We start from the raw sequence: 124,194 nt of genomic DNA, 5'->3' as shown, positions 1-124,194 counted from the left end.
TCTTTGCAACCTTATGGACTATAGCCCACCAGGCTCCTCTGTCCATGGGATTCTCCAGGCAAGACTATTGGAGTGGGTTGCCATGCCCTCCTCCAGGGGATCTTCCTGACCCAGGGATCAAACCCACGTCTCTTACATCTCCTGCATTGGCAGGCAGGTTCTTTACCACTAGCGCCACCTGGGAAGCCATGAACTATTAAGAAGCCATAAGCTATTAAGTACATAAAAATAACCCCACATAGAGAGGCTCTGCCCCTTCTTGGCAACCTCCACCATTACCCACCTGCCTCCAACTCAGCGGTATTGCCCCACACAGGAATGAGAACTGAATTTTCAGTGACCCCCCAGTGGACATGCAGGAATGAGGCTAGGATGATCACCCCAGGGGCACTTTATCCCATATCCTGCAGGGGATACATTATTTCGCTCTCTAGTGCTTGGAATTTTCCAAATGACCACATGACTCCAAATCAGCTTTGGTTTATTTTGAAACATGGCTCCCTTCCAATCACTCCTCGTCCCAGTTGTCCAAAAGGGATGCCTTGCAGAGTTGGAAGAGTGGCTCTTTCTTTGTCACAGTGTTGCTGGTAACTCCTATTTATTTTTCCTTTCTTCTTTGTGTTTTTTCCCATTAACTTAAAAAATATTAAGCCAACATTTTAAAATTTATATGTAATGTCTTTAAGATATTTTCTTGGTCTCCAAGACTAGGATGAAGATGAGAGGAGAAGGCTGGAAGGAAGAAATCTCTTGCCTATGTAACTGCTTACCTACAAAGAACAGAAAGATTTCTCTAAAGCTATTGCTTGAGAGAAAAAGAAGCTATGGTCAATCATGCAGTTGAGGGGAAGGTTTTTGCCTTTAAAGACATGAGTCCACCAATGTCCCAAGCCACATGCTGAGTGACCCCTTTGGGAGTGTTTAACTCCTGCCACCTGCCTGTCCCTAGCAATCAACTCCAGATAGAAGAAAAATCTTTATCTAGACCAAAAGTTTCTCAAGTCAGGGCATTTAGGGACAGAGAGATCATCAGGTGAATTTAAGAGGGTGATGACTGCCCCCAGAATCAGGAGAATTGGTCATTCCATTAGTGGGTTTGTTTCTCTAATCCAGTGTAAGTTATCAAAATTCAATTATTGATACAAAAGTGAAAGTGAAACTCGCTCAGTTGTGTCAAACTCTTTGCGACCCCATGGTGTATACAGTCCATGGAATTCTCCAGGCCAGAATACTGGAGTGGATAGCCTTTCCCTTCTCCAGGGTATCTTCTCAGTCCAGGGATCGAACCCAGGTTTCCCACATTGCAGGCGGATTCTTTACCAGCTGAGCCACAAAGGAATTTTATAAATAGCTACGCATAGCAGTCAGCCGACTCTTTGGTACAAGGATGGTAATTAGTTCTCCAGATAAAACAAGGAAATAAAGGCAGAGCTCAGTTTAGGGTCGAGCTCAGTTATAAGGGAGGGTTGGTGAGAAGACCGTCTGGTTTTCTTACTCCTTATTCTACTCCTGGGCTACCCTCGTAGCTCCATCAGTAAAAAATCTGCCTGCAATGCAGGAGACCCAGGTTCGGTTCCTGGGTCAGGAAGATCTCCTGGAGAAGGAAATGGCAACCCATTCTAGTATTCTTTCCTGGAGAATCCCATGGACAGAGAAGCCTGGCAGGCCACAGTCCATGGGGTCGCAAGAGTGGGACGTGACTTAGCGACTAAACAACGAAACAATTCTACTCCTACTCCTAGGAAAAGAAAGCCAAATTTGTGTTTTGAGGATTCTATTCAAAGGAACTGAAGTGAGGAAGGAGATGGGTGGTCAGGCCTGGAGTCGGGAGGGAACTGGTGATAGTGGGGAGGTAGGAGTGATGTGGGTGGTGGGGGAGAGGGAAGAGGGGACACAGGAAAGGGAACGAAGGGGGCTGGGGGCTGGCTGACCCCTCATTTTTATAGCTCATATCCATGAATATAAATCTAATGAATGGTTAATAGAATGGTTGTGTCCTCCAGTTTTCTCAGGGGGATACCCTCATAATGACCTGGAAGTCTAGATTGTTTTAAAAAAATTAACCTTATTAAATTATGACAATTGAGTACACGTCCTTATTTGCATTTATCCATTTGTTTATTTGGCTGGGCTGCACAGCATGCAGGATCTTAGTTCCCTGACCAGGGATCAAACCCATTCTCTCTGCGGTGGAAGCATGGCGTCACAACCACTGGGTCACCAGGGAAGTGTCAGAAGGCTAAACTGCATGTTGGATTATCAGTCTTCAAAGATACTTGCCAGGATGTTGTGTGCTTTCCACCCTGCTCTCCCCTGCACCACGAGGGGTCTCAGGGACACACACGCAGATGCCCTGCCTCACGTGCAGCCTCAGTCACACCCTCCACATCCCAACTCCCTGAAAAATAAGCGTCCCTAGGCTCAGACGGTAAAGAATTCGCCTGCATTGCAGGACACCTGGGTTTGATCCCTGGGTCGGGAAGAACCCCTGGATAAGGAAATGGCAACTCACTCCAGTATTCTTGCCTGGAGAATCCCATGGAGGTGAGCTCCAGTCCATGGGATCACAAAGAGACAGACAAGACTGAGTGACTTCACTTCACTAGGCCACGCGTTGGGCCTCAGGATATATAACCTTGCCAGTTCATTATTCCTTGGGAGTAGAAAAGGAAAAGGCCCACAAAGTCCTTAAAACTGGACCTGGGTGCAGGCTACAGGAAGGGAGGAAGGCTTGTAAGGTTTTAGGTATGCATGCCCCCTTGGGTCCGTGGCCTCCCTGCTGTGTGGAGGGAGATACGGCTGGAGGAGGGTCAGAGGGAGAGGCTTGAGCATAGAGGGTCCTCTTGCTCAGGCCCAAGTCTAATATTAAGTGGTAGAACTGTCCAGTCTCCCCACAGACAACATCTTTAAAAGTAGCAGGTAAAGGGAATTCTGTGGTGGTCCAGTGATTAGGACTCAGTGCTTTCACTGCCAGGGGCCTGGGTTCTGTCTCTGGTCAAGAAACTAAGGTTCTGTAAGCAGATGGTGTGGCAAAAAAAAAAAAAAAAAAGATAGCAGGTATATAGTCAAGCTCTGGCCTTGGAGGTCAAAAGACCCAGGTCCACACTTGTCAGGAAGTTTCTGCATCACTTGTCCTTGGCTGGACTATACTGGGTTGGACCATAGGCATCTCTGCCATCACCAGTGTAGCCTGAAGACCAGAGGCCTTGCCTTCTCTCCATCTTCTAGGCACCGAGAGTCAGTTGACCCAGACCCAGAAGGAAGACAGAGAGATCCTCTCAATCTCTCTGGCTAGTGGGGAGATTAGAGTCATATTTAATTTGATTTAGAAAAATAAAATCATGTCGCATGTCCTGCACGCCATCCTAATGTGATACATACATTGATAATAACAATTACCTAAATACATTATTTGACTTCTGAATCCTTATAGTATTCTCTTATACCTACAGTCTGCCCTGTTCATGTGCTTCCCTTTGGTTACCAGTCTTGTACATTATAAATTTCTTAAAGGCAGGAAGTGGCTTATTTCTCGTTGAATTCCTAGCTGAGTCCAAAACAATGCCATGCACACATCAGACATTCAAAAACTCATTCATTGAGCTAACGAGAATGTTTCAGGTATCAATTTAAAAATGAGTGGTTAAGCAGTATGGTACTGACGCAAATACAGAATTATAGATCAGTGGAACAGAATTAGAAAGCCCAGAAATAAGCTCATGCACTTATAGTCAATTAATCTATGACAGAGGAAGCAAGACTATACAATACAGAAAAGACAGTCTCTTCAATGAGCAGTGCTGGGAAAACTGGCAAGCTATATGTTCAGGAATGAAATAGAACATTTTCTAACACCATACACAAAAATAAACTCAAAATGGATCAAAGACCTAAATATAAGACTTGGCACTATAGGCAGAACACATTTGTGACATAAATAGCAGCAATATCTTCTTTGACCCACCTCCTAGAGTAATGAATTTACATTAAAATTAAAATTTCATTTTAAAGAAATTAAAAACAAAAACAAACAAATGGGACCTAAATTAAACTTAAAAGCTTCAGCACAGTAAAGGAAACCATAAACCAAATGAAAGCCAACCCACAGAATGGGAGAAAATACTTACAAATGAAGTGACCGACAAGGGATTCATCTCCAAAATATTCAAACAGCTCATGCATCTCAGTATCAACAAACAAATAATCCAATTTAAAAATGGGCAGAAGGTCTAAATAGACATTTCTCCAAAGAAGACATACAAATGGCCAACAAGCACATAAAAGGATGTTCAACATCACTAATTATCAGAGAAATAAATGCAAATCAAAACTGTAAGAAAGTATCACCTTAAACCAGTCAGAACAACCATCATCAAAAAGTCCACAAACCATATATGCTGGGGAGGGTGTGGAGAAAAAGGAACTCTCTTACACTGTTGGTAGGAATGTAAATTGGTCCAACACTATGGAGAACAGTAAGGAGGTTCCTTAAAAAACTGAAAATAGAACTATCATATGATCTAGCTATCCCACTCCTGGGTACATATCTGAGCATGCCCCCTAATGTTCATTGCAGCACTATTTAGAAGGAAACTAAATGTCCATCAACAGAGAAATGGATAAAGAAGTTGTGGTATGTACATGCAATGGAATATTACTCAGCCATAAAAAGGATAAAATAATGTTATTTTCAGCAACATGGATGGACCTAGTCATTATCATACCAAGTTAAGTAAATAAGACAAAGACAAATATCATATGTTATGACTTGCATGTGGTATTTTAAAAATGATACAAATGAACTATTTACAAAACAGATATAGACTTACAGATATCAAAACCAAACTTATGATTATCAAAAGGAAACTATCAGGAGGGTGTGGGGAGGGATCAATCAGGGGTTTGGGATTAACATACACATACTATATATATAAGAAGGATAATCAGCAAGGACCTACTATATAGCACAGGGAATTCTACTCTATATTCTGTGGTAGTATATATGAGAAAAGAATCTGAAAAAGAATAAATATGTGTCTATATATAACTGAATCACTTTGCTATACACCTGAAACTAATACAACATTGTAAATCACTATACTCCAATAAAATTAAAACAAAAATAAAAGTGAGTGTTTAAGATTATATTGCCTTATTCCAATGTTTCTTGGAACTAGAAGGGTTTTTTCCTACTTCTGCATTAATCTGGATATACACATTCATCAAGCTTTCTTTTAAAGTGACTAAATAAAAATAAAGTGAATCAATAGTGTAATTCTTTAAAAAATTTTAATGAATGTTTCATTTCCCAAAAGAATTTTTTGTAAATTCCTGTGGTATATCATTTTTCTTTAATGGAAATTTAAACAAACTTATTTAATGGAATTTAAACAAATTCAATGGAAATTTAAACAAACTTACAGGAAAGTTAATAGCAATGACAGCTTCTGATACTCTGTTCTTTGCAATTTCAAAATGGACATTTTCTTCCTTTTGGGAACTTTGCAGTGTATAAGTACTCTTAATATGAAGAGATACCATGTGTAGGAAACAGTAACGGTGTGGTACCTTACCCCCCTCCACTCCACTCCCTGAAGTGAAACTTTCTCTGCAGTATCAGGAAAGTGAAGGACATTGTGTATAATGCAAATGTTTCTTGGCATCTAGATTTTGGAAAAGGCTTTCATCAATTTGAATAGATGCCATTAGCAAACTCTGAATCTGTAACTGCTCTGTCGTCTACAACAGCTCTCCATCACTGTGACGAGGCATTTTGGCAGGAACACTGGTGCATTTGGCCAGGATGCTGTGCCAGAGACACGACTTGGGTCAGGCCTGAGTTTGGCAGCATCCTGACCCGCAGCCTGTGTCCTTAGGTCTGTCTGATCATGCAACCCCAAACACATAAATGAATAGTGTATCATTTCATCATAAATAGTTCAGATTTATTGTACCATTTATTGAATACATTTTCCCTTCTGTTGAGAAAACTTGTCTGAAAGACTTTAACAATGTCTCGTAGTGAATTTAAATAGGGAAAAGGGCACAGATCCACTGGAATAAAGTAGGGTTGTGGGAAATAAACAACTCTTCTTTGCTTAGAAAAATTTCTTAGATCTAGAGAAAGATGGGTTTTAAGGTTACATTACTGTTTATTGTGTGTGTGTGTGTGTATATATATATATGTTAAGCTAAAATAACTGTTTCTGCTTATTCTATAGCTTGCATTTTTTGTAAAGTACAGTGACCAAGCAAAGACAACAATGACCAAAATGCTAACTTCAAATGAGATTTTGTTTGCAATTTTTAATTAAGCAATCCGTGCAAACGTTTTTTTTTTCTTCAGCATCAGGAGGGAAAAAACTGACCACACTTGGGAGCCTGGTGGAAAAACAGAAATGCTTTCTCATTGCAACCCGATTTCAAAGCAGTGGCGTGCAGAGAGGCAATGCCCAGGCCCTTAGTATTCCTCAGGGTTGCTTGAGTGCAAGTCTCGCAAATATGAATCAATTATGTTAGGAGGCACACCTTGCAAGAGGAGCCTGCAGAAGGAAAGGCCACCTAGAAAGGATAAGAAGGAAAAAGCAAAGTCAAAACTGTCTACATGTGAAAAATCCCTGAAACAAGACCTCTTGACTAGCTGTCTGCAAATGTGACTAATTATGTTTCAGTTAGTTACAAAGATTCATTCAGTCCCTACTTGGAAATCTCTCCGGTTTAGTACATTTAGAATCTAAAACACTCCGCATTGAGAAGGAAAAGCAAGTTCCCTGCAGACGCATAGCAGTTTTTTTGTTCCCTACTTGGTTTAAATTCCTAACTAGTTGGAGAGTGTTTATTGCCCTTTGCAAGGTTTTGAGATTCCTCTATATAATTTCAGTGTTCAGAATGAATGGCAGAATAAATGCAAATCATGTTATAAGTCAGTAGGAAGAACCTTTTCCAGTTTGTTAATGTTCTTTTTAATTAAGCACAAAGAGTTCCCATTGAAGCACATGGGATAAGAAAAAAGGGACTACTCTTTTAACTTTGGCTATTCACACATTGTCAAAAGTGCAAAAATTGGAAATATAGTAAAATCTGTCCAAGAGTAAAATCTGCAAAATAATAAAATAAAAATTGACAAAATAGTAAAATCTGTCCAGTACATCTGAAGGTGAGAGAAACACCACTTAATATTTCATACTTACCATCCATGGTTCTGAATTGCATTTGAAAACTAAAAGTACCTTTCATGAGAGATCCCATGAAACCACAAAAATTCATGGTCCTTTAGAAAAGTGTTTTACTACTTGCTAATAAATTCACGTCCAGACAAAAACAGCATGCCATTTGAACATTCTTAAAACTCCTTTAATGCAAATTTGGAAAAATCATTCTCCTTTTAAAAAAAAAAATCAAGTCACATATTGGTAGAAATGATGCCACTTATGTACATGTCCATTCCTTGATGCAAAGCGTTCAGAATGCTTGGGTATCACTCATTTTCATCTACATTAAATGCTTTAATTCATGCTCTACTGCATTCAACAACTTGCTTCATGTCAACAGAAGATTGTTGTGATGAATAAGTACTAGCCGTTAATGTCCAGATACTGAAATACACATTACAGCTACAATGTTAGAGATTTTAAAGAGTCTGTTTTCATTGGATTACATAATGAAAATCATGCCATACTCCACAGGCTTTGTATGGCTTATGACAGTCATAAGCTTCATATGCCAAAATCATATGAAAGCTTACCTTAGATGATAATATACATTCAAAAATCCTTACTGTGCTACAACTAAGGAAAAGAGAGAGAAAGAGAGAGAGAGACGTTGTAAGCATTAATAAAGTGCTAATACCAAAGTTGAGTACTTGTTGGAGGAAATTATGGTCACGATTATGATGAGGTGATTTCATTAATCCTTAGTCAGGTGAAAAGTACAGGAAAATAGAAGCGCACGGAATGAAGGGCAGGGATCCAGTCACTTCAAAAGGATCATTAATAGGTAAAACATTTATTAATAGGCACAACCACTTTGCCTGAACAGGTGGCAAAGCCAGTTTGACTGTAATGTGAATAATTATAGGAACAGCTTCCAAACCATTAGCTAAAAAAAATTAAAAAACCCTACAACATATATATATTGTGTTTTTCAACAAAAGAAAAACAGGGACAATAGACAAAGCATTAGTGTACATATATATATGTTGAAATTCTAAAAGGCAAAATTATCAAGTGGATTTTAAAATTATTCTATAACACTATTCCGAACTGACTATATATTGGTTTGGACAAAAAGTTCATTGGGTTTTTCCATAACAGCTTAGGGAAAAATCTGAACAAACTTGTTGGCCAACCCAATATGACTGCTCTAAATAAACACAAGGCTTAAAAAAAAAAAACAAAAACAGGCTAGAAAGTGACTATACGTGCAATCTACAAAACTTTAAAGAAAGACTCCTAATTGTTTCCTCTTTTGAAAGCTGACATTATCTCTAGGAATTCAGAAAGCTAACATTGTAAACTCAGGCATGGGTCTATGTCATCAGAGTTTACATCACGTTGCTCATCTAGCCCTGAAGAATTCCTTGATTCACTCTTCCAAATGGGGCCCAATCTATATATATACTGCAGGACCCATTTACCGCTTAATATATTAAGTAACGGGGTCTAGAATTTTCTTTCCTAAGTTCATGAATATATGAAATAATCTTGGTCCCATGAAAATATACAAAATGTTCAACAGGTAGATGGATTACAGATACTCTACTAGTATCTAGAAGTTTTCATTGGACAATCTTAAATATGGAAGTTTCCAAATATTGGATCCTAATATTCCAAACATTTTTTATTTGTGTCCTTTCCCCATCGCAAATACACAGAACACTTTTTCTACAGCCTAGCAAAAGAAAAATGTTCAGTTTTCTGAACTTCAACATGAATCTAACAGACCTACACTGGATGCTATCTTAAAGGAAGAACATATCTCTCTGCACTTGAAAGTATTAAAGAAATGTCATTGGTTCCTGAATTCTGGTACCATTTAAAATGAGGACATCATCTAATGTGGCTTTTTGGCTTTATTTATGGGAACCTGTAGTATGGTACTTGGTTTTCCGACAAAACATATTCCTACATTACCTAATATCCTTGAATAATTTGGCCTTCCTTGTTCATGGCATAACCACTGTATGCCATGAGCTGCTAAGAAATATAATTAAAAGCAAAAGAGAAAGACAAGCTTTACATGCAAAGTGCGATTTCATGTAAGAGGAATGGAACAGAAGGAAGAAATATCCAGTGGGATATGAACTTGTAAAACCTGTTGCTGCCCCTCCAGGAAGACTGGTTGTCCAGGGGAATTTACTCCTTGATATATCACTGCAGAATTAGAATATTTGCACCAGTATTTATTTATTCTCAGTTGACATTCTTACCTTTTTTTTTTTTTTTCACAGCTTAATTTGATTCAAGTCACATATTATCAGATAACAGTCTGATGACAAACAATCTTGGCTTTACTTTTAGGACCAAAAGCTTTCGCCAATATATCATAGTTGATGGCTTATTATGAATTTATATACTAGAACATTATTTATGTTACAATTTATTATACAATTAGCATAAAATATAGCATTTATAGATGCATAAAATTATTCACTTATGGGGGACCCAAAATGTTGAACCATTTATGAAACCATCATTTTATATCATTAGCAACATTCAGCTATTTCCAGAGCATGCAAATGTAGTCTCAGGTTTTTGATTTTTGGGTTCTTGTTTTTTGGGCATTGGAATGTAAGTAGCAATAATACCTTGGAACTAATTAGGAGTTTAGAAACCAGATGTGTTTGCATTGTGACCTTCATTTGCATTTAAAGCTAATAAATAGCTAAAAGAACATTTATCTACCATCTCAATAGAAAGGTTTAAAATTTTCTAAGAATATTATATGTTTTACATTTGAGAGGAAAAAAAGTGTTTTTTTAATTTCTATCAATTGTGCATCTACTCTCCTGTATTATCTGAGGATGGACAGAAATCAGAAGAGAAAGAACACTGATTTTTTTTAAAATTAGAGAAAGAAAAAAGTGTTTCAAGAAGTTTTTCCACTATATTTACACTAGATTTAGGAATTAAAAAACTCTTTCATTGTTGCTGTTATTTACATAAATACCTTAAACATTTACTAACATTTTTTCTAAAACATATTTATAAAGTCATATCTGACTTTTAGATTATAATTTCTCCATTATAGAGAGGTAGGAAAAGTAAAGACTTTGGTTGTTATAAAGCGGCAATATAATACAAGAACGAAAGAAAAGACATTAGCATCATGTCACCCATTAACTCCTAACAGTGACTCTGACAGGTGTATGAGTCTTCATGGTGTCCCCAAATAGATACTGATTGTCAAGAAAAAAATTTCAGCATAAAACTTATCTTCAATTAATATAAAAATTGATTAAGATGACAATTACACTGAGACTTTTCTACGACATCAATTTTTATGTCTTTTCTTGGTTTACAATTAGTTGCAACACTTCTGAAAACTAGTATAAATGAAATATATACCTCCAAATGGATATTCTCTAGTGAGATTTTAAAAGAAGTGGGTTATGTGTATGCTGAATTCTACATATGGAGAAGGAAATGGCAACCTATTCCAATATTCTTGCCTAGAGAATCCCATGGACAGAGGAGCCTGGTGGGCTACAGTCCATGGGATCTTAAAGAGTTGGACACGACTGAAGCGACAGAGCATGCACATATGTAATATTAATTACTAAACTAGCAAATTTGCATATATAGTTTCACAAAGACAGTAAACTAGTTAAAAATAGTGTAAATTCCTTAATTGCGGCTTTATCAGTGATTTTTTACATTTATCTAAGATGGACTACATCACGAAAGTAATACCCCTTGACTTGAGTCATTGTTACCATGCTGTGCACATAACACAGTTCACTGAAATTAACAGTCCTTTAGATAACAAGAATTTCAAGAGATGAAAATAAGTCTATTAAAAAATCAAGTAGCCGTCACAAATAAAGTGAATGCAGAATGTAAAAATGTCCTCTCCTTGGATCTTAACCCCCCCTTCCTAACCTATTCCCAAAATGCTAGCAAGCAATTTGGATTAGGTAATAAAGATAGTAATTAAATTATTTTCATTTCGGTCTACACAAGATCTGGGATGTCCTACCTTTCACCTCCAGTTTGCATTCGATCTCCACTGTCCCAAGGTCATTGACGGCTTGGCAGCAGTAAGTGCCCCCATCATAGGGGCTGGGCTTGCGAATCTCCAGAGTACAGACCCCTTGGTTGCTGAACATCCTGTATCTTGGATCATCCTTAATAGCAACTTTGTTCTTCATCCAGGTAATTTTGGGCTGAAGATGGAAACAAACTAGGTCAAAACATATCTGTACTCAGCCTGGGGTAATAGACCATCCAAGCCAGTGACAGAATGTTAAAATGTGGCTTAGAAAGAAAACACTACATCTAAGAAGAATCCATGTCAATTTAGGCACTAATTCTCTTCAAATTAAATTCTACTTAATGCTTGGCCAGGAAGCAAATGAGCAGTTTCGAAGAAACAGCCAGATTTGTTTAGAGGACAGCCCTGGGGCGATCTTCCCAAACAGATTCAATTACATTTAAATTCCATCTACATGTCTATGAGATTGACTCATCCAGGAGCATGTATATTGCTCAATGTTTTTCAAAGAATCCCTGTAAAGTGTCATCACTGGTCAATTTTCTTTACGTTTTCCCTGATAATGCTCTTCTAACTTTTTACGGGCTGCTTAACCCTCCTCACTATTTAATCTCTCTTCTGACATCTGTTTTCATCATCTGGTGGCAATGGATGGACCTGCTCCAATCAGATAATCCCAGATCAATAATGATCCAATCACCCAGGAAGGCTACTCCATTCTGCTGCACCAACACTAACTCTCCTTTCCATTCTCACACTGTCTCTTCTTCCTTTCTGTAAACACACACTCTTGCCTCTATCTCTTAAATGATTTTGTCTTGCTCAAACCCAAAAGATAGCACTTCTCAGTGTCCTCACTGTCCTCTTTCTCCTTCCACCTTTCCAATGGGCATATTCCCTGAGGCTCACATCTTGGTCCTTGACATTTCACTTCACTTCTCTCTTTCTTCTGATATTCCTTTCTAGAGTTTCAGCTCCAAAGGGTGGGATGCAGCAATTCCATGCTTGGGGCACCCAAACCAAGAGGCACAGCCCCTCGCCTTTCTCCCAAGCTCCGGTGATGTTCTTCTCTCCTCCTGGTCATTCCCACTTGCACGTACCAACATCACCTCCAATTAAATATAGATTTAGCATCTTCTTTGCATCCTCAGTTTGGCTTATCCCTTTCACTTCTCTATTTCTGCTCTTGGCATATGCTGGAAAAATATCACCGTTTGCAATTTTTCCAAATTCTAGGGCACATTCTTTCAGCACTACCCAGGGATAGACAGCTCTGTGGGCAACATTCATTAATGTGTTGCTCTTTTCAAATGCCGACAACATGTAACCTGTTCAGTCAGATGCCATCTCTCCTTCCTAGTGCTCTGTACCTTTATCACCAAACATTTTGTATTCTGCCTTGCATTATAGTGTCATCATTTGCTTTACACTATTACAGGAAACCTGTCACCTGATTTTTCAGATGACACAATATTACTTCCATCTCCTTACCTCTCAGTTCTTTTTAAAATAAGTGGTTTGTTTTTTCCTTAGAAAATATTCGTTAGTTAGTAAAGAAATATTTTATACATTTAAATAGTGTCCTTTATTACCCACCAACATCATCACCCTGCATGTCCCATCTCTCTATCCCAAAAAATACACACACACACATTGAGCAGTTGGAAAGTCAGCTAATATTACTGTAGGGTTGGCCAAAGTGTTCGTTTGGGTTTTGCCATAAGATGTCATGGAAAAACCTGAATAAACTTTTTGACCAACCCAATACTTACAATTATAACATAGCAAATATAAAAGATGGAATTTGGAGTTAATTCTTAAATTTAATTTAGTGTGATTAAAAAAAAAAAAAAAAGGTACCTTAGGATTTCCTCTCACACTGCAGTTCAGGGTAGCATTGTAACCCGCTACAGCATAGGTGTTGACCAATGGCTGAGTAAACATAGGTGCCTCTGTGAAATCGAAGTCTTCATACACTGGATTTTTGTAGATTTTGCCTTAAAAACCAGCATTAAAAATAAGTTAAAAATAAAAATATTATTCTCGGCATCGTTGACTACAATAAAGGCTTCCTTCAGTTGACTGCATGCTCACGCTCCCAGTCACTCAATTATGTCTGACTCTTGGCGATCCCAAGAAGTGTAGCCCACCAAGCTCCTCTGTCCATGAAATTTTCCAGGCAAGAATGCTGGAGTGGGTTTTTCTTTGCTATTGTAATATTATTTGCTAATTAAATGTTTTAGTGAAAAAAAAAAAAAGAAAAGAATACAGGTGTGGGTTGCCATTTTCTTCTCCAGGGGATCTTCCCTACCAGGGATCGAACCCAAGTCTCCAGCATCTCGTGCATTGGCAACTGGATTCTTTTCCCACTGTGCAACCTGGGAAGCCCCTCTGAGCTTAGAAAAACATGTAAAAACATGAACAAAGGCATTCATTTGGGAAGGTACCAATTACAACCAATCTCACATGGGACAGAAAGCCATACAGCCATCTGGAACCCAAATAAATATTGGGAAGAATTCAGTGTCTGGGTGTCTTGCTCAACAATGTGTTTTAACCTGAATGTAATGAGGAAAGGCTGGAAGGACATGATTTATGAGGAAATGAAATGACAGGGGTGGAATCCAACTTCTCCTTTCATTACAAAATGGCTCTCATAAGTAGCATCCTTGAAGGTGTCCAGGAATAGAATAACCCAAGCTCTAGAAGTAAATGGCGACTTTTTCCTATCCCTGTGATGTTAGTCATTGAGAGACCCACTGTCCAGATGTTGGAATGAATGAAATTATGTATGTTAAAAAATATAATCATAGTACAGTTTCCCTTAAGATATTTTACACGTAAGATTAAAATTTCAGTTGGACATTCCTACCACAGGTTTGAATGGGTGTTTATGATTTCTTATTCATTTTGCCACATCTCTTTTTCTTTCTGTCTTCTCTGTCTCATCACTTAAAACTAGGTTCACGGATGTCCAGCCCTCTCCCAGCTCACCGTCCTTGGCAATCACGGCACTCTCTTTTGTCATTGTTGCATCTTCACTGAGGCCACACATGTTTTCAGCAAAGACCCGGAAGTAATACTCGTTTCCAATGACCAGTTCAGTAATGGTGGCACTGGTTCGGTGATAATGCTCAATAACAGTGAACCACTCCTAAAAAACAAACAAAGATAATTTAAGGAAAATCACTTCAAAATACACAGCTATTTCAACTGTTAATTAGAATAAATAACAGGGATGTTTCATTAACTAAAAGGAAAAAAAAGCACTAATTTTTATATTGAGGGTAACAGAAATGTATATTTAATTTAATACTTTATAATTAATTTATACCTGATGATGTAATTTAATATTCATCTATACATTAGATTCATTTACCTGAGATGATGATGGAAGAAACTTTCACATAATGAGCTGTGGGGATGTCATTCTGGCTTATATGTGGTTTAACTTAAAATTTATACTAACTAGAACAGTCTGTTTTGTGGCCTATTAAACATACATTGTACATCTGCTTTAACCATTTAAAGAAAAGCATGCATTGCCTGGAAGTAACGAGCGTCTCTTTTGAAAATCCAGATAAATGCCTCCCTTCCTGGGACATTAATGCTGGTATACGTTCCATGATAAAGCTCCCTTCCCAAGCAGAGTCATACTGATGCTAAATCACGAGAGAAAAGTTAACATCACCCAATCAATTTGCCTACTATCATCATCATAGGTTCTTTCAATTCTTTGTTCAATTATTAATTATTACCTCCTCCCTGTTTACCCTCCCACCATTCCACTTTGGTCATAGTCTTTCACCTTGACCTGGCTTAGTTTTCTTCACAGCACTTGTTACCTTAACTATATCATGTACTTACTATTTTACTTGCTTTTTCACTACTTTCCCCATTGCAATGGGTGTACAGTGATGGTTAAAAATGTACTTTTCTTCTCACCCCTTGTGTCTCCAGCGCCTTATCGCAACACCTGGTATATAGTGGGTAGCATGAACAAAACTGAATACTTGAATGATTGAGTGAGTGAAAGTTATGTTATTCTTTCTTTTTTTTTTTTAATTTTTCCTTCACCATGTCAAGAAATAAAGTGGCTTCAAAGTTTATCTTGCCACTAGTAAAAAACCACATTGTACTACATATATTTAGTACCACTAATTGAGAAAATACATTTCCTGACCAAAAAAATCTTAAAGGAAAAGGATTTTTCTTGCAATGTTTAGGTCCTCTGACCTCTGTTTTAAAGACACCCAGCAATTGTAGTTATGTCCTCCTTAATTTCCAAAGCACTTTATGCACACCTTTATTCCAACATTTATTATATATATATATATTTTAACATTTGGTTTATGCCTTTCTTCTTGCTTATACTATGAGTGCTCCAAGAGCATGAGTTGTCTATTTGTTTTTGATCCAGCAGCTAGAACATCACTCAACAAATAGGAAATGAATGAATACATGAATGTCTTGGCATACATCATGAAAACAATGTTTATGGAAGGTATAAAGGACTACAGGAACTTAAGTGAAAAACAGCATCTGTAGACACAGTGAGACAGTGGTGTGGTGAGCTCCTGGGAAGTGCACTGGGCACAGTGAGCATCTTCAGGTCTGCAGGTCTGCTGAAATGCACCAGAAACACAACAGTGCGGTGTTGGGTTCCTCCCCTGTCAGCAGGTAGAGCTAAGACACGTGAAGCAGCAGCAAAATCCTGGCTCACCTGGACTTGACTAGATATCTAAGAAGACAAATGCTGGGCAGTGTGGTAGGGATGGGGCACTGGAGGAAATGCAGTACCCCTGGATTCACTACCAGTATCCAGACAAAGGTCCAGGGAAGAGCCCTTTTTGCTAAGGAAATCCAAAATATTCAATACTTTCCTTGCAAAGTTGCCCATTGATCTAGCTCTCAAGCTGTCCAGGTTTGGCTAAAAGATGTTTCTTTAAATGCCAAGTCTTATTTTGTCATGTAGCACCCACCCAGGAGTGTGGGGAAAGACAGGATAGAAATAGTTTATGAAAAGGAAAGACTTGAAATCCATTCCTGTTACTTAGGTGGCTCTTTTCATCCCTCTCCCCTTCTATTAATCCAGTGTAACCTTATAACTTAAGTTCTTACTGAAATCTACTAGTATAAATGCCTAAAGACTTCCTGTCAAAATCATTCAGTATGATGTTCTACTCGTCCTGTGAGAATGGATAGTGGCTCTGTGACATTCTGTGTGAAACTTTCACTTATTCATTCACCGACTTACAGGCAGGGGAATGGTTGGTGTAGTGGGTGTAGTGGATTGATTCTGGTCAGAAAGACCTAGGTTTTAACATTTTAAATCTGGTGATTTCCAGCAATTCATTTACTCTTTTGAGCCTTAATATCCTCATTTATAAAGCATAGGTAATAATAATTCATATTCCAGTTGATCTGCTTCTTGAATACTCTAAGCTCTTTCCCTCCTCAGGACCTTTGCATATGCTGTTCTTTCTTTTCTAACTGGTATCTTTTTTTTTTTTTTTTTAAGACATCAGTCTACAAAGAGAAAGAAGTTGCATGGGTGCAAATTTGAGCCAGAATTCAGAGTGAGTAAATATTTGCTGAATGAATAAATTTAGTGAATTCTATTGAGCATTCTATTGTCTTAGCCTCTTGAAAAACAAGCAAGGTAAAGTTCACTGTCTTTATTTTACATATGAGGGAAACGGAAATCAAAGAGGTCAAGTGACTGTTCATGTATATGTGGTCTTAGGTGGAAATTAAAGTCCAACTCTCCATGGCTCCTAAGGCCTTACCTTTCCCACTGTGCATGTCACTTCTCCACGACCCTCATGAGTTCCTCACCAAAGAGGACTTCATGCCTCCCCCTTAACTTCTGATGAACTATGATTTTGCTGCTGCTGTACCAGAGAAAGCCAGACCTTACCATGCTCTTCTTATCAGCCTTCTGGATCGTGTACCCTGTAATGGCAGTATTTCCATCATCCCTTGGTGGGGTCCATGATAGAGCAACATTCTCTCCCCAGACATCCTCAATCTTCACAAGTTGGGGTGGACCTGGACGGTCTGTAGGATAAATTCATGGTGTCACTGTGAGGTCACTTTCCCCCTAATCTAGACCTTGTTGTAGGAGGGTATTTAAAATGTCCTTTCCTTCCCATCCCAGAGAATAGCAAGGAGAGATAAAAAAGCCTTCCTCAGTGATCAATGCAAAGAAACAGAGGAAAACAATAGAATGGGAAAGACTAGAGATCTCTTTGAGAAAATTAGAGATACCATGGGAGCATTTCATGCAAAGATGGGCAGAATAAAGGACAGAAATGGCATGAACCTAATAGAAGCAGAAGATATTAAGAAGAGGTGGCAAGAATACACAGAAGAACTATACAAAAAAGATCTTCATGACCCAGATAACCATGATGGTGTGATCACTCACCTAGAGCCAGACATTCTGGAATGTGAAGTCAAGTACCTTAGGAAGCATCACTACGAACAAAGCTAGTGGAGGTGATAGAATTTCAGTTGAGCTATTTCAAAGCCTAAAAGATGATGCTGTGAAAATGCTGCACTCAATATGCCAGCAAATTTGGAAAACTCAGCAGTGGCCACAGGACTGGAAAAGGTCAGTTTTCATTCCAATCCCAAAGAAAGGCAATGCCAAAGAATGCTCAAACTACTGCACAATTGCACTCATCTCACACGCTAGCAATGTAATGCTCAAAATTCTCCAAGCTAGGCTTCAATAGTATGTGAACCATGAAGTTCCAGATGTTCAAGCTGGGTTTAGAAAAAACAGAGGAACCAGAGATCAAATCACCAACATTTGTTGGATCATAGAAAAAGCATTCCAGAAAAACATCTATTTCTGCTTTATTTACTACACCAAAGCCTTGACTGTGTGGATCACAATAAACCGTGGAAAATTCTTCAAGAGATGGGAATACCAGTCCACCTGAACTGCCTCCTGGGAAATCTGTATGCAGGTCAAGAAGCAACAGTTAGAACTGGACATGGAACAACAGACTGGTTCCAAATTGGGAAAGGAGTATATCAAGGCTTTATATTGCCACCTGCTTATTTAACTTACATGCAGATTACATCATACGAAATGCCAGGCTGGATGAAGCAGAAGCAGGAATCAAGATTGCCAGGAGAAATATCAATAACCTTAGTTAGTCAGATGACACCACTCTTATGGCAGAAAGCAAAGAAGAACTAAAGAGCCTCTTGATGAAAGTGAAAGAGGAGAGTGAAAAAGTTGGCTTAAAACTCAACATTCAGGAAACTGAGATCATGGCATCTGCTCCCATCACTTCATGGCAAATAAATGGGGAAACAATGGAAACAGTGACAGATTTTATTTTCGGGGGCTCCAAAGTCACTTCAGATGGTGACTGCAGCCATGAAATTAAAAGACACTTGCTCCTTGGAAGAAAAGCTATGACCAACCTAGAGAGCATATTAAAAAGCAGAGACATTACTTTGCCAACAAAGGTCTGTCTTGCCAAAGCTATGGTTTTTCCAGTAGTCATGTATGGATGTGAGAGTTGGACTATAAAGAAAGCTGAGCAGCGAAGAATGGATGCTTTTGAACTGTGGTGTTGGAGAAGAGTCTTGGGAGTCCCTTGGACTGCAAGGAGATCAAACCAGTCAACCCGAAAGGAAATCAGTCCTGAATGTTCATTGAAGGGACTGATACTGAAGCTGAAACTTCAATACTCTGGCCACCTGATGCAAAGAACTTACTCATTGGAAAAGACTCTTTTCCTGGGAAAGATTGAAGGCAGGAGGAGAAGGGGATGACAGAGGATGAGATGGCTGGATGGCATCACTGACTTGATGGACACGAGTTTGAGCAAGCTCCAGGAGCTGGTGGTGGACAGGGAAGCCTGGCGTGCTGCAGTCCATGGGGTCACAAAGAGTTGGACACGACTGAGTGACTGAACTTCCTTCCTTCCCATATTTCCACCCACAATTCTTCTGTATTTTTCTTCTCCAGAGAAGTGCAATGCACTCCAGCTTAGCTTATCTGCAAATGCTTGACTTTCATCTTCATGGAAAGAAAAAGGTTTTGTAAAGAAAACTTAAATGAACCTTCAAATCTCATTAACCATCCTCCAGGGGCCGATGACTGGCGATGAATCACAGGCTACTCTGCCTAATGGAATGGTAAGCTGACACTGGACTTGAAATCTTAGAGTCTACCTGGGCTGTGAAAGGCCCAAAACCCACAGCCTGTGAGAGGGGTTTCCTGCTGTACTAAAAAGGCATCTTTAATGGGAATGAGGAAAACATGCTTCTTCTGCCATCTCTCCCTTCAAGATTCATTGGTATTTATCAAGTGTTTCCATTTTATGGAAGTAAAATGCATTCATGAGGAAGTCAAGTTTTTCTTCACTTTATTTCTGCATCATGAATTTCTGTGACCTCTGACCTTCCAGTAAATGGCAGTAACATTCAGAAAGGCCAAAAGTTAAGAAAACTAAGCTTTTTTTTCCCCTTTGAGGCCCCTAAAAAAAAAAAAAAAAAAAAACACCTTGCACAGAAGTGCAAGAAAAGACAATAATAATATGTCTTTTTTAAGACATAATTTCTTCATTTTTTTTAAGGGAAATTTCACATCTGTTATCCTCTGCAATACAAGCATGATCCTTTCTGTCCTGAAATATTCTTCAGGAATTAAAATGCAATTATAGTTATTTCTGTTTGTTTTTAGTTGCTAAGTCATGTCCAGCTCTTTGGTAACTCAATGGACTATAGTCTCTGTCCATGGAATATCCCAGGCAAGCATACTGGAGCAAGTATTTACCATTTCCTTCTCCAGAGGATCTTCCTAACCCAGGGATCAAAACTGTATCTCCTGCATTGCAGGGGGATTCTTAACATTGAGCCACCAGTGAGCTGAACTTCCTTCCCATATTCCCTATAGTTATTTTTACATGAAATGTCAGACTGAAAAGAGTAAATATCAGAGTGTTTCCTGGTCATGTTTTTCTCTTTTAATCAACATTTAACAAGCAGTCTTCATGCGCTCCAAGAAGGAAACCACAGTGACAATCCCTGCTTTCTTTCCACAATTACCAATGACAAGCCTCTACAAGCACAGTCTTTGACCTCCTGTTTTCACCCACTTGACCTACAGACAGCCGGCTTCTCTAAGCTCAGCCTCCCATGTGCACTCATCTGCTTCATCTTCAGAACTGGCGCTGACTTTTCAAACACTTGCCCCCAAGAATAAATGGCATTGTTAGATTTTTATGGCCATGGCAGAAACATAAATCTGGGGCTAAAAAAAGTAAGTAGGATAATCACTGTTACTATTTACACTCTGAATGTGTGAGTGACGTGCCAGGCACTTTTAACTACCTGGTAAAGTAACTACATGTCAAAGTAGGAAAAATTAAAAAGTCCTTCCCCAAGTTTCAGAGGGTAAGCCTCTTCCAGATCCAACTACAAGAGCTTCCATTAAAATGGAGCCAGGTCAGACCCAACGGCACACACAGCATCCTCCATACTCTCTTCTACTTAACAAAAATCAAGACAATTTAGTCAGTGGGAAAAGAATGTTTAGTTTAAAGGACATGACGTAAGGGAAGGCTTGCCATAGGAAGTTGCTCTTTTGGTTGGAGAAACTGTTGTTCTAGCACATTTGCTGAACTGTACTAATAAAAATGATTGGAGACAAGGATTCTCCTAACTTTGCTCTTAAATTCATTTCTTGACACTGCAAAAATTATAGAACAATTCAAGCAAAAAGAGTCTATTTATAAGAAATCCTTTCTCTATCACCCTGACTGTGGAAAGAAGCAAGAACTAACCTTCTCTGGACAGGTAAATATCTAACTAGCCCTGCACGACCAACCACAGTTCAGTCTTTGATTGTTTAACTCTGTTTGGGTACACCTTTCTTACATTTAATAAAAACCTTTCATTCTCCATTAACTTTGTGCTAAATCACTTCAGTCGCGGCTGGCTCCTTGTGACCCTATGGACTGTAGCCCATCAGGCTCCTCTGTACATGAGATTCTCCAGGAAAGAATATTGGAGTGGGTTGCCATGTCCTCCCTCCAGGGGATCTTCACGAGCCAGGGATCGAAGTTGCATCTGCATTAACTTTACTATTAGCCAATTGTAAATGAAGTAAGAAACATGTTATATCTACATGTTTTCTTGTAGAAAAAATCTAAAATCTACAATGCTTTCTTAATGCAAGAATTCAACACAAGAAGTAGTTTTATCATCAAAGAGCTAAGAAACAGGGTAAGAGAGACCTAGGATGTCAAACAGTACAGAGGGCTTTCACTAGAAAGTACATATATTAATTTCATTTAATATATCTGCCCTGAGTTTCTCATGATTAGTCCTTTTCATCAGTCAAAAGTTACTCTAACAAGCTAACCAATTTTACTAATTTATCTTTTTTCTTAATTCTAAAAAAAGGAATTTTTTGTAGAGCCAAGCTAACAGAAATTCTGACTCTTTCCTTATTGACAAGGACAATTTGTCTCCATACTGCATAGAATATTCTAGTTTCTTCCTCCAAACCTACCAATAACCCGGATATCGATGGATGCAGTTTCCACAAATTTTTCCACTTTGACCTGCAGATCATATTTCCCAGAATGGCTCCTCTCTGCTTTTCTGATGAATACGATTGTATCAGTCTCAGAGTTGCGAATGTTGATCTGATTCTTATCGATAGGTGCACCATCTTTTGTCCAAATTAATTCTGGTCTTGGTTTTCCCTTAAAAAAGAAGACAAAAAGTAGAGATGGAAAGGGATCAGATTGTCTCCAGATTTTCTCAGCATTAAAAAAAATGGTCAGTGGCTTACCCTATCCTTGGCAAGATTGGAAAACTCTCTGATGCTGGGCAGTTACAGCAGTAATGTAATATTCACTATTGCCCATCAATTGCACTGGGTATGCAAGGCACTGTTGGGTACATGATATTTATAACTTCCTTTAATCTTCATTTCACAGTAAGTATCATTATCCTCATTTATTTATTTCTGGATAAAGGTATCAAATGACTTGCACAAGGCCTTGCAGCTTAAGTGCTGGAACCTGATCTTCCAGCCAGGTGTCTTCAGCTCCAAGTCCTGTACATCCCAGCCTAATGGTTCAGAACATAGGCCCCGAGGCCCCAAAATCTGTATTTGGATCCTGACTCCGCTGCTTGAGAGCTATGTGACTTTGGGCAAGTTACTTAAACTCTCTGCTTCAGTTTCCTAATCTGTAAAACGGAATGAGAGTAGTACCTATCTCACATTGTGGTTACCAAGACTGAAGTTCTAAGCTTCTGCGCACTGCCTGTTTCCTTGATCATCTCCATGTTAATGATTATTATTCCACTGTAATATGTTGCTCATTTTAGATTTGTCTGTAATTCTCTCTCTGATAACAGCTGAAACTATTTTTTAAGAGCAGACTTTGGTAATTATAATGTCATTCGAGGACGTGAGTTTCAGTTTACATTACAAAGGAACTTCGTAGGATTCCAGGTCTCATTTCTCATTTTAGACTACAATTTATTATTAACTACTAGGGGAAAAAATTGAGTTCTCTGATAAAACATGAAGTGAAAAAAGCACTGGATTTAGTGTCTGGAGACATAGACACTATTCATGGCACTACTATTTTCCTGCTGTGTGACTTTGGGCAAATCACTTAACTTCTCTGAATATCAGTTCCTTCCTTTCTCAAAGTAGGTAAGGAAATCTGCCATTCCTGCCTCTCACATGGGGCTCACGTGAGGTCTCAGAACTCCAGAGGCTACATAAATAAACAAACATGACATACTAGTCTCACCATCCCTCTCCTGGTAGATGACCAGCCCCTAGGGATGCCATACACATGAGACCCCTGTTCTCATGCTCTTTGCTTCCCAAGACCCAGTGACAGAAGCTGAATCCACTGCCTCCCCCTACAAGATCCAGAACTGGGATTAGCCCCAGTTGTCAACACGGTGTGGAGACTAGAGGGTCAATTCAGTTCTGGTGCAGAGCAGGGTCTTGGGTGCCTGCCTTGTACAAACTCCTAGTTTTATTTAAGGCTGAGGAAGGAGAGAAGTGGGAGGAATCTTGCCAAACCATCTCCTTCCTCCTCTGCCATGTTTACACTCACTTCCTCCTTGACTTCCATTCTGACCTCACGTATTATATAGAAGATAACTTCTAAGGCTGGGCCCCAAGCGCAATGAGAATGGCCTGAACTGGCTGTCCCTTTAGGTTAATTTTCACGGAAGCCTGAGTTTGAAACAGCTGTGGGTGTATGTGTGTGTTCAAATGTGTGCAGAGACCTAAATTTTAGTTCTAAGGCTGTCTGATATAACAGCCACAAGCTAAATGTGACCATTTAAGCTAAAACTAAGGAAAATTAAGGAAAATTAAAAATTCCTCCATCACCCTAGTTCCTAGCTGCTCTTTTTAAGTTAATAGCCTCATCTGGCTACTGGCTACCATATTGGACATTGCATTTACAGAATATGTCTATCATCACAGAAAGTTCTATTGAACAGCATTGTCTAAGGCACAAAAGGAATCAAATGAGTAAGGAGGTAATGGTGCAGTGTGTGTGTGTATGTGTGTGTGTGTGTATGTGTGTGAGAGAGAGAGTGCAAAAATGATTATTGTATGCAAAACCTGGTTAAACTTATAAACAACAGATTCTTCTTCAGGAGCAAGGATTTAACAATATTCATATACTTCAGTTAGTGACTTCAAAATTTCAAATTTCAGTTATCCCTCATTGGAACCTGGGTAATTTGAGTGTGGTTTGGGATAACTGTGGGAAACGAGCACATGTTGTTTTCCTGCGTGTTACAGCAATAACCTCACTTAAAAAGAAGATCATTTTTACAGATGGATAGAACCAGAGAGATCTTTAAGCATTTCTTGTTTGGTGTCTCCTTGGTATTTGCTCTCTGGCCCACTACAGTCATTGAGCTTCGGACAAGACGAAGTCTCATTTGGAAAATCTATGACAGTTTTATAGACTTCTGTACTTCTAAAGCAGGAGATTGTTTAGTCATTCTCCAAATCTGGTCCATCACTTCCTACTTTTCCTCTGAGGAAATTGAATCATGAATAACATAAATGCTGAAGTATCTCCTTTTACTCCTTAAACACCCCAGCATTGTAAAGAGAAAGTGAACAACCCTGAATTATTACCTGGAAAGGAATAACCAGATTGATGGCTTCTCCAACTCTGCGGATATAGGTTTGCTTCAGGTGCCTTGGGATGCGAATCTTTGGAGCCTCTGAGATAGAGTAGAAAAGCATAATTTTGTAGTTAGTACCATACACTGGAAGCACCCTTACATAAGCGTACCTGGCATATGCTCATCAGGATTTCCCTGTGCCTATGTCTGCAGTAAAATCTTAGGTGGGCCACTAATAGATTATATATGGTAACTTTGGTTCCAAATGTTACCTTCAAGAAGAGATGTTTTAACAGTTTAACTCAACAAAATTTACCCTTGACCTCTTTCATTTTCTGCAACTTCCTATTTTTATTGTGTGAGAGTTGGACTATAAAGAAAGCTGAGCACCAAAGAATTGATGCTTTTGAACTGTAGTGTTGGAGAAGATTCTTGAGAGTCCCTTGGACTGCAAGGAGATCCAACCAGTTCATCCTAAAGGAAATCAGTCCTGAGTGTTCATTGGAAAGACTGATGCTAAAGCTGAAACTCCAATACTTTGGCCACCTAATGCAAAGAACTGACTCATTTGAAAAGACCCTTATGCTGGGAAAGATTGAGGGCGGGAGGAGAAGGGGATGACAGAGGATGAGATGGTTAGATGGCATCACTGACTCAATGGACATGAGTTTGAATAAACTCTGGGAATTGGTGATAGACAGGGAGGCCTGGCGTGCTGCAGTCCATGGGGTCACAGAGAGTCAGACACGACTGAGTGACTGAACCGAACTAACTGAAAGCAAACACTAAAGTTTCTCCTAGGGCCTTATATATATTTTTCATAGTTTCTAACAGTGAGTGTATTCTCCAATGAACAATCGATAAAAGATCTATAGTCACCACATTAGCTGGTAGGACTGACCATTTTTTTCTCACCAGAAAATAATAATAAAAAAATAGCTTTGTCCAGCCAAAACTAACACAACATTGTAAACCAATTATACTCCAAAAAATTTTTTTTAATAATTAAAAAAACTTTTAAAGCTTTAGTACCTAGCACTTATTGCTTATGTAATTATGTTAGAACTTGATGGTAACTTTCTCCCTCTATGGCTATGGTGAAGTATGTAACATGCAGCACTAACCCACTGAATGTTGATATTCATTAAACACCACAAAGGTATTAGGACATGTGGATATAAACCTATCAAAGGCAGAAGAAAATTGAGGCTCATGGCTCACAGGGATGAAGTGGGCTCAATATCATTTGAGGGCCCAGTACGGAATAGTAAATGCTTTTCATGAAGGGACCAACTTAACCCTCACAGCTACCTTTATGGCAAAGGTATTCTTTTTACTTTATAATAAAGAAACTAAAGCCAACAAGGGTTTAAGTCACTTGCCCAAGGTGACACAGCCAGGATTAGAACCTGGAGTCAGCCTCTAGTACCTACGCTCTGCTTAGACACACAGACTACAGTGTCAGAGAGATCTGGGTTTGAATTCTAGATCAGACAGTAGATCTGGTCTCAGCCTACTCCACAAGATCTAATTCACAGGATTGTTGTGAGGATTAAATAAGGTCATCTAGAGAAAGCACTTAGCATACTGGCTGAGAATAGAAAGTGCTCGATAAACTCAGGAGATGATGATGATGGTGGTAGTGGTGATTATTGAATGCTCCAGCTGGAAGAGAACTTGAGGGATCCTCTAACTCCCTAACTTCACAGAGTTAAGGAAAAAGAGACTCAGCGAGGTTCCATAGCACACTAAACCATCATCATAATAAAAGCTAGCATATACCAAGAGCTTATTGTGTGGCAAGCATTTCATTAAGCAAATAACAGGGATTAATTCATTCAGCCCTCACAAGTGCTTGAGGTGGTAAATCCGATTATTGTCTCTGTTTTGCAGATGAAGAAATTAAGGCTCAGGAAAAGCAAGTCCCTTGCCTGAAACCGCATAGTCAATAAATGAAAGAAACAGAACTCAGCTTTCATAGCCTGTCTCCAGAATCAACTAAGAAAATTTGCATTCTTCACACTTTTTTCCATTCATTCATCCCCTAACCTCCCAAAAGGTTTCAGGCAGTCACACCAGAAGTCTGTGGCTCAACACAATCCAGATCTAGATGCTCAACCACTTTCCAATATTCTTTGCCCTAGAGCAGTGATGCTCAAAGTTTTTGGTCTCTGTATCCCATTACACTCTTAAAAACAATCAAAGGAAGGTCCTACAAAGCTTTTGTTTATATAGGCTGTATCTACCATATTAACCATATTAGAAATTAAAACCAATATATTTTGAAATATTTATATACTTACTTGAAAATAACAACATAAATATCATTTTAATGAAAACAACCATATTTACATTAACAAAAACTTGTGATATGAGTGGCATTCTTTTCTGTTTTGGCAAATCTCTTTATCGTCTGACTTTTAATCTATTGCAGTATGTTGTTTTGCTTGAAGTACTTAAAGAAAATTTGGCTTCACACAGAATATTTTAATAAATTTTTTCAGACAATTGTGGATATTCCTTTTTGATTCTACACTAAAACATGAATTGTAATTTCTTAAGGGTTAGCTACTTCCTGGTAGCTCAGACGGTAAAGCGTCTGCCTACAATGCGGGAGACCCGGGTTCGATCCCTGGGTTGGGAAGATCCCCTGGAGAAGGAAATGGCAACCCACTCCAGTACTCTTGCCTGGAAAAATACCATGGACAGAGAAGCGTGGTAGGCTACAGTCCATGGGGTTGCAAAGAGTTGGACACGACTGAGCCACTTCACTTGAAGGGTTAGCTACAGTGTGGAATCTAAAACCGTCTATGAACTTTTCATATTCTGTTACATTAAAGTCCATTGATCTACCTTTCATTTGAATGTATCTTACCCAGGCATGATTTTTAAACTTGCATTAGTCTTCTGGAAAATATAGCTTCACTGAATTATGCGGATCATTCAAATTTTGAAACACTGCATTCATTATTCAGTATCAAAACATTGCATTTGCTAGTATAACCACCTACTTTATCAGAAAAGATCTTAAGTATTAGAAAGCTGTCAAGTCGATGATGGTGGATACCAGTTTTCCAAAATTCTAATTTTTGCTTCAAAGATTAAATTTTTTCATGGACAAATTGACAACAAATACTGTAAACTGTTTTCCCTGAAGTTACAGGTTCACTCCATTCATTTTCTAGAAAATGTCTGCCAAATACCCAAACTCGACTAGCCAGAGTTTGTCACTGTCATTCTTTCAAGGAAGAATGGAGTTTCCTGGAATAGGGCACTAGTTTAGGCTCTTAACTCAGTTGCAGAAATACTTTTCCCTAGAGACAACAATTGTACTAGGGTACATAGCATAAAATCTTGACATATACTTTGCATTTCACTGTCACATATATAGGGAAAAAGTACTCAAGAACCAAGGTTTAAAAATGATTAATTTTTTATTATTAATCATTTAAATAATCATATTAAATGATTATCAATGACTTTTATACCTCATCAAGAACAGTCTAAGGCCCGTTTGTTTTAATTGGGAGTGCATGGTCGTAAGGAAGAAAAGACTGAGCAGACAATTTGGGGGCACGAATATGATCTGTGCTAAGGCACCAGCAGTTTTACACACCATTGCTTTTGCACCACCAGTGCAAAGGTCAGACATTGAAAAGGGAAAAGAACTATGAAAATGATTTTGACCTCACAGACTCATTGGAGCCATTGTTGCTGCCATACAGATCGTTTGAACTGTTTCTTCCCCCTTTCTCTCTCTCCATTATAAAAAGGCAGCCCAATCAGATTTGGCTCATGCAACCTGGTGTACTTATCTGGTCCTAATACTAGGTTAAAAACTGGGAATTGACCTCCCACACTGCCTATAAAGGGCTCTTTTGTTCATATCTAACTCCCAGGAGATATTAATAAAATATCAAAGGAGTGACAGCAAGAGAGGAGGTTTTCGGAAAGAAAGCGGTTAAAAAAACATGGAGACAAAATTTTGAAAGCGTTGCCACCTACCTATGATTTCCTTCACAAGGATGGGCTGAGAGTAGTACTTGGGCTCGCTGGCACCAGCGGCATTCACAGCCTTCACACGCACAAAGATCCTTGAATCCGTTGGCAGACCTGTGATGGTGAACTTGGTCTTTTCGATCAGTTCTGTATTTGCAACTATCCAGTCGTCAGCTAAAATCCATTAAGGAAAAAAAGAAAAGAAAAATAATAGTTAGTGAAAGAAATCATCTTGTTAAACAATTGACTCCAAACTACTATTTTACTCTAAATTAAATCATTTTGAGGGAATATGACTTTGCTTTGAAATCAGACTACATGGCTGGGCTTTTATCATATTTAAATAAAAAATGGCCTAGAATGGCTAAGGTAAAAATCAGGAATGATAGTTAGATTCTGCTATTTCTAAAAAGTCTCTTATACACGATACTAGGGTATCCTGAATGATAGTGACTGTTCCAGGAATTTTGTAGTAATTCCAATTTGATTTTACAGTATACATTTTTTACAATTGATATAACTGTGATATTTATCCATCAATATACATTAAAGTTCAGGGGAAAAGGAAAACGCTATTCTTATGAATGAGAGACCCTGACCTTTACAGTCATATGAGCTCTCCATTTTATCCTGGCAGGCTTATGATATAAGACAATAATATGGCCATGGGAAGTCTGGAGTAAAGTGAAGTGAAATGAAGTGAAGTGAAGTGAAAGTTGCTCAGTTGTGTCTGACTCTGCCACCCTATGGACTGTAGCCTGCCAGGCTCCTCTGTCCATGGAATTCTCCAGGCAAGAACACTGGAATGGGTAGCCATTCTCTCCTCCAGGGGATCTTCCCAACCCAAAGATCGAACCTAGGTGTCCTGCATTGCAGGTGGATTCTTTACCGTCTGTCACCAGGGAAGCCCATAGGAAGGATTATGCCCCCAATTATGAAGGAAAAAAGCTTATATCCACAGTAAAGAGGAAACACAGCTCCGGAGCCAAGACCTCATAAAGAACTGGCATAATCTTTCACTTCAGTCAAAAGTTCTGATTTTTTAAAATGTTTTTGGTAGCTTTGTCTATAACATCAAGAAAATTTAAACCCAGCATCCAGGTTTTACAAACATTTCAAGTTCTAAAAGTTTACATGCATTATTATGCCCACAGGGGAAAAACAAGAAAGAAGAAGGCTCAGTTCCCACCTTATTAACTCATGGCCCACCCTCCCCCTCCATCTCTAAGGGCGTTTTGTGTGTGGGTGTACTTCATGCTCGGTCTTGGAACATTCCCAGAAACTTTATCATACAGTAAGAAACTTTGAGATCTTTCAGAGAATACTTTACCTGGTAGATCATATGCAGCCTCCCCATTTTCATCAGACTGTTTTGCTGATGTACCTTTGAGAATCCGTCATTAAAATTAATTAAAGACACCCACTTTCACACCAGAAGAATATAGTATCAGTAGTCAGCATTCTCTGTTAGTAAAGTGTGCAAAGTATGCAAAGATATTTGTCTTCAGAACAGTGACGGAAGAGACCAAACACGTTAGAGGAGAGGGGAATTCCTCAGGAGGGGCACAGCCTGCTCTGTCCAGACTGTGTGTGTGTTTTTTTTTTTTTTTTTTTGGTCCTGAGGCACCTGCCACAGAGAAGAGGAGGAGAAAGGAGGCTGGGACACCTCCAACTCTGGGAGCAAGAAGTAGAAAAGAACAAAGCAAGACCCCGAAGACAAAAGCGGAAGAGATCCTAGACTCCATAGGGGAGCAGTCTGCAGTGGAACAGTCTCCCCTTGCTCTTGTCCCTGCCACCTCAGCTGGGGCGGGTCTGGTGGGTCCTCAGGGAACGTAGTTCTCCCTCTGTGGGGCTCACACATCAGAGCCTGGGAGTGAGGGCACTTGAGATAAGGGCAGCCCTGTCTTACCAGGAATTGGAAGTGTTCTCCATGAAAATAAAAACTGCCCTCACAGCCCAAGAGGCAGCCCCTGGTTGTCATGACAACAAGCTCTTGGTCTAGCAAACAAATTAAGCTATCCTGGGTTCCTGCATTCCACACAGGGGGAGGATGCTCCTGGCTCACAGAGGGGTTGTGGGTGTTCCCCCAATGGTTCAGAATGATGACCATCTAGGTTATCCAGAAGGGAGCAGGGGGATGGGGATTCTTCTTTCTCTTCTTTCAACCCTTCTAGAGTATTAGGGAGAAGGAGCAGCAAGCCAGAATATCTTGGTGGCTAGGAGGGCATGTGAATGATACAAATTACTCAGGACTTTGAAAAAGAGAAACACCTTGAATTCAATGGTCAGTTTGGGAGCTACCATGTTGATATTTCATAATGAAGAGATAATCGATGAGAACATGAAACAGGAGACTGAGAAAACATGCATGAACGAGTGAAGAACTAGGAAAGAAGAAAATTTCAAGAGGAAACAGGACAAAGAAAGATCAGAGAGAAACAAAAACAGCTTTTCATGTTGGAACTACTTGAGGGAAACAGAGAAAGAAATTGGTGTCCAGGGGTTGGGAAAGGAATGTGAAAGTTATTTGATACATGAGGAAAAGTTTTCAGGAAGAAAAAGAACCAGGGTGAAGGAAGAAAATGAAGAGTAAAATGGTGCAGGCATTACAAAATAAAAACCAAGAGAAAGACAGAGTCCAAACCAACACACGATCTTATAAAAGAAAGAATTCTCTTACAGAATAAAACCTGACGTATCTAAAAGCATCAAACACTACAGAAATTAGTCTGGAGGACAACAGCCATTAAAAGAGAATGGAGAATAGGGCAGCCACAGAAAGGAAGTAAGAAAAGACTGCAAGAAGAAAGATAAACACGTTATGAAAGAACTTCCATAGAAAGCTAATTCCAACACATTACGTGGCAAAATATATACGTAATAATGACTGTGTACATATATATATGTATAGGGGGTATACATATATATCTACACAGACCACACACAAAATTATGTAAAATACACTCCGTTGTATTTTATCTAAGGTGGGTAACATCAAAATGACAGCCATCTATCATTTTGCTGTATCTTCTCACTTTTTAAACCTATCAGAAAGAAAAGAGTAAAGAATTTGCTCTGTTTCATACATACACAAAAGGTTCACATTCAGCAGCCCCATCACATAGAAGACTGGGAAATTCTGCCAGCGGGGCAGTAGAAATAGCAGAGAGGAGGGCTTGGGGGGGGTTCCAAATAGGAGGGGAATGGAGTAGGAATAAACCATAGTCTGAAATGCTCAAGATTTTATTTGTTGCCTGAGTGACAACGCCCCCTCCCACACTGGGATAACTCTGGGAACTGTTTCCCCCCTCATTGTTGTTTTGGTTAGTGGATTTCTAAGCCCTGGAAAAATCAAGCACAGTGCTCTGTGAGTGAGTGCATGTGAATGGAATGGAGTGTTACCAAGATTCTCTATTTCCCCTTTCTCTTCTACCCTCCCGACCAACTCAGGTTATTTCCACAGGTGCTCCCATCCAGAGGCCTGGGGCTTCTTTTTCATCAGTCTGCTCTTCGAAGTTTCTTCTTCATAGACGTTTTCCTTCTGTTCACACTCCTGTTTTCTCAAATGTGCTCTGGAGTCTCTCTTTCATTCATGTAAGAGTCATGTTAAAGTTGCAGGTCCAAAGAATTTTCTTAGAGGCTATCTTGGCCTCTCATTTGTCAAGATTTGAATAAACTTCGCTGGTGGACTGTTTACCTACCATCATCTAGAATGGAGCCTGAGTTTAGAGCTAGGGCAGTTTTATTTACCCATCTCCAAACCAAGACAAGTAGGAAATCAAAAAATACAAGAGGCTTTTAGTGAACTGTACTTTTTTTTTTGGTTTTAGATATACTCCGGCCCATATTATCTTGTGTCATTTTTTATTTTTAATTATTTCTATCAGTAAGAGGTTTTTTTTTGCCAGTTTCTAGTCACCTCCTAAATGTAAACCATGAAACCATTAACATTTTATACACTCATGTCCTGAAACAAATTACTGCCATTTGTTAAATCTATTTCTTACATCCTCTGGTGGAAGATTCTTTACTGATTCTTTAAAACACTGAAAGTTGTCCTTGATTATTCTTTTTTTTTTTTTCCTGTAAGAAGGCAGGAATTGATCACCAGATAGTCAAATATATAATCTCTCCTTACCTAGAAATAGGTAGCTCTGCTGATAACTGACCTCTGCTCAGTATAGAGTTTAGCATTTCCAATTTGCTTTATCCTAACTAGACTTTTATTTCACTTTGGCACATTTTGATTCCACCAATTCAAGAAGAAGGGATCCCTGAAGTTTGGTTAGAATCCCTCCTCCTATGTCCTAGATCTATCATGTGGTCAGATCTGGGAGCCCATCTGGATATTTTGGAGATCTCAAATGATTAATACCAATGAAGGGCTGAATTTTTTTCCATCACAGAAGGATGACCTTTGGCTTGTCATTTTCAGTAGGCAGGAGAAGAATTCCCAAGACAGAAACAAAAGAAAGGGGGGGCATATCTCACCTATTGATGACGATATTCGTTTGAATTATGAGTTGTACTTACTTCCTTCAAAGCAATACTCTAGCACATAGCCATCTAAACCTGCTGCGCCAATCTGGTCTGGGGGCCGCCACTTCATTGTGACTGTGGTGTCAGTTACAGAGTCAACGGTCAGAAGCGTAGGAGGGCTGGTTACAGCTTTAAAGATAAAAAAGACAGAAAAAGCAGAAACTATTACTACAGAATTATGGCACAGGAACTGTGGTAAAATGAACTAGGATACAAATAAAAATGCACACAGAAGCCCCCACATCTTAATAAAATTCAGTGAAGACTTCTTGAGTATACGCTGTGTATATGGCAAAGATTTGCCAGGCATGAAAAAATTTTAGAAATGCTGCCACACTTGCCCTCTACTTGGGAGGTTGGTGTGGGATTCTGGGAGGCCCAAAGCATTTGAAAAAAGTCAAAGTTTGAGGTCTAATGATCTAGTGTAAATTTCCCATAACTTCTCAATTTTCAAGTGCAAACTCTTCTTGAAAATTACATTTCTCCACTATAAGATGGCAGAGACATCTTATTTCTTTCTTTGCCTTTACTGAATTGACTTTTTTGGTTCATAGATAACATTTAAAGTGTAATTGTAAAGCAAAGAGACTAGCTTCCAAGTGTGCTTGGTTGAATAGATCTCAATTTGTTTTAGTTATAGTGTCTATACTAAGGTGCTGGCTTACACTTTCAAAAGGTCAAATGAGGGTAGTCATGTGTCAACAGGCTCAACTATGTTTCCAGTGAGGAGGGGCAACAGAGCCACCCACAGCTGTCTTTGGAATGCCAGTAATGAATTCCAGGGCCTACATTATGAAGGCATTCAACTCTATCACATTGTTTGTAATTTCTTAGACAATTGTCCCTAACAATTTCTAGTTTCTTGCTCTGGCACCACTCCAAGAAGCTTCTAGGTCTGGTTTAGTTAGAAGTCAGAAGACAGCAGTCACAACCTGGGGCAATGACTTTCATGACAAAGACACATCTCTCGACTCACCCAATGGAACAAAAGGCTTGGAGGGCATACTGGGCTTAGAGATGCCAACAGCATTGACAGCAAAGATGCGGACCTCGTAGGCCACACCTTCAATCATCTTCTTGGGCTCAAAGATCGTTTCTTTGCAGAGATCGAAATTCAGCCGCATCCATCTGGAGCTTTGTTTCTTTTTCCTCTCAATGAAGTACCCTGAAGGGGACACAAAATGAAAACAGGTTTTTCCTTGGCCTCTAAAATTAAACTTTGTCAGATATTAGAATTCTCAAAAATTTATTAAATTCTCAGTACTCTAAGTGAAAAAGTCATACATATATTTTCAACTCATCTTATTCCATCAGTTGTTTGAGAGAGATTATAAGGAATACGAATATTAACATCATGGATACAGACAAAAATAAAAACACTCAAAAGTTAAAGTGGTGCTAGGAATAGAAGAGGAAAAAGTAGACCACAGATATGTAGGCCATAGAAATTAGTACAGTGACTATGAGTCCCAGCAATGTACGTAAGAAGGGGGAAATAACCAGTTTTGTAAGTTTCATTATTAGCAAGTAAAAAACTGTTCTTGTTCCATGGGGGAAGTAGATTCTTTTAAGTATTTAACCCTAAATGAAACTGCTTCATAGACATAATTCTCTGGTCATTTACTGACCAGAACAAAGTTAGACTTCTGATTGTTTCAAAATTAGATACTGAATAGAAATGTCAAAAAAAAAAAGAGGATAGGAAATCAGATGATATTCATAGGAGCTATTTAAATCTCAAGTACTTACTTAAAGGACATCCCCCACTATATTTTAATTTGAATGGATATTTAAAGATTTTCTTCTAAATTCAGTATTTAAAAATGTGTTTTGTGCTAATATGCATAAACAGCACATCAACTCCACTGGCCATTCCACAGGTGAACCAACATGCAGTTACCTAAGATCGGGGACCCTCCGTCATAGACAGGAGGCTCCCAGGTCATGACACACCAGTCGTCTCCCACGTCTGTCACGTTTGGTGCCACTGGAGGATCAGGGATATCTGTAACATACAAACAGATAGAGTAGAATAAAATAAAGTTGACCAAAAGCACAAAGAAAAATGTTCACTGGAGAATATGTTTTGGGGTAATAATCACAGAAGCAAGGCTATTTCTGATTATTTTTCCATGTTTACTGAAATGCACTGGCTAACTAGTTTAGGCATAAGGTCCTGTTCCCTATGGAATCAGGGAAGGTGAGCCCAACACAAATTCAAATGACGTTTCCAAATCCTTTAAGCTGGTGTCACATTATAGGACCGCATGAAATCCAAGACTTGTTGTTTGTCTTGAAAATGGTGACTAAGAAATTAAATTATTGCCTAAATATTGGATGGGATTTTGTTTCTTAACTACAAAGTGAACTTCCAGCAGAACTAAATCAAGGACTAATTATTGTACATTTTACATCAGTTGGAAGGTTCAAGATGTTGACTGGTAGAAATCCAAGTCAAAAATGGCAAGTTAGGGATTCCCTGGTGGTCTAGTGCTTAAGAATCCACTTAGCAATGAGGAGATACAGGTTCGATTCCTGGTCAGGGAGCTAAGATCCCACAGTCCTAGGAGAAACTAAGCCTGTGTGCCGCAACTACTGAGTCCACATGTCACAACTAGAGAGTCCATCCAACCACAACGAAAGATCTTGCAAGACGCAACGAAAATCTGGCATGCCGCAACAAAGACCCAACACAGCCAAATAAATATATATATTTTTAATGTCAACTTACCATGTCTTCTATAGTTCAATATGTAATAAAGTGACCTTAGCTTTGGATCAATTTGAAATATGTTTCTTGAGGGAAAACTAAAATGGAATGAAGAAATCATGAGATCTTGGTCTATCAGTAATTTGCTAGACTCATTTCACTTGGTTTTGGGGTCTGGAAAAAAGTATTTAGAAAGTCATCTAAGAACCAAGGCAGGTCTTATTCCTCTATGCGGAGTCCTGCCCCAAGGCCACAGGTGCTAGGCCTTGCACTAAGGCCACGGAAGTGGAGCCCAGAACCAAGGTCACCTCTGGAACTGACTGAGCCCCTTTGTAAACACTGCCAAAAGCCACCCTGATCTTTAATTATCAGCAGACTTCCTGATCCCAAATGAAGCAAAAGTGCCCACCCTGGTAGTCACCCTATGGCGCCCTAACCAATCACCTAATGCCAACCGTCCAGCAGGAATTTGCTTTGTCTTGAGGCTATAAAAATTGGCTGCTGCTGTTGCTAAGTCACTTTAGTCATGTCCAACTCTGTGCGACCCCATAGACGGCAGCCCACCAGGCTCCCCTGTCCCTGGGATTCTCTAGGCAAGAACACTACTAACCCATAAAAAGCATTGACTCTCCCTGGTATGGCAGGAGGTTAGCCCACTGCATTTGCAATGCCCTCATAATCTCTGCTCTTTGTTCTTAATAAACTCACACCCTTCTGAAAAGCGCTGAAAATTCTTTTCCAACCTGCGCTTGCACTGCCTCGGCACTCTACAATGAATGTGATGCCAGAAATTATTTAACAATTGTGTGTCAGTGACTGTGGAAGACACTGAAAGGGAGTGTGGCAGCAGAGAACTTGGTCAGCAACCCCAAAGCCTAACTTTAGCTATTCCTTCTAGCAACTAGTCCTCTAGGCAAGAAAAGAGATGAGAAGAGAAGGGAAAAAAAGAAAAGAGGAGAAAGAAAAGGAAAAGAAAGACATATAAAGAAGTGGCAAAGACAGAAAGAAAGGCAATGGTTTCTAAAGTACAGCTATAGCGTGAGTTTCTTTGTCAGCTACCCAGAAAAGCTGAGACACCCAAGAGCTCAGAAAGTCTTCCTAGGATCTAAGCACATCAGCTTGATCCTAGAAGTTTGTTGACTTGAGGACTTACCCACAACTTTAATCTTGATGCTTGCATGTGCTTCCCCGGCTTCATTTTTCAGATTTATGTGGTAAACACCAGAGTCATCTTTTTCTGCTATGTCAATAACAAGAGTGGTGCTGTCAGGGTAATTTTCAGCTCTTATCCGGCCGCTGCCCTCCATAATAGCCTAGGGAGAAAGGAAACACAATGCGGTATGATCTGTGCAAACAATAAAGACACCTCCAGAGTGCCTGGGCACTTAAGCTGGAAATGGTGCTAATGCCTGAAATGCATGTTCCTAGTTTTATCCTCGATCAGCTCTAAGGACAAACATATTGTCATCCCATTTTGCACATCAGAAACTTATGGCCCAAGGCTGCATGGCTAAGAAGTGGTAGAACTGGGATTTGACTCCCAAGTTCACTATCAGTTAACTCCTTAAAAAGAGAAAGTTGGAGGACCAAAAATATAAGCACAAAACTGTCATTCTAGGAGAAGAGTTTCTTTGTACATTAAACTAGAAATATTTAAGCTCATATCAGAAACTAAATAATGATTTGTTCATTTCTCTAAATGTCTTGAAAATTTTTAAATACTGAAAGGGGTTGAAGAAGGACACAGTGGCAATTTCCCAATCTGATTTTTCCCTTCCGGTGGGACATGAAAGAATGAACATCTGATTCCTAAAGTAAAGACAGAGGGAAGCTGAGACGTCTGTTATATTTTCTTTCTTTTCTCCTTCTCCCCTTTTCCCCTTCTTATTTTCCTTCATTTCTCCCCTTCCTTCTTTCGCACACCAGAAATTTAAAGTGACATTACATTTTTCTGATTCCCAGGTCATATCTTCCATGCAACAATGGGCAGCCAATACACAAAGAGGAAAAATAGAGAAGGTCCAGGCAGTTAAGAACCTGCATAATTTGCCACTAACTATTGTCACTTCTGCTCTTTAGGGTCTGGATTAGGACTTGCAAATCTTCAATAACATAAGATTGTGACAACAGTAAGAATATTTGAAGCAGCTTTCATGATTCTTATTTTATGATAAAACAAAATATCCTCATTTTAGCCAAATCCTTACCTTAAGATTGTAAAAGATGTTCTGCTCTTTTTTTTTTTTTAATGTGAAAAGAAAAATGATTTACTTAGGGCAGTGTTATATTATCCATTTCATATTTCCATATTTTATTTTGTTCACTGTGCTATAATTTACATAGAGTAAAATTCATAGCTTTTAGATATATAGTCCATGAATTTTGACAAATTTCTGTGATCCTGTAACCAGTACCATAATCAAGATACAGAATATTTCCATCACCTCCCATAGTGTCCTCACACTCCTTGGCATTCAACCCACTAAACCCTGGTCTCTGGAAATCACTGGTCTGCTATTTGCCACTTTAGTTTCTTCTTTTCCAGAATGTAAAATAAATGGAGTCAAACATTTCAAGTGAAATTTTTTAGATTGCCCCATTTTGCTGTATGTATTATGAGCACATTTCTTTTAATTACTGTGCACTTTTCCATTGCACATTCCATGTGCAGTTGGTTTATGTATGTACAAACTATATCCTTGTACAATTGAACTTTTGAGTCGTTTCCAGGTTTTGACAATTATGAATAAATCTGCTATAAACATTCCTGAACAGGTTTTTATGTGGACTTGTGTTTCATTTCTTTGGGAAAAATACCTAGGAATAGCTTTTAGTTGTATGAAAGTATATGCTTAACTTTATATTAAAAAACTATCAAACTCTTTTCCAAACTGGATGTACCATTTTGCATTCTGACCAGCAATGAATGAGACTTTCATTGTTCCATATCCTTGCCATTATTTGGTATTGTCAGGTTTTTTTTAACAGCTTTTTAAAATGGTAGTTTCTTTCACTCGGCATAATTATTTTGAGACTCATTCAAGTTATTGCACTATATCACTAATCCATTCCTTTTTATTACTGAGTATTATTCCCGTGTATGAATTTTATTTATCCATTCACTCATTGATGGAATCTGCATTTTTCTCAGCTTTTGAATATTACAAATAAGGCTACCATGACTATTTGTACTAGCAAGTTTTTTGGGGTGTGTGTGTCGCTTATATTGGATTTTTATGGAAAATCCTGAATGAAATTTTTGGCCAAACCAATACATCAATGATTATGTCAACTGTAAATAAAGACAGTTCTTCTTGTTCCTTTCCAGAATGTATGTCTTTCGCTTCTTTTTCTTGTTTGATTGCCCTGGCTATAACTTTCAGTGCAATGTTGAATAGAAGCGGTAAGAGTGAACATCTTTCTCTTCTTTCTGATCTTAGAGGAAAAGCATTCGATCTTTCACCATTATGTAGGATGATAGAATTGTTGTAGGATTTTCAAGGATGTCTTTCATCATGCTGAGGAAGTTCCGTTCATGTTCTGGTTTGCTTTGTTACTAGAAATGAGTGTTTAATTTTGTCAAATGTTTTTCTGTGTCTATTGAGATGATCACATTCTTTCCCTGGTTTGTTAATATGGTGAATGATATTTATTTTAAAATGCTAAACCCACCTTTGCATTCCTGGGATAAGCCACCTGTGGCTATAACATATTGTTCCTTTTATGTACTTTCAGATTTGCTTTGCTAAATTCTGTTTAGAACTATTTTTGTCCTATGTTCAGGAGTGATACTGATTTGTAGTTTTCTCTTTCTGTAATGTCTTTTTCTGGTTTTGCTGTAAGAATATACAAGAATATGTTCAAGAATGTGTTGGGAAATATTCCTATCTTCTTTTCTTCAATTTTTTCTAGAATTTTATATTAAATTTATATTATTTCTTTATTAAACACTTGGTGGAACTATCCAATAAAGCCATCTACATGTGAAATTTTCTTTGTGAAAGATTTTAAACTACAAATTCCATTTCTTTAATAGATGTGGATGTTTTAATAGGGATGTTTCTTTAATAGGGATGTTCAGTACTGATTTAGTCATATTTCACAAATTCTGATGTGTAGTGTGTTCATAAATATTTTCTGGAATAAGAAATGGCAACCTGCTCCAGTATTCTTGCCTGGAAAATTCCATGGACAGAGGAGCCTGGCAAACAGTTAGAAGCAATTGACCACATAAATATTTTCTGATTTTCCTTGTAATTTCTTCTTTGATCCATGAGTTATGTTTTTTCTTTTCTTTTTAAAGAAGCTACTTAGCTTCTAAATATTTAGAAATATTACAAATCTTTCTGTTACTGTTTTCTAATTAGTTCTATTGTGGTCAAAGAATATACCTTGCATGACCTGAGTCCTTTTACATTTATTGAGACTTATTTATGGTCTATTTTGGTAAATTTTCCTGTGCGTTTTAAAATAATGCCCATTCTGCTTTGTTTATGGAGTATTCTATAAATGTCGACTACATCAAGATGGTGGATAGTATTTCTTAAACCTTGTATATCTTCACTGACTGCCTGTCTTCTTGTTCTATCACCTATGGAGAGAAAAGTATTAAAATCTCCAATTTAACCATTTTTCTATGTGATTCTGTCATCTTGGTAGCTGTTTTTTTATTTGTCCCCTTTGTTCTTTCTGCCTCTTTTTTTTTTTTTTTTTTTTTTGCCTTCTTTCAGATTCCTTAAATATGGTTCCATGATTCCATTTTATGTTCTGTGTTGGCCTATTAGCTGTAACTGTTTGTTTTATTATTTAAGTGGTTCCTTTAGGGTTTATAGTATAGTCTACTTTCCTGTGGTGGTATAATATTTTATGTTTAGCAAAAGAAACTTACAACAGCCTACATCCATTTCACTCCTTCTAATCCTTACTTCTGCTTCTCCCCTCCTGGTCTTATGTTTTCATCGTCATAAACTTTACTTACACTGATGTTTAAAGCTCCACAGTGCATAATTATTATTTTTGTTTAAACAACCAATTATTTTTTAAGATTTAAATAATCAGAAAAAATTCTTAAATGTTTACCCATGTAGGTACCATTTCTGGCGCTCTTAGTTCCTTTGAGAAAATGCTTTCATCTTAGTATCACTTCCTTTTTCAGTATAATATTTATTTATTTTTAGCTCCGCTGAGTCTTCATTGCTGCTCGAGCTTTTTCTCTATTTGTGGTGATGGAGGCCACCCTTTAGTTGCAGTGTGTGGACTTCTCATTGCAGTGGCTTCTCTTGCTGTGGAACATGGGTTCTAGGGCGTGTGCCTCAGTAGTTGTGGCGGATGGGCTTAGTAGCGCTGTGGCATGTGGGATCTTCCCAGATCAGGGATGGAACCCATGTCTCCTGCGATGGTGGGCAGACTCTTTACCACTGGGCCACCAGGGAAGGCCAGTATCACTTCATTTTGACTTAAGGACTTCTTTAAGCATTTCTTATACTGCAAGTCTTCTGGAGATGACTTCTTTCAGCGTTTGCATATTTGAAAATAACTTTATTTTGCCTTTGTTTCTAAAAATTATTTCTACTGAGTATAGAATTCTAGCTGACTGTTTTTTCCCCCTTTAAATGTTGATCCACTGTCTTCTCACTTGCTTTGCTTCCAGAGAGATTAGCTGTCATCCTAGTCTTTGTTCCTATAGATTTAATGTGACCTTTTTCTCTGTCTCCTTTTAAGATTGTTTTCTTAACCACAGGTTTTGAGCAATTTCATTATGATAGTGTAAATTTCTTAATGTTCCTTGCGCTTGGATTTTATTGAACTTCTTGGATCTGATATTTTATAGTTTTTATCAATTTGAAAAATTTGGGGCCATTAATTCTTTATATATTTTTATGTCCTACTCTTTGGGGACTCCAATTACACATAGATTTGACTTCTTGAAGTTGTCCTATAGCTTAACAAAGCTCTTTTTTTTTCTCTCCAGAAAATAGGAAAGGAGGAAACAGACTCTGACTTCCTTAAAAAATAAATCGCTTTTGTAGAGCAGCTTTGAGTTCCCTGCAAAATTGAATGGAAAAGTACAAAGACTTCTCATATAATCCCTATTTCCACACATACACAGTCTTTCCCACTATTGACACCCCCACCAGAGTAGGTACATTGTTACAATGAATGAATCTACACTGATACAAGGTTATCATTGAAAATCTATTGTTTACATAGACCCTTCAGTTCAGTTCAGTCCTGTCTGACTCTGCAGCCCCATGAATCGCAGCATGCCAGGCCTCCCTGTCCATCACCGAACTCCTGGAGTTTACTCAGACTCATGTCCATCGAGTCAGTGATGCCATCCACCCATCTCATCCTCTGTCATCCCCTTCTCCTCCTGCCCCCAATCCCTTCCAGCATCAGGGTCTTTTCCAGTGAGTCAACTCTTCACATGAGGTAGCCAAAGCATTGGAGTTTCAGCTTCAGCATCATTCCTTCCAATGAACACTCAGGACTGATCTCCTTTAGGATGGACTGGTTGGATCTTCTTGCAGTCCAAGGGACTCTCAAGAGTCTTCTCCAACACCACAGTTCAAAAGCATCAGTTCTTTGGTGCTCAGCTTTCTTCACAGTCCAACTCTCGCATCTACACATGACCACTGGGAAAACCATAGCCTTGACTAGACGGACCTTTGTTGGCAAAGTAATGTCTCTGCATTTGAATATGCTATCTAGGTTGGTCATGACTTTCCTTGGTGTTGTACATTTTACGGGTTTTGAAAAACCTACGTCATATGGGTTATGTGGATCATAATGTCAATGTTACAATGACAGGTATCCATAATTATAGTATTATGTGGAATAGTTTCTCTACCCCTTAAACATTTAATGTAGGAAGCCCCAGAATCACACTTGAGCTGGCTCCACTTGACCACTCCAATCTTATTGATTATTCTCCTTACTCACTCTGTCCTGGCCATACTGGCTTTCTTTTTATTCCTCCAGAAGGTCAAGCGCATTTTCTCTTGCTCTTTGCTCTTGCACTGGCATCACCTGGAAACTTCTTTGCTCTTATATTCACATAATGGCTCCCTGTTGTCATTCATACTGTAGACGCTCCATGCAGTCACTTACTAATCATATTACCTTTTTTTTTTAATCTTCATAGCACTCATTACTATCCAAAGGGACTTTATTTATTTAGTAATTCATTATCTGTATCTCTTCTACTCCATTCTCTGATACCCACTAGAAGGAAAGATAGAATCTCATTCACGGCACATAATAACATTCATTTGCATATGTTCACATAGTAGATAGTCAGAAATATGAAAAGCAAATGAACAGTTATTGTATTTGCCTAAAAAGCAGTGATCTTTATTTGCTAAAGTAATTATATCTTTGCCATACATTTATCTGCTGCCTCCTTTCATCTGACTTATGGAAGGAAGGGAGTAGGGTAGGGTGTATGTGTGTGTGTAGAACAAACCTTATCTGCTCGGCTCCAAATGGCTTTAGGAGGTGGTTCCCCACTGATGGGAATCTCTAGACGAAGCTTGTTTCCTGCAATCACCGTCACTGTATTGTCATCACCAAGACCATCCAGGTTGATCTTAGGTGGATCTAGAATATTAAACATGGCCTTTGTTATCAGACATTTATTTCCATGTGATTATATGGGTTAGGTCTTGTCTAGTGTTAAATATTGGTAATAACCAATATTTTATTTGGTCAAAAAAGATATAAGAGGAGTCAAAGCAGTCGGTGCCAGTACGTTGCAAAACTATTTTATTGTTAGGACCTCTTAAGAATCAACTATTAATATTATGCCTAGTGATTAATACCAATTCATGTATTTTTCTTTACATATCACATTTTGAATATAATTCCAAGGTAAGCAAAACCAGAAAAACAAGAATACAACTCTGAAATGATTTCTTTTATCTACTCACCAATAACATGAACTTTGGCAGGCAAAGTAACAGAATAGGCATCTGGTGTGAATACATAATCACCTTCATCCTCAACGAGAGCATTGGCTATCACTAATTTGTGGATTCTAAGGAAATGAAAAAACATATTTCTAAGACTGTGCAAAGATTTAGACTGTATAAGACTCAAACTGAGGAGACACATGGTTTTTATCTTAACTTGCTTAGTGCAGCCTGCAGAGAGAGTGAGAATAATGTGAATACTTAATTAGCCTATTTTTTGATCCACATTCAGTATTTATTTTGGGCTATATGGAACCATCTCTACAAATACAGCCTGTTTACTATGCAAGAATCTCTTCTGCCTTTTAAAAATCTCATAGCTTAAGAAAAGAATAGAAGATAACACCTCACTGATGCCACTCTTTAAGATTCAAGAAATTACCAAGAATAACCTTGACCTTGGTTTTTTATGCAAACCTAAAAGCAATAGTTCTTTAAAAAAAAAAAAACAACTGAGGCATAGTTGATATACAGTATTCTATGTTTCCCATATAAAACATAGTGATTCATGTTTTTACTCCAATGATGTTTAAAAATATTGGCATAAGGACAGTATTTCTTAACTTCATTGGCTTCATGCATCAGTGAATATCTGATGGACACAATGGCACCTCAATCTGGAGAAAAACAAGTATTTTTGTATACAGAGAATCTGCTTACAATTTCAGAGGACTTGGGGCGGGGGGGCCTGAAGTTCATGGGTCTCCTAAGAATCCATGGATCCAAGTTTAAGAACTCTTGGACTTGCCCTGCATCTTTGCTAGATTCTAGTATATTAAGCAACCTCCCCAGTAGTGGGAAAAAAAAAAGTGGAAAGATCATGTGACATTTATTAGTTAGGGACAGTGAATCTAATTTGACCAGTTCTTCAACTTCAGTATCATTCCGCTAAGTTCATGTTTATATGGAAAGACTCAATCAATGGATTCCAAAATAACATAGCACCTCATTGTAAGGTCCAGGTACCAGGTCACAAGTATGACATGATGTACAGCAGAGAAATCACCTATTCTTGCTATTTGGAAGCAAAACACCAGAAGTAGATACTCTCCTTATGACTGCTCTCCAAACATCCTTACCAATCATCTAATTTAGGAAGTAGAAGAAGCCAATATGGGGACCAGCCCTCACTCAAGGATTGCCCTAGCTTGCTTACCTTCCTTTGTGAACAATCTTTAGACGGTCACTCTCCTGAACAGGTAGGCCATTTTTAGTCCATTTTCCTGTTATGTTCTCAGATACTTCACACTTCAAGCAGATTTCTTTCCCAAGGTTTACAGTCTGATCAGTCAGAGGTGTCAATATCTTCAGAGGTTTTACTGCAGAAATAATAGATAGTTATAAGTGCCAAATCCAAATTTCAGACAGGCCAAGATGGTGTTGTTTCACAATGATACTGTTTCACTATAATGCTTGTTTTGAAAATGAGCATTTGTTCCAATGCAACTGAAATATTCCAAGACAATTAGAGCATAACATACATTTCATGTTTGATTATCCATGATTTTATTCATGAGAAAGACTGGAAGAATCCAGAAAACTGCACCCAGTTGAACTGAGCCAGGTAGGATTGTGCAGAACACACGCATACACCTGAAATATCGACCAGTTACTTTAGTTCACCCTGTTAAATGAGCCACAGCCATGCACATCTGAGACTACAACTCTCCCAATTTCAAATAACCTCCTTCCACTGATTCCAACAGATCACAAGCTGCAATGTTTTTAACCCCACTTTCACAAGCAAATTTCAGATCTTTTTCAAGGTAAAGTGCCATATTCATTGCAGTATTTACTAGACATGTATAAAACTGTGCCGCTGATTTTTTTATTAGGTTCTTATCATTTTACGTATTTATTTATTTTTGGCTGCACAATGCAGCATGTAGGTATTTGGCTCCTAGACCAGGGATTGAACTTACATCCCCTGCATTGGATGTAGGAAGTCTTAGCCACTGGACCATCAGGGAAGTCCCTCACTTCACTTTTTAAAAACTGGGTCCCTGAAAAAATTACTGAGTGTTGTGTCTTTAACCCACATTCCCCATTGGCCCTATGATTTTCACTGCATGACTTTGTACAGCATAGTAATTTTTAAAAATGCATATGTTAATATTATAGCAGGACTAACTGTAATTGCTTAAAGGAATGCAAATATCAGTAAGGAACTGCCTACGGTTGAAAAAACTTTTTTGATATTACACTATAATGACCATTATTCTACAAAACATAAGGAGTGTACTGCGATTACTTCCAAATAATTCAATGGTCATATGAATTGCAACTGGACTAAGAAATAAGAATAAGATTTTGCCTTCCACCTATTACCAATCTTCTTGTGAAGTTTGCTATTCTAATTTTCATGGCTAACTGGAAGGGACAGGCCATCATGGGGCATTTGAGGAAGGCCATGAATTCTCTCACACCTCTAAAGCCTATCAGCGAATTAGCTCTTACAGTCTTCTGAATTGAGGCCCACTAGTTTGAGTAACTTCTCAACCCAAATGTAATTATAGAATGTTGAATGTTTATTGAATAGATAGCAAATTCACCTAGGGATTAAGCAAACAGGATATCTGCATTTCAGACTCTTTTGTTGACAATGATGGCTACTCTATTTCTTCTAAGGGATTCTTGCCCACAGTAGTAGATATAATGGTCATCTGAGTTAAATTCACCCATTCTAGTCCATTTTAGTTCACTGATTCTTAAAATGTTGATGTTCACTCTTGCCATCTCCTGTTTGAGCACTTCTAATTTGCCTTGATTCATGAACCTAACATTCCAGGTTCCTATGCAACACTGCTCTTTACAGCATTGGACTTTACTTCCATCGCCTCAACTTCCAACATCCACAACTGGGTGTTTTCGCTTTGGCTCTGTCTCTTCATTTTTTCTGGAGTTATTTCTCCACTGATTTCCAGTAGCATATTTAGCACCTACTGACCTGGGGAGTTCATCTTTCAGAGTCCTATCTTTTTGCCTTTTCATATTGTTCATGGGGTTCTCAAGGCAGGAATACTGTAGTGGTTCGCCATTCCCTTCTCCAGTCCACCACGTTTTGTCAGAACTCTCCAGCCATGCCCTGTAGGGCCGCTCAAGACAGACGGGTCATGGTGGAGAGATCCTTCTAAATACTGGTACTCTATTAAACTGAGTAGTAAGTTCTTAGAGACTGATTGATATGATATAGACACTCAGCTAGAATGGAATCTAATTTTACAAATATAAAATTGTCACAGGTCGAAGTCAAACAGATTGAAACTTTTCTAAAGCTGAATTAACAAACACAACACACTAGTAAAACAAGCTGGGAGACATACAAGGAAGTCTTACTTACAGTCCACACTAAGCTTAGCAGATGACTGTCCTCCTGTTGTCATTACAGAATATTCCGCAGTATCAGCCTTTGTTGCTCCTTCTATGACCAAAATGTGCTTTTTGCCTTCAACTCTAATGTGGTATCTTGATTTTGGACCAGGGATGATTTCCTCACCATTCTTAAACCTGAGTTAAATAGATGATTTTTTAAACAAAATTTTATAAAAAATGCTTCAAGAGGTAGTCACCAGACACTCAAGAACTGCTTGTTGAATTAAAGAATGTATGGATCAGTCTCTATCAATAGATGAATACTGTAACAAGTATTATCTGAAAATTACATTAAAAAAACAAAGTTCCATTCCTTTCATTTAAGATCAATTAGATAAAGATGCTAAGAGTGGATATTACCCATGTTTGGGCTCTTGGTGCACACTACTGAGAACAGCATTTTGATTCATTTTAAAGATAGCTATGATTCTAGGTTACAATGAACAATCTATTCTAAACCAAATTACTAGCGATTCCTACTGCAGAATTTACTCTCTCAATTAAGATTTTAAGATTCCGGATCTTCTAGTCTTTAACTTTGAGGTTACTCCCAGTGAACTTGAGAAAACACATTCCATCTGACCCCCAAAATACGCTTTTTATTTTTAAGAAATGTTCAAGTAATTGGTGATTCTCAGTCTAAAATATCTTTCTGAGATACTGTGACAATAAAGTGACTAGGAGTAACATAAAAAAAGTATTCAGTTCAGTTCAGTCGCTCAATTGTGTCTGACTCTTTTCAACCCCATGTCAGGCCTCCCTGTCCATCACCAACTCCCGGAGTTTACTCAGACTCATGTCCATTGGGTTGGTGATGCCATCCAGCCATCTCATCCTCTGTCATCCCCTTCTCCCCCTGACCCCAATCCCTCCCAGCATCAGAGTCTTTTCCAATGAGTTAACTCCTCGCATGAGGTGGCCAAAGTATTGGAATTTCAGCTTTAGCATCAGTCCTTTCAAAGAACACTCAGGACTGATCTCCTTTAGAATGGACTGGTTGGATCTCCTTGCAGTCCAAGGGACTCTCAAGAGTCTTCTCCAACACCACAGTTCAAAAGCATCAATTCTTTGGCTCTCAGCTTTCTTCAGAGCCCAACTCTCACATCCATACATGACCACTGGAAAAACCATAGCCTTGACTAGATGGACCTTTGTTGGCAAAGTAATGTCTCTGCTTTTGAATATGCTATCTAGGTTGGTCATAACTTTCCTTCACCATCTTCAGTGATTTTGGAGACCAAAAAAATAAAGACTGACACTGTTTCCACTGTTTCTCCATCTATTCCATAAAACTTGCTATCATGGCATAGTGAGAGCATACATCAGAAAGAGCACCCATGGGCTTTGGAGTCAAATAGACACGAGGAGCCTTGAAACATTCATTTACTAGTAAGTGCCTACTTCCTTATATCCTTATCAATATAGATATCTGGATCTTGTTTTTCAGTCTCACAGGTGAAAAAAGCCAATATCTTAGGATAGTTTTAGTTACATTTTCTACTAACACAAATGAGGTTGAGATCCCTTTCATATGTGTAAAAGCAATTTCCTATTCTCCAAAGTATTAAGGCACTTTTTTGTTTATTAAAAATGGACAGACCTCAGGATATCTATTTACCATTTTACATTGGCATCATCTTCAGACACTTCACATTCTAATTCCACTCTCTCCCCACAATAAGCTTTTGTATCTTCCAGCTGTTTGGTCACCATAACTGGAGGCTCTATTGTGGAAAAAAAAAAAAAAGAGAGAGAATCAGAATCATTAAATGCCCCCAAATCTGCTCATGACCCTGGGTTTGTTCACAGATGAAAAACCAACAATAAGAAAGTGTGGTTGATCACAGAGTGATGGTTAGATGGTGGTAGTTAGAAGGTGGATTTTTAAATGACTTTTCATGGCAAAATAAACAGTTGGCAGCCCTGGGTAAGTTTTGCATAATTTTGCAAGAACTCTTCAAATCAAATAAATGATAGTTTTAGAGAGCAGACAAATTGTATCAAATAATCTTCTTTGGGCAAATAAGAAAGCAGAAGATAGACATTTCTGAGGAAGGGAAATATATAACACTAAAATTTTCTACTTATGGTTTTAGACAGATGATAGAGATTATAGAATTGTCTTTAAACTTTTTTTAATTCAAGTATAGTTGATGTGCAAGTTTACAAAGCTGTCAGCCACAGGTCCTCATAAAGAAAATAAATGCTTCATGGCTTCATTGACACCCTCCAGCTTTTTCACTAGTAAATGATGGTCTTCAGCGATCATTGTGCCAACCACTGATGAAGTTTACTAACGAAGCTGTTTTAAGGGAAATCGATTTGTGATGAGCTGAATGTGTGAAATGTTTATCCAGTAGACTTTGTTGGGTTTCAAAAGCTATCACTAGAGCAATTAAATCGCAAAATGCTGCTTACATGAGCCAAAACTACAAGGCATTTTTACTCCACAGTTTTTTTCTCCTGTCAGCTTTTCTAGTCTTCAACAAACCTGAAGATTAATTAGGATACCCAATAAACACCAGTACAAAGATGCTTCAAACCAGAGCCAATCTAACACTCAAGCTAAACCGTCTCGAGAGGTACTATATCTCTGCTCTGGAGCTCAAGAGCTCACTTCACCATTTTCATTTTTGATTATTACCCCTGAGAGGAGAGCCATTGGCTCTTAATGGTTATGTTAGAGTTTTCACTTTACCTCTCACAAAGAGCTCAGTGGAACATTTCTCATCACCAGCTGTCACATAATACTCCGAATCATCTGTTAGCACACAGTTATTGATAAACATGATTCTTTCACATCCTTTATGTTCAAAGATGTATCTGTTTTAAATAGGAGGAAGATAAACAGAGTCTGTGAACCCAATTTTATTCTTTTCTTTATTGCCAGCAAATATGGCTTATAATTCCATAATATCTGAAAGTCAGAAATAGTCATTTTGATCTGCAATTTATTAGCCATATCTTACATAGTTTAATAAACATTAAACATGAAGCCAATTTCTATCTTTATAACACAAAATGTAATACATATGCATACTGCTACGTCATTTCAGTCGTGTCCGGCTCTGTGTGACCCCATAGACGGCAGCCCACCAGGCTTCCCCATCCCTGGGATTCTCCAGGCAAGAACACTGGAGTAGGTTGCCATTTCCTTCTCCAAATACATATGCATATGTGCATATAATATTTGTCACTATTTTCTTTTATATATGATTTTTGGGCTCCTAGGTGGCGCTAGTAGTAAAGAACATGCCTGCCAGTGCAGAAGACATAAGAGATGCGGGATCAATCCTTGGCTTGGGAAAATCCCCTGGAGAGGAGAATGGCAACTCACTCCAGTATTCTCACCTGGAGAATCCCATGGACAGAGGAACCTGGCAGGCTACAGTCTATAGGGTCGCAAAAAGTCAGACACGACTGAAGCAACTTAGCACACATATTTTTTATTCCAAACACAAAATCAGTACTCACATATTTACCAATGAACAATTTTTAACCTGTTGTTGGAAAATATGGTAGGCTAAGATTTTTAACTCTTTACATTTTTTAAAGAGATCAATTCATCTACTCTATTGTGGGAGAGAAAGTTCATATTTTTCATTGATTTTTTGAATTCACTCCTTGCTAGTCCAATGACATTTTATTTGGTGAGTAAATGATTACACAATTTAAGCAATAATATGAATCTAATCATTAATATAGATGGTAATTCTATACAATGTGATATTATCTTAAATGAGCTTAATAACTAGTATTATCATATATATCGTAGTTATCATCTACTGAAAAAGAACTTAAGTGGAAACAAAAACCTGAAATCCAGAAGACTGCAAAATCTGATTATCTGTGATCTAGATTATGCATGGGTATATTAGGGCATTGTAACAGATGAAAAAGTTCTTACTTGGGAAATTCTCAAAGACTTCAAGAACAAAACACTAAGCAACATTTTTCGAGATAAAAATAGCCAAGTAAAATTATGTTTTTGGTAAATTCAGGCTGCCTTCAAGAGACTTTTACCAGATATAAACATTATTATCACAAAGTCACTCTGAGAGCAGGACCACATTAAGAAACTGCAAACTACCTAATTGTTCCACAGAAGTGACAGATTTTCAGGATTAAAGCCCTTTATAAATATACACATGGTTCCTGTTAACTTGAAAAAATATGTTGGAGTTGAAAATCTCTCAGACTGAGAAGGATCTCTGTAAAGTAGTTTCCTAATCGCCTAGCAATACCATCAGATATCAGGGATTAGTTTCTTTCCTTCATTTGGGAAAAGGGTCAAAAATAAAAAAACATAGGCTTTAGATGCTATTCTGGAAGAACAAAAGTTATTTACTTATAAGGTGTGATTCCCATTACAAGCTGGTATATCAAATATATATTTCAATTTTTCTCAAATTTTTTAAAAAAATTGGGCGAAGTTTGGCAATGCTCTGAAGTAATCACATATAACCTACAATGACACAAAATCATAATTACAAGTACTTGAAATAGTTTATATATAATTAAAACATGAGGCAAGGTTTAATTTATATAGCACCATACTTCAATGGTTCCAAAATACATAAAAAGTTTTTGCCGTCCCCTCATATGATTTTGCATCATAAGAATATAACTAAAAAGTACTTTCAGGCATAGAATATCAAATCAAATTACTCTTTGATTTATACAGTTACTACTGATTATTTGCAAATTTGACTTACTTTGTACTGGGTCGAATTTCTTGACCATTTTTATACCATTTCACCTCCAGCTTTGGATCTGCCAGTTCCACGACAAATCTTACCCTGCCTCCTTTATCAACCTGATATGCAGGATCAAGAATTCTTGCAAAAGCTAGTAGAGGGAAGACACAAAACTATGTTAATATGTAGATGCATATGATATGAATTTACATAGTTAATCTGAAAGCCTAAAATTGAATAAATTGAGACAAAAAGAATAGGAAACTTTTGAATTATCCCTCATATTTTAGAAATCTGCATCGATTTATAAATAATAAGGTGATTTAAAGGTGATTTGGAAGAAACATAAGTAAAGAATTATTGAAGAGGCTTTAAAAATGATTGTCTTCATTCTTTGGGCAATGTATAATATAAAATATTTAAATGAAATTTGTACTTGAAGGACACGCTTATTCTCCTAAAATGATTATTTTCAGTTTCATTGGCATTATCTGTGTATATCTATCTCACAGACAGTTTTTTTAATCATAGAATTTATGAGATACTTCCAATGACTCATGAGCTTAAATGGAATGTCTTTGACTGATTGAAACAGTAAGCTTATCATAGTTTTTGTACTGTGGAAACCTGCGCAAATATTGACATACTTAAACACTAGGGTTACCTTAGCAGGTGTGAGACATGAATCCCCCACGACGCATCAAATGGGTGGAAGAATGTAACAGTAAAACAAACACAGAATCTACTCTACCTAAATAACAATCAGGAATCTGAGAGGGACGGAGAGATGCAGCGGATGGAGAAAGGGGCTGCTGAGAAATTCCCAGTAACACAGGAATATTTAATACTCCATTATACATTGTCACTGTAATGTACTTTTGTTACCTTAAACCTTCAGCAGCTGTCCACTACCTACTTCGCTGGAGATGTGCGGGGCAGTGAACTATTTCACCTGAAGCCAAGTTAACCAAGAGAAGCGTAACCCCTGCAAATTCCACTACAGCTAGTCCGACCTATCAACCCAGTACGAAATGGGGAGAATTATCGTCTCCCCTCGGAGTGCTCGGACGTCCTCACCTGCACTCTTCTTTTCCACTCTGCGCATGCGCTTGAGCCGCTTGAGCATACCACGCAGGTCAGTGATACCGTACTGGAAGGCAATTTTCTCGTACTCGCTGGGTTTCGCATTCTTCAGCAGCTCCCACACGTCTACCTCGGGTTGTTCCTCCTGCTGCTTCACCTCCCTAACCGGGGAGAACCATTGCCTGGTTTAATAGCTGCCCACTGGCCTTTAAAAACCAGGAAAGTCGGAGTATGGTACCGATTTTTTGGTTCAGCGCTAAAAGCTCTGTTTAAAGCCTGAGTATTTAAATAGCCAAGGAGAAAGTCTACTTTGCATGAAGTTTCAGTGCAACTTCTAGATAGTCAAAGGTCAGATCCATGCACCTGCATTAACGCTTTCGTTTTTCTAGGTAAAAACACAGTATTAAGGAGATAGAAGGATTTCAGGAAATATCCTCAAGCTATTTTTCCTTATTTTAAACCTGAAAATCCAAATAGGAGATGAGATTTTGAGAAACTTAAAAGGTCAGTTTTCATCTAGGCTTTAGATATTGAAATAAGGTTTAAGAACCAGAGATTTTAGGTGTTGGTCCATGAAAGAACAATGCTCTCGCCTTCATTTGTGTGCATACCCTAACTCTGCATGGAGACGGTACAAATAGCAGTATTTCAAATCTTCCGATTTTGCAAATAGCATTTTCCCTACCATGTTAGTAAATGTGTACATTAACGAATTTTTGCTGTTTTTTAATACAAAAAATATTTGAAACTGTGACTAAGCATTTGTTCTTAGTTTCTGTTTTTTTGGTTTGGTTGTTTTTCATATGATTTTTGTGTATACATATAATTTTTTTTCCCTAAATTGTCAGAATGAAAATTCTCAAAATTCTCTCATATTTCATCTTAAAGTACTGTCCAGAACTTTTTTGGAAGCAGAAACTGTTTCGAATCATGAAAATATAAATGTGAAACTATAAAGCAAGTCATAAAGGGTTCCATGAACAAGCTGAGAGTAACTTAGTGTGATTATCAAAATCATGACTCTAAATTTTGACAAATGGCAAAAGAATGTATAGAACATATAAAGAACATATATAACTACTGTATACCACACATACATAGGATTTAAAGTACATACACTTTCCTGTATTCTAAAACCTAAAAGTGAAATAAAACTCAGGAATAAACACTCTTCAGGGAAAGAGCCTTAGTTGCAAATGCTAAATATAATTTAAATTGATTTCCTTAACTAGCTAAGAAGTTCTAATTCAGTTTAAGTTTAGTTGACTGTTTTTATTGACTAAGGTTAAACTGGAAATATTTTAGTGACTACTTACTGTGAATAATGCTGGTTTGGGTATGATTTTTCCAGGAAAACTGGTCAACACATCTTAAACATCAATGTGAAAACAGATGCATGCTATCATGATAGCAAATAATGAGTTACATATGTTTGTACTGTCATATTAATTATACCCATTTCAGAATTTCTTGAGGAAATACTGGGTTATAATCATAGGGAAGGGTAGGAGAATATAAACATAACTTAGAGTTTAGGGTGGCATTAGGCAAGGATGGCTTCTGCATATCTAATTTCTGTTTTCATGTAAGTCTTTTGCACAGTAAATCATGTTGAGGCACATCTGGATAATGGAAGAAAGTGAAAGGTCATTGGTCCCTCAGCGACCTTTGTGGGAAGGACTAGAAACACTCTTAGGAAAATGTACTTCTTAAAGATTCAAGATGCAACTCTTCATTTCACTGAAATGGTAACTAGGCCCTCTAACGACATGGGGAAATTGAAAAGCTTAAGAAAAGTGTCCTGAAGTTGAAATGTTAGTAATAATTTGTCTGGTCTACTATATCTATTGCCTGAAAGCAGTCTACATTTCAAATTTAACATTTAAATATTTTGTAGGAAGTCTTGGAGAATTGCGATTAAATGTATATCTGTGTATATACATTTTTCCCCCCCGTGAGACTTTCCTCAATCCACTTTATTATTGCTTTATTTTTGTCATATTAGCCTGAATCCCCACACTGTAAAATTATCCCATTCCACATTTTGCTCCATTTGTATCTCAACCAAGAATTACCCACATATTTCAAATATCCTCTTGACATTGGTGAAAAGATTTAGAGATATCAATGATAAAGACAGATTAAAAGAGCTAACAAGAGGCACAAAGCAAACACCGAGAATACCCAGATGTATAGGTGAATGTTTACATGAGGAGGTCACTAAGTAATAAAGACCATTTCCAGCGTGATTTCTTGAATCAGTTTTGTTGATAGATTCATAAAACTGATCATCCTCACCATTTTTTCATTAACACCAAAATACATCCCACTCTACCATAACCTTAATCCTATCACGCTTTGTATACAAACACGAGTAACCTCTTGCCTCTTCCTTTCTTTCCTCTCCACTACTCAGTTGAACCCCAAATTGCAAGGAGATGGATTCCTCATTTTGTACTGGAATATGAGGTCTGGCGCCCATCTGTAGGATTTCCTTAACTCATTCAGAACACATCTTTGCTTACCATGGTGGCTGCACATGACCATATCTGTATGGCTACATTAAATTTCAGCAGGGAGAAAAATCCAGATTTCTATAGGCACTACTGACTCCTTTCCGAGAACTGGCAGAGGCCTATATAACATTCACAGTACTTCCATCTACAACAAAGTTTCTATAACGTAACAATCCTAGTGAAATACAAAGCCGTTATAGAAATTTTATGTAGAATAAAACTTTAAAGTATTTATATAGGTCAGGTCTCATAACAAGATACTGCCCAAAGACTAACTAATGTCTATTTGGAATATGCTAACTTTGTTCAGGGCAGAGAGATATTTCGTTGTATAAAGATGGTGGTAATGATATCTATTCTCATGAGGATTTTGCCACACACTCTTGGAGAAGTAGAAATGTTATTACCACATGTTATTACTACAGTGAAAACACATGCAATTCACAAATTAGTAGGAAAACACAATGGTTTCCAAAGTTATACTGGTGGATTAGTACATAGTATATTAAATGAATATAGTCTCATGGTGACAACAATCTAATTATGAGTTAAAATCATAATTAGGGGATGTAAAGAAAATGAGAAGTAGAGACATGTTGACTGCTCAGTTTTTTTCTAATAATTTTTTTCTTTAGTCATTTTGACCATTAATTAGATTTCTTTTACTCTGAAAACTACTGAAGAATTAGTGTATTCTTTTTTGTCTCCTTTTCCTTTTAATCAGACTTGGCACTTAATAATCTATTACATTTTTATTGATTGATTATGTGTGTGTATGTGTATTTTGTCACTTTACTAATGTCAACTTAAAAAAATTGCACAGTGTGAGAGCTATGAATTAAGTTTTATTTGGAACAAAATGAGGATGGCAGCCTGGAAGACAGCGCCTCAGATAGCTCTGAGAAACTGTTCCTGAGAGGCAGTCAGGAAGGTCAGTATATATGTGATTTTGGTGAAGGGAGAATACAAGCAATCAAGCACATATTTTTCTGGAAGATTTCTGCTAGTCTCATGAAGCTTTTGCTAGTTATGAGGAATAGTTGTTATCATGAAGGATTTTAGTGCTTTCTAGATATGAGGAGATATGAGAAGTGGGCTCATAAAATCAGCTCCTGAAAATATCTGAATATAACTATCTGAAGACCTGTCCTTTCAGTTTTTCTTCCAAGCACAGAGTGCCTCATTTCTGCTCTCCAGCCTGAACTCCTTTCAGGGAGTATTGAAAATCAGCACATGATTCAACCTTTGTAGAGGAAGATGGCAAGTACAAATTAAATAGTTGACACTAATGTAACTTCTTCAAGGGAAAATGTCACATTTTGGGGGGAAGTGGATACTTATTTGACACCTGCATGAATCTGGTCTCTTACACTTAATTCTCACAATAATACTCAAGTAGTTTTTATTCTCTGCATTTACAGTTGTGGAAAGCGAGTCTCAGAGAGGACATATCACTTGACCAAAGTCATGTCCAGTAAATGGGAAAGCTGAGACTCAAATCCATCTTTTAACCACTACCTTTTTCTTCCCATGAGTATGTATTTATATCTTTCCATGTACCAGGTGCTGGAAGGCATTGGATTTCTTTTCCTCACCTCAACTAGTGTTATATTCTACACAAAGAAAGCATTTAGCATTTTCCTGGTTGAGTAAATGACTGCAGAAAAAAACAACCCAAAACCTCTTGTCTTCCCAAAGTTTGAACTTGTTATAAATGTACAAGGTGCCAACTTCCCAGGCAGATTCAGAGTGATGTTTCTTATGTGGAGTCATAGGAAGTGTGCTGATTCAGAAAAGGGAACTTGTATGTAGGTCCCTGCCCTCCCTCAAGTTATCTGTATGACTTGGGGGAAGTCACTCAACTTGTCTGGTCTTTGGTCTCTCACTTGTAGAACAGGAAGAGTGCAGCTCATTAAAGGTCACTTCATATTCTGTTGCTTTAAAATACTTTGGGGGAATTAATATTATTGAGACTAATGATTATTTGAAGTATCCAGAGGAGGAATGATGTTTTTTGGTACTGCCAAAGTCTATTGATTGGCTAATATCCACTTGGTTATTAATAAATGGCAGCTGTTAATGTTTCTGTTCCCAGCCTAAATGTTTAGAGCTGGGGGTGAATATTTCATTCACAGAGGTTTGAATAATGCCACCGAACTAACCTGAGAATGAACCCAAGCCTATTTATTACCATTTGTAATTTGTTTTGAAGCATATCTATACCTATGATTTTCAGTAGACATAGAAGGCAGTAAGAATAAGAAGTGAACCTAAAAAACTAAATGAAGTCCAATATCAATATTATATATCATTAATTTAAGTTGTAGTTTTACTGTTTATTCACAAATTTGGTACATAAACACCATCCTAGCAAAAGTCATTTTCTTTATATTTCTTCTGTGCTATAGTAACTATCTATATATGTATATCTTCATATATAACATATATATAATATAGCATATTTATGATTATGCATATGCATATATGGGCTTCCCAGGTGGTAAAGAATCCACCTGCCAATATAGGAGATGCAGGTTTGAGCCTTGGGTTGGGAAGATCCCCTAGAGAAGGAAATGGCAACCCACCCCACCATTCTTGCCTGGGAAATCCCATGGACAGAGGAACCTGGTGGGCTACAGTCCGTGGTTTGGCACAGAATTGGACACAACCGAGTGACTAAAAACAAAAAACAAATATGCATATATAGGGCAGAAATTCTAAAAAATTGTTGTGTACTAAATATCTATAATGAAAAGTTATAAATTTTATTGCCAGAGAGTACAAAGTTAAAGAAACATGAGTGATGATACTAAACACTTATCTCCATTTCACTACTATTTTATCCCTTCAAAAAATGCAAACTTGGGGCATTTTAAATATCTCTGAAATAAGGAGGTACCTTATAATCAGCAGTATATCACAATAAGCTATTGGGATCATTTTTTTCATTGCTTAGTGGTTTATAATACAGCTATATATTAGCATGGTGTCTTAGATTTGGTGAAATACAGTAATTCATCAATACTATGTTAAAGTAGGTGTGTGTGTGTGTATATATATATATATATATATATATATATATACACGTAAATATATACATTTGCTGAAACTTCTACCAAAATTTTGAAATTGACTTTTCAGTCAAATATCAAAAGCAGGAGAATGGAGGCTTTATTTATTCAATCATGATGAGGGACCATGATTGAAATAATAGAAATCATGAGAGAAATAAGACGTTTTCAGGCATTTAAGTCTTCTGTCTCAGTTTTCAAATTTCCTCATCCCCTACTAAGAAAATATGTGAAGACTCATGAAACATTTAAAAAGAAAGTAAAAGCATCAGCTAAAATATTTAGCAGATTAGTAGGCAGTTATTTCACTGTTGCTTAGTCAACGCTATTATAATATTTCATAAGCAAAACACATCTTAAGAAATGAAAGGATCTTTGAAAAAGATCCACTTTAAACTTGACTTCTCTGAGTGGGTATCTAAAAGATTTCCAGGCCAAAGCGCCTCACTCCATCAGTGGGTTCTCACCTACGTTTCAGGAGACCACTAAAGTCAAGTTCCCCTGCATCCTCTTGACCTTCTCCACTGTCATTAACAAAAAAAAAGCAAATCTGGGTTTAATGCTGAGACACATATACAACAATTCCCCCAAACACTCTACGTATAATGTATATGCAATGTTGTTCTAGCACACAAATCATGGGACTAAATCAACACAGTTTCTTTTCACACAAGTGACATTTTAAATTTGGGAGGATGTACTTGTGGAAAAGTAAAAACAAGGAACTTGTGTTACTCTACAATCTCAGAAGACACATTTTTGTAGATTGCATATGTAAAACTGCTTGGATTTGTGTTAAAACAGAGCAACACAAATGCACAAAGCCAAACAACACAAAGTACTTTGTTTTTGCAAGTTGGGGGCTCTGGGAACGTCCGTGTGTAAAAAGCAAAGGACTTTTGCTGATCTCTGTTGCTAAAGTCATACAGAGATTGGCTTGGAAGATGAAGTGGACTAGTGTCAAGTATATAAGTACAAAGCTTATATTCAGAGGTAACCTCTTTGTGGCCGTCAATAGATGAATCAGGTAATGTGATACCGACATAACATGAACATGGAGCTAGTGCAGAGCTTTGTAAACGATGCGTTCCTTTCTCTTGAAAGGGAAAGGATTATAAGCTTTTCATTTTCTTGTTAATTATTTATACCATTTAAAATGTGTTTTCTAAAAGTTTGTCTTGGAATTGCTGAGCCCTTTGCTAGGAGTTTTTAAAAGTGTTTTCCTGTGGAGAAATGCATCTTAATTTAGGCATGCAGCCACCTCCATGATTTCATATAAACTCTAAATAGAAGCTATGAGCTGACATTTAAATGGTGCTACATAGTTACTTACATGTTTAATTTTTTAATGAAGATTTTGTTTCCTGCGCTTTACAAATGTTAGTTATGGTTTCTAAGAAAAGAGTCTGCGGGTTTAAAAACAGCGTGTATAACACGTAAGTTATCAGAATTGAAATCAAATAATGTGTTCTCAAAATTTCTTTAAAGCAGGTATTTGGAAAATCCTATTGACATAAACACAATAGGCCCCATAAGCCCAAAACTAAGTAGATGACATCTTTCTCTCTTAAAAGAGATATACGTAGGATGAACCTAGTGTGAAATCTATACGTTTGCTAACCAGGGGATGAAGGGAAGGTAAGAGATTTTGAAAGTTATGACTTTAAAAAATACAATGGACTGATCAGGACATACCGCATATCTTTTAAGAGTAATTACAGTGTTCATTACTTCATAATTTAGAAAGAAATTTTGCCTTTTATGAACAAGGCTAAATCATTGCTTTATACTAGTTTGGGATGTCTTTCCTTACTCAACAAAACTGTTATTTGGATTCAGTCTTAGGAAGAACAAAACATTTCCTCTCATTAATGAATTTCTATTTTGGAAGAATTCTAGATAAGTAAGAAGTACAGAGAAGAAAATAATACCAGGAAGAGATTGGTCACATTTCTCACAGACCAGAAAATTTTTCATTTTTCTTCCTTGACTTTATGATTTTTCAGCCTTGGTGGTTGCAAAATAAATCAGGTAAGTATCTATATTTTGCCTTTCTACAACGTTCCTTATTCCAGCAGACTCAATGGTCTTTCATTTAGGATAATCCCATACTTAAATTGTGCTAACTTTAGTAAGGAGCTACTTAATTGTAGTTTTCTTGGCATATGGTTTAATAGCTCTATACGTGATTCCTAAATAAAAAGCAATGTAAGTTTTCTGACATTACTTAACTGATGCTATATGAGATGTGTATTGTTATAGATCTTTCTGGGCCACTTGGCAGAAAATAATGCAATTCAGGAAGAAGCCGCATATGAATAGAAAGAAAACGTCTTTCTAAGGCAACTGTGAGACCTATAAAATGAGTGCTTTACTATATCAAGAATATTCTAAAAAATGATCAGCATATACACAATATGGCATTAAGCCTATGGCATCTCTTGAAAACTAACTTCTGAATATTCGGTATGTTTGACTTTAGTGAAAAGACTTGATCTCATTTGAAATATAGAGTGTGGAGGAAGGGAACATGTATTTGAAAATCCTTTACTTTCATGTTTTACAAAAGATACCTAGATCCCTCTTTTGAAGTTACCTTCTCTTGAAAGCAGATCTGATGTCAATGTTTGGAGTAGTCCCAGTAGATTCTTTGAAAGGAAAGAAGACAATAAAATAAACACCCATTAAGAACCCAGTTTTGTGTTCAGTTCCTCTCCAGGCTGTGGGGATTCTTCAGAGGGAAGGAATCAGGTGAAGGGGGTCGGGCAGGGGTGGCTCTCCTCCCGGGGGCTGAGCTGCTGAGACATCAGAGCTTATCTTCCCTCCCGCAGAATCAATGATGGGACTTTAGGAGTTTCCCTATCCTGTTGTCATTCCACCTGTGTGCCCAGTAGAATCGTCCAAGGAGCTTAAACACTATCAGCTTCTTCATCTCCCTGCTGAAAATTTTGATTCATCAGATTGAGGATGGGCACCCAGAAATCAGTATTCTTAGAAAGCCCCTTAGGTGATTCTCAGATGCCTGGCTGGGTGAAGAAGCAGTGCTCAGGACCAGAGTCCCACTTAATACTGAAATCTCGACAGCAACTCAACCCATGGTCATTCAGCCTCTTGACAATTCTCAGACTAGGACTCTCACAGCCATCTGTGGTGTCTATATGGCTTTAAAAAAAGGGCTAGTGCTAACGTGAATGCAAAATTCACCTTCTCATAATTTCCACCTTTCGATGCTTATCTGCCTTTCCCTCTTTCTGTGTCAGCCCTTCTGTGATTTATTACAATGAATCATAAATGCTGGACCTTCTTCACCTACACATTCAAGGTGAATGGACCATGGTTCCTGGATTCTTCATCCTCCCAGTTACCCTACTCCAGGAGGGATCCCAGTGGTGATACAGTGCCTATGGCCAAAGGCATGACCCCCAAACACGGAACAAGTAACATGTTACAGAGAGCAGTAGCACTTCCTAAACCTCGATGCTATAACATTTGTAATGCTCTGGTTTTAGATTGCATCAGCTTTGTCTAAAAAGACAAAGCTATGTCACACTTTTGATTTGTTACCAAGTCAACTTTCCCTTTGTTTACTTATCGAAGTATTGCTTTTTTTCCCCCTAATCTACATATATACCTTTAATTTATTCTTATCAAATTCACTCTTGGCAGTACACAGAACATATAGATGAAGAATGTCCATATCTGACATTAGTCCTTATAAGAGAAAATCCTCCCTTCTACCTGGATTTCCTGACATCCTTGTTCCAGGAAACTTCATTTTCAAAATCTCATACTAATAAATGACCTTATTCTCCTCTATCCTCTCACACCCCATTAAAAAATAAATAAATAAACATCACACTTATCCAGACTAGAAGCCTCTCTTACCATGTACTTCAAGATCGAATGAACAGCTATCAAACTTATCCTTATAGGTGACCTCACATCTGTAGTTTCCTGCGTAATTCTCTTTGGCTTTGATGATCTGCATCTCGAATGTGTACACCTGCAATGAAATGCATCCGAACACATTTCAGCCCTACCCTGCTAGCAGAAAAAAAGACACCACATCGCAGTTATTTCCCCAATTCCACAGCATTGGCTTAAAGATGTGTCTGCATCTGGGGATTCTGGTACAATGTTCTCAATACAGGAGGGGTCAGCGCGGTGCTCTGAAGCCCCTGGGCACAGCAGGGCCACCACACTGGAGTATAAACACCGGGAATGATAACTCCAGTGGATTTTCTGGAACTGACGTCCCTCAAAGCTGAACCTGAAAATGGCCTCTGATGCACAGAGAGGAACCAGCCGGTCAGGTCCCTGCAGCAGGAGCTCAGGGTCATACCCGGCTATGCCTTTCAAAAGTTTCCTTCAGCTGGAGGTGCTTTCCAGCTTTGCTGGCCAGGTCCATCCATTTCCCTTTGAACCATTTGATGGTGGGCTTTCTGAGAAGATCTTCAGCCTTGACTTTGGCTATAAAGGTGATATTTTCACCTAGGGAAAAAAACACAGGCAATTCAGACTGTGGTTTTAAAATTGCCATTTGGGGCTTCCCAGGTGGCACTAGTGGTAAAGAGCCTGCCTGCCAATGCAGGAGACAAAGGAGATGTGGGTTTCATCCCTAGGTCGGGAAGATCCCTGGAGGAGGGCATGGCAACCCACTCCAGTGTTCCTGTCTGGAGAATTCCATGGACAGAAGAGCTTGGTGGGCTACAGTCCATGGAGTCTCAAAGAGTCGGACACAACTTGAAGCAACTTAGCATGCACGAAAGGAGTTAGACAGGACTACTATCATGTGACTGACACAGCTGGAATTGAACAATGGAAGGGCCCTGACTCTTTCAATGAGAACTCTAGTTTCTAGGATACTCTAACTGCTTCTGCTTTGGAGGTTTATGAAGCAGAAAAGGAGCAATGGGGAAATTAGTGGAAATAATTTTTATTTGGAATCCAAGCACATGTAATGTGTATAAAACAATCTATTCAGGCATACCTCATTTTACTGCACTTTGCTTTATTGTACTTCAAATTTATTGCTTTTTTAAAAAACCAATTAAAGGTTTGTGGCACCCCTGCATCGAGCAAGTCATTTTTCCGATAGCATTTGCTCACTTCATGCTTCTGCGTCACATTTTGGCAATATTTCAAACTTCATTATTGTTATATTTGGTATGGTGATCTGTGATCGGTAATCTTTTATGTTAGTATTACAAAAAGATTATGACTCACGGAAGGTTCAGATAATGGTTAGCATTTTTTAGCAATAAAGCATTTTTAACGAAGGTAAGTACATTGTTTTTTTAAACATAACACTCAGTTCAGTTCAGTCGTTCAGTTGTGTCCAACTGTTTGTGACCCCATGGACTGCAGTACATCAGGTTTCCCTGTCCATTACCAACTCCCAGAGCTTACTCAAACTGTCCATTGAGTTGGTGATGCCATCCAACTGTCCAACCAACCATCTATTGCATACTTAGTAGACTATAGTATAAGCATAACTTTCATATGCATTGGGAGAAAAAAATTTCTTGGGACTTGCTTTATAATGATATTTACTTTATTGTGGTGGTCTAAAGCCAAATGCACAATATCTCTATGAGTATGCATAAATATGAAAAAATGAAAGAAAAAATGAGAAAACACACACATACCATGTATTAATATATATATATGCATATATATATATATATATATATATATGGATTTTTCCCATCCTTTTTATTAGGCAAGATGATGCTAAGACTGGAGTTATAAGAATATGACTAAATGAAACTGATCTTTTTGAGATAAAGTCTCCTATTTGTTTGTATTGACTCATTAGGCCTAAAGGACATCAAAATTCTAGCCCAGTGGCCAGTCCAGCATTTTGGTGTCTTCCAGAAACACAAGGAGAGCAAGCATTTCTATTCATATACAGTGTGCTTCTGTATTCCAGACTTAAAAGAAGTAATTTTAGACTGTAGTCAGCTGTGTGTTCATTTGCAAAACATTTGGAGCCAAAGACTAGTTCTGATCATAATATATTCCTTATAAAAATTCATTTAGGTAAAATTCCTGGACCTCCTGGTCACTCTCTGGCTGACCACTTTGTTTCCTTCATGGCATTTGCGATGGCTTCTGTGATGATTTGTTTGTTTAATTTCTTCTTGTTTGCTCATCCCATTAAGTCTGTAAATTCTGAGTGCTCACATATTTTACTCAGTGTTTAGCACAATGTCTAAAACAGGAGGTGAATAGTCAATATTTTTTAATGAATATCTCCAGAATTAAACCATCTGTCTGATCAGCTTCCTCTGAGACATTGCAACTCTTGATCCAGCATGTGTGCAGATTTATAATCATTTTATGGAATGAGATGAGTTGTAATGACAGCAAACATCAGCTCACCAACTTTCACAGTTCCACCTTGAGGCTTCCACTTGAAGATACTTCAGGGACTATTCAGAGTACTTCATGGGTAGTATTATCTCCATTTTACAGATGAAGAAACTGATTTGAACCTACCCTGGCAGGGGTCCAGGCACTCAACACTCTGTGCTACAGATTATTGAAACGATAGCTGTCACTCAATAGAATATTTTTCAGCCATAAGAAGGAATAAAACACTGATTCATGCCTACAACTTGGATAGACCTTGAAAACATTATGCTAAGTGAAAGAAACCAGACACAAAAGGTCCCATCTTATTGTGTGATTCCACTTATATTAAATATCCAGAATAAGGACATTCATAGAGACAAAGAGATTATTGGTTGCCAGGGTTAGGGGAGGGAGACAGAGGGATAAACCCGGACAGGATTCAAGGTTTCTTTTTGGGGAGTGTTTGTACTCAGTTGTGTCCAACTCTTTGTGACCCTAAGGACTGTAAGCCCACCAGCCTCTTCTGTCCATGGATTTTGGGGTGATGAATATATTTTGGTACTTGGTTATACAGTTGAGGGTATTAATAGCTACTGATCACTCACTTTTAAATGCTTTACTTTATGTTATTTGAATTTAATCTTTATCTAAAAAAAAAGACAAGGATTTAATCCCTTGGAACTCACCAACTTTCACACTTCCGCCTTGAGGCTTTTCCACGAATAGGGTGGACAGCTGACTGTTGGCATTCTGCTTGTCCTGTTCCTCCCCAGCTGGTGATTCACCAATAGACCATTCTAATGAGCAGAAAGGAGGAAAAGGATCATTTCAGGGCTAGGTTCTTTTTAGGCAGACTTACCTGGGTTTGTTTTTCTTGTCAACACGGAAGCTTCTCTTTGTCTAATTAACCTAGATAAATATAACATCATTTTTTCCATCCACCTCCCCACAGCCATTAGTAGAGACTGAGCGATTCCCATTCTTAAAGTGCTATCTCTTCCAGATGGAATCTAATTTCTAGGAATAGCAAAACTTCTCAGAAAGTTTCTTACTCTTTCCTGGCAGCCAAGTTTCCTTTGTTTCCTAATTCTGCCTATCCCCTAACTGATAAATACCCGTCGGAAGGCTATGAAAGCAGAGCCTTAGTGTTTTCCCAGGTGACAGGCTATAAGGCCTTGTCTATACAACGGCTGAGTTGGAAAAGACTAACGGGATGGATCAGTTTGCAGGTCAAGTGGGAAAGGTCAGACTACCAAGCCTGGCCTCATATGTCTAGATTCTTCACTGTTGTATGATTAGATAATTCCATGATGGTTGTATGATGTGGCCTTAGTTTGACAATTAAGTAACAGATCGTGACCTGCAGGCACAGATTTCAAGAACTCTAGGATCATCCTGAAAGAGAGGGGGAAAAACTAGAAAAACAGAAAGAGAAATAATTTCTTTGAGGCTTTCCCATGAAGACAGACAACCTGGAAATGAAGCTTATTTTGCATTTTCTAGTTTGCACTCCAGGTGCTTAGGAGGTATCAATCAGCTGTCCAATGAGGAGAGCAGGAGAGAGAACTGTAGAAAGGTCTTCTGTCTCTGAGAGCTGAATAAAAGGAAGTTCAGTTTCAGCCACTAATAACTGGAAAAAAAAGTGCATGGGCTGCCAACACTCAACCTGTTAATGTGTCTTGAAAAGGAGGAAATGTAGATTTAGTTATTTTAGTTCCAATGTGTCAATCATGCTTAGTATTCTTATCCATAGACCATCATTTTCACAGTGAAGTTAAGCAATGTTGTCACATGATTGTACAATTTTAAAAAATACCCAAGTTGATGTTAAAATTTTATGTTGTGTATATTTGTAATAGTGCAGAGTGGCCATTAATATTTGAAATGTGAGGACTTGGATATTCTGTTTTGCTCATTTTTATCTCAGAAAGAGTCTGCAAAAATGCCCCACCCACAAAGAGGTCCATAGCAGAATCAGTCTGCATTCAAACACACTTGTTGGATAAATGAAAGAATAAATAACCATCTGGAATTGTGGCTACAGCAGATTAGATTTGATATTATTCTTTTTAAGTGTATGTAAATTTCTATAAAAATAGGAATTATTATCTAATGTCAACACATCCCAGGAATGGTGATTTTAAAAGTCTCTTCATCTCTATGTATTTGCCAAATGTTAAAAAGATAGTGATAATGAAACAAAGGAACCTGTGGTGTATGTGGCTAGATTTCTGAATTCATGTGTGTGTGTGTGCGTGTGTGTGTGCGTGTGTGTATCATGCAAAATTAATTGTTTCTTAATGCATTAGTTTTCTGGTCAGAGGAATGTAATAAAAGATTGCTATAAAAGCTACAAACTGAATAAAACCAAGATTAGAATCAAATACAGCTTCAAGAAATGAGGTCATTAGTGATTACTATATTAGGATGAGGTCGAGACACCTTGCTTCCGGTGTGTGCTCACCTGAATCTTTTCTTTCCAGAGCCCGACTACCCAAACCTGAAAGGAAAGTGTGATTTGGATGACACAAGGGGGAGGGGAGAAAATGGAATGCTGGTTTTAACCGTCTCAGATCCCCCAAATCCTGTCTCTTTTGATGATGGGGAGAAAAGACACTACAAGTTGGTCTGGAATGGAAAACCAGTAGAGCTTCAGCTTTGAAAACATCTATAAAAGGTATATGTCCTATTTAAAAAACAAGAATAAAGTTTTACAAATCCACATATCTAAAGAACAAGGGAAAAGAGTATACAGCTGGAGATGAAACATTTTTTTGCCCCTAAAATTTATATCCAAGAGTTAATACTTTTATTTATTTCACAAAGAAAGCCTCTTTTTAAAAAGTTTCTGATGTTAAAAAAAAAGATTGCCATTAAAGCCAACATTTTCCCTCTTTGGCACTGGCAAGAAGGGGGTACCCTGTTCTGAGTTTGGTCTCATTGAGCAGCTCTGTCAACCCATCACCTTAACTGTCAATCAATAATGCATTACAAAGTGGGGAAAGGAGTTGGAATCATCCTAACCTGGAGGCAGGGCAACAGGAGGGGAGGCGTCCTCTTCATCTGAAATAAGAAAGAGGAATCAAAAGTCAAGGAGAAAAGAACTTCATCCTGAGTATCCTGAGAAAAGAGAAATCTGCAAAAGAAGAAGAGAAACTACACAAAACTCTCAACTGATGAGTAAGCCTTAGAGGACTTGGCACCTGAAAGACTAAACTGTAAGCAAAAGAGAAAAATAAACAAATGTTGTAAAAGAGTGAGAGATTTGGATAATCCCAGTGAAAGTAGCTTTAAAAATGGTATTCTACACAAACTTTTTATGTACTTGTAAATTAGAAACAAAATTAATGCAAATAATCTAACTTCAATGAAATCAACAATGGAGGTGCGTTTTGAGTTCTTATTTTGTAGCAAAAGTCACTGACAGCATAACTCATATACCACATTCATTTGAACACAGACATAAAATCATATATGTTTTTATATAGTTTGATAACTCAATGGCCTCAGAAAGCCTTATAATTAATTCTCCTTCTATATTTACGAAACAAAAGTCAACAATAACTAGCATGTATCAATTTGTTATACTTACTAAGTTCACCAGTAGTTATTTTAGAAATTTTATCTATCTTTTCCCAAGATTGTATTGGTGTTGGACAATATAATCTGAAAAATATTTACCAATTTGTAAACTATTTATGGATACTTTATATATATATTTATAAGATAAGATTGGGCAAAAAAAAATTTTTTTTTTCTGTAACATCTTACAGAAGAACACGAATGAATTTTTTGGCCAATCCAATATTTACCCATTTTAAAAATTCAAAATATCCCTTGTAGTGTTTGTAAAAGACACTGAATATTCCCTTTTCTAAAATGTCTGAATTTCAAAGTGTCTTACATTTTAGATGGTTAAATAGGTATTTGGTGTTTATCTAAACTTCTACTCCTTTCCTTCCAAAGCATAAAGACTAGTGTTAGTATAAATAATAATAATCTTTTACTTAAAATACTAGAATACTTGTGGGCTTCAAAATACAAACTTAAATGACTATATAAAATAGAGAACAGAAAACAAACGCATGAGACTATTGATTTAAAAAGAGCTTTAAAAAGTCCTGACAAAAGGTAAGTAGCACAGGTACAACATATTAGTATCTTTACAACATATATTATTTACTCGTCTGAAATTTCTTAAACTGTCAACCAAAGATGTGTTTTATTACTTTTTTAACAAAATAACTAATGTAATGTATAGAAAACCTTAATGTCATATCTTCAGAACCCAAAAGGTGATTCACTGGGTATTGTGGGATTGAAGATTCTTCAGAGGAAGATCTCTTTGGTCAAAGAAGCTTGGGAAACACTAGGCTAAATAAAGTTTCATGTTTGTGTTTGATAGTGATGTTTGTATGCAGTTACTGAAAGGTATCTCAGAGTCTTCAGTGCTCATGAGGATGGAGATCAGAAATGATACAGTTTTAGCATTTCCCAAACTTAGTTCATGTTTGAATCTTTTCTCCTGGAATATCCATTCACTTTCCACAAACCTTTTGCATTTGAGGAAGTCTAGGTATTTCTGCAAGTTTGAGCAAGCTCCAGGAGTTGGTGATCGACTGGGAAGCCTGGTGTGCTACAGTCCATGAGGTCACAAAGAGGCAGACATGACTGAGCAACTGAACTGAACTGAGATATTTCTGAGCTCTTAGGGTAATTCTGCATTTCAGAAAACTTATATAATTAAAATTTTACATAACGAAAAATAAAATGCCTTGTGATGTCTCTATATTATTTGCCATACATTTAACTCAGTATGCAGTATTTTATTCATGTAACCTATTTGAAGGCCTGTATTTACTAAAATACATAAAGAATCTTGATTTAAAGTCCTGTAAAAATTCTTAAAAATGAAGTTTTAAAGTGCAACCAAATCCTAGAAAGCAGCTTCCTTTATTATATATTAACTAGGAACTAGAACTATTTTCAGTCAAATGAACACTGCATTTTATACAGGTGTGGTTGTTGTTTGTATACTTTGTGCACAGTGCCTGATGAACCCTAATGAACCCTTGAATTAATTGTTTAGAATGCAAGTGATTGGGAAAAGAATACACACTTTCGTAAAACTAAAATGAAAAGAGAAGCCACATTTGAAGCAAAAATTTGATGGGTGAGTGGTTTCAAAGTCCACTAAATTATAAGACTATTTGAGGAACATGCACAACTATTTTAGACTATTAAGATGATGCTGTGAAAGTGCTGCACTCAATATGCCTGCAAATTTGGAAAACTCAGCAGTGGCCACAGGACTGGAAAGGGTCAGTTTTCATTCCAATCCCTAAGAAAGGCAATGCCAAAGAATGCTCAAACTACCACACAATTGCACTCATCTCACATGTTAGTAAAGTAATGCTCAAAATTCTCCAAGCCAGGCTTCAGCAATACGTGAACCGTGAACTTCCAGATGTTCAAGCTGGTTTTAGAAAAGGCAGAGGAACCAGAGATCAAATTGCCAACATCTGCTAGATCATGGAATAAGCAAGAGAGTTCCAGAAAAACATCTATTTCTGTTTTATTGACTATGCCAAAGTCTTTGACTGTGTGGACCACAATCAATTGTGGAAAATTCTGAAAGAGATGGGAATACCAGACCACCTGACCTGCCTCTTGAGAAACCTATATGCAGGTCAGGAAGCAACAGTTAGAACTGGACATGGAACAACAGACTGGTTCCAAACAGGAAAAGGAGTACATCAAGGCTGTATATTGTCACCCTGCTTATTTAACTTGTATGCAGAGTACATCATGAGAAACGCTGGGCTGGAAGAAGCACAAGCTGGGATCAAGTTTGCCGGGAGAAATGTCAATAACCTCAGATATGCAGATGACACCACCCTATGCCAGAAAGTGAAGAGGAACTAAAAAGCCTCTTGCTGAAAGTGACAGAGGAGAGTGAAAAAGTCGGCTTAAAGCTCAACATTCAGAAAACGAAGATCATGGCATCTGGTGCCATCACTTCATGGGAAATAGATGGGGAAACAGTGGAAACAGTGTCAGACTTTATTTTGGGGGGCTCCAAAATCACTGCAGATGGTGATTGCAGCCATGAAATTAAAAGACGCTTCCTCCTTGGAAGGAAAGTTATGACCAACCTAGATAGCATTTTGAAAAGCAGAGACTTTACTTTGCCAACAAAGGTCCGTCTAGTCAAGGCTATGGTTTTTTCAGTAGTCATATGGATGCGAGAGTTGGACTGTGAAGAAGGCTGAGCGCCGAAGAATTGATGCTTTTGAAAAGTGATGTTGGAGAAGACTCTTGAGAGTCCCTTGGACTGCAAGGAGATCCAACCAGTCCATTCTAAAGGAGATCAGTCCTGGGTGTTCATTGGAAGGAGTGATGCTGAAGCTGAAACTTCAGTACTTTGGCCACCTCACGCAAAAAGTTGACTCATTGGAAAAGACTCTGATGCTGGGAGGGATTGGGGGCAGGAGGAGAAGGGGACGACAGAGGATGAGATGGCTGGATGGCATCACCAACTCGATGGACGTGAGTCTGAGTGAACTCCAGAAGTTGGTGACGGACAGAGAGGCATGGCGTGCTGGGATTCATGGGGTCGCAAAGAGTCGGACATGACTGAGCGACTGAACTGAACTGAACTGAACTGAAGGCACCACGTAGAAAGCATCACAGCCTTTCATTGCTGTGGCCTGGATTTAACCTGTGGTCAGGAAACTGAGATCCTGCAAGCCATGTGGCATGGTCAAAATAAATAAAGCAGAACCCAAAGCTGCTGTCCTGTGACAACCTAGAGATGTAGGTTGGGGAGGGCGGTGAGAGGGAGGGTGTATGGGTGTGCCTTTGGCTGATTTATGTTGAAGTATGGCAAAAACCATCACAGCATTGTAAAGTAATTATCCTCCAATTAAAAATGAGATGGAATTTTAAAATAAATAAATAAAACTAAAATGTTGACATTAAAAAAAATAAAGTAGTTTTGTTTCTGTCATCTTTTAGATTGGGAAATAAAATGAAGACGTTGGGATTCTGACCTGAACTCCTTTAAAAAATTGCCTGGTTGAATTTTTTCTTATGTACCGTAGAAAAACAGGTTCTACAGCTTGGAGGAAAATTGAACAGCCAACTCTCTTGGGCTCTGCCTAATCCAACATCACACATATGAAAGGTGTGTCATTATACAAAGATCATTTGCAAACAAAAAATGCAAAATATGTCATATTTTCTTATTTCTATTTAAAAGCAACTACAATGGTGATGAAAACTTAAACATCTGTTTTTGGCTAAAGATATGACCTATGTGACATCACAAACTGAAAGCAACAGAACTATCTTCCTGAGCTGCATAGAAGAGAAATTTACCAAAGTTGAATTTTATGTATCCCTAAGTCATGGGAAAACAGCATTTGTAAAATCTTAAAAATAATTCTTTCAACATTGAAGTTCCTGATGAAGAACACCTGGAAAATGGAGAAAGAACTCATATTACAAGCCTGGAATTTTCAGGGAGTCCATATGAAAAATCTGGAAAGTGAGAGAGAGAACCCCAGAAATGTAGAAGGTGTCCATTCCTATAATTCTTCAAGCTCTCTTGGGCATAAAATAACTCCTACCTATGTTTAACTTAAATTGCCTTTTTAAAATTAATTTTTAAAGTATACATACTTAGGACAATTGTTGAGATTTTAGAATATATACAGTTAAAATGTACTGTAAACAAACCTAAATTAAATACAGGTATAATACTTTGTTTCATACAGATGAATTTATGAATTCCTCTAGCAGGATAGTCAGTTGTAGTAAATATTGGCATATGTTACCAAAATAACAACAGCAACAACAACAATCAATATGGAAGTCAATAACAAAAACAGCTAACATTAATTCATCATGTTTTGAGACATTTAATTAATTTATGGTATTTTCTGAATGAGACACCTGTCTTCACACTTTGGTGCTTTTGAAATCAGGATTCACTGTACTATAATTGCATTTATTTAATGAGTTTCCCCCAAAATCTATTAAATCAACGTTTCATTTTATAATGGCTGTGTTTTAAGATGTTGAAGTATAGTCATATTAACTTTTAACAAAATTCATTATAAATAAATCATGTAGTTGGAATATACAGACCAAGACAATGTTATTGCAGATGTAAATGGACCTAAATGAAAAAAAAATCATTTCATTTAAGAAATCATATCATTTAGGAGAAATTTGCTGGAACTTCTGCTGATTCACATCCTCATCCTATAACCACATTCACGCTAAAAGAAAGACACTTCATCTCAAGTTACCAGACAGTAAATACACACAGGGTTCATTCGTGATAGTTCGTGGTAATGTTAATGAAAATGCCTGGGAAAAAGAAGTTTTCATCTCTGTTGCAGCAATAACCAAGGGCAGTTTTTTCTCTGGAAGGAAAATAAAGAGTGGCATTAACGATCCCAGCTGGGCTTACCAAAAAATATACTAGCTATAAAACGATGAGTTTCAAAATTGAAAAATATATATCAGAACTTAGGCATTAGGATGAGTACTGATCTGCAAGCTGATCTCTGATTCTAATGCTACTGACAGATGCGGAACCACTCATAGGACCAGATTTGAAATGCCCCACAGGGCTAATCGTTTCAGCACAGAAGAGACTCAGTCTCATTAGACTAAGTTCACACATACGATGTTGATTGATCAAAAGAAAAAAAACAGTATGACCCCACTTGTGCACCCACATTATTCTCCACCCATGGCCCTCCATCACAGTTGTCTACTGTGACAGTAGCTGAAATCTACCGTCCTCTACTAATGGTATTCTCCTCTCTGAAAAGTGAAAATGTGAGTTGCTTGGTTGTATCTGACTCTTTGCGACCCCAGGTTGCATGGACCCCATGCGATCCCATGTTGCCCACCAAGCTTCTCTGTCCATGGAATTCTCTAGGCAAGAATACTGGAGTGGGTAGCCATTCCCTTCTCCAAGGGATCTTCTCTGCCCAGAGATCAAACCTGGGTCTCCCACATAGCCGGGCAGATTATTTACCATCTGAGCCATCAAGGAAGCCCATTCTTCCTTCTAAAGTTCCTGAAAATTGGCTCTAAGAGAGCAAGACCCAGTTCCCAGACTTGCCCCTGGCACATAGCCAATACTCAGTGGACACTTGAGATGAATAAATGAATATTGGAATAGAAGGCAGATCTCTGGCCCCACTGAGGATATAGATACTATACTTAGCTTTCCATTGATTTGCTACCTGTGATTATTTCGGAAGAATTCTAAGCCACAGCAGCATTATTTTTTCAAGGACATTATCTTCCAGTACAATCACTCTGAAAGGGATATCTAAATTCCAATGTTGCTGTTTGATTAAACCCCTTTCTTTATTGTCATCTTGATCGTTTCAATTCCAAGACAGTGAGCACTATTAGGGAACAGGATACCTAGATAGGCAAGTCTAGGGGCAAACAAGCAAATATAAACAAATAATAAACCACTTCCTGAGAAATCAGCTGTTTACCAGAGACTCCGTAGATGTGAAAAGTTGGCACATCTAGTCACAAACACTACCGGTAAGATCGATATCAGAACCAAACAACATTCTGCGACTACAAAAAAACAAAAATTCAGAACATCGCCAGGTTGTCACAGAATGATACAGTCAATCTGGAAAAGATATTAAGATGGCTTTGCTATGGATGTTGTTCTCTTTTTTAAAATTAATTTAGATTAATATCAGAGAGAGCCATGATTAATGACATGCCCTCTATGACTCTGTTTCTATAAATGAAGGTCAGCTTAAGCCCAGAATATGTCATGTATGTGACATAAAGGGAGCTTGATGGCTATGTGTTCTCTCTTTGTCCTGATGGAACTACAATCAGTCTAATGAATGTTCTTAATAGCGAGCATCTTGGAGCTATTAACTGAATATACTTCAACTAATTAGATAGTACACTAAAGTGCAAGAAATGTTCTAATCCAGATGTGACCATTTCCAGTAATGTTAAATGGGCTGATCTTATATCATCCATGTTGTCTTAGGATGAGCATACATAATACACAGCACTGGCATCCCATTCCAAACCTTACTAACTAAGAGCATGCATGGGATGGATGTTCATCCTCCTGCCCAGCAAATGGAAATAAAAATCTCTCTAGATTACCATTGTCTGTACGCTCAGCAGCTAAGTCAGCACGGACATTCAACTGATCATTCATTCTACAGGTATTTATTAGGAGATCGCCATATGCAGCTCTCTGCCAGATGCTGGAAGAAATGAGATGAGAGGTCCAAAGAGGTGTTAAGACTTGGTGCCTGACCATCACAAAGCTTACAGCCTGTTAGGAAAAGGAGTGGACAACTAATACAAGATTAAGTGGAGAAAAGGGTGATTTAATGACACACACAATCAGTCCAAGAAAAATCAGGAGAAAGAAGAGGAAGTGAAAGTAAGTTAGGATGGTCATGGGAAAAAGTAGCAACTGCCTTGAATGGTTAAAAACAATTAGATGGACTGAGGGTGGGGGGAGGGTGAAGGACAGGGATTCTAGCATAAACTGGAAGGCAGGTCTGTTGCACCTGTCAGTCTTGCTCACGTCCATGCAAGAATTCTTTCTCAGCCAGGGCTATATATGTAGCAATGATTATTGTGTTTACTTTTTACTTGAGTATTTTCTTTGAAATTTCTCTGTCCTTGATCAAAGTAAATAATAGTTGAAGGGGACTGGATATTTAGAAATAACTTCCACCACCTACCTTCTTTATTTAGGGATGTCACTTTCTATCCTAAATCGATTTGCTTTCTAGGCATGTAGAGCAAACACATACATGGCAGTTTATGTTCCTGAGCATGTGACTGCATGTGGCCATGACCTTGTTTAACTTCTGCAAATGTCAGAAAAAAAATGTTACTAATTTCAAAATGCCCTTCTTGGTCATAATGACCTTGCTCTTTCATCATATTGTGTTCTGCATAAAGAGCTTTTTGGAGTGGTAGACTGGTTGGTTGGTTGATTTTAACTTAAAGGTAGGCATTTTCTCATTTAAACACACAAATATAATATGGTTTTTCAGATTAAGGGTCAGGGACAGGCTTTGTTAAAACTTTGACAGTTTGCCTTCTGGGATTACATCATCTGCTCTGTTGGTTAAGCCTTACAGCCTGGTCCAAGCACCTTTCCAAATCTGGAAACAGAGGTGTACACCATCAGCCTTGTAAAGAATAATGTTACAATAACTTCAGCCAGGATGTCCAAACCTCCTTGAACCCATCTCATGGAAGGTGTTCTAGGAGTTTGCACTCTTTGCATTCCATAAGCAGATAACCTTCAGACTGGTCCATGTGGCCGGGATTAGCATTCATGTTAACTATCCATGGAAGCCACTGAAGGTCAAGGACAAAGTGAGTGTACTAACATTAGGTATTCATTTATGAGAGCTGTAAATTCAAGTTAGCTGAAGAAAAGTAGTCCAATGTACTGAAAGAAAGAAAAAAAAGTATTTTACTAATGTATAGAAGATAATAATATCATAGGAATTCGTTAATGAAATTTAACATAGTAAGAACAAACAGAAGGGGTTTCCAGAATAAAAGAGAAATAATGGATTATTCCAGAATTTAAACCATGTTTTTCATTGCACAAATACCAAATAAAAATTTTAAATGGTGATGTGGATGTACAAAGCAAAATTGTCATCTACCTCAGCGGAAACTTTCTCCTATAGGAGACTAATGTCCCTTGACTTGAGACAAATGGTCAGGAATGACAACGACTTCCTCCATGAGGAAACAAAGGAATTAGCATTTCATGGATCCATGAAAAAGTATATGATAAAGATTATTCATTTTCTAAAACTAGACTACCCCCATATAAAGTGAGACTAGAATAATAGTACAGAAATGAATGCTTCCAATTCAATAAGGAGTAACATGATGCTTGCTTAAACTTATATTATCCCTCTATATAACTCATTCTATAAATCTACATGAATGCAAAGTGTTACAAAACGGGATGCTAGTTTTCAAAATTACTAGTGAAACCTGGAAAAGTTTACATACTAACATGAAAACATTCAATTTAAAAAAATCTGGGTAATCAAGAAAGCTTTCCAAACTGGTGTAATCCCAAGAAGACCAGACATCTCTTTTCCTTCACATGCACATGGGAACTTGGAAACTACTAATAAATTTGCTGGCATCACAGCAAGTTCTTGTGATAGTATCATTGCTGCTTTTCTTTTGAAAATGTGATGAAAACTGATCAAAGCACCATTTGTCATTAATGTTGATTAGGTTGTGCGGATAAAATGCCAAGGAAGAACTCTAAACCACACTGATGAAACACTGCAGAGAAATTCTTTGGGGCCTCCATGGTAGTCATTGCTGAGCTCTTTCTGCTTCTAGCTTTGTTGAATTCAGCTTCACTCTCCCTCCCTCTAACTCACCTTTTCCCGGTGAAGTTCCGGCCTCCTTTTCTTTACTTGGTTCTGTGTGGAAAGTACAAGCACACTTTAAAAAATACGTTAACGAGAGTATTTTATTGTGTGATAAGCAATGGGGTGGAGGTGGGGAGAGAAGAATTAAGGACCTCAGAATAGAGCATAAATGATGCTATGTACTCCTTTAATATGCTATACATGAATTGCAAATTGGGGAATTATAGAATCACATATAAACTTAATGAAAGCAGCTAATAAATCTGATCATCTTGGGGAAAAAGTGTTCACAAAATCATGCAAAACGGATTTTGCTAAAACAGCTTAGCTATGCTGGGACCATATTATATTGGTTTGATAACAGTATAAAGTTTGATCACTTCATTTTAGACTCCAACAAGAGACAGCGTTTTAAAGAAAGTTTGAAGTCCAATAGTTTGGACCTCAGATAATATTAAAAAGTCAGGGATAAAATCTGCAATTGTACAATGGTTTCAAAGAGAATATTTGGGTGCCCGTATTAATCTTCTCAGTTGAGCTGAGTGGCAATAAATACAATGCAAGAGCAAGAACATCAGATTGTATCAGTTGAGACCCTCTGGTTTGTATCTCTCCATTTAGAATGACAGGAGTCTAGAATCCTGCAGTGTCTGACTTGTGGTATATGTAAGGAAAGAATTATTTCAACCAGGAATTCTCTCTCTCTCTCTAAATATTGATGAATAGACATCTGAATCATAGCTAACTAATAAGGACACATTCTATGGGGCCCCCTGGTAATCATGACCAAACTGTTTCTGCTTCTAACTTTGTTGAAATCAGTCTCACTCTCCTCCCCCAACTCACCTTTTGCTGGTGCAGTTCCAGCCTCCTTCTCTTTGTTTGGTTCTGTGTGGAAAGTACAAGCACATTTTATAAAGTATCTTAAAGAAAGCATTTCATTTCAACAAGGTGGAGGTGGGGAGAGAAGAATTAATGATAACAGAGTAGAGCATAAATGATGCTATGTACTCCTTTATTATACATGAATTACAAATTGGTAAATTACAATAGAGCGTCACATTAAACATGATTAAAGCAGCTAATAAATCTGATCACCTTGGGGGAAAAGTGTACATAAAATCATGCAAAATAGATTTTGCTAAAATAGCTTAGCTATGCTGAGACCATATTACAACATGCTGCTGCTGCTGCTGCCAAGTCGCTTCAGTCCTGTCCGACTCTGTGCGACGCCATAGATGGCAGCCTACCAGGCTCCCCCGTCCCTGGGACTCTCCAGGCAAGAACACTGGAGTGGGTTGCTATTTCCTTCTCCAATGCATGCAAGTGAAAAGTGAAAGTGAAGTTCCTCAGTTGTGTCCTACTTATAGGACCCCATGGACTGCAGCCTACCAGGCTCCTCCATCCATGGGATTGTCCAGGCAATAGTACTGGAGGGGGTTGCCATTGCCTTCTCTGATATTACAACATACTGGTGTGGAAATAGCATAATGTACGGATCACCTCATTTTAGACTCCAATAATAGACAGACATTTTAAGAAAGTTTGAAGTCCAGTAGTTCAGACCTCTAGATAATATTAAAAAGTCGGGGATAAAATCTACAACTGTACAGTGGTTTCAAAGAAATATTTGGGTGCCCATATTAATCTTCTCAATTGAGCTGAGTGGCAATAAATACAAGAGCAAGAAATAAAATTGTATCAGTTGAGACCTTCTGGTTTGTATCTCTCCATTTAGAATCATACGAGTTTAGAATTCTGCAGACAGTGACTGACTTATGGTATATGTAAGAGAAGAATTGTTTCAACTATAAATTCTCTCTCTCTCTCTTTAAAAATTGATGAATAGACATCTGGAATCATAGTTAACTAATTCGGACACATTCTATGGGGCCTCCTTGGCAATCATGACCAAGCTCTTTCTGCTTCTAACTTTGTTGAATTCATCCTCAGTCTTCCTCTCTTCAACTCACCTTTTGCTGGTGCAGTTCCAGCCTCCTTCTCTTTATTTGGTTCTGTGTGGATAAGTACAAGCACATTTTATAAAGTATTTAAAATAAAGCATTTAATTGTGTGATGAGCAATGAGGTGAAGAGGGAATCAAGAAATTAATGACAACAGAACAGGGCAGAAATGATGCTGCATACTCCTTTATTACACTATATGTGAATTATTATGAATTGAAGAATGATAATGTAGAGTCACATTAAACTTTTAATAAAAACAGTTAATAAATCTGATCATGTTGAAAAAAGTACACATAGAAACATGCAATACAGATTTCTTTAAAATAGCTTAGCTATGCTGAGACCATGTTATAACATGCTGGTATGGAATGAGTATAAAATGTTGATCACTTCATTTTAGACGCCAAAAGGGATAGACTTTTTGAAGAACCTTCTTCGAATCTTTTTGGTTAATTTGTGTGGCAAAAAAATGTAACACAAGAGCCGAAACATCAGATTTTATCAGTTGAGACCCTCTGGCTTGCATCTCTAATTAAAATTGTATATCAATAGTTTAGATACCTACAAATGGTGTCTGACTTATGGTTTATGCAAGAAAAGAATTGTTTCAACCATGAATTCTCTCTCTCTCTTTTTTTTGATTGATGAATAGACATCTGAATCTGAATGAACTAATATGGATAATTTTAGCAGAGTTTGGGAGAAGATTTGTTTTAGGAACAGGGGGTCAGTATTATACAATAAATATGAAACACGGCATAACAAGGGAAGCTTTACAGTGGTCCAGTGACAGCTGCTGATCTGGAGAAGAGAAAGGAAAGGTTATATCTGTATTGGCTTGCAGGTTCTCAGCGTCCTCAGTGCTGGCAAAATAAATAAAACATAAAACTGTATGTGCAAGGAGAAAACATACCAAAGAACTTCCTAAGAAGACAGTCACACGTAGGTTTGAGAGAAGACTAAACTTGAGCTTGCCCCTGTTTGAACTAAATGGCACTGAAGCTGTTTCATTTATTTGTCATGAATGCTAAGACACTTCAGTCATGTCCAGCTGTTAATGACCCCATGGATTGTAGCCTACCAGGCTTCTCTTTCCATGGGATTCTCCAGGCAAGAATACGGGAGTGGGTTGCCAGTTCCTTCTCCAGGGTATCTTTCTGACCCAGGGATTGAACCTGCATCTCCTGCATTGGCAGGAGAATTCTCTATCACTGAGCCACCAGTATATCTTACTTAATTGTTCTCTGGGCCATATTTTATTATCTAATTGGCTGTAAGCAAACTGAATACAGGGAAATATTTCCTACTAAGATTTCTTCCACTCTAAATACAGTATATTTGCACACAGCTATCAGTAAGCTCTGTATCCTTCTAAAGGGTTAGGGCACATGGATAATATCCTGTGATTAATTATTTACTGGATTCCAGTTCCTCATCTTGTGAGAGAGAGCACTTTGGTGCCCTGTGGACTATAACCTGCTCCTCTGTCCATGGGATTTCCCAGGCAAGAATACTGGAGTGGGTAGCCACTTCAGTGGATCTTCTCCACCCAGAGGATCTTCCCGAGCCAGGGACTGAACCCAGGTCTCCCATATTGTAGGCAGATTCTTTACCGTCTGAGCCACCAGGGAGGCCCATCTGGGTAGGAAAATGCATGCAATTCTGGTTGCCTCCACCGTGGGGGCCATTTGAGTAGGCAGACAAATGGTCCTGGAGATTCCATTTGAACTTGCCATTCTTCCAATCTCATTCTCTTCCTTGGGTGTTGGATAAAAAAAAGCAGGCTTCACTTGTGTTGCTAGACACTCCCTCTACCTGCCAAAGTCGCTGGAACTCTTTATTGCTTGTTATCTGTTGCCACCTGCTGGACAACAGAGTACTAGGGACTGGAGCAGCTTTTGCTGTTGAGCCTTCGAGGCCACCAAGTTTCCTTCCTGGAAACTCCCCTGGGAGTTTCTGGAGGTTCTTGATGGTGACACAGTTCAAGTAAGGAGAGTGCTGCTCATCTTCCAGGGCTAAGGGAGAAATATATGTTTACCTTTAGCTCTGTTTACCTTTAGCTATGTGTGAAAAAGCACGGTCAACCCTTCAGCCCCTTGGAGACTCAGCCTCCACGAGAAAGCATGAGCATGAGAACTTGGGCTTAACTTCATAAGTTTTATAAGTGTATGATGTGCCATCCAAACCAGATTAACATAAGAAAGTTATATAAACACAAGGTACAGTTATGATTACAAACCCGTGACAGCCAGGAGTCAGCTTAATACTCACAGCTTCCATGGAGGACAAATCACGCTGGGATGGACGTTCTGTGTTTGCAGACTAAACACGCAAGACTGTAATTTTTTACTCACCTTCTGGGGTTGGAGCTGGAGCTGGGGCCAGCACTTCGTTTTCTAGAAATGAAAAGAGTAATGGAAGTGTCAGTCTCTGTTTTTCTGAGAAAAGTTACTTTCCACAGCTCCAGGCTCTGCTCAACTCCGTCTTCCAGAGACTGACAAGGGAGGAAATGCATCAACGCAAGGCACACTGTCTTTTGGTGTATGGCATGAGGTGAGGACCTAAAGGTGGCTTGAAGATATGTAGACTTCCAGGAGAGGCAGAGTGTAGTAATGGACAGAGACTGGGTGAAATGGGCCTCCAGAAGTCCTTCTACTTAGTTATGTTCTTGGGCAGCAGGCAGAGCATTTAATGGCACTGAGCCGGTTTCCCTTCCCTGGAAAAATGGACACGATACCTATCTCATATGTTTAGGGTTGCTGTGAGGCTGAAATGAGACACAGTGAGTACCGAGCATGTCCCTTAGAACCTCAGGTGTTCAGAAAACGAGACCCCAGATTCCTCAGACAGCAAGAGCACTACAGCATCACCACCAGAATCATCTCTTTCTGAATGATGATGGGAACAAAGTCCTCTGGCTTTGCAGCACTTCCTCTTGTCATAAAGTAAACCACTGTTCACTGGGAAAGAGAACTAGCCTCCCTCATAGTCACAGTCATTCTTGGAAGTTTGTATGCCTGGAGATATTTTGCCTATACTTATCCAGAGTTCTCGGGACTCTGGTTTTGAGTTTTTGTACTTGGCTTTGGGTACCCAGGATTATAGCAATCTGGCAGTAAAGTATGTTAAAGAAACTTCTACTGAAGAATATATGTCCAGGGTGATGGGAAGGAGATCCAAGAGGGAGAGGGTATATGCATACCTGTAGCTGATTCTCTTCATTGCACAGCAGAAACTAACACAACATTGTAAAGCAATTATATTCCAGTAAAGTAAAAGAATATATATCCAAGTAGCTAAAGGCATATCTTATGAACAATGTGGATAGAATTTCCCCTGCTAAATCCCTATGGATGCCCAGAACAGGGAATTAGTGATGGGTATCTGAATCAGCTGCTCCTACTTTAGGGCAGGAAAAGAGAGTTAATGAAGGTGATCTTTTTTAAAAAAATTACTTTTTGTTTAATAAATAAACATCGAAGAAAATTTTTTGTAGTAGAAGCATATTGTGGGATTCCGGGAGTTTTAGCTTTGTCCAGATCTATGATTTTCCACATTGTTTCCCCACAAGGAGCTCTTTCCAAGCAAAGAGGACAATACCTCGCAACAAGCAGCTTGGTCTGAGAATCATCAGTGCCCCGTTTTAGTATAGGCAGGCTGGGAAGAGACAGAAGAAGGAGCCTGCATTGCAAGAGCAGCAAATGAAGAGAGGAGGAATGCAGGGCTGCCAGGAGACAGCAACGTCTTTTTTCATCACTAATGTTTTGTGCCGGGTATAAATTCCAACTTACTGCTTAAAATGCACAATTACTGCATTTTCATCCAAATGATCATAAGCAAGTATATTGCGATTTACTATTGGGGAAATATAACCAAAGGAGAAAAGACGTATCACCGTACAGACAGACAGAAGATAACGTGCAGGATGTGACATGGTTTGGCGATACGGTGAAAGCACAAGCGTCCCATAGATGGCACACCAGAAACGCTTTCGTTTCTTTGCCACGTCATGGAAAGGATCTTTCCTGCCAGTGTCAACCCGGAGATGAAATCCTCCGTCAAAGGATTTTATTTTCAGAGCTCTGACTGTGGCAATGGAAATCTAATATTGACCTCTGAGCTTTGGGTGAGCTGAAGCTGCACATGGATATCAGAATACCGAGAGTGAGGAGCCAACATCTTTGACACTCTATCTTTTGGACGGTGCCATTGTCATCCAATGCCTGTGGACCTCTTCCTGGCTCCCTTTAAGACAAGTTTCTCCGAGAGGGAGGGGACATGTGTAATCCTATGGCTGATTCATGTTGTATGGTGGAAACTAGCACAACATTGTAAAGCAATTATACTCTGATTAAAAAATACATGAAGAGATAAAAACAAGTTTCCCTGCCTTCTAATCTATTTTCCCCATGATGGCAGGTTCACCTATGCTCTCACTGTCTTTCAGCCTGTTCCTCTACTCATGAAGGTGCCCGTTACCTACTAGGTTGGGTCTACACTCCTCAGGTTAAAGGTCAAAGCCATTGCTGGCAGGCACCTCCTAACACTCCCTCTTCTCATTACACTCTGGTGGCCCCTCTGTTCTAGAGCTGGTTTCTTTTTTCACCTTCTGACCTTTCTGCCACTGCAAAGAGTGATGATCTTCTCCCCAACTGACCTTTTGTTTTTTTCTCTATGTGTAACTGTGTCAGACAGACCTAGGTTCGAACCCTGACTCTACATCTTAGGAGCTGTATAACCGAGGACAATTCCTTAATCTCTGTCAGTCTTGGCATGCTCATCTATGAAATAGGGATAATAAGACAGATGAGCTCTTAGGGTGCTAATCCTATGTAAAATGCACAGCACAGTTCCTGGCATGTAGAGAGAGCCCTACAATTTGCAGCAGTAACTATTACCATTATTATTCTTTGGCAATCTTGGTCTGCTTTTTTTTTGACATTTCTCTTAAAGACTCTCAGAGCTGGTTATACCATTCTGTTCCCCTTCTTTATTCTGGAGGCATTCTGGACCACCTCATAATACACTCTTTATTCCTTAATTATATAACAGTTTCTAAATCATGCAGTAAGATATGAAAAAAATATGTGGAAGTATTACAATGGAGGAAAAATTATTTTATTATTTCTTAGATGGAATTATTACACACAAAAAAATTCAACTGAATCTATAAACAAATATTTAAAAATAATGTTACCTTAATAAGGTTGCTAGGCTGGAGGTAGTTAGAAAATAATGTAAAAAAAAAAAAAAACCATTATTTTACTATAGAATAAAGTCCACAAAGTAAAATATCTAGGAATAAACCTAATTAAAAATGTGCAAAATTCTTACGCAGAACTTTATAAAACACTATTGAGAGAAATTAAGGGAAATCTAAATAAATATTTATGAACTGGAAAAAAATTATTTTCCAGCTGTTTCCATATATTTGTGTTTCTTTTTTGTTTTTTGGGGGTGTTTTTAGCCTCACTTCACTACATGCAGAATTTTAGCTCCCCAGCCACTGATTGAACCTACACTTGTAGCGTTGGAAGTGCAGTATTTTAATCACTAGATCACCAGGGAAGTCCCATATATTTATGTTTCCTGTTCCTCTCAACTAAACAAAAACAGGGATTTTTGATTCCTTTCCTATCTCCCTAGTACCTCTTCTTATTGCTAAAACCACTTTAAATGAATTGATTTTTAAAAATTAACAAGGGAGTCTTCTGTCACTGTGTGAACTATCAAATTGGCCATGCTTTCTCAACATCTTTGTAAACAAAGGCCCATTTTGTAAGGAAAGCTGTGGTTGCTTAAAATCTTATTTTGGAAAAAAGGCCAAAGGTGAATTCTAATTAAATAAACAAAAGAGAACGTTTCTTGACACTGAAACTGTAAAAATGCCCTGACTCTGTATTCTTCATTTTTGTGATGTCTGTAGCCCCAGTGTTCTATGTAACAGCCTCCAAAACAAACCAAAATGACAGTTTAAAGGGCTTAGTTCAACTTCCAACAAATCCACATTTCACCCATCACTGACAGTCAACTATGTCAGATACTCAGAACTACAGAAACATTATAGGGTATTACTGCTTGTGCATTTTTAGGGTAAGGTGAAGTCACTGACTCGTGTCCGACTCTTTGCGACCCCATGGACGGTAACCTACTAGGCTTCTCTGTCCATGGGATTCTCCAAGCAAGAATACTGGAGTGGGTTGCCATCTCCTTCTCCAGGGGATCTTCCTGACCTAGGGATCGAACCCGGGTCTCCTGCATTTGAGGCAGACGCTTTAACCTCTGACCCACATTTTTAGGGTAGTTGTGGCAAACAGAAGTAGGAAAACTCATGTCTGCCTGGTGAGTAGGCAGACCCAGAGTGTTTCCTTCTTAAAATCATAGAAACCCCATTATTTTACAGCCAGTGAAGGAATAAATAAATAACAACCATGCATTGGCCACTCACTGCATGCAGGACCTAGTGTATATTACTTCCTACCAACCTTACAACACTCTGCAGTCTGTATTATCATTATCCTCATTTTACAGATGGGAACTGAGGCCCTGTGGGGTCCCACAGACCCTGAAGGGTAGAACCGGGCTCTGACCCAGGTCTGCTTGAGTCAGTGAAAGTGAAGTCGCTCAGTCGTGTCTGACTCTTTGTGACCCCACGGACTGTAGCCTATCAGGCTCCTCCGTCCATGGGATTTTCCAGGCAAGAGTGCTAGAGTGGATTGCCATTTCCTTCTCCAGGGGATCTTCCCGACCCAGGAATAGAACCCGGGTCTCCCACATTGCAGGCAGACGCTTTACCGTCTGAGCCACTAGGAAGCCTGGCCTCTTCACGATGGAAGTGAACTTCCCTTCTCAGCTGATCACTCTTGTGGAGGCAGAAACGGGCTGATGGACTTTGCAGAGATTTCACTGCGTTTTCCCCTGCTGAGCTGATTGGTCTGATGGTCAAGGCCACATCACTTCATTTAGATGTTGCCCCAGGGAGTAGAATATGCCTCAGTTTCCTCATCTGAGTAATGGAAATAGCAACAGAACTCATCTCAAGGGTTGCTGGCAGGAATGAAGGGGTTCCTGCAGGGACAGGGAATGCAGTAAACATCATAGATACTTTCTCTCTCTTTCCATAGTTCTCACATTATGATCACGATTTCATCATGACACACCTGCGAGAAGGACACTCCTGTCTTTCCTCACATGCTACCTCCTGAGATTTGCCTTGTTTCATGGGCTACATCACTTTCGACCACGTTTGGGATTGGAGTGGCATCTGAGGAAGCATCTGAGAATTAAACAAAGGAGGGAGGCCCCTCACTCTTCTACTGTAAAATGGTAATAATTAATATTTTGATGAGTTCTACAAGTGGCGCTAGAGGTAAAGAACCTGCCTGCCAATGCAGGAAATGTAGGAGACTCAAGTTTGATCCCTGGGTCAGGAAGATCCCCTGGAAAAGGAAATGGCAACCCACTCCAGTATTCTTTCCTGGAGAATGCCATGGATAGAGGGGCCTGGAGGACTGTAGTCCATGGGGTCGCAAAGAGTCAGACACGACTTAACAGACAACACACACACATATGCATTACAGAGTTTGCACAATTAAGTAAATTGATCAATCAAATCAATCCTGATGGAACAAAAAGCATAAGAAGATGAACTCGCAGTAGATTTCAAGGCATTTAAAACAAAGAATTCCAGCTGTTCTAAACCTGAAGGGATGAGGAACCAGGAATGGTGAGAGCCAAGTAGCACATGACTTAGTCTGAAAATAAGCCACTACAGGTATATTTTGGGGCCTTGAGACATCTCCGCTTTTGCCTTAAAAAAAAAAACAAAAAAACCCACAACTTTTCATGTATCTCTCCTACTCATATGTCTGTCTCTGACAGGCTTTGTCATGCCCTGTTTTGTCCACACCTCCAGAAATCATTTGCACGTTCCCCAAATCCATTAGCTGCCTCTATAACAATAATTCATTCACAACGATTTCCACTGTACTCCCACTGACTAGGGACTGTAGAAAGAAGCTCCCACACAAGTGGAATATTGAGCCTCATTATGAATTTAACAAGGATGGGGTTTATAAAGGTAGCTAAGATGAGATGCCCGTGTTTAAGAATCTCAGAGGTAAATTAAGTGGCTTTTCTACCGGTTTAGTCACCAAGCCAGAAGGCTTTCCTCTCCCGAAATATTTGAGACTCAGCACTTCCATAGTCCTTCTGGTGCTCCTGACACTGCTGTGAGCACACAGATCACCTTGGGGTTTGGTCAAGTGCAGGTTCTGATTCTGGGGATCTGTGGGGGGTTTCCAGATTCTGCATGTCTAACTGGCCCCCCACTGATGCTAGTGCTGCTGGTCCTTGACACACACTTTGAAAAAGGAGGCTCAGACTGTGCCGTTAAGTATCACTGAATCCTCTCCCATTCCAAACATGACTGTGAGTGGTAATGGGTTCACAGTACATGCACTTCTTTGATCACAAGCTTCTTGAGGACAAGGCCTGTCTCCTCCTCCTTTTCAAATTCCGCACAGCAGGTGCTCTATAAATATAGTTGACTGGCAGGCTGTTTCTACCCACACAAAAGCCCCTTCTGCTCACTGCCAAGAAATCAAGAACCATCCCCTGGCACTCCAAGGGCAGCTTTCTTCGTCTGCCTTACCCGCAGGGTACACTATGTCTCCCGCTGGTGACCCTTCCGCTGGCTGACTTTTCCCAGGCACACACCCAGCTTCATCATTTAGACTCTTCTTATTGTCAACATACCTTCTATCTTGAAAGAGCAATTAGGACCAGAGTTTTGACCTCCAAAACACCCTTTGGGGACTTCCCTGATGGTTCAGTGGCAAAGACTCTGACCTCCCAATGCAGGGGGCCCAGGTTCAATCCCTGGTCTAGAAGCTTGATCCCGTGTGATACAACTAAGACCCAGCGAAGTCAAATAAATGAATAAATAAAATTACCACCTCTTGCCTTTCTAAGGATTCCCTGTTTCAAAATGTAGGCTAGTTTTCTCAGCAAATAACCCTCAGCCAACTATGCCAATCCCATTGTCACCCAGCTTTACCATGTTGCAACAGTCAGGAAACACAGGCCTGGGAAGCTCCCTAATTTCTGAGATCTGAGCAAATGGGCATCTGTTGAGGTTGTTGTCTGTTGTTTATGCAGTTGTGTCTGACTCTTTGTGACTGTAAAGAGGAGCCCACCAGGTGTCTCTGTCCATGGAATTCTTCAGGTAAGAATACTGGAGTGGGCTGCCATTTCCTTCTCCAATGGCTGCTATATTTCTGCTTATTCAGAAACCAAAGGGCAGGGACTTCCCTGGCTGCCCAGAGGTTAAGACTCCGCCTTCCAATGCAGGGGGTGTGGGTTTAGTCCCTGGTTGGTGAGCTGAGATCCTACAAGTGGCCAAAATTATCTTGTGGCCAAAGATCCTATCTTGTGGCCCAAATAACCAAAACATTAAAACAAACGAACAAAAAGAAGCAATATTGTAACAAATTCAACTTTTTTTTAAAAAAAAGGCAAATTCTGTGGGACTTTGCTTCCAGGTGAATAAAGTTGGCTTTTTGTCCCTCTCATCCATCTGTCCCCATTGTCTCCACTGGAAAACAGACCAACAGGATGGACTCGAGAAGGAGGGTTAAGTAAGTTGTTGTCTTTAAATAATTTTGAATTGAAAGAAAGAGAGAAATCTGTATATTCTAAAAAATTAAACCCAGGAAATATTTTCATGGACAACATAAAAATCAACCAGACTCTGACCCAGCGACTAAGGCTCCTTCAGCAAGGGCGGCTGTCCTTGATCCTCCCTAATTCACGGATATAGCCTTTCTTTCCCTCTGCTACACTGACATGCTTTCAAAGGGCTTGATCTATTTATGGTGGATTTTTCCTATGACCACCTACTGTAAGAAGCACAGGTATGCCGCCAATGGCAGGCCCGCACAGTTAGTGCCAGGGCCTTCTAATTGACGGGCACTGGTGGCCGCTATGAAAGAGACAGCCCATATGTGGTTCTTGTCTCTGCTGAAAGACTAGGCACCCAGTACTCCATAAATGGTTGGCTCCCTCCAGTGCAGTCTACTTCTATTTTGCATAATCAAGGGTTCCATGGTCAATACATTAAAGAGGAAAAAATGCTAAGTTTTAATAAGAGGCATTAATCTGCCTCTCTTTCTGTGTCTATACACCAAAATGATATAAACAACCCAGGTCTCTTCCTCCCATGGGCTCACTGCTTAAATAATATACTGTTTGATTTACTTAAAAATTATTTTATAGGCCCTCATGTGCAATTTAATTTAGGCTTTTAACAGCACAGAGAGCATAATTACATTATATGAATATGTTAATAGGCATAGAAAAGATAATAAGAACACATTATAACAGTTGTTATCATTAAACGTCTATTTTTGTGTTTATGTGGCTTTCTGTCACTTTTTTTGGATAAAACAAATGTGCTAAAACCATCCTTTGGTAACCTGGGGTGCAGGAGAAAATTGCATGCTATTCTTAATTATTATTTCTTATTCTCAAAGTCAAATTCTTTTTTTTTCCCCTCTTAATTTTTATTTACTTTTGGCCACCCTACATGGCATGTGGGATCTTAATTCCCCAACCGGGGACCAAACTCACACCCTCTGCAGTGGAAGTACGGTGTCTTAACCACTGGACCACCAGGAAATTCCCTAAAAGTCAAATTCTTGGTTTGAAATAAAATATGTGAATGCTTTATATATTGCAAACATTGTGGTAAATAAGGTTTTATCTGGCCAACTCTTGCAACTTTTGGTACTATAGCATTGTCTTCTCTTTTGGATTAAATATACAATAAACACTGTTGATAGTGACGTCTGGCACAAGTCATGTCACAGCCCATCTCTCATATGCCTAGATAACAGCACAATGGAAACCACTTTAATATAAAATATTGTCTGCATGGGGACATTCATTGCACTTAGAGAAGTTTTGATTATATGAATCATAAAAGCCACCAAAAAATTAGCAAACAGGAATGATGGTGGATTTGCACTGACCATATTGCTTATGCATCAGAGATCAAGATTTTCGTACACAAATTAGATGTAATTTAATGTTTTCACAATTATATGATTGTTTTGTCTCTTGTTCTATTCACTATGGGCCACAGGTCTGGATTTTATACCTTGGAATTTAAGGGGGGATTATATATGAGCTCTGAAGAATTGATGCTTTTGAACTGTGCTGTTGGAGAAGACTATTGAGAGTCCCTTGGACTGCAAGGTGATCCAACCAGTCCATCCTAAAGGAAATCAATCCTGAGTATTCATTGGAAGGACTGATGTTGAAGCTGAAACTCCAATACTTTGGCCACCTGATGTGAAGAGCTGACTCATTCGAAAAGACCTTAGTACTGGGAAAGATTGAGGTAGGAGGAGAAGGGGACGACAGAGGATGGGATGGTTGGATGGCATCAGTGACCCAATGGACGTGGGTTTGGTTGAACTCCGGGAGTTGGTGATGGACAGGGAGGCCTGGCGTGCTGCGGTTCATGGGGTTGCAAAGAGTCAGACACGACTGAGCAACTGAACTGAACTGATACATTTTTTAGAGGCAATTATATACTGACTTACAACAGAAATTCTCAAAGTATGATCTGGGATCCCCAAGAGCCCCTGAAATCCTCTTGAGGAGTCCATGTGGTCAAAACTATTTTCATAATAATGCTCAGACATTTTATGCCTTTTTTACTCATTCTTTCACAGGCAGTGGAGTTTTCCAAAAGATATATAATGTGTGATGATGTTAACACTCTGACAGCTAATAGAACATGTGCTTTGTACTCTTATGCTTTAAAAGTTCATCCATTTTAATTTCAAATTCAGTAACTATTAATAGAGTCACATGAACAATACTTTTTAATGTCATCAGCAATTACTGAAGGCCAGTTGATCTGAGACTGAAAAGTTTGAGAATTATTTAGAATTTATGGTAAATCTTTGAAAATTATTTTGTGTGTGTATAGTTAAAAAAAATAAACTCATGTCATATGCATCATTTAGGAAAAATCCATAGCCTTGCTTAATAAAATGAGTGAATAAGTCAAAATAAAAGCCACAGAGTGATTTGGAGGCAGTAACTTATTCTACAGTGTACATAATTAACAGGAACAAAAGAGTGATATTGTCTAGTATCACCTCCCTTATTTAGAATTCAGCTATCTAACAACCTTACTTATCCAGATAACAGCTGCTGATCAGCAAATTATAAGGACTTCTGAAGAGCAAAATGAATTGTCTCAAGCTCCTCGCCCCAGCACTCTCAGAGCTCAAATGCTTTACTCCCAAGAGAAGACCTCTCACCTGGGTCCCCAGCCCTGGACCTGGAACTAGGGTGAGGGGAGCCAGGTGACTAGGGCGCATCACTTACAGAGGCACTGACACTCAGGTCTGGACCTTACATTTGCACGACCTTGAGAATGAGTTCCTCCTTAAATGGGGTACTCTGCAGTGTAGTCCTGCTCAACTAGATTATTGACCTGGCCAGGATCCAAAGCAAACAACAGAGGGAAGAGAAGGGGACAGCTTCACACACTGACTAGTAAGAGTAATTAAAGAAGACAGCAGCCTTCTGGCAAGGGATGAAACAGGAAAGCCATCCAAAGTTGGACACAAATTCAGAATACAAACCAATGTGGCTTCATTAACAAAAGACAAATAATTTGAGCTCTGTGGATATTATGTGGTAAGATAACTGATATCTATAAATAATGACAAAGTTAAATTATATCCACTGTTCTTTGTTTTGCAAAACAAGGAGTAACATATTACATCTTAAGTCTGTTTATATCCAAATTGGTTGAAATAATAAGATTCAAGAACAAAATGAGATATTTACTATCCATCAACTCCAGCTATTCAAAATTTGATTCAGTCAATTTAATATTTATTAATATTTACTGTAGCCGAATATCCCCAAAGACTATATTTTAAGGTTGTGAATAGGTGGAGTCTATTTGTACATCAAGTAGTAAATTTTCAATGACTCATTTGTTAACTTGATGGAAATTCCCTGAATCCACAGGGTTTTTTCCCTTTCCTAGTTAACTTGCTCTTCCATTGTTCAAATTACATGGTTTTAACTTAAGATATCATTCCACACAGGAAGATTAAAGTCTGGTGATTATCACAGAGCAACAAATTGCTTCTCGCTCTTAACATGGGGCTGGATAAAAATGAGATCTTTTGCTAAGATCTGATTACTTGTCTCTTTATTGTTCTTCTTAATATATTTTAAAGTAAGAACAAAGTGATGCTGGGAGTAACCTAGGTGGGTATAGTGGTATAGAAGAAGCTTTCCTCAAGCTGAAGTTTAAAAATTTAGCACAGGTCAAAAGGGACTTGAATCATTAACAATTTCTCCCTTTCATCCCATTTTGTCTTTCCCTGACAGGTCTGCTCCTGAGTAGACCATCCCTACAATCATATCACTCTTCTGTGGTTATAGGGTTATCAGAATAAACCACTTACAGGCCTTTCCCAAGCCATTGCTGGGCCTCACATTGGGTGACTTTTTAAAAATAGAGGAACGACAGGCCTGATGCCAGGTGGGGTCATAAAAATAAAATTCCACAGCAGTAAACACAGCCACTCAGTCAATCACCCACTATATTCATACACGGTCATGGAGAGTTCTTTATGTGGCTATCTCAGAAATGTTCAGACCAGAGGAAAACTCCCCACCTGCCAATAGCACCCTGGGTGGGAAGAGAAATCTTAATGCCCACCCCCCACACCCAAGCCTCATAGCCCTTGGTGGAGGATACAGTTACATGTTCAACTGTGCAGGGTGACTCTTTCATCTATGTGGAAAAGGCCATGCCCCCACAATGGTTATCACCACCTCACTAACAACTGGGGACCCCCAGCTGGACATGACACATTTCAGCGTGAACACCACAGACGCTCTAAAGTGTAGGCCTCTGATCTGAGCCTCCATGGGTGAAAGCACAGATATTTTACTTCAAGTCTAAAAAGAGAGAAATACTTATGGTGGTGGCAGTGATGGCTATGATCATAACCACGGCTGTTTGGGACCATATTATAGATATCAACACCAGGCAGAGAGGTGAACTGTGGTTGTAACATACCTTACAGTGTTTGATATGTGTTGGCAGAAATGCCCTCAAAGTTTATATTAAACTTTAGGCATTTAATACCTTAGGCTCAACAAAATTTTTGAGTTTGCTGCTTTAGAAGGAAAGGACTTAAGTTATTACATGCTAATGGTTTACTCTCAGCTTTTCACCTAATATTTAATTCTTACAAAAAAACAGTGAGCTAGTTACTATTATTATTCACATTTAACAGATGAAGAAACTGAGACATGTGAAATGTAACTAACTCAATTCATGATACAGCAGGAATCTGAGCTGTCTAGAATGTTCTGTGAATAGTTAACTTTGTGTCACTGTGCTTAATGATGAATATTACCTAGTATACATAAGAAAAAAGCCAAACTACATACTGGATGAAGAATAAGTCTAGAGACATGTAACTTAAAAAATAAGAAATTAAATTGTAGAATTATATAATACGGTGAATTTTTAGTTAAAAGCAGAACATTATGTTCCAAGAGATATAAAATTTTATAGAAGGCGAAAGCTAATACTTGCTGCAAGCAAAGAATTCCTGAGAAACTTAGAGATTTGATGCTATTTAGAGGAAAAACTGGGTTTCTTTGGTGGCTCAGACGTTAAAGAATCTGCCTGCAATGCGGGAGACCTGGTTCGATCCTTGTGTTGGGAAGACCCTTTGGAGAAGGGAATAGCAACCCACTCCAGTATTATTGTCTGGAGAATTCCATAGACAGAGGAGCTTGGCGAGCTACAGTCCCTGGGGTCTCAAGGAGTTGGACACAAATGAGTGACTAACACATACACACACAGAGAGAGGAAAAACTGGATGATTTGAAGAAAAAGGAAAAAAAAATTGAACCCCAAGCTCTTGTAAATATCTAAAGTAAAAGTCAAAAAACAAAATTAAAAGATTTGACATAGAGATAAACATAATTTTGGGTGTTGTATTGATGTGCCAAACTGGTCCATAAAAAGATTTCTTAGGCAGTATAAAAGGGCAAAAATCTTATCAAAGTGGAGTTCAGACTTGAAAGGCATAATGAATGTCAGATTTCAGTTACCTTATTGGGAACTCAATTTAGAGAGAAAAATACACGTGGGATTAAATGATTCTGGTCTTTTTTTCTTTGCCAAATAAACCACTTCACACCCCAGTTGGATAGAATCTAAAACTTTACTCTGAAAATGCATGTAAAAGTGCATAATTAATCTGCCCCTTGCATGGGAACATCCTGAAAATTTGGCTTATTTTCTGTCTGAGTGGCTGTCCAAAACAAACATACTCTGTAAATTATAATTGGGCCTATCCACAAAGAAGAGATTTGGGTGTGACAGTGTCATCACTTTGATATTTGGGGGCTGTCTTTATAAAAAGCTGTGGGGACAGATGCTTCCTCTCCAATACGAGACAATTTGCATGCATGTAGGAAATTAAGGGGTTTCCCCAGTGGCTCAGTGGTAAAGAATCTGCCTGTAATCAGGAGCCACAGGAAATGCAGGTTTGATCCTTAGGTCAGGAAGATTCCCTTGAAGAGGGCACAGCAACCCACTCCAGTATTCTTGCCTGGAGAATTCTGTGGACAGAGGAACCTGGTGGGCTACAGTCTGTAGGGTCACAAAGAGTCGGACACAGCTTAAGTGACTTAGCAGGCACACGCACAGGAAATTAAGTGACAAAGTCTTTTCTTGTTTTTCATAGTTTCGTTTTCCTTAATCACTACGCTTTTAAATGTTAGGAAACTGCTCTTGAATAAGCGATACCTACTTCGTGATTAACCTAACTCAAAAACACTGTATTTCAATAACTACCTTTCTGCGTATTAGTCAGGCTTCCCTACATGCGCTACAGTCCATGGAGTCACGAAGAGTTGGACATGACTCAGTGACTGAGCACACAGCAATATTCTGAACAAGCTAAGGACTCCATAGAAGACATCTGTCCCCCTCAAGAACTAATATGGGGGACATTCCTGGTGGCTCAAATGGTGAAGAATTCTCCTTCTAGCGCAGAGGATGCCAGTTTGACCCCTGGCCAGGGAACTAAAATCCCACAAGCCGTGGGGCAGCTGAGTCCATGGGCCACAACTACTGAGCCCACATGCTCTGGAGCCTGCATGCTGCAACCAAGATCCAACACAGCCATAAATAAATAAAGATTTAAAAAAAAAAGAAGAAGGAAAAAGACATGGTCATATCTCTGCAGGAACACACATGAAATTAGAAGTTTTCTGCTTATTTTTTATTGCTAGAACTTTAATTCTGTTCTTTATTATCTAACACACCCAAGTATGTCTAGAAATGAGGTCTAGAATTACCACCGAAGTCATGGGCTGCCAAGAGTATTTTGTGTCTCTGAATATAGGTTTCATAGATTAATTAAAGAGGCAAGCAGATAAAATTGTAATTATTAACAATAAAAATTCCTCTGTTTGGCCATAAAGAGTTGAAAAGTAAATTTTAAATTACACAATCATAGGAGACTTCAGCAAAAGTAACAAAACTGCTTTCTAGGGCTGTAAAACAACAGCATTCGATTTCCTTTCACGGCAGCCTCTTCCCACAGTTCTCTCTAAAAGGAAGAATCTATGAGTTTCCAAAAAGATTACAAAAACATCATTTTATGTTCACTCAAGCTTTTTAAAAGATGGTTTATTTCTTTATTTTTAAGTCCAAGCATTTCTTTAGAGTAACTTCAGCCTGGGCAGTTTATGCTAACATTCATGTCAAATTCAGGAATACTTCTAAACTGCTAAAAATAAGAGAACTCTGTGAAGTGTGTGTTCACGAGGAATCTAAAATGTTTCAAGGCTATATCGCAGGCCAGAATAAAGTGTGGCGTTGAGAGAACAAAGATTATGTTTTTCTCTTTTTCCTTTCTCTTGGGATCCAGACTAGCCAGAAAGCCTACCCTTTGTTCATCTCAGGAACTCCTTTACCCCTGCTCTTTGCAAGGCCTAGGGGAGACTTCTTCAGACTTACTGGATGAGAAACAAAGATACAGCTTGTTTTTTCAAAGTTTTTTTTTTTTTTTTTTTAAGAGATATATTTAGGGCGCTTGAGAGGAAAGAATTGGCCAGTCCTTTATTTATCTTCCTAACAGGTGCAGTCAGACAGTCATAAAAGCATGCTACTGAAAAGGGATGATTTTGCCAAGTATTAAGCCCCTCTAGCGTGCGTTAGCCCAAGAGAATTCCTTCTTACAGCAGATAGCTCAAATCTACACTGTGCATGGCCAGTACAGCCTGGCAAAGTTTTTTCGGGGTGGGGGTGGGGGGAAACATTGGCATTCATTCATGCAACTTCTTTATTCTTCATCCAAATCTTCAATGTGGCCTAAATGAACCACATGAAGTTTGGAGGAAAATAGCCGCCCTCAATCAAATACCTCCTCCCTCTTTCTCCCTTTCTTTTCATTAGTTTCAACAAATGCACTTTTCCCTAATTAAAAAATATATATATTTATTCATTGTTTTGGTTGCGCTAGGTCCTGTTTGCTGCATGTGGGATCTAGTTCCCTAACCAGGGATGAAACCCAGGCCCCCTGCCCCCACAGTCTTAACCACTGGACCACCAGAGGAGTCCCTACTTTTCTCTGATTTGAGAGGAAAATAATATTCTATATGTAATATGACTTCTCCAAAGACAAATTTACTTTGGTGTTTGAAACAGACCATCCAGTCTCATCCAGGTGGAAACTGAAGGTCAAGGAGTATATATGAGAGGGAGGTTTCCCATCACCAAGGCTCCTTTTCTGATGATGACTAAGCCTTGAGTGATGCTGGGAAATAGGTAAGAGGTAATGAATGCTGCTTTGCATTCAGACGGGTTTGGGGTTTAGCAGAACACTAAAATGTAGTGAAATTTCTAGTGACCAAGAAAAAGAAGTAGCAAAGGAAAAGCTCCTATGGACTGGAAAAGTTATTCTCCATGACCATGTTCCCACCTAAGCTTACTGAAATAGGCCAAGATAGGATAGATAGATATTGCATGTTGAAGTAGCAAATGAATCTGTAGCAACAATGCCATATTTTTGATTCTTGGAGTTATTGGAATGGCCCCTAAAGCGTATCATCAATGAAGGTATGTTTTGCCATATGTTTGAGTTTTCAACAAAAGATCTTACAAGGAAGATGAGAAATCTACTATGACACTCACAAAGTGTTTTAAATGACCCGCAAGGACCAATAAGGAATTTTTGCCTTTTTCCTACAAGTTAAGTGCATGAAATATAAGAGGGCCTAATATATTACAAAAAGTGATATTCACATTAACACCTTAACTTGGTGTTTTAGAAAAGAATTTTTCTAGGTTCTATAGAGTCTGACAGTTAATGATTTGTTTAAATATGTTAAAGAACCAGATTTTATGATTTTAATCATTACATTGAACAGAGCAAAAATTCTTAAGAAATGATTTGTAGGCAAAGATATTATTAATAGCATAAGATTCTTCCATGTTTCTAACTTCATGTTGATAAAGCACTTTTTGACAGGAGAAGAGAGTTTCAGCAAAAGATGACTTCTTTACTCAGTGAGACCCAGGGGCAATTCACCATGAGGGTTTTTAGAGCAGAGACCATGTTGCATGTATCTCTGAAATCCCAGCAACCAGCTCATAGTAAGCACTCAATTAACTGATGACAGGTAAATGAATGTATCAGCAAGACATCCTGGGAGATTCCCGCAAATCTGAAACTTCCTTCTCAGTATTTGATTAGAACACCTTACTTTTACTGGGTGTCAGATCTGCATCAATCTAAAGTGTAAGACAGATATTTTCTTTGGAACTGGCAGTACAAATAGTATAGTTCTACAATGAGTAAATATACAACATAGAGGTGGAGAGGACAAAGGCAAGTGAAGCGAAAGTGTTAGTTGCTGAGTCATGTCCACCACTTTGTGACCCCATGGACTGTAGCCCACCAGGCTCCTCTGTCCATGGGATTCTCCAGGCAAGAATACTGGAGTGGGTTGCCATTCCCTTCTCCAGGGGACCTTCCCAACCCAGAGATCAAACCTGGGTCTCACATTGCAGGCAGATTCTTTACTGTCTGAGCCACCAGGGAAGCTATTTCCTTAAAAATATTTATTTCTCAGAAAGAGCTTACTGAGCCATCTAGAACATTCTGAAGGGTCTAAGTAAGGGCTGTTGACTAATTACTTCCATTAGAGTCCCTCCATGAGGTTTAAAGGTACAACCATACTTCCCCCTTCTCCTTAGAAGGACCAACTCTCCCAAGACCAAACCTGAAGCTCCTAGAATTAGGCCGCTGCAGGTTGGGAGGCATTTGAGAGAGACATCTTTTGCACTTTCAGGTGCTGAAAACCCGGCCTCTTTTGAGGAGTTGTCCAGTGCTCCTGGATCCTGGGAAGGTCAAAGCAGCTCATGTGTCATCAAGATTTACAGCAGGCAGTCATGCTCTGCCTGGGGATCGTTCTTCCAGCTAAGGAAGACATGTAAGGAGATCCATAGGGGCTGGAGAAACCTGCTTGATGGGGATGATTCTGCAGATAGTTTGAAAGAATTCTGTAGACCTGATTTGGCAGCACATTTTATTCTTGAGGCTGTCTTTCAGAGGCATGCGTAAATGGAACGAAACCAACCCCAGTAAGTAGTGAAGTGAAGTCGCTCAGTCGTGTCCGACTATTTTCGACCCCATGGACTGTAGCCTACCAGGCTCCTCTGTCCATGGGATTTTCCAGGCAAGAGTACTGGAGTAGGGTGCCATTGCCTTCTCCAGGAGATCTTCCCGACCCAGGGATTGGACCCGGGTCTCCTGCATTGCCATCTGAGCCAAGGTAGTTCAACCTCAGTAAAAATGACATTAATTGGGAGAAGGTGTAAGGACCCGAATAGCCCCTGACTTGCCATACTCCTTACGTTTCTGATGTAAACAACAGAAAAATGCAATGATTTCATTAAGAAAACTCTTCAAGGTGTAGTTCCTTTAAAAATCAGTTCTGCTGCTGAGGAAACCAAAAAAATCCCTGTACTTCCTCAAAGGATTTTAAATATATCAGTAACTTTCTTTTTATCCCGACTCCCCACCATCCAAATTTAAACTAACCAAAGAATCTGAGTATAAAATTACTGTGCTGGGGGCAACTCCTACACAGAACATCCACAGTGCTTTTATAGCAAAAGATTATGGGCACTTTGGTATGTATGTTGATTTATAACCAAAATTTATACATGGTTTTTTGGGGGGTGGGGTGGGGAAAGGGCTGAAGTTAAAGATATATTTTTCTCCTGTCTCGCTAGTTTCATTGTCTTTAAAAGTAAAATGGATCAGATTGAGTTGTCAGATAAAAAGTAAAACTTTATCACATCTAGCAATCCAAATAATTTAATTGGCTTTATAGGCTCTACAGCTCTTCATATTACCTCTTAGTTTCTCAGCTTTTCTTGTCATTTTCCAATAGGCTTTAAAATAACACATGCAAATTCATCCACTAAATGCAGGATAATTAGAACAATATTCTGTCCTCAGTCAGGAAACATAGAATGCATTTCATCCAAATAAGCCTTGAAGAGGCTAGTCAAGTGACAGATCAGATGAAAAGGACACTTAATACACAAGTAAATCATTTGCATTACAAATAAGACACTTCAGCAGGGACTGGACTCGCTGCTTGATAGTCAGGATTAAGTTCCCATATTAATGCATGCATTTGGTGCGGTTATTTCGGGTAGAAGACTTCATCCATCAATGCCCTCCGCCACTAAGTAAAGCCAACCTGTAAACTGATCACCACAGCCTGTCAACACTGGTTACTTAATTACATAAAGAAAATATATTTCAAAACTTTTGGTAATTTGGTTAGTATTTCAACTTTGGATTCAACATCTAGCATTTTTTTCAAGGCTCTTCAAAATAATGGTTAAAAGCAGTTTTTAGAATTAAAAATGAAAAAGAAAGCTAAATACCATTTTTATGCTCTCTAGCTCTCTGCTAATGTTTGTCAGTTTGTTGCTTTTATTTGCAAAAGTGAAAAACAAAGATTTAGTAGGCACTAATGAAGACTAAAACAAATGAAAAAAGTATTTTTAAAAGATGTTACCATTTAAAATTAAATTCAATGTATTTCTGCTGTTAGTCTTTTTCATCAGTTATTTTAGTAATTTTGAATTTCAGCTTGTTTATATTATTAATAAGTAGTTTTAAGATATTGATTTTTCATAGATAGGAGAAGCTGTTTATTGGAGGAAGCATTTTTCCTAATGAAGATTATTTTCATCTTAATTATTTTTAAATGATTACTATGAAATTACCTACAATAAATCTCATTAAAGAACACAGTCTGTCATTGACATTCAAAGATATTCTTTAACCCAGGTGTTTTATTTTTTTCCCATGCAAGATTACAATAATGTCATACATAATTAATAAAGCTCCAAACTGATAAAACCAAAAAATAACTGCATCTGCATATTTTAAATGTCTTTCTAGGAGAAAAATATAGCAAATTGGGAAATGTCACAAATTCTTTTTTGAAATCTTGAACAAATTTGTTAACTATTTAAGAAAACATTCCAAGTTCCTCCCACTCCCCACAAACTGTAAATACAGGTGAAAAATTTGGGACTGAACCTAAGAAAATTAAACTTTAAGGATTCTTTGCAACTAATGATAAAATTCTAATTTGATCATTTTAGTTAATGTTCCTTCATAAATGACCATTATCAGATATTTTTTAATGGGTTATACTCTTCCTATATTTACCCTCTGGTCTTTTTACTCTAAAGGTTCTTTTCCTTAAGTCACAGTGTTCTATTATCTTATAGTCTCTTTAAGAAATTAGATATTTTTTGAAGATAGCAAAAAAAAAAGAACATGCTTTATTAAAAAGTACAACATAAAGATCTAGGGATGAATCTTACCCTCTTTCTTAGTGGGTTCTGGCATGGTCACAATAAAGTGTTATTCTCCAAACAGTTTGTCCTTTCCAGCACTAGTTGACAGAAACCCCACGAGCAGTCGAGAGATGGTGCAGGTCAGTGTGACAAGCTGCTGGGGAGAAGCCCGGTGCTTTCATATTCCCTGTGAACGTCAATCATGTTTGCACCGCCCCTTCTTCAGCACAAGGATGCTGGAGCTCAACAGCTATGAGCACCTTCTCACATCTGTTGTCTGCACTCTGCTCTCTTGCCTACTGGAAGGAATCTTCTGTTCATCTCATGTGGCTATGAGAGCACCTCTGACTTTCTAAATTCAGCTGCAGCCTCGTGCTCCTTCTTGCTCTTCTCTTTCTGTCTGACAGAGGCATGTGTCAACTCGGAAAAGCAAAAAGTTTGCCTGATAATAAAAAATTAAATCAAATTAAGAATCATAACATGTTAACTCAACATATACCTTAATTTTCACTATTATAAAGAAAAACCTCTGTATTGATGATAATGTCATGTTCCCATTAGCTTTTTGTTGTCTGTTCTTAATTATTGGGTTTAAACTTTTTCTTACTTTTCATCAATATACTAATATTTATTTGTCAAGCCAAATCTCTATGTTGAATATTTTGTCTCATTTTCTCCTCCAAGAATAGCAAAATTTTCTATTAATGAATATTTAGCTTTTATCTTTGTTTCAAGAAACATCCTTTAAAAAATTACAGTGCATACAAAAAGATGAAGTAATGATACATGCTACAACATGCATGAAGCCTGGGAACACTATGCTTAGTGAAAGATGCCAGACACAAAAGACCATATATTGTATGATTCCATTCATATGAAATACTCAGGACAGGCAAATCTATTGCATCAGAAACTCAATTAGTGGTTGCCTGGGGTTGAGGGGAGGTGGGATTAAGAGTGACTGCTAGTAGATATGAAGTTTCTTTAGGGAATGATGAAAATGCTCTGGAATTAGGTAGTGGTAATGGATGCCCAACTTTGTGAATATATTAAAAACCAGTGAATTATATATTTTAAAATATATGGGGCATGGGCAAAAAAAAGTCAGACCATTAGCCATTGTTTTGTTTCAACATGGCAAACATGTACACAAGTCTAACTTAAAATATTAATAGACTGTTAGCCACTTTCTCCCCAAATTCTCATGGAACTGATGGAGAAATATGAATTACCAACTGGTCAACCTAAGAAAAACATCTTATTGGGTTGGCCCAAAAGTTCATTCACAGTTTGTGGAAAAACCCGAATGAAAATTTTGGCCAAAACAATCATTTCTTTGTCCACATTCATGGCATCTTATGGATGAGGACTAAAATTAGTTTATATGAAAAGACAACTACCTGTGTGCTTTTATTGATATGTGTTTTCAAGACCATTTTCATAAGATTTGATTGATTTGTACAGAACCAGCCATACTGTCTCACTTAATTTCCCGTGGCTAAGAGCACAGCTGGTCAGACTTAGCTCTGCCACGCTCTGTGCCAAGCTAACTTTTCATATAAGGATGGAAACTCAACTTAGAATCAATATCATCATGCTTTAGCTATTTGGTGGGGAGGAGGTGGAAAACCAGTCAAGAAGGTTAATGAACATCTTCTACAAAGAAAGCCTTTTCTCAATCACATAGTGCTACTGAGTATATTGTTTTGCTTTCTAAAATATTCATTTGCTCTTAGATGCTAAACAGCTAAATGTCAGCCAGAATACAGTATATTCTGTAATACAAAGTTAGATGTATTGAAAGAAAAAAACAGTAACTGTCTCCTCCCCACCCAGTCTATCATTAGAGTATCCATTAATAGATGAAACAAATTAAAAAACCTAGAATTTGAAGTCAGACTCTTGGTTTCTATTTCAGGACCTAACATTAACCAGAAGAGTTTAAGAAAATCAAATGGCCTTTCTGGGCCTCTGATTCCTTTTGTGTAAAATGAGGGGTCTGAAAAAATGACCTCTGAAGCCCCTTCTAGGTTTAACATTGTGATTCTATATGACTAGTCCTTAAAAAAAGAATCATTTTTTCCCCCAGCTTTCCCATCACACTGAACACCACATATGAAATGGACATAAGGGCAGAGTGTCATGTTGCAAAGAATGTTTATAATGATGGGCAGATTTCACACATGCCACAGAAGAGGTGCCATGCCATCACTGGCTTCTGCAGACACTTGGTTGGGTTTTTAATACACTGATCATTTTACTGAAGTGAACATGTGCCAGGACATACTGCAATCCATGGAGAAGACATTTTATAGCCCAGGGAACTTTTTGGTAATTAAGGACTTGATTTTAAAAAGACAAAACATTATTTAAGGAATTGGAAGTATGAACAGATCCCAAGATAAATAGTTGTAGAGTGCATTATATGGTTAAAGTAAGATTCCAAGTTAGAAGAATAAGTAGACATGTGTAATTTTCCCAGGACTGTATTTTTTTTTTTTTTAAGAACTGTTTTGTTTTAAAACATGTAACCTCTAGTTCTGATGGTATATATTCAGCTGGAAGTTTTCAGATTCCTTATCTCCATCAGGAAAGAGAAAATTGGCCAACAGGACTCTTTTTATTTTAGTTTATTAAATCCTTTACTGGGTTTTCCTTTTTGTATTATTTAGGATGAGATTAGGCTGAATATAACACAAAATCACAAAATAATGTCAATTGAACCAAGACAGAAGTATTTCTCACTCACTTAGAGCAAGTCCAAAAGTAATTAGAGTCATTGTTGTGACTCCACACTGTCATCAGGAATCTAGACTCCTTCTTTCTGTTCTGTCATCCCAGGTAACTTCACGATCCAAAATGGCTGCTAGTGCTCTAGTCATTACATCTACATTCCAGGCAGCAGCAAAAAAGGACTCACTTTCTAAATATCTTTGTGATTTCTTTGAAGTCCCACATAAAACATCTAATACATCCCACTGGCCATAACTTGATTACATGGTCATATCTGACTATAGAAGAAGCTGAGTGGCATTCTCAGTGGTAATAAGTTTCTTTTATTAAAGAGAATGAGAATGAATGGTAGATAGGTAAATATCAATCTCTGCCACATCTTTCAAAATAAAAGCAGTAATGTTCCCTGCACCAACCAAAGAGTGCAGAGAAATATAAATAAGTTATAAGCATATATTGTACAGCACAGGAAATATAGCCAATATTTTATAATAATTACCAATGGAGCATAACCTTTACAAATTGTGAGTCACTCTGTTTTACACCTGAAATTTATGATACTGTATATCAATTATGCCTCAATTAAAAAAATTATTTAAAATCCCATATCCTTCATGTTAAGTTTGTGCCTAGACATTTTAGTTGCTTCAGTCATGTCCAACTTTTTGCGACTCTAAGGACTGTAACCCACCAGCCTCCTAGGCCCATGGGATTCTCCTGGAAAGAATATGGGGTGGGTTGCCATGCCCTCCTCCAGGGAATATTCCTGACCTAGGGATGGAACCCATGTCTCCTATGTCTCCTGTACTGGCAGGCAGGCTCTTTACTACTAGCGCCGCCTAGGAAGTCCTTGCAGCTGGTTGTTGTGCAGTTACGCAGTCTTGTCCAACTCTTTGTGACCCCATGGACTGCAGCATGCCAGGCTTCCCTGTCCTTCACCATCTCCCAGAGCTTGCTCAAACTCATCTCCATTGAGTCGGTGATGCCATTCAACCATCTCATCCTCTGCCGTCTCCTTCTCCTCCTGCCCTCAATCTTTCGCAGCATCAGGGTCTTTTCTGATGAGTTGGCTCTTTGCATCAGGTGGCCGAAGTATTGTAACTGGTTACTGAGAGTATAAAGAAAAGCTATGAAGTTATTCTTATAATTTTTTTGTATTCCCAGGTGGCCCAGTGGTGAAAGAATCCACTTGCTAAGCAGGAGACATGGGTTCAAACCATGTGTTGGGAAGATCCCCTGGAGAAGGAAATGGCAACCCACTCCAGTATTCTTGCCTGGAAAATCCCATGGACAGAGGAGCCTGGCTGGCTACAGTCATGGGGTCACAAAGAGTTGGACACGACTGAGCGACTGAGCACAGTACATGACAATTATATAATACGCAAGATGATAATTTTGTTTAATTTTCAATTTGTATTTATTTTATTTTCTTATTACATTAGTTAGAAGCCCAAATGTAATGTTATAATAGTGCAGAAGGTGACTATTCCTCTCTTATTTTTTATTTTAATAGAAATGGATCTAGATTTTGAACTATGACATTTGCTATTTGTAGTAAATAGGCTATTATTTTTATGTAGTTTCCCTTTTTTCCTATTCACTTAACTGTTAGTAATGACTATTGATTTTTATCAAATGTATTTTGGTATACATTGTTGTAGTCACATGTTTTTCTTCTTTAATTTGTTTATAGAATGAGTTCTATATTTTGAAAAATTGCCTAATGTTGGACAAGCCTTGCCTTTCTGGTAGTAGTAATCCTATTTCATTATGGTGTATTATTCTATTAATACAATTCTGGATCCATTTTCTAGTATTTTGTTTTAGATATATTTGAATTTGTTGATGAAATTACTCTAAAAGTTCTTTTTGTGCTCTTTTTATCAATAAGTTATATTAGCAACAAAAAATTAATTTAGACATGTATCTTTTCTGACATTTAAAATAGTGTAAATAACAGGAAAATGTGTTCACTGAAAATAGATGGTATTTGGTTATAAAACAGTCTGGCCTGGTGCCCGTTTAAATGGTAAATCTTTGACAATAATAATTCAGTGTCTTCTATGGACTTTGAAACAATGTACAATGTTATGTTAGTTTCAGGAGTATCTCCTTTTTAAATTAACTTTTTTGCTTTACAAAACCTTTTAATTCTTCTAGATTTAAGAAAATTTTATGTACAATGTTTTATTGGTAATATTTTGCCATTTTTCTGATCCTTAATTACTAATCTATTTTTTTACTTTTCCTCTCTCCATTAATATGTTTTTCTAGTGTATAACTATTTTTGTTGGTGCTTTGAAAAAAATAGTTTACGGTTTTACTCTATTTTCTTCTCCTAACTTCTTTTGGTCCAGTTTGTTTTGTTGTTGCTTTCTATGTTGAGAATTTGATTTAGACTTTATTTACAGCCCAGGTCTTTAGTTATATCACTCATATTTTGATTTAGAGTACTTACTTTTTCATTAATTTCTGAATAATCAAATTTTGGTTTTAATTTTATCATTGATTCAGAAGTTATTTGAAAGGGCATTTGTAAATGTCTAAGGAATTAAGGGGTTTGTTACTTTTTAAATAAATTTTTTATTGAGGTAAAATTCACATCACAAATAATTAACTACTTAAACAGAAAAATTGAGTTGCATTTAGAACATTCAGAATGTTGTGTAATCACCTCTATCTAGTTCCAAACGAATTCATCATCCTAAAAGGAAACCTGGTACCCACTGAGCAGTTACCTCCCATTCACCTCTGTTCATTCTTGGGCAACCAGTGGTATGTTTTCTGTCCCTATCAATTTATTCGTTCTATATATTTTATATAAATGGGGTCATACAATATGTGACCTTTCGTGTCTGACTTTTTTATGTAACATAATGTTTTCAAGGTCCACTCACACTGTGTTATATAAAAAGGAATATTTAACTCCTTTTTATGACAGTAATATTCTAGCATATGAATATACCACAATTTACTTATCCATTCATTCCTAATGGATATTTAGGCTATTTCCACCTTTTGTGACTAATGCTGCTGGGAATATATGTGTATGCATACTTCACTGAATACTCAATTTCAGTGTTTTTGGATATATACTTAGGAGCAATTGGTGGATCATGTGGTGATTCTATATTTAACTTTTTGAGGAAGCACCAACTGTTTTTCTTAGTAGTTGCACTATGTACACTCCCAGCGGCAATGTACAAAGGTTCAATTTGTTCATATCTTTGTCACCACTTATTATTTTCGTTTTTAAGAATGATAGCCATTCTGGGAGTTCCTTCATGGTCCAGTGGTTAGGACTCCATGATTTCACTGCCAAGGGCTCAGGTTCAATCGTCTGTCAGGGAACTAAGATCCTAAAAGCTGCAGGGTGTGGTCAAAACAAAAATAACCATTCTGGAAGGTGAGTTATATCTCACTGTTGGTTTTGATTTGCATTTCACTAATAACTAATGATGTTTACCAGTTTTTATGTGCTTGTTGGCTATTTGGATATTTTCTTTGGAGGAATGTATATGTAAGTCCTTTACCCATTTTTCAAGTGGGTTGTTTTTGTTTTGAGTAATAAGAGTTCTATGTATTCTGTGGTGCTGGGAAAGCTAAACAGATTCATGTAAAGAATGAAATTAGAACATGCCCTAGCACCATAAACAAAAATAAACTCAAAATGGATTGAAGACCTAAATGTAAGGCCTGACACTATAAAATTCTTAGAGGAAACCATAAGCAGAACATTTTTTGACATAAATAGCAGCAAAATCTTTTTTGATCCACCTCCTAGAGTAATCACTACAGACAGTAACTGGAGCCATGAAATTAAAAGATGCTTGCTCCTTGGAAGAAAAGCTATGACCAACCTAGACAACATATTAAAAGGCAGAGACATTACTCTGCCCACAAATGTCCATCTAGTCAAAGCTCTGATTTTTCCAGTAGTCATGTACAGATGTGAGGTTGGACTATAAAGAAGGCTGAGTGCCAAAGAAATGATGCTTTTGAACTGTGGTGTTGGAGAAGACTCTTGAGAGTCCCTTGGACTACAAGGTCAAACCAGTCAATCCTACAGGAAATCAATCCTGAATATTCATTGGAAGGACTGATGCTGAAGCTGAAACTCCAATACTTTGGCCACCTGATGTGAAGAGCCGCCTCACTGGAAAATACCCTGATGCTGGGAAAGATTGAAGGCAGGAGGAGAAGGGAATGACAGAGGTTGAGATGGTTGGATGGATGGCATCACTGACTCAACGGAAATGAGTTTGAGCAAACTCTGGAAGGTGGTGAAGGACAGGGCGATCTGGTGTGGAGTCCATGGGGTCACAAAGAGTTGGATGTTATTGAGTGACTGAACAACAACAACTTACAGTAAAGAAAATAAAAGCAAAAATAAACAAATGGGATCTAATTAAACTTAAAAGCTTTTGCACACCAAAGGAAACCATAAACAAAATGAAAAGGCAATCTTCAGGATGGGAGAAAACATTTGCCAATGAAGCAATAGATAAGGGGTTAATCTCCAAAATGTATACACAGCTCATGAAGCTCAATAACAACAACAACAACAAAAGCCAAACAACCCAGTCCAAAAAATGGGCAGAAGATCTAAGTAGACATTTCTCCAAAGAAGACATACAGATGGCCTCACTTATATATTTTCCTTTGAAGCCAACTTAAGCCATTTTGTAAAATGGCAAATTTAAATTAAATAAATATAAGAAATGATGTTTGTTCTTCAGGTTTAAACATATTTTCTTTAACTTAATTTGATAATAAAATTATCTGTCAAAAATTTTTTAAATGTCATATTAAATAAAAGTAGACTACATATTATCATAAAGTAGACTACATAGCCCAGGAAATCTTGTAACAATAATTAAGGACATATATTTCAAAGTATTGTTACATTTTGTTGGCATGAATGTATCATGAAGGAAAATGTTACATATTAAATAAATGTAGAATTATTTTTACAAAAAAAGTTTTATATATGTTTTGAGTACTAAACACTTATCAAATAGATGATTTGCAAATATTTTCTCCTATTCTGTAAGTTACCTTTTCACTTTGATTATGCACAAACTTTGATGCACCGAAGTTTTTAATTTTGATGAAGTCTGATTTTTCTCTTGATGTTCAAGCTGTTGGTGTCATGAAGATTTCACTCTGTTTTCTTCTAAAACTTTTATGGTTTTAACTCATATTTAGGTTGTTAATGCTTTCCTTCCTTCCATTCTTTTTGTTGTTGTTGTTAATACATTTCAAGTTTATTTTTTATCAGTGTGATGTTGGGGCCTAAATTCATTCTTTTGTATGTGGATATCCTGCAAAGCAGGAGACCTGGGTTCAATACCTGGGTTGGGAAGATCCTCTGGAGAAGGGAACTCTACCCACTTCTGTATTCTGGCTTGGAGAATTCCATGGGCAGAGGAGCCTGGCGGGTTACAGTCCATGCGGTTGCAAAAAGTCGGACACAACTGAGAGACCTTCACTTCACTTTCATCCAGTTGTCCCAGCAGCATTTGTTGAAGAAACTATTCATTTCTCATTGAATGGTCTTGGCACTCTAGTTGAAAATCATTTGGCCGTAGATGTGAGGGTTTATTTCTAGTCTTTCAGTTCCATTCCATTGGCCTATATGTCTCTCTCTTATGTCAGTACCACCCTGTTTTTATTACTATAGCTTTATAGTAAGTTTTAGGATTGGGAAGTGTAACCTCCAACTTTGTTCTTCTCTTTTAGTATTATTTTGGCTATTCAGGGTTCCTTGACATTTCATTTAAGCTTTTCAGGACCTAAAGTGGGTGCTTTAATTGCTAAGTCACATCTAACTCTTGCAAACTCATGGACTGTAGCCTGCCAAGCTTCTCTATGCATGGGATTCTCCAGGCAAGAAAACTGGAGTGCGTTGCCATTTTCTTCTGCAGGGGATAGTCCTGACCCAGGAATTGAACCCCAGTCTCCTGCACTGTAGGCAGATTCTTTACCAAATGAGCTACAGGGGAAGCCCCAAGGACCTAAAGTTAGTGCTTTCAAAACAAGAAAAGAAAAAAAAAAGTATAAATATGTATAACTGAGTCACTTTGCTGTACACCTGGAATAAACACAACATTATAAATTAACTATAATTCAATGTTTTAAAAATGAAAATGTATAAAGATTATCCCCCCAAAACTGTTTTTGAAGGTAGATTAGTCAACTCAGGCTGCCATAACAAAATACCACAGACTGGGTGTCATAACAGTAAGTTATTTCTCACAGTTCTGAGGCTGGAAGCCTGAGTTCTGAGTGCCTGGTCAGATTATAGTGAGAGCCCCTTTCCTGGTTTGTAGCTGGCTGCTTTCTCATATGTCCTCCAGGACACAGAGACAAAGAGCAAGCTCTCTGCTGACTCTCCTTATAAGGACACCCATCTCATTGTGATGATCACACCCTCATGACCTCATCTAAACTTAATTACATCTCAAAGGCCTTATCTCCAAATGCCATCCTATGCAGCAGCAGGGCGGGGTTGGGGGGAAGGGGTAGGATTCAACAGGAATTGGAAGGGGAGTGGGGCTACAATTCAGTCCATAGCAAAAGATATGTGTAGAGCTAAAGGACTGTTTAGATGACTGAAAAGCGATCAGGAGGAAAGGGCTTATGGCAGTAGATGATAGACCCTGCATCTCCCCCAAGGTGGCACTAGTGGTGAAGAACGCACCTGCCAATGCAGGAGACATAAGAGATATGGGTTCAGTCTCTGGGTTGGGAGAATCCCATGGAGGAGGGCTTGGCAACCCACTCTAGTATGCTTGCCGGGAGAAGCCCATGAACAGAGGAGCCTGGGGGGCTACAGGTGGTCCATAATGTTACAAAGAGTTGGACATGACTGAAATGATTTAGTATGCACACGTTCACATCTGCCCCTGCTCTCCCTCTTTTCCTTGCTAGGCCCCTGGCCAGGAGTGAGGTAGGGAACTTAGCCTAAGCTTCTGCCTCCAGACCCCTTTCTCTCTGTCTACATTCTCCACCTGGATAAGCTCATCCCTTCTCACATCCTCAACTATTACTGTGTGAACACATTTCAGAACTCATCTGTATTCTTGATCCTGAGTCCTGCTTCTAAACTTACAATTATATTAAATATTAAAAATTTAACCAATTAGAGATTAAAATCGCTAAAATTGTTGCATTTACTTCCAGTTTTTCCTATGCAAGTTTTGTGATGATTTATGAGCTTCAACTAAGTCACTGGGGAAACAGTGGAAACAGTGACAGACTTTATTTGGGGGGGCTCCAAAATCACTGCAGATGGTGACTGCAGCCATGAAATTAAAAGACACTTACTCCTTGGAAGGAAAGTTATGACCAACCGAGACAGCATATTAAAAAGCAGAGACATTACTTTGTCAACAAATGTCCATCTAGCAAGTCTATGGTTTTTCCAGTAGTCATGTATGGATGTGAGAGTTGGACTATAAAGAAAGCTGAGCACCAAAGAATTGATGCTTTTGAACTGTGGTGTTGGAGAAGACTCTTGAGAGTCCTTTGGACTGCAAGGAGATCCAACCAGTCCATCCTAAAGGAGATCAGTCCTGGGTGTTCATTGGAAGGTCTGATGTTGAAGCTGAAACTCCAATACTTTGGCCACCTGATGCGAACAGCTGACTCATTTGAAAAGACTCTGATGCTGGGAAAGATTGAGGGCCGGAGGAGAAGGGGATGACAGAGGATAAGATGGTTGGATGGCATCACCGACTCAATGGACATGGGTTTGGGTGGACTCTGGGAGTTGGTGATGAACAGGGAGGCCTGGCGTGCTGCGGTTCATGGGGTCGCAAAGAGTCGGACACGACTGAGTGACTGAACTGAACTGAGTGGTTTAGTAAAACAGAGAGGAAAAGAGACTCTCTCTCTCTCATTTCTACGTGTATCTGTATGTGTGTCTCAGATTTACTCTGCGTGCACTTGAAGCTACCAGGACACTGGTATCTCGACTCACAACGTCATAAATTGCTATTATGAATAACTGACCTTTAAAATTAGCACTTCAGTGAATGGATGGTGATAAAACTGAAGCTGTTCCCCCAAATACTTATGGAAGTCCATTCCATTTAGAAAACAAACAAACAAAAAAAGCTTTTTTGCACAAAATGTTCCTGGACTCAACCAGGAAAAAAGAAAGGAACCCGCCTTCTTGACATTCCTTAGTGTGACTTTGGATTTTATCTCACACCAAGTACAAGTTCATACTGGAAGCCTTGCAGGCTATCAATAGAACTCTGCTCACCCGCCTTATTTTAAAGCTGAAGCATGTTAAGCCCTCTAAGCCTCTCCTCCTAAGACATACCCTTCATCTCCCAAATTAGTCCCGGTGCCTTTGCTGGATCCTTTCCAAGATTCGGATGGTCTTTTAAGTTTCATGTCCTGCCACACACTATGTGAGAGTTCCATTCCCTTAAAATCTCTTTTAATTTATGAACCCTAATGATTTTCAGTCTCCATATCTTCTCCATGCTTATAGTGTTTATTGCCAACACACAGACATTTTTCTAATTCTGATGACTATGGGTTACATGGGCAGTAAATATATTTTTAGTAAGAAACTAAAAAACAAACCAAAATGAAACAAATAAACAAGAATATCAAAGTACAGTGTAGCTCAGAGGCCCCTGACTTATGGTTTCCCATCCGCAGGTCTTAGCTGGTACTATTTCCTGCAGCTGAAGCAGTGTTCATTCCCACTGTAGCGGTTCCAAAGCTGATGCATTTCGGAAGGATAAACTGAAAGGTGACATCCTTCACAAAGTCTTCTCTAATGCTCCTGCTGAATATTATCTCTGACTTTTCTGAATACTTTACATATATTCCTCATGCACCAATTACAGTCTAGCTCCTATTCTCCATATTTATGTGTCTTACTGTTTAAACCAGAGGTCTCAACCTGGCAGCCTGTGACCTGTAAAACCAGTCTGCAAGTTAATTTTGCCTGGCCCACACACTTGTTTCATGTAAAAACTATAAAAAGCATTCAAATCATGAATTTTTGGCTTATCTTGGAAATACTGAGTGTAGGTAGAAACAATCGGCTGGAGCTCAGGGGGAGTCACCCCAAGCTGCTTCTTAGGCCACTTCACTCATTTGCATTAAGTACCAAGCCCAGGTGGGCATTTCAGTTTGCAGTACTTAGTCAAAACTTCGGTATTCTTGAGGTAGCATCTTGTCTTATCTTAATAGTTTGTAACCAGCATTTAGACTTCCCAGGTGGAGCTAGCGGTAAAGAACCCACCTGCCAGTGCAGGAGACACAAGACACACAGGTTCCATCCCTGGGTGGGGAAGATCGCCTAGAGGAGGGCATGGCAACCCACTCCAGTATTCTTGCCTGGAGAATTCCATGAACAGAAGAGCCTGGCAGGCTACAGTCCATAGCGTCACAAAGAGCCGAACACGACTGAAGCAACTTAGCACGTGCACGCAGCTAAACAAAAAAAAATGTAAACAGATTGACAGGTAAGTCTTTCTTCTTTTTGCTTTAAGTAACTTTGAGGTAATGTCAGTGAGATCTGACCAATTTCTCCCATTCCCCTCTTCCATCATAACAGCTTATCTATCAGTAAGCATCCACTCACTTCTTACTAAGAATTGAAAGCTTAGAGATACAAAACAAACAAGTGTGGCACCTTGCCCCTTTTCTGAGGTAACAAGAAACAAGCACAGGAAATAATTTGTGAGCAAGACATCATTGTCATTTCAAGGAAGCACAGCAAAGTTTTAACAGTAAGACACTGGAGTTGGGTTTTTATCTTGGGTCTGTATTTAGAATCTTTCAGTGTTCAGTCAAGTATCTAACCTGAGCCTTAGCTGCTTCGTCTTTCGCTGGTCCCTTTTCAAGGTCTGGTGAAGTCGCTCAGTCGTGTCTGACTCTTTGCGACCCCATGGACTGTAGCCTACCAAGCTCCTCTGTCCATGGGATTTTCCAGGCAAATAGTACTGGAGTGGATTGCCATTTCCTTCTCCAGGGGATCTTCCTGACCCAGGGATAGAACCCGTGTCTCTCGCATTGTAGACAGACGCTGTACCATCTGAGCCACTCACACCCGCCCCATAGAGATGCTAACACATGTGAAGTCCTTGGCATACTGTCTGAACCTGGTAAATGTCTTACAGGTGGAAAGAGTTACTATTGGCAGCTAAACAATCCAGAATCCTCTGTACTGCATATGAGAACATCTAGGCAGCATACAAAATTCACCAAGCCCTCTCTCTCATATACATAATCTGTATTCTCAGTTAGTCTGCTGTTCTCTATTTAAAGAAAAAAAAAAAAAAATATATATATATATATATATATATATATATAGCTGCTAAACATTCAGAGTTTACTCCTGTGTATGATTGCTGGCTTTGTGTGGGTGTGATGGAAAAGACCGGTTTGTCACAGTGAATCTTTTCACACTGTGGACATGTAAAGACCAGCCGCTAGCCTGCAGCTGCAGCTGCTATTTGCAGCGCTGGGGCCTCTGTGATGGGATTCTGCAGCTCAGATTTATTTTCTGCCTGCTGCCTTTGTTTGCAAAGACTCTGGTCCTGCTCAGCTGCCCTGACCACTGCTGCTGTCACACATTGCCCTCGTTTTCCTCGCTGGCTGAAGACATGCTTTTCTTCTCTCTTCCGATGCCCAGAAAATTCAGGGAAGTGACCATCATCATTCAGCAAACATTTCCAGAGCTTCCCTGGTAGCTCAGAGAGTAAAGGATCTGCCTGCAATGCAGGAGATCTGGGTTCAGTCTCTGGGTCAGGAAGATCCCCTGGAGAAAGGAATGGCTACCCACTCCAGTATTCTTGCCTGGAGAATCCCATGGACAGAGGAGACTGGAGGGCTCCATAGGGTTGCAGAGTCAGACATGACTGAGCGGCTAACACTTTCACTTTCACACTTTCCAATATCCCAGGCAATCTGCTCAGCATTTTACATAAATTATCTCCTTTCACACTCATAAAACGCTGCATTCTATCCACATTTTAAGATGAGAAAATTATGGTACAAGGAGGTTGGATAATTTTCCAAAGCTCACAGTTAGGATGGACCCTATATTTGAAAGAAGGTATGTTTTTTGTAACCCAAGGTCTTAACCATTAAACTGTATTTCCTCAAATAAATTTAGGTGAATATCTTTCCTTTGAAAACACATGTCTCCTGATCCTGAGATGTTTACTGCTCTCTTAGCATGACAAAGAAGGTGGCAAAGAGGTGTCCTGTTTAGGCTCAGTCCACAGATCTCTGTAGTGCCATCTGCAATGCTACTTTTTAAGGGCTCTGGGAAAATGAGGAAAATGCAGTGATCAACTAGCAAAGTCTGCAAAGGACTGTCATTCATAATGTCTGTCTATTGATTATGAAGGGGCCAGTTTGACATATAAGACTTTCAGGGTTTTACTTTTGACGGATGTAGCAATAGAATGATTTCATGACTTAGGACTACAAGTCAGACAAAGTCATAAACATCATATAAAATATTCCTGAAAGTTACACTAGCCTTAGCTTCCATTAAGTAAAGTAGAAAAACATTTTTATATCTTAAGATTTAGTCCAGCTCAAAGTCTTTTAAGAGGAAAAAACATTTATGTATCTTCCAATTCTGTTAAGTCCTCAGATCTTTAGATATAAATGAGAAATCTAGCCACATATCTTAAAAGCTAAAGGAACATGAAATGAAAGGAAGTGGTCAGCTGGGTGTGGGATTGGTCCAGAGTTACAGATACTTGACAGATACTTGATAGAAAATCAGGTAAAACAGTGGTTAACAGGGGCAAAGAGGTGGTAGGATAAGACTGATAGTGTTTAAGGGTATAAACTTGTAACAAATACTAAAATAGAGATAGGGGATTTAATGTACAGTTTACTGGACACAGATAATAATATTGTACTTTAAGTATGTATTATGGTAAATATTATTACAATGTCAACCATATTAAAAAATATAAATGTTGTCAAAGTAACATGATGTATACCTTAAATTTACACTGTGTTACATATCAAATTTATCCAATAAAACCATGGATATCTTAATATCTTCATTTACCATTTGACAGGTGTACTGTGCTGTTTAGGAAACAGCCTGGTAATTCCAATTTGAAATATATAATTGAATAATTGATTTAGATTTGTGGTCTTAAGCTGAAATCTCTTAGACTTTATGGGCAATATTAGCATATCTCAGAGAATTTTATTTTATACACACCCATGGGTTTACTTAAGTATTTTAAGTTTTACTTAATTCATAAAAATAAAATATTTTTTTTACCAAATATATTAAATTTATGAAATCTGGCCTTTTAGAGCAATGTGCTGTTTAGAAAGATAATTTAACCAGATTCATAAATGGAACAATCTAATTATGCTATCTCCTTAAAAGTGCTGACTAAATTTTGCCAGAGGTAAAAATATAATTATTAGATTTGTAAGCTCAATTAAAAAGCTTTTAAAAAAACAGGTTTATGAATGTATGATTATAATCAATTTAATACCAATTGTTTATTCCAAAGCAAATTCTGAATAATCTTTTCTGTATACAAAAGCTTTCAGCACCACCCTAAACCTTCCTGTCATTCAATTCAACAACAGTCTGGAGATAAACAAGACTCCCATTCCTTAAAGGGACCTCAGTTCAGTTTAGCTTAGCATCCATTTATGGAGTGTGTCCTCTGGGGCTAGCACAATGTTAGCACTGGATGTTCAACAATGAAAAGACCCACCGTCTGCCCTCAATAGTTTGCTGGGGAGACAGACACAGACACCCACAGTTCACCTTACAGTTCACTGCCCTGTGAAACTCAAAGTACTTGAGGGATGAGTTGACACCTTTCTATGCCACCCAGTGGACTAGAAATCATGGTTGCTGATGCCATCTTGCAATTGCTGGCTTAGAATGTTTTTTTTTTTAATCTATTTATTTTTTAATTGAAGGATAGTTGCTTTACAGAATTTTGTTGTTTCCTGTCAAACATCAACATGAACCAGCCATAGGTATACATTTGTCCCCTCCTTCTTGAAACTCCCTCCCATCTCCCTCCCCATCCCACCCCTCTAGGTTGACACAGAGCCCCTGTTTGAGTTCCCTGAGCCATACAGCAAATTCCCATTGGCTATCTATTTTACATATGGTAATGTAAGTTTCCATGTTACTCTCTATAAATCTCACCCTCTCCTCCCCTGCCCCTCACCCCCCATGTCCTAGTATAGTTTATTGGTAAAACCTGGGAACTATTTAAGAGGCCAGACTCCTTTCACTGGTTAAAGAATTTGTTCCCACCAACATAGAAAGACTTCTTGGAGTCAGAGCTGCATTAGCCACACAGCATGACTTGCTTCTCCTATATTCTTTATCAGGATGAATAAACCCATCATTAACCCAATCATCTGAGCCAGAAACTTTGACTCCTCTTTGACCCCACAGTTCTCCAAGGTCTATTAAGTCTATTTCCACCATAATACTGTGATCATTTCCCTTCTCAGAGACAAGAGAGATTATCATAACTGCACATAGAGATCAAGTCTTCTGTTACATTCAAATATCTTTGCTTGTGTATAACTTGCCTCCTGTGACATATTCCCAAGTAGAATATCAACAGAGTCACATCGCAAACTAATTTTGCAGTAATTACCTAAATCTCCAACAGTACTTTTAAAATTCTGCAGTTTGGATACATCTTGGGCTCTCCACACAGAATGCTGGCCATCTCCCTTGAAGTGTGATCTGTTCTATAATCCCAATTGATGGTGATGGTTTAGTTGCTAAGTCGCGTCCGACTCTTGTGACCCCATGGACTGTAGCTTTCCAGGCTCCTCTGTCCATGGGATTCTCCAGGCAAAAATACTAGAGTGGGTTGCCATTCTCTTCTCCAGGGGATCTTCCTGACTCAGGAATTGAACCCAGGTCTCTTGCATTGCAGGAGCTACAGGGAAGCCAACTAGGGAATTTAAATTTTTCTCCAGAATTGTCTCAAAGAAACAGGAGTTTCAGGCATGCTATCTAAGAGCCTCTTAGATGAAGAACTTTCAAACAGAGGTTCTTCTGACCCTCATGTGCTGTCTGAACCTCAGAGGCTAACACAACAAAGCAAATATTTTAAAACTGAAACTAGAACAACCAGCTTGAAAAAAAATGCATGGCATCATATACAGAAGCTGATTATGACCCAGCAATTTCACTCCTAGAAACCCAAAGAAATACAGTCACATGAGATAAATAACAGCAATATTCATAACATAAGAAAAACTGGAAATAACCCAATTGTTCAACACTATAATGGATAAATTGTGATATACTTACACAAGAGAATATTAGATAGGAATGGGAATAAATAATATGGATGAATCTCACAAACTTAATGCTAAACAAAAGCTACTGGATACATAGAGAACACATATATACTTCCATCTTGCAAAGAACAGAGTAGGTAAAAATAATAATCTATGCCATTAAAAGTTGTAATATTCTGCATCTCAGTCAAGATACTGCCTACACAATTGAGCCTGTATGATAGATCATTATACCTGTAGAATGGAGATTCATTATAATATTCTTTAAAAACTTGGGTAATAAAATGCAAAGACAGGAGAAAAACATCTTCTCATCCATCTCATGTTAATTTTAAAGAAAGAGTCTACCGTGAAGGAACAAATTCATCTTTTCTACTTTCCTCCCAGTGTGAAATCTTTGGAATGTGACTCAGTGAAATTCCCTTAATCTGATATGACAAGATGGTGGGTTAATCAAAAAAAGATCTGATAATTTTTGAAAATGGTACGTACCCATATTTTAATATAAATTCTCTAAGTGCATTCAATCATCAACTTTTTGATGTAAGACCAAGTCTTTTTTCCTTATTAGTTAGACTGACTAGAGATTCTTATCATTATTACATAAATGATATTCATATGACTGCCAATATTTGTTTTTCAAAAGCAGAGCCAAAACTTAAGGTCATTTAAAAGTCAAATTGTGCCTAAATTGCTTCTAGATTTCTACCATTTTCTAAGTCCATTACAGTTAGTTGTTTTATCACAACTATTTTTTTTCTTTGCAATGTGAATTTACTTATGTATTTAACCTAGTTTTCATAGAAATAACTCTTCATATTCATATTTCATCTGTTTACTTAATATTTAATTAAATTCCAATAACAAGAATAACTGGCATTAACAGGTTTGGGAACAAATAATACTCTTGATAAGTCTATAACTCAGCTGGTAAAAGAAGTAAGCCTGTGTGCTTAAGAGTATTTCAGGGTGCTTGGGGCATGGGTCAGTATGTTTTTTAGAGAGAGAGGTGGTTAATTTTTCCAGTCAGTTAAGTGGAGGTGGATAAAGACAGTTAAGATAATAATACCTGTTATTTCTTGGCTACTAATTCTGAATCAAATGCTATGCTGAGCATTTTGCATACATGATTTCATTTAATCCTTATTCATTATTCCATTTAATTCTTATAATATCCCTGAAAATTAATATCACTATTTCACAGATAAGGAAAACAAACTTCAGAGAAATTGAGTAATTTGATCTAATATTTAAATATTCAGCAAGTACAAGAGTCAGAATTTGAATCTGGTTGGTCTCTAACCACCCTAACTCCCATGGTGTACTGCTTCTCATGCTGACAAAAGCTGGGAAGAAATGTTAAGATGTTTTCCCATTACCTAAAGTGAGAGGACTATGTTTGATCAGAAACGTTCTTCACTTGAAAGTTTCACAGGCTCAAGTCATCTTTAGAGTTTACTAAATAGGGTATAAGACAAGATCCTGGAGGAAGCCAACTGTCTGGGTTCATCCTTTCTAAGGAAACTGTCTCTGAAAGGAGAAAAATATCTTGGCAAGCATGATATAATAAATAGTAGCTATGAGGCACCCTGGGCCAGAAAAGCTTACTTTCTTTAAATAATTTCTGTGGGTATCTTTGGACCTTCCCATAAGTCACATTCTCTTCTCTCCCCAACTTAGTTATATCATTAGCACAGTCCAGTTGCCTCCTCCTAAGAAAGGGAGGAAAAAACTTCAAATGTTAACCAGATGCTTGTAAGTTTTCCAGAGAATGTGAAATGGAAAATTTATTTTAGATTTAGATAGGTAGTTTGTGGGGCTTCCCAGCTGGCGCTAGTGGTAAAGAACCCACCTGCCAAAGCAGGAGACATAAGAGATGTGGTTCAATCCCTGGGTCTCAAAGATCCCCTGGAGGAGGGCAAGGCGACTCACTCCACTATTCTCGCCTGGAGAATTCCATGGACAGAGGGGCCTGGCGGGCCACAGTCCATAGGGTCTCAAAGAGCTGGACCCAGCTGAAGCGACTTGGCCCACAGAAGGCAGGTAGTTTGCTAACCCTGATAGACGTCAAACTCTTCTGTTCAGTTCAGTTCAGTTCAGTTCAGTTGCTCAGTCGTGTCCGACTCTGCAACACCATGAATCGCAGCACACCAGGCCTCCCTGTCCATCACCAACTCCCGGAGTTCACTCAAACTCATGTCCATCAGGTCGGTGATGTCATCCAGCCATCTCATCCTCTGTCGTCCCCTTCTCCTCCTGCCCCCAATCCCTCCCAGCATCAGAGTCTTTTCCAATGAGTCAACTCTTCGGACTATGAAAAAATGCCCATATTAGCACTTTCACTGCCTTGTCCAGACCCACATTCAGATTTAATTGGGGTGGATGGGATAGGGCTAGGAGTCAGTCTCTTTTTTTAATTAATGTTTCCCCCAGTGATTAAAATGTACGGCCAAGATTGTAACCACAGGTCTCAATAGTCAGACTTTAAAGGACCTAATGGAGTAGTTGATTGATTCAGAGGAAGGATGTCTGCAGGCATCGCTGACTTGATACAATAGAAGCATTTCTGAAAGGTCACCGGACTAGAGCACGCCCCTCACTCCTTATAATTTCAAAGGCTCATTTTTTTCATTTGTGGTGGTTTGTTGATGCTTCAGCTTCTTTGTCAAGTAGCTTTTTGACCTAATAACCATGACTAAATCCACCAAGAAAGAGGATATAAAAGGAATCTTTTAGTGAACAGTTTTGTGATTATTTTTAGAAAGCTTAATACTGAGCTGAGTATAAAAGGCTATATTCTGTTCATGTCACATTAAAAAAAAAAAAGTGTTCTTCCCCATTTCATACCAAAGTTATCACTTACTTTTCCTTTAAAAACTCAAGTTATGCTAAGATGGGATTTTGATGTATCAGACTTTGACTGCACAGGAGTGTTTAAAAACACAATGTTGTCACCCATAAAGAATGTTACATGAATATTGGAGCAAATAATTTTACATTTTATCATTTTCAAGTTGAAAATTCCCCACTTTTTTTTTTTTTTTCCTGAATGTCATTATCAGGATATTCCCAGGGAAGAGGCATCCACCTAATGATGTGTTCAGCTAACTTAGAACAGAACACATCTTGGTATTTTACTGGGTCATTTCACCTAATCATTAATGAAATATTCTATTAGAAAAGAACCTAGCTTTACATTCCCTATCTGGATTTGAAAGGGAAAAGGGAAGAGGGGAGGAAGAAGATCTGGGTATATTTTTAAGGACTAAAATTTTGCAAGTTATGGTGACAATAAGTAAATTCTGTGTGTCATAGTGCAAAATGGTCCCCAGAGGGCTCAATGTGGAATTTTTATAGTACTCAAGGTATAGTTAGTCAAATGCATCATAATTCCTAATTTTCTTCTCCTACCAAACCCAAAACTCATCTTTCTTATTTTTCTGAGAAAACGCATGTGTTTGAATCGTTTTTCAGGAGAGACAGGAACTCTGTCAAGACATTTCCATATTTATAGAACAGGCAAATCATGAATTTCCAGTTCTGTCCTATATTTCTCTTAAAGGTATATTCAAGGTCATCCTAATGTAATTTTTGGTGGGGAAAAAATTTACAGTTGTTCTGATCAAAATGTTTAAGAAAGTAAAATGTTAAACTTTTACCCTGAGCTTTCTGAATATATTCATTTTAAAGAAAACTGACACCTACCACAAAACAAAATTACATGTCATCACAGTTTTTAAAATTACAGTTTGCTGTTCCTTTCTCCCTGGCCATTTTAAACATGTATATTTATAGGTTTGATGAAATGGATACTTTGTGTATATTTGAACCATCAACTCTATGTACTTAAGGAGATTTGTAGAGTCACTTTCCTAAGCATAATCGACTAAAATTACTCTCAACATGACCCCTCAGTCCCCCTGCAGCTCTGTGTTCCCCTCTACAAATTGAGTAAATCTGATCAACACAGGAGTCTGACATTTTCTAAGAAAAACAAGCAGTTCTGCAGATTTAGAAAACATTTTCTCTTCCAAAATTTCCCAGTTTCTAAAGACAAAGAAATAGAGACACTGGTTGAGAGGCCCTCCTATGGGGGAAGATTCTTCATCCCAAAATAAACTCTTCCTGCTCAAGTTAGAGCCTCAGGCTTAAAGTCTCAGCGTCCTGGAACCAGAACAATACAAACATGGGATAAGTGGAATGAGACAGGGGCATTTGTACGTGATGTGATCATGGCTTTGTTAGTGCAGGCGCAGTGTCATGCTGGGAATGTGCTGAAGTTATGGGCAATTTTAGTCAAGATAAAGAAAGACTAGGTGCCATCTACTGGTGAAGAAACTGAATTTTTTTTCCAACTTTCCAACAAAATTGAGCCTCTTTTCAGACAATGCAGTGTACAGGTTACACACATCATTGTCCCATGGTCATGATAAGCTGATTGTCTAACCTATTCCCCAACCTGACTTAGAAACTTCCATTTCTAGTTCCAAATACTTACAAGATGGTAAAGATAACATAAAGAGATGCTTACTATGGCACTGTTTGCAATTACTAAGAACATGAGCCAAGTGCCCAGTAATCAGAGTCTGATTAAATATATACTACACAATAAAACGGCACTACAAAGGAGCTGATAGCCATCCAAAAATAAAGAAGCGTGTATGTGTGTGTGTGGGCCGATATGTCAGAGATATGTCGAGAGAAATAAGCAAGTTGTAGGACAGTATCATAATATGATTCTGTTTTGTAAATAATATTATAATATTTAATAATAACATGGAGGATTGCTCACTTAAGTATTAACAGTTTTCAGTCACTGTTACAGTTACTGTTATAGTAAAGTAGTAACACACACCTACTGTTTGTTACTAGGATACAAGGAAACCAGCACAAATGATTTTTAAAAGAAAATGAAAATTTTTTAAGTTTTAGCTATGTAACATTTTAATATTGAAATTTTATACGTTTTTAAAATAAAAATTGTCACAACCATTCTTAAAAAAAAAAGACTTTGGTTTATATACGCATTTCCTTTCCTAGGAATTTATTCTACAGAAAACAACCACACAAAATAGCAAAGATTGTATAAAATCACATAGATATAGAGAAAATATAGAAATGCTATAGACATGAAAAGGGGAGATATTCCACACTATATACAAAAGAAAAATAAGTCACCTACCACCTACAATTCCATTATCCAAGTGTTTGATGTTATTGGTATATGTTCTTCCTTTGGGGGTCAATTTCACACTGTTCTCTTCACATATGTATTTTAAGTACTGCTTTTTGTGATGTTTCATTTTGCAAAACTTTAGAAAATCCTAGTTTTAAAGGCAAGTTATTTTTCATTTTCCGGCTGCATCTTGAGAGAATGTAAAACAAAACAGTTCCCGTTTTACCCTCCCATCTCAACCCCTTCTCTTTGTTAACCTAGTTTAGGTATTGTTTTCATGCTGTCACCAAGGCTAAAACACCAGCATCTTCCAAAATAGAGACTAAGGAAATGATCAGATTTCTTTAATGCTCAACTCAGCACAGTAACTTGGTTGGGGGAATAAATATATGTTGAACAGTGGCAAACACTGTTCCTTGAATAAAGGACTGGTGGAAAAATTCACAATCCTTGTAAAATCTGACAAATGAAGAAAATAAGATCCTCTGGTAAAATGAAAGCAAAGGGGAAGATGGGCTTAATCTGATTCAAATCTGAGTGAAGAACAGTATTAGTCACTAGGAAAACTTACTTAGAAGAGAAGTGCTCGATAAGTCCAGCTTATGTACTTTTCTCTTTAACTGACAGGGAGACTCCTAGTGGATTTGGAGAAGCAAAAAGAAGGGGTTTATGCAACTCTGTGTGTTGACGGAAAATTTTATTCAAGTGCCTGGCTTGCCTAAGAAAGGAGGAAAGAACGGTTGGGGTGACAATGATGACAGGTCAAAGGCTTGAGGGTTTAGCTACGTGAGGCCCTACTGTATTACACTCAGGGTTATTTTGGGATGGTCACAAGAGTACTTGAACCCTGAACAAAGAACTCCTCCTTGCCTTATCCTATTGCAGATGGGAGCAAAGTGTTTAAGTGCCCCAAATCTG

General features: G+C 38.2%; 1 protein-coding gene across 2 annotated transcripts; it reads right to left on the bottom strand.

Annotated features, from left to right (window-relative positions):
• Window positions 1-6,276: 6,276 nt before the first annotated feature.
• On the bottom strand, window positions 6,277-101,233 carry MYBPC1 (myosin binding protein C1). Of its 2 annotated transcripts, XM_052639661.1 has the most exons (34): window positions 101,088-101,233; window positions 81,451-81,492; window positions 79,103-79,144; window positions 77,976-78,017; window positions 77,139-77,180; window positions 67,705-67,743; window positions 67,145-67,180; window positions 65,367-65,477; window positions 62,666-62,814; window positions 62,209-62,326; window positions 60,920-60,971; window positions 58,791-58,847; window positions 52,731-52,897; window positions 51,672-51,804; window positions 49,655-49,779; window positions 48,575-48,680; window positions 46,925-47,091; window positions 44,741-44,903; window positions 43,543-43,649; window positions 43,080-43,213; window positions 36,768-36,927; window positions 34,805-34,909; window positions 33,881-34,069; window positions 32,899-33,033; window positions 28,372-28,539; window positions 24,377-24,465; window positions 21,755-21,950; window positions 17,132-17,271; window positions 14,206-14,365; window positions 13,072-13,208; window positions 11,197-11,383; window positions 9,304-9,371; window positions 7,745-7,787; window positions 6,465-6,561 (listed from the first exon to the last, which is right to left on the bottom strand). In XM_052639661.1, the coding sequence occupies exons 1-33, from the start codon at window positions 101,110-101,112 to the stop codon at window positions 7,782-7,784; spliced, it is 3,597 nt and encodes a 1,198-aa protein (XP_052495621.1). In that variant the 5' UTR covers window positions 101,113-101,233; the 3' UTR covers window positions 6,465-6,561; window positions 7,745-7,781. The 2 variants fall into 2 exon arrangements, with proteins under 2 accessions (XP_052495620.1, XP_052495621.1); XM_052639660.1 differs by lacking the exons at window positions 7,745-7,787; window positions 9,304-9,371 and having other exon boundaries at window positions 6,277-6,561.
• Window positions 101,234-124,194: the final 22,961 nt, after the last annotated feature.

Source organism: Budorcas taxicolor, chromosome 5, assembly GCF_023091745.1.
Source record: "Budorcas taxicolor isolate Tak-1 chromosome 5, Takin1.1, whole genome shotgun sequence".
Classification (NCBI taxonomy): Eukaryota; Metazoa; Chordata; class Mammalia; order Artiodactyla; family Bovidae; genus Budorcas; species Budorcas taxicolor.
Note: the sequence above shows the minus strand (reverse complement) of the source record. Positions and strands in the feature narration are given on the sequence as shown.

Coding starts and splice junctions, on each gene's coding strand:
- MYBPC1 (XM_052639660.1), bottom strand. CDS start 101,112: ATGCCAGAACCCACTAAGAAAGAGG. Junction 58,848..60,919: donor AGATCTGCTTTCAAGAGAAG/GTAACTTCAAAA, acceptor TGTTAATGACAG/TGGAGAAGGTCAAGAGGATG. Junction 21,951..24,376: donor ATCTGGTTATTCCTTTCCAG/GTAATAATTCAG, acceptor TTCTTTTTTAAG/GGAAAACCAAGACCAGAATT.